General features: G+C 43.6%; 1 protein-coding gene across 1 annotated transcript; it reads right to left on the bottom strand.

Annotated features, from left to right (window-relative positions):
* Nucleotides 1-56181: 56181 nt before the first annotated feature.
* On the bottom strand, nucleotides 56182-121540 carry LOC125450462 (deleted in malignant brain tumors 1 protein-like). Its single transcript, XM_059641166.1, has 19 exons — nucleotides 121456-121540; nucleotides 120496-120750; nucleotides 119023-119079; nucleotides 117212-117526; nucleotides 114835-115149; nucleotides 114008-114322; nucleotides 110473-110784; nucleotides 109921-110249; nucleotides 72609-72912; nucleotides 70965-71219; nucleotides 69006-69062; nucleotides 67195-67509; nucleotides 64813-65127; nucleotides 63986-64300; nucleotides 60449-60772; nucleotides 59920-60225; nucleotides 59735-59776; nucleotides 59439-59555; nucleotides 56182-56411 (listed from the first exon to the last, which is right to left on the bottom strand). The coding sequence occupies exons 1-19, from the start codon at nucleotides 121538-121540 to the stop codon at nucleotides 56182-56184; spliced, it is 4563 nt and encodes a 1520-aa protein (XP_059497149.1).
* Between the last annotated feature and the right edge of the window lie 22639 nt (nucleotides 121541-144179).

Raw genomic sequence — 144179 nt, 5'->3', positions numbered from 1 at the left:
TCATGTACAATAAGCAGCTGTCCCCTTTTATTTCAGGCATTAATGGTGGACACAAACAGTTTCCTTTTTCACATTTTCCCGAGTGGGAAGGTACATCTGCACCGCAAGAGAATCCAGGATCATGGGACTCCGCGGGACTGCACGGAGGACTGTGATCCTGTCGGAACTCTCTCATTCACTTAATGCTGGTATTTTCCTGTTGTGCCCTTTGTACATTGTGTGGTTTCCCGCATTTTACTGGGGTAGCGTCCTAAGGGTCAGTATCTGTCAGTAACAGTGCTGTCTGAAAGCTTATTTCAGTTCGCCTTCTGTTGCGACTTTCGGGACCACTCTGAGTCTGTAGACGCACATGTGTTACCTAGTGCTCTTTTAAAGTTGACAAACTGCGAGAGCATAGTGTTACTTTTCTCGAAGCTGCAGCAAGTATCATACTGGCGGTCTACTCTTGGTGGCTGTTGGTCCTTCAGAGGAGATAATATGCTGCGATAATCGGAAAGATGACAACATGCTTGTGACTTCATGCTTCTGTCCGATAACGTTTATGTTTCAGTGGCTGACAAAGATTCTGTGATTGGAAAATAATTGCTAAATGTTTACTGTGTGCTGATAATTATGCTCAGAACCAATTTAGGATTGTTGCTGGCGACAGCAGGAGAGTGTACTTGTGCGTCATGGAAGCTCCATGTATGAATGCACAGGATGTTTTTGTTTTACACTCAGGACGAACATGTACACACGCTGCACGTGGTTCGCCTGAGCAAAACAGCAGTCAGAATTTGCTGGATCACATCTCAAAGCAAACCTTTAAGCAACCTTTCCTTTCGAAGGAAGGTTCACCCGACCCGAAACGTTAATTCTGATGTTTCCTTCACAGTTGCTGGCAGACCTGCTGGGCATTTTCTGCAACTTTGTTTTAGGTTCTGATTTACAGCATCCGCAGATCTTTCGGGTTTTAAACAAGACTGCTTGCTTAAATTTGTTTTAAAAATCATACAGTTATTTGGTAGTTATCGTCACCTGGTACATTCTCCGTGACAATACCTGTTCAAATTTGAGCCCACTTGCCAAAACCCAACAATTTCTTCTGCCCAAGCTGTTTACTATTTGCATTGGCTTTTCTTGTGAATTTTCAAAGTGCATGGCCGTAAATTTTCACAAAATGCAATCTTAAAACAATTTTCAAAATAATTAGCCTTGAGAAGTCAAGCGCGAAAACGCTGAATCTGAATCAGTTTCTTTGGCCTCATGCCTTCATCCCAATCCTCAGGTGAATGCGTGGTACAGTCAACAGCCTTTGTGGTGGTTCAGAAATTCATGTTAAAAATGATGGCATTCATTTCAAAAATGACATAAATTCTGAACAAAATATTTAAATGACACATTTCCGGATCAACACCACCTTCATTGCACATCCTCATTGACACTTTCAGTCTGTAGCCATTTGACAACATGATCTGTGATTATTGTGACAGATGGAGCAGGCACAATAAATACCAATACAACAGTCTGCACACTTTGTTCGAACAGATTGTAGTCCTTCTTTAATGGGACGTGAAAAGGTGAAATGGTCACAAATGAAATTCCGACAAGTGTTTCACTGAGGGACGCAGAATCTCGATGCCTGGTCTCCAGTGAATTCATTGACGCAACTACAAGTATGAGAACATAGAACATAGAACAATACAGCGCAGAACAGGCCCTTCGGCCCTCGATGTTGCGCCGATCTGTGACCTAGTCTAAGCCCCTCCCCCTACACTGTCCCATCATTATCCATTTGCTTATCCAAGGACTGTTCAAATGCCCCTAATGTGGCTGAGTTAATTACATTGTCTCAGTTATGTAGACAGACAAATGACCTGGAATAAATTGAAACTTTAAACTGAACAGAACACGAACACCTTCAAATAAAATACAGACCAAAACCAATTCTGTTGATTTCAACAAAAAGCAATATGGCATTTTATTGTCATTTTAGGTGTTGAACAAGAAAAATGTATATAATTTGTTCAAATGATTGGGGATGTTCATGCTCTCGAATGTTCTCAGATTATTTCCAGCGAAGTTGTGCACAGCTCGGGATTAAACGCTGATATTTAACTGAAAAAAGAAGAAACTGTTGTGAGTGAGTGAAATCCCTCCATTACCTCAAAGCAGCACGCTCATCTCTCAGTCTCCAGGACCAACTCTGACTCCAGAGTTTTATTAAATACAACAAGATCTCACCCAGATCAATACAGTCCAGGATAATAAAATGTGAGGCTGGATGAACACAGCAGGTCAAGCAGCATCTCAGGAGCACAAAAGCTGACGTTTCAGGCCTAGACCCTTCATCAGAGGTCTAGGCCCGAAACGTAAGCTTTTGTGCTCCTGAGATGCTGCTTGGCCTGCTGTGTTCATCCAGCCTCACATTTTATTATCTTGGATTCTCCAGCATCAGCAGTTCCCATTATCTCTCAATACAGTCCAGCACAGGTACAGCATTGGCAAAGGTGCTATCTTTCAGATGGGATGCTGGGTTGATTTGCTACCTGCCTACTTAAGGCTGGATGTAAAAGACCCAATGGAGCCGTTTCTTTGAAGAGAATGATCAGGGAGTTGTCACTGATTTCCTCGCCAATACTATAGTGCGCAAACGACAATCTCCGAAACAGGTTTTTGGATCATACTTAGGTCGCGATTCTGGCAGTTTGGTGTGCACATATTGGCTTCCTAATGTCTTAAATGGCAACATGTTTCCTTGTGAAAACGGCAGTAAGGCATGGTCAGATGTCAAGAGGTTGATGAAACGGAATACTCTTGTCTCGAGGAGCCGTGATTTAAATCGCAAATATATAGCATTTTCCATCTGATCATTTCCCGAATTCCTAAAATTGAATGTGCTTCAAACACTGTAGAAACTGTCAAGGCAACAGATTCTACTGATCCCCCACGTCCTGGGACTTAGACTCTCACACTGCAACACAGACTGGAATTGGACACTCACACTGCGCCACAAACATTCGAACTGATAATAAAGCATAGTTCTTACGAGTTTGATATTGATGTTGTCACAAGATCACTGCCTATCAGCAGCAGTAAACTTTGCAACTGTGCCCACATCTTGCTGACCATTCCTATTGTTTGTAATCAGGGAAGGAAATAGGAAATCAGCATCAAAGCCTCTTTGAGAACGGTTTTCTGCAGGGAGAACAAGATTATGGATTAATGACTGGATAAAAGTCCTAACAATAATTTGCATTTAAAGACGCAGTTAAACGAATAAAATATTCAAGCTTCCACAGGAGCATTTGGAAATGACACCAAGCCACTTACTGTGATATCGGGGAGTGCGGCCTATACCTTCGTCAACGAGTTAAGTTTGAAACCTTGTCTAGAAAGCGGGCATTGAATAGTTTCCAGGAAGAGGAAAAAGAACGGTGTTCTGAATGAGAAGTCAAGTTGAGGAGGCAGGTACATTTAGGGCGTGGAATCAAGATTTATCTACCAGAAGTGCAATAAAATTAAAACAAGATTATTCAACGAGCCAGCATTAAAGCAGCATGATCGGGCTGGAGAAGATTGCAGAACGAGATGGCTGAACAGATGGAAGTTTTTGAAGGAACACTTGAGTGTTTCAGATCTGCCCAGTGCTTACGTAGAAACTAATGAGAGCCAGAGCACACACCAGTGTTGGGTGAATGAGACCTGGTGAATGCAAGATGATGGGATATTAAAATGACGTCAAGTGGAATGTTGTTGTCCAGCAAGGCATTCCTCAGAAGAATCAAAGGCATAGATTGGCTTTCTGATGTGGGTAGAGAGTCAAGCAATGTCGCAGGGGGACAGAAACCATAGTTTGCAACAGCATGGTATATGAGCAGATTCTCCTCAGCGATGGCATCGTGGGTGTGAAAATTCTGGGATCAGCCTTCTAATGGAAAGTGTTCGTGCCCATAGCCAGAAGAAAAGTTACCTGTTGGACTGCGGAGAAATTGTCTTCAGATTTCCTCATATTGATTTGGAGGAAATTTCTGATTAACTGATCGAGAATTTAAGAGACACAAGCTGATCAACTACTAATCGTGGAGGAGCCAACAGAGAATCTGGTGATTGGATGCTGATCGTCAGCAGATAAGACCTGCCCTGGTGTTTTAGGGTGCATATAATCAAAGAAAGAAGGTGAAACCAAGGAAGGATTCATTTCGAGGAAGCAGAGGCAAGGCTGCAGGACAAACAATTACAGGTGGAAGTCTGTTTGTGGATTAGTAACTTAAATCGACACAAATGGCCTGCTAACTCGCCAAACTGGGCAATGATTCAGATGAGTTGGAGGAGGATGTAATTAGCTCTGCTAAAGGCTGGAGATAGTTTAGGATGTATGGGGAAGAATAAGTTATTTCTGTTCCAATCACACAGTGTTTCACATGTAACTTTGATATGAGCTGTTTCGTTTCTGACACAAGTGTGGAAATGTGAGTGCTGGGATTTAAATGTGGAGTTTTATGCAGAGTTTGGCAGGCATTTGGCAGATGACAGAGCATTCCAGGTCTTTGCATTGGTATAGGAGGTCAGAGGTTGTGAAATATTTAGCATGGACAGTGAGGGGGCGGGAAGGTCTTGGAGGATAGATGTCATGATTGGGCGAACCTTCAGAAAGAGTGAAAGGGATCTTTAAAAAATCTGCTAAAATTTAGACGGGTATGTTCGGGGTGACTTGAAAGCATTTATGGTGGGGAATGTGGAATGACTGGGGAAGATTAGAGGTCAATTGTTTCATCTGAATCGGGTCCAAGAAGAAGAGGTTCTCGTTTGTCAGATGAGTTCAGAGTGAGCTTGGTGGAGATCGGAAAGAAATTTCTGAATGATACCAGTTGAGGGTTGACAGAGAGAGACGGACGAGAGCAAATGTGGCTCAATGCGCTGTGGAGATGTTGAAAAATGGCCAAGCAGCTGACCAGATGGTCCAATTATTGACAAAGGCATGCATGTGTTTGATGGAATTACAATGTATAACTCAATGAAAGTCATGCTCCGGGAAGTGGTATGAGTTCACTTATGCTGCCCGTAGGTGTTCTGCACCAATGACTACACCGCTTCAGCAAACATGACGGAGGGCTGACTCACCCTGAGCGGCGAGCTCACCGCTGCTCAACTTAAGTGTGGAAAAGTTATCGGGACCAGGATCCAGCAGCAACTCACTGTCCCGCTTGTCCACAGCTTCAGTCCCAACATCATCATAATTGCCTGCAAATGGACCTGGAAGGGAAAAAAAAGGATGTTCATTGAAAACAAACACTTAGCACCAATATATTCTATGATGGTATGTCATTCTAGCAAGAATTTGTAAGGCAGAAAAATGAATAAGATGAGAAAGCCGAGAGTGAATGAACCGTATCTTCGTTTGCAAGCCCCGCTATCTTAGCTGAAGCAATGAAGCTAATCATAGATCTAGCCGAGCAATTAACTTTTACAGTCAAATCACTCTCCAGGGCCGCTGATTCTTGGCTACACCATTCGATGGCATGTGTCGCTAGATGCCTTTTGCTTCTGGTTTTTAGTAGTAGACAATGTGAAGCATAGAGTTAAAAAAAACGTTTGCAAGCTCGAAGATGCAAACCTGGAGTACTGGAGGATTTTCCTTCAGGGTTCGCTGGTCCAGGATCTTTATCACACAAACTGAGACTGGTGTAATATTCGATGTGGTTTATTGAGTCATGGGAAGCAGAAACTGTAAACACAAAAGCGGGTTGTAATTGGGGAGATGGGAGATGAGAACCGAATCCACTTACATGATTCCTATTTGTTGCGGACTATCAAGAAGGATAGTCCAATTCATTTTGTCAGAGAAACTGTGGACAGGCAACAGCAGAACTGACACCACGTCACACAGTACAGCTTGTTGCTAAAGCGAACACGTCCTTACACAGGGCAGAGAACAATATATGAGCTATTTCGTTCATACAGTGTCAGTGAGCGCAGTCTTCTCCCGTCTTACTTAAAATGTGCCAGAGGTGAATTCGAAAAATGACTGCCCTGGGTTGTGGGATTACAACATATCGTCAAGAGGATAATTTTTCCGATTTTTTTCCTTTCAATTCAGTCATCTACCTTTTCCCCATCCAGTCGTCCCAATGTGCGAAATAATTGAAGGCCCTGCAGATTTGAGAGACGTTTGTGGCCTTATATTGTGACCCCAAACTTGCATTTGAAAACGGGATGTCAGATGACAGGTGACCATATTATTCATTCAGTGTGATGGGACTGCTGAGCAATGAGAACTTGTGAGCGAGCGATTCGAAATTCGTGCCCGAACTCTCCTGTAACCATTCAGCTCTCGAAAGGGGGAAGTGAAAGTGTCGAATTGTGTACCTGAGCCCTCTGTCTGAGCCGAATCTTTCAGCACTGCAATATTATCAATCTCTTCATAAATTCCTTGGTACAAAACGGAAGGTGAAACCCAGTCGTCGGTGAGCGCACCTGCGGAAGGATAGAGACCACAGATGAACATTTTGTCGTTTTGCTTGTAGGATTAAAATGAAAGCTGTACTCACAGGCACCTTGACATGACGGGGCGCTCTTCCTGTAAAGTAACAGACGCAGTGCCAGGATCAGCGTGCGACTCTTTAAAGGAAGAGGGGTTTTGAAGTGCACCTCTGACTTCTATCTCGAAGCTGTCAATTAGCTTGTAAATTGGGGTCTCATATCTCTTTTTAACAATTAATGTTCACTTGATTTCAGAATTTTATTGTTGTTTGAGAGTTTCATTGACAGAAAGTTTTGCAAATTGTTTTACTTGATTAAGATAATAAAATGTGAGGCTGGATGAACACAGCAGGCCAAGCAGCATCTCAGGAGCACAAAAGCTGACGTTCCGGGCCTAGACACTTCATCAGAGAGGGGGATGGGGAGAGGGAATTGGAATAAATAGGGAGAGAGGGGGAGGCGGACCGAAGATGGAGAGTAAAGAAGATAGGTGGAGAGAGTATAGGTGGGGAGGTAGGAAGGGGATAGGTCAGCCCAGGGAAGGCGGACAGGTCAAGGAGGTGGGATGAGGTTAGTAGGTAGATGGGGGTGCGGCTTGGGGTGTGAGGAAGGGATGGGTGAGAGGAAGAACCGGTTAGGGAGGCAGAGACAGGTTGGACTGGTTTTGGGATGAAGTGGGTGGGGGGGAAGAGCTGGGCTGGTTGTGTGGTGCACTGGGGGGAGAGGACGAACTGGGCTGGTTTAGGGATGCGGTGGGGGAAGGGGAGATTTTGAAACTGGTGAAGTCCACACTGATACCATTAGGCTGCAGGGCTCCCAGGCGGAATATGAGTTGCTGTTCCTGCAACCTTCGGGTGGCATCATTGTGGCAGTGCAGAAGGCCCATGATGGACATGTCATTTAAAGAATGGGAGTGGGAGTGGAAATGGTTTGCGACTGGGAGGTGCAGTTGTTTGTTGCGAACTGAGCGGACGTGATTTTGACCTCAGTACGAGAAATGTTTGCAGTTGCTCCGAGCAGCAGATTTCTGGAAGGATGCGAAGGCACTGGAGAGAGGACAGAAGAGTTTACGAGAATTTTTCAACGAGTGGAAACTCCCGTTCTGAGAATATATTGGAGAAGTATGGACGATTACCAAGGAGATGCGAAAGCTGGGAGTAAATTTGACAGAGGTTGACAAAATGATGAGGGGCTGGAGAGAGCAGATGGGAGAAAATCTATTCATCGCATGAGAATAATGTTTTCGAGAACAAAAGGGAATAGTTTCAAACGGTTTTGCAATGTGAGAAGAATCGTTTGTCACACCAAGAGCTCATGATTGGGATTCGCTGCGTGAATTCTGCGAGGAAGCCAAATCAACTGAGACATTCAAAATGCAATGATTATTCACGAAAGAGAAGTATTTCGCAGCGTTCTGGGGAAAACGCAAGGGAATGACACAAAGTTATGATGCTGCTTCAGAGAAGAGGATATGCAAGATGTGCCCCATGGTGCCCCTTTGCACAGTAATCATCTGCGAATTTCTGATATTACGGAAAATAACTATTTTTTGAAAAGTCAAGACAACTTATGTTGAAGTGATAGAAGGACATGTTAGAAACTTGTTAAAATTTAAGAGGAACACATTTGTATACTTGTTGTGAACATTTACTGCTTGGGTCTTGGACAGTCCTTTTATCAGACAAGTAAGCTCACTTCCCCGTGCGGGAATTCGTCCCACTGAATCTTCCCAAGGCTAAATTCACTGCCAAGTCTTCGATTAACATTGTCCATTCAACTGTCTGTCATACATTTACACTCACTGGCTTTACTCAGAGAGTGGGAAGGGCGTGGAATGCGCTGCCTGCCAATGTAGTTAACTCAGCCACATTCCGGGCATTTAAACAGTCCTTGGATAAGCATATCGGCGATGATGGGATCGTGTAAGGGGATGGGCTTAGATTAGTTCACAGGTCGGCTGCAACGTCGAGGGCCGAAGGGCCTGTTCTGCGCTGTATTGTTCTGTGTTCTCTGTTCTATGTCATGACCCACAAAGGCACACACTCACCGACAAACACAAATGCACACATTCCTTGACACTCAAACAGACATTCTGATTGTCTCTCACGCCCAGACATTGACGAACACAAACGCACAGTCGCACCAGCACTCTCAACACGTTGACACAAACGCAAACATACAGACACAGATTCACTCATAAGCACTCAGACGCAAATACACTAACACACAAGTACACTCTCTCTGACAAACTCACTGACACAAACATTAACATTCATACATTTACTGACACACAAGCTCACACGCACACTCACCTACAAACATTCATATGCTTTCACACACTCTCTGACGCATCGACATTCAATGGTACACTGATGTCCACTGACAATAACACATGTAAACTCACATACATATTCCGATCCCGGACTGAAAGAAATGACACAAATTATCTCACACAGATTTCATTTGGAAATGATTTGAAATGAGATTTTGCGCTAAGATGACTGAAACCAGAGGATAACATCCGTTTTTTACGGCCTTGTTTTTACTGTATCTTGTCACTGTATAAAATGCCATATTTTGCACACTCACGGTGATACGTCCGTGGTGACATGTCAATGGAATGGCTGCGATCGAAAGTGTAATGAACTGAAGAATTCGAACCGACACCAATAGATGAATGAAGAGTAACTGAGAAATAAATAACTGAAGGCAGAGGTCAAACAGCTCAACGAATACTTCCGACCCATTGTCCCAGGTAACTTCTTCCGGTATCCCAAATGCTGGAGAAACGGGAGAAGTGAGTGAGGATACTCTAAATCACTTCCCAGTTCCAGTGTTGCCGTTCGTTCACTCCAGAAGTGTCTTGAATAAACGACATGACCAGAAATGGATTCACCTTGATTCCAAATAAGTTCAAATGATCTCCCTACGCCCGCAATATGTCCACCTGTCCACTGCATCATCAACACATGAGTAGAATAGTTGCATCTGACAGCTGTTGCCAGTTCAGAGAAAAGCTTTGAACCTTACCTTTTCTGGTAAATTTTCTCCGTCTTACAGCCAGTAGCATGATCAATTCGCACAGTAACAGTGCTGCTAGGGCGATGCAAACAGCAGCAAGAATGGCACTGATTTTATCTCCTTGTTCTAAATGGCAGAGTTACAGAAAGATTTAGCAGAGACATAGCCCACCTTGAACTTTTCAAATATTTCAATCAATTTGAAACTAATATAACCGTCAAAAATTAACAAAAGCACACGAGTGTGTCAATAAAAGTACTTTCCCAAATCCAAACTCTAACATGAACAGTCGTAGAAATAAATACCTGCGGGTGTGGACGGTGAAGGAGTCGGTGAAAAATCAGGCTCTGTGAAATGTATTGTAAAAATATTCATGAATTTCAAAGACTGAGATTTCACTTCAGAAAGACAACAACTCATCGCAATCTATGAAAACAATTCGTCATGTTCACCGATGAAGATTCAAACGGTCAGTCAGCAAGCTCCTTACCAGAACAGATCACACTGGCATCTTCCTTATGTTCACAGTCAGGATGAGCTGAGCGTGAGGAAGAACAGTCAGACAGAAAAGATTCTCTTCCCTTGCACTTCACTTCGTCCAGCAAGATTTCCCGGTCAATCTGGGCAAAAGTGATTCCTCCTGAGGCCGACACGGCGGGGCCACATGCCATCTGTCGGCAGACAACATTGGCATCGGCCATATCCCAGGAGTCATCACACACTGTGCCCCAGGTCTTGCCGTTGAAGATCTCCACAATACCGGAACAGTTGCTGTTGCCCCCAGCCAGGCGCAAAGGTAGTCCCGATTCTGTCAAAATATAATCAATTTTGTGTGACAGTAGAAGCTGAGTGTTAAAGTTAGATCGTCAATCTGTCAGAGAGCTATAAGTACCTGGTCTTTGATTGCAATCCTTTGATCTGTGGGGCTGCTTATTCACTTTGTTGCCTTCTGTGAAGAAGTGAATGTCAGATTGTATCAGAGGTCAAGCTTTAAAATGACATCCCTATAGTTAAGAGATTCGTTGTATTACCTGAACAAGTCACACCGGTATCTTCAAAGTGATTACAGTCGTGCTTTCCCCACGGCGCTGACTGGCACTGCCAAAGTGTCGTCTCTTGTAAATTGCACTCAATCTCATCCAACCAGATCTTTCCAGATCCCCGTCCGAAAGACTCGATGCCTTGGGAAACGAAGTCACCGCACTGCAAATGTTTACAGATCACTTGGGCATCATGGTCTTCCAGACTATCAGAGCACACTGTTCCCCACGTCCCATTGTAGAACACTTCCACTCTCCCTTCGCAGCGATGCTTCCCATTCACCAGCCTCAGCTCTTTATGCTCTATCAATGAAATCAGAAATATGCGTTATTTTATTAGAATATCTCGTTGTGTACCCCAACACAGCTGGGAGATAAACACATCTTGCACCACTTTTATTCATTGATCACCATTCGGTGTTTAGAAAGCTAACAGGAAAACAGCAACAACCCTCGTCACCGAATTACAGATACTTTCGGCTCAGAAACAGACTATTCGATCCATCCTGCACCGGCTCTTCAGTAGAGCGTCACGACCAAGTGACAATCTCCTGCTTTCCCCCAATTCTTGTAGATTTTCTATGTCCAGAAAACCACTGAATGCCTTCTTTCAATGTCTCAATTCAATTTTAGCCATCCTACGTTCAGGTAATGCCTGCTACACCGTAACTGCTAATTGTGTGAAAACATTTTTCCTTGCATAGCATTTTCTCCTTTTGCAAATCGTTTGAAGTCTATGTCCTCTTCTTGTTCTTCATCTGAACAAGGACAGTTTCTTTATACCTACTCTATCCAGCACGCTCATAATTTTTAAAAAGTAAATCAAATATCCCCTCAGCCTTCTCCTCCTCCCAAGCTATCATCAAAACTGAACCAACTGATCCCTGGAACATTCTTCCAAAACGCTTCTGCACTGTGTCTCATGTCTGCACGATGTGCATCGCGTGGCGTGTACAAGTGTGCATAATACTCCAGCTGAGGCCTAACAAAGAATCTTGTACAAGTTCAACATCAACATCTTACTCTTGTACTCGAGGCCCCTATCAATAAAGCTGAAGGCGCTGTAAGTTTCATTAACTCCTACCTGCACTTGTCCTCCTTCCTTCAATGATCTCTGGACATATGCACACAGGCCTATCTGCTCCTGAACTCCCGACAACTTGTCCTTCCTTTTCAAACTTTATTTCAAAGTTATTCCAAATAAAATGCATCACGTCACACATCCCTGCGCTGATTCACGTCTGCCTCCTATTGGCCCACACTACCAATTTATCTGTACCTATTTGGAGTTCTACATTTGCTCCCACAGTTTATATATCTTCGAAGATTTGTGACACCTACAAGAAACTATTCAGTGCGCATCAAAATGCTGATATATGCTCAGAAAAGTATATGTTTGCCAATACCGCGCTGGGATTGTTTCATAACAACTTCCATCTGTTCCAAAAATAATCCGTTTCCCATTTCTCTATGCTTCCTAAGAGCCTGTCAATTTTGTTGCTCTGGTCACTTTTATGACACGGTCTACTTTTCTCACGCGTCTAAACGTCTTCCGAAGACAATAGTGAAACTTCAGCATCATCACGAATTTCTGGTACTTCTTCAAAAACAACTTCAGCAAGTCAGCCACACACGAGGGTCTCGGGAGAACTGTTCTGCAAAGTATTTCTGCAGGCAGAGTCGGCGTAAACGCTATCTGCAGAAAAGTTGAGAATTTGTGTTCCAAGGGGATTGCAATCTGACTGCTGAACGTGGAGACTATCTATTGCGCTTTGCATTCCAAAGGGCAATTTTCAAATTGACTAGCGATGGCAGGCTTATTGATAAACGAGAAGTGGAAGTGGTCGTAATAGTGGTGATGGTGCTTGGTGAAGGGCTGTGTATAGCTTTTGGCGGTTTGAGTGAAGTTAATAAAGGAATATAAACTTTTACAAGTGCAACCAAGCTCAGAATCGGCAAAATTCCTTTGCAATTAAAGTTACATGGGATCCACGATGACTTGGAATTCACATCGGATTCATGTATTTGTCGGGGGGTGCTTTCCGGATGGAGATCTGTGACCAGCGGTGTTCCACAAGGATGAGTGTTGGGACCTCTTGTTGTCTTGTGAAATGTAGGCAAATAAGTTGGATGAAAATCCAGGTGGTCTGAGTCATTGCAGATGACCTGAAAATTTGCGGAATAAGAGATAGTGAAGACGGTTCTCAATGTATAATGTAGAACAGCTGGAAGATTGGACTGCAATACAGCAGATGCAGTTTTGCCTGGACAAGCGTGAAGTGGTACATTTTCAGAGGTCAAATGCAAACCGAAATATACAATAAATGGCAACGTCTTAAGGAGTACTGATATATATATGGTCTACCTGAGTGCAAGTCCAGAGCTACCAGCAAGTGATACGGCAAATGGATAAAGTGAGAAAGAAGGAATACAGTATGATTACCTGCAACTGACTAATAAAATTTTGCAAGTCATATTGCGGCTGTGTACGATTTTGATTCGACTACATTTGGAACATTGTGTGTCATGTTAGTCGTCACACTATACGGAGGATGTCGAGACATTGGAAAGGGTGGAAAAGAGGTTGCCTGGTTCGTTATCAATTCGGTCGAGGGAAAATTTGCTTGGATTGTTTTCGCTATAGCGTCGGATGCTGAGGGGCGGTCTCACAGCAGTATATAAAATTATGAAAGCATAGACAGGGTGGAGTTATTTCCCCAGGATTGAAACATCAAATATCATTTGGCACATGTATCAGGTGAGATGGAAAAAAGTTTAAAAGAGATGTGCAAGGCAAGCTTGCTGAGTGTTAGGTGCTCAGAATGCGCTGCCACGGCAAGTGGAAGGAGCAGATGCGATAGCACTGTTTAAGAAAGGTTTCGACAAAACTCAAGAAAATGCACGGAATAGAGAGCTACAGCCCATGTGCAGAAAAGAATTTAAAACACCAACATGGTCCGCACAGAAAAGGAAATGAGGGGTGTTTCGGCGAAGGCCATGTTGCTGAGGTGTTCTGTTCTCTGACTGATCGGAAAAGTACTTTGGACCGAAGTGGTGAGGTTTGCCAGAAGTATAAAGAGGCCGAACAATTCTAGGCAAAATCTGAATACTGTAAAGGAGCAAAGAGATCCAGAGGGAAAGAAGCACTGAGCGACACATGGCTAAATCATCAGGAACAGTCAGACCACGAGGAAGGAAGTATTTGTTGCTGTTCTCTGCTGTCCTGTTGGAATTACACAGTAAAGCGTGCTCCGTGTGAAGCCTTGGCTTTTCGTGTGAGGAAAACGAGCAATACCTGAACACACAATCCTCACATCTTCTTCATGATTACAGTCGTGGTTATTCCACGACGCAGAGGGACATTGCCAGAGGAATTCTTCTCTCCCGGAACATTTCACCTCGTCCTACCAAATGGGGCCTGAGTTGCGTTCACAAGAAGCCGGAAGTGTCGTGTTCAAGGCCCTTCCACAACCCAGCTGTTTGCAAACCACATCAGCGTCTCTCATATCCCAGGCGTCGTCACAAACCGAACCCCAGGTACCGTTGTAATAAATTTCCAGTCGGCCAGCACATCTGGTCACGGCGCCAGACAGTCTTATTTGCATGTGATCTGTTGGGAATCAATTCAGGAGAATTGCATGTTTATACACGTATTAACAATGCATCAACACGAGCAAAATAAAAACTTACAACGCAGCTGCAAACAATCACTGAATTAAACAGATAGAACCGGTCCCTTCAACTGTTCGATGGAATGTACAACAGAGCACTATTTCAGATGTTTGTCAGCCAAAATGGCCTCGTAAAACCAGAATAAACTCGCAGCTCGAACAAGTCCTCTTCACGTCAGTCTCTCTGACCAAGATTGTTGTAAGAATTCTTTGGTTTACCTTCCGTTCATTCCTGTTATATTTCTGTGAAAGTCCCTGCGTCACAATTTTACACATTACAGACAAAATCAGTCATGTTCACTTCTTCCAGTGTCCTTCATGTCTACACATATCTCTGATTTCAAAATCTGGTCTGTGTGACGCCGTGGAACAAGTGAACAATTTTCCCAGTTTGCTGAGATCATGATACATTTCGCCATTCGGCTCGTGTATACGTAAATTATTTAATCACCTGAACACAGGACTCCTACGCCAATGCTGTCGGGGACAGGAGAATCTAATGGGGCTGTGCTGCAGTGCCGCAGATGTGATTCGTTTCCTTTACATTGCACGTTAGTGGACCAGACTGTCGTTCCACCCTCGCCGTATTTTGAAGAGTTTTCAGCAGCTATGGCGACGCCGCAGCCTAACTGCCTGCACACCACGCTAGCGTCATTCAGGTCCCACATCTTGTCCTGTAATTGACCCCAGCTGCCATCCTGGTAAATCTCCACTTTTCCATCACATCGACTTCCGCCATTTGTCAACCTGAGCGGCCAACGTTCACCTGCAGCAAGAAAGGCATCAAGAGGAACAGTTCATGTGCAGCCAGTAAAACATCATTGACCAGCTTTCATGGGGACGGATATTCTTAACTTTGATGATGGAAGCTGAACTGATAGTTGTGCACAACACTCGGAAGTGATTCTCTCCACCATTCTAGTTTCCGCAGTGGCTACATTTTTAGAGAGTTAACGTGTTTACGTGTTCGCAAGACAGAATCAAGTCGAACGAATTTGTGGGCATCTGATCTGCACCTTCAGCCATTGGCTTTATGTACATGTTTAAAGGTGAATGTCTGGCCGAGAATGATGTGCAGATGCTGATGGAGCCTGAACTACGGTAAAAACAATTTACTGCCAAGGGAGGGCGCTCAGATTATCTCATGTTCGAAATGACTGTCTCATATTCATCCGCAGTAAATGTTACCTCCAGGTGTGAGCCTGGATCATGTTCAGATGTTGTTGCATGTTAACGCTTTGCTCTCTGAGGAATTGTGAATGGAGTTGAGGCTTAATGAGTCCACTGCAAATAACATCACTTCTGACATTGTGTTGGAGGTAAGGCGAATTCGGAAGCATTTGGCGTCGGTTTGGTTTCGGACTCAACTTCGAAAGCAAGGGAATCGGACTTCTGGAATATCGCTCACTGCTCCCCCAGCGCAAGTGTGTTGAATACTTTTGGTCAAATGAAAATAGTCAGAACATATTCATTAGATTATTTTTTTCAAAAAAACACTTCCTGCCCCGAGACACAGATGGTTGAAAGGCTTTGTCACTGTCGGTGTGGTCACTAACACAATCTCCCTACAATCACAAGATTGGAAATGCAACCCAGAATTTAAGCAAAGAAGTCAACTGATTATGGTACTGTCAGTAATGTCTGAAAGACCAGAAGTTACCCCGAGCTCCATCAGCCCGTTCAGGTTGAGGCTATAAATAACCTTGTTTCACATTTTCAGAGAAGAGAAGTGGAGTTATTCCCGGTGTGCCGGATAATATTTATTTCTCACATAAATCCCAAACCGATTCTGGGATCATTCACTGATGGGTTTTGTGGGTATTTGGTGACGTCCAATATGACTGAAGACGAGCAGTTGTCACCAAGATAGTGCTTTCAAAATGTGGAGTCGCAGGCAGGCAGGACAACGCTTGCTTTTTTTGGTCAAAACATTCAATGTAGGAGTTAGGAGTCATGCTGCAGCTGTACAGGACATTGGCTAGGCTGCTTTTGGATTACGTGAGCAATTCTGGTCTCCTTGGTACAGGAAATATGTCGTGAAACTTGAAAGCATTCCGAAAATTTTTACAAGGATGTTGCTAGGGATGAAGGGTTCGAGAGAGAGGAGAGACTGAATAAGCAAGGCTATTTTCCCTGGAGCATCACAGGCAGAGTAGTATGCTAGCAAACGGGACTGGATTGAGTTCGGATATCTGGTCGGCGCAGACAAGTTGCACAGACGAGGTTGTTTGCATGCTGTGGAGCTCTATGAGTTTATGACTCAATGACAGCAATGTCATTCCCTCTTCAGTTTCTACAAAAAACTGCGATTCCCTTTTGAAAACACTGTCTTGGTGAGAACTGCTCAACTTCAGTCATATTGGAATTCACCATATCCCAACAAAACCAACCGTCCCCTCCCCCCACTGCATCCCAAAACCAGTCCAGCTTGTCCCCGCCTCCCTAACCTGTTCTTCCTCTCACCCATCCCTTCATCCCACCTCAAGCCCCACCTCCATTTCCTACCTACTAACCTCATCCCGCCTCCTTGGCCTGTCCTTCATCCCTGGACTGATCTATCCCCTCCCTACCTCCCCATCTATACTCTCCTCTCCACCTATCTTCTTTTCTCTCCATCTTCAGTCCACCTCCCCCTCTCTCCCTATTCATTTCAGAACCTTCTCCCCATCCCCCTCTCTGATGAAGGGTCTAGGCCCGAAAAGTCAGCTTCTGTGCTCCTGAGATGCTGCTTGGCCTGCTGTGTTCATCCAGCTCCACACTTTGTTATCTTGGATTCTCCTGCATCTGCAGTCCCCATTATCTCTGATGTCTCATTCTGTCAGGTCGTACTTACTGGAACAGATCACACTGACATCGTCACTGTGGCTGCATTCATGCTGAGTTACGGGAGAAAGAGCACAATCCAATAGACTTGTCTCACTGCCTTTACATTCCAAGCGATTTCTCCGTATTAGCCCAGTGCCACTTCCGAAACGAATTCCTCTTGGCACGGACAGGGCAACTCCACAGTTCAGCTGAGCACAGACCACATTGGCAATGTCCAAATCCCAGTGAAGGTCACAAACTGTTTCCCAGTTTCCAGCGTACAGGATCTCCAGTCTGCCGGAACACTGGGACTCTCCATCTACAAGCCGTGGAATTCTGCGACCTGGATAATAATTAATCATAAACATACCAATGATTCATGAAGGAATACGTGTCTGATTCAACGACATTTGAATGACGAATTCTGAGTGTGATTCGCTTCTAGTTCAATATTCATAATGTTCCCCCAAGCACCAACCCACCCCGAAATCCATGGGCATTATTGATTACACGCCTCTTGATAATACTACTGTACTTCTTAGACTGTCACGGAGTGACTGCAAGGCTCTTCTTATCAGCGCAACACTGTTTTGTAAATTTAATAAATATCTGTTGAGCAGAATGTTAGGTCACCAAAATTATTTTATGGATTCTTCCTCCCGGTTATTTTGCATCTTATGATGCATCGAGAGAAGGTTTATCAAGTGGTTTCAGGGCAAAATAACTCCAAGGAATCAGTGCCATTCCACTGAATATAACATTCAGTCTGAGAGTGAGAAATTTGCGCCAGAAACAATTGCCCGAAACATTGATACGGCTAAACACGGCAGGGTTATCTGCAGGAAACTAAGAATGGAGTATAACAGAAAAAGTATTTGAGGAAAATTGTCAGACGCTTCTCGGCATAGGTCCATCTAAATAAGGCGCAAGGATTTTGGGAAATAAAAATAAATCAAACATGATTAACCACGGGAATTAAGGAAAGCCTCAACAAAAAAAAGCAATTTGCCAAAGATGACTGAAAGCTGGACAGTTCGTTGTGGTTTCAAAACGAACAAAAATAACTGGAAAACATACCGGGAGGAAATTAAATTCGAGGTGAAAATAAGAACTAATATCCAGGGGGAATACAACAATTTGTCTGAAATATGTTTTAAATAAACAATTGAGATTTCAAAGTGAAATTATTCCAACCAGAAATTGAAGCTTGGCAGAAAACGGTGAACCATGGAATGGCAGAGAGATTGAGTGCATAGTTTACATCAGTCTTCATGGTGGAAAACACTATTAGAATATTAAATATACGAAATAATCAAGAGAGCATATGGGACGAAGAAGAAATAAGCACGATCGGCATGTCTCTGTGAAGGCATTAGGGAAACTGATGGGTTACAGACCGCTAAGTCTCCTGGACCTGATGGGATATTAGAGGAATTAGAGAGGGGGATCATGTATGCCCTGGTGCTAATATTCCAATAATATACTAACATTCCAAGAATCCTTAGATTCTGGATAAGTCCCATATTGGAATACGGCCAACATAACACCTTTGTTCGAAAAAGAAACGGCGACATAAAACATGTGATACAGATAGTAGGAACTGCCGATACTGGAGAATCTGAGATGACACCGTGTGAAGTTGGATGAACAAAGCAGGCCAAGCAGCATCAGAGGACCCGGAAAGTTGACGTTTCGAGTCGTGTTTCTGAAGAAGGGCCTCGACCCGAAACGTAAACTTCACTGCTCCTCTACAGCTGCTTGGCCTGCTGTTTTCGTCCAGCTTCACACTGTCTTATCATAAAATATGTGATTGTAGGTCTGCGGCTTGACATCTGTTACCGGGAAAATCTGAGAACATCTTGGAAAGGATGTAACAGAAGGCAAACGAAACGTAATCTAACACAAACCACATGGCTTCATGAATAGAAAATCAGCCTGAGAAAGTTATTACAACTCTTTTCGGTGGAAAATAGCAGAATTGATGCAAGTGAATGTTTCGTATGAAATATATTATAATTTTCAAAAGGTGTTTAACACGATACTACACATCAGGTGACTTCATGAGGGAAGAGCTCATTTTGTTTGCGGAGTTTTTACCAAGCGGGCCATTCAGACCATTCGGAATTTACAACATTCAAAAAGAGCATGACTGATCAAATAACCTCAACTCCAAGTTGTCTCCCGTATTTCCCGCAACACATCCCTCACACCCCGCCCCTGCCACAACCGCCCAAAGAGGATCCCCCTCGTTCTCACACACCACCCCACCAAACTCCGGATACAACGCATCATTCTCCGACACTTCCGCCATCTACAATCCGACCCCACCACCCAAGACATTTTTCCATCCCCGCCCCTGTCTGCTTTCCGGAGAGACCAGTCTCTCCGTGACTCCCTTGTTCGCTCCACACTGCCCTCCAACCCCACCACACCCGGCACCTTCCCCTGCAACCGCAGGAAATGCCACACTTGCCCCCACACCTCTTCCCTCACCCTTATTCCAGGCCCCAAGATGACATTCCACATGAAGCAGAGTTTCACCTGCACATCTGCCAATGTGGTATACTGCATCCCCTGTACACGGTGTGGCTTCCTCTACATTGGGGAAATCAAGCGGAGGCTTGGGGACATCTTTGCAGAACACGTCCGCTCAGTTCGCAATAAACAACTGCACCTCCCAGTCGCAAACCATTTCCACTCCCCCTCCCATTCTTTAGATGACATGTCCATCATGGGCCTCCTGCAGTGCCACAATGATGCCACCCGAAGGTTGCAGGAACAGCAACTCATATTCCGCCTGGGAACCCTGCAGCCTAATGGTATCAATGTGGACTTCACCAGTTTCAAAATCTCCCCTTCCCGCACCGCATCCCTAAACCAGCCCAGTTCGTCCCCTCCCCCCACTGCACCACACAACCAGCCCAGCTCTTCCCCTCCACCCACTGCATCCCAAAACCAGTCCAACCTGTCTCTGCCTCCCTAACCTGTTCTTCCTCTCACCCATCCCTTCCTCCCACCCCAAGCCGCACCCCCATCTACCTACTAACCTCATCCCACCTCCTTGACCTGTCCGTCTTCCCTGGACTGACCTATCCCCTCCCTACCTCCCCACCGATACTCTCTCCACCTATCTTCTTTTCTCTCCATCTTCGGTCCGCCTCCCCCTCTCTCCCTATTTATTCCACAACCCTCACCCCATCCCCCTCTCTGATGAAGGGTCTAGGCCCGAAACGTCAGCTTTTGTGCTCCTGAGATGCTGCTTGGCCTGCTGTGTTCATCCAGCCTCACATTTTATTATCCTCAACTCCAAGTTTCCGTCTTTTCTCCATAAGCCTTGATTCCCCAACTGAGTACAAAATCTGCCTATCACAGTCTTGAGTTCACTTAAAGGCCCGATCTCAACAGTGCTTTGCGGGAAAGAATTCTACTGATTTAAAACATTTGAGAGAAAAAAAAATCTCCTTTTCTCTGTCTGAACATTGTAACTCTTTATTCTAAATTTGACAAACCAGCCCGTCGCCTCCCGTCAACTCAATAGCGCTGAAAAGCAGCGATTAACTTCTAAGTTAACAAGTCAGTCAAATATCTGCTAAGTGCCCTCGATCACACACGGAACAGTCTATTCCTACGCCCCGAAGATAATGGTAGGTAATACGAAGTGCAGTCTAAATGCAAACCCTTATTACTTCATTAAGTAGAACATGTTACCAACCGAAGGAAGGACGTAAAACATGGGCAAGAAACCTGTCGGCTTCCACACTAATCGGAGCTTGTACCTGAACAGATTACTTCAACATCCTGCTTATGTCCACAGTCTGGTGGGCCAATGAAAGGACCCGAGCCTGGTCCAAACTGCGGAGTGAGCGGCCTTTCAGCTGCAGAGCCACAGTCCAGTAGCTTGCAAACAGTTTCTGCATTCTCGAATGACCAGGACACGTCCTTGCAAACTGTGGCCCATTTTCCATTCGAGTGAATCTCCAGCCTTCCGGCACATGGTTTGCTTTCGGGAATCAGTCTGGGCCTGACATTTCCTGGGAAAGCCAGTGAAACAAATTATGATTGTTGAAGGTCTTTACATTTGTAAGTGGTGACAATCACATCAGTAATCTGATTTCTCGATTTATTTATACTCGGGTGACACACGTGAACCATCATGGAACACTGTCTATATCAATTTTCTATTTTATCATCACGCAGTCTGAACGGTTCTAGATAAAACGGACCTTTATGTGAAAAATTATACTCCTTTTGGTTGTTTCTCATCTCAATTGAACTCCTGGTTTTACTTTGTAACCTATGGTATCATAGGCCTGCCTCCATGAGAAAGAGGGCAGACGGTTGCCAGTTTCACTGAGGGAAATCATGTCTCGAAGTGGGGAGTAGGTTGAGATGGAAAATTTTTCATGGTAACCTCAACTGGTGTGGGAATTGAGCCAATGTTGTCGGCGTTGTTTGCTATGACAGGCTATGCGTTCAACCAACTCATTGACCGGCTTCTTTCATTCTCCAGCTCTGCCCTGATTTGTTTTAATATAGTGTCAGTAGGAACTGCAGATGCTGGAAAATCTGAAACAGCAGGGTGTCGAGCTGGATGAACACATCAAGCCGAGCAGGAAGGCTGACGTTTCGGGCCTGGAACCTTCTTGTTATCATTTCTGAAGAAGAGTCTAGGACCGAAAACTCAGCCTTCCTGATCTTCTGATGTTGCTTGGCATGCTGTGTTCATGCAGCTCTACGCCTGGCTATCTCTTGTTTGAGTAAAGGTTTGATGTTCTCCCTGTCTGAGATTTGTCCTTCTTTTAATCTGCTCTGTATCAACATATCACAGAGAAGTGACGGGATATTCCGCCTGAGGTTGGATGTCACTCTGCCGCTGGCTCACTTGCTGCCTGTCCTGCTGCTGCGAACCCCGCTGGTCCTCCTGAGCTCCTCAATCTCTGTCCAAGAATGATCTTACCGCGAGCCATGAGCTCAGACGCTAATCAGAATGGGATTTTGGCGCCTCTACATTTATTTACTGTGCACAAGCGAACCATTTTACTGTCGCAGGCCCCCGGCTGCGCCCGAACCCGCCCCCATGGTGATTTACGCCCGATTGCGGTGTCAGGTGTGTCGGATTACCAGCTGTTCGGCTCATTCCTTGTATTTTTCAAGGCAAGTAACAATAAAAGCTTGTCCTACCCGCATTATAGCTTGAACTGTATCGACTCTTGCCGGCTACTAGCACCGAGCGTTTATTCAAATTAACAGCTCTGGTATCAACGAACACAAACCGCCATCTTCACGCCACAACAATGATTGGTGAGTGCTGGCATTATTATGATCACACAACACCGTTTTCAGGGGCAATTGACTTGGTTTTGCGATTTCCGAAGATCGCAAATGCAGCTGTAGAAGACAGGAAGCAGGAAGATTTTTACCTGAGCAGATGACTCCGGCATCATTCGAGTGCGACAACCCGAATGCGCTGTACCCTGAAGATTGACTGCACTCCTGCAGAGCAGACTCGGTCCCCGCGCATTGAACATTAGTGAAGGCAATGGAACCCGAGCCTTCTCCAAAGTGAGCTCAGCGCGGTGCGGAGAGCGCCGTCCCGCAGCCCAACTCCCGGCACACGACAGCGGCGTCCTTCAGGTCCCAGTTATAATCATGCACAGTCCCCCATCCTTGCCATTCGCGAGCTTCCAATCTCCCTGCACATCGACTGCCTCCGTTCACGAGCCTCACGTTCTCTGTAAAACATGAACAACAGAAGAGGAGCAGGAGATGAATCCTGCAGTCTCCCAGTTTGCTTCCTCCGTTCTTACGGAGGCGAGAAATAATTAGGAACATTGATCTTTTCTTTAATCTCCAATAAATCTCGGAATAACTACCAAACATAGCAACAGGTAGAGGTAAGTATTTGTAAACTGTGCCATGAGCAGGGCCCGAGAATCAGAGGAATGTTTGCACGAACACTATTGCTCCGAACTGCTGAAATACTGAGGAGATCCCTCAGATCCCAGGAGTCTGGACGGTGACATGCCGTGCCCAGGGCTGATTGACCCAGGCTGCGCTAGAAACCGCCCACATCTATCGCAGCCAATAAAATTGAAGGTTTGGTGTTTCTGTGATGAGGAAGTCGGGGAGGACAGGTGAGGTGGAAAATGGGAGGCGGTCGCTTGAATGGAGTTGATCCCTCACGATGTTCTGCTGAACATCCCTCATCCATTCTCAGTCTGTCTGAAAGCAGCAGCAGTCTCTCCCCTAGCAAAGAAACAGCAGTTTTGAAAAACAGTCCCTTTTCAGACTGGAAACCTATCAGCGGGTTATTCTGTGATCAAAACGTCACCGACATTGAAACCAGAATGCTCAAAGGGATGGAATGGAGCAGAAACTGAAATAACTGAAAATAAAGGAAGATTACCTGATCGGTGAGACCAACTGTTCCCGGGTCTGCCTGGAATAAGAGGAGGAGAATTACCTTTCGCCGTGCTCAAAGAATACATGAAACTCTCTCATAGATTAAGCGACAAATACAACAATCTATGAGAGAAAGATTTTTGTCACTCTACAGAAGAAATTATGCCGAGATCCATGACTGCATCGCTTCTATAATACAGACGAAAAACGTACATCCGTGTTTGCTGTGTAACAATTCGTGTAACTTGCAAAAATGTCAACTGCTTGTTTTCACACATCCACACACACGAGTCTACACATTGTTCTGTACACATTTCACAGCGACAAATGACTTACCTGCAGTAGAACACAAACTAAAATCAACATCGACTAATATTCAAAAGCAGACAACAAATGCATTCGACTACAGGGATGGTATTTCTTATTAACTCTTCTGCGATCTCACACAAAAAGCTTCTGGCCTGGGGTACTCTATCCATTCGGCCAGATCACATGAGCGCACTTTTGTACGATCCCACGCCATTCTCATCCCTGAGCGTTTTGTTTTATTGTCGATCCAAAGAGACAGAGCAGGAGGTGTCATTCAGACCCATGTGCACCTGTTAGCTCTTTGAATACGTTGTGTAAAACAACGCCTTTGAAGATAACTTTGAGATCTGTGATATGGTGCTCTGAGCAGTTACTATACGAGCAGCCGTAGTCGAAGAAAATCACGATGAACCAGATTTTAAGCGCACTCCTGAGCTTACTGTTTATGGTGATGTTCTCACTAACATGCCTCTTCGGGAATTCTTGCATTCTATTCGAATGTCATGTGGGAACTGAAACGTGCATTTCATGAAAGATTAGCCGATTGTGTGATAAATGTCGACGCTTTCTATGTCGCTGCATGCTCCCATGGGCAACCGTCAATGTTTCTGTAACGGTGTAACTGAACCTTTTTATTTCTAAATTCGGCGAATAAAACAAGGCAAACCACGTCGTGAATGGTTTCACGGCCACTAGCTCATGATGTCCCCGCTGTCGATTCTTATGTCACCTGTCATCACCGTTCTGACCCAACCATTTACCCTGTTTTAGAGGTTTTCCTTCAACGCTGCTACCATGTCATCGCTCATTTTAACAGCTTTCGCCTCAAAAATCAATAAAAGTAGGCAACAATTGTGTACAGCTGAGATTCGCAAGTTCGTCTGTTCCCCTGGGTCTTTTCTCTATTACTTCAGGGGAGCCGAATATTCCGTCGTTTTGCTATCCCGCATTTACTGTGCCCCCGTTCATCTACAACCCTTGCCAGGTTTCCATTTGCTCCCAAGTATCCTGAATGTACTTTCACGCGACTTGGATCGCACTTTTTCTTCTTTTCTCAAGTGCCCAGATATTGAATATTGCATCAATCGCACATGTTTTCTGTAAATAGGTTCCCAAACACATCTAAGAATAATGATCTCAAAATTTCATGCAGGTAGATCCATGAAATAAAACATAGAGTTCAGTACAAAAAGGCAGAATTTTGAAGATTGACATGAGCTAAGCAAAGCTGCTCATGCAAAAAAACCCACGTGAGATCAGTGGCAGGATTTTGGAGAAAGCCGACGCAAAGCACTGCTGATGCTGGTAAGCTGAAAGAAACACACAGGCTATTCGAGAAACTCAGAAACGCTGGCAGAATCTGTACCGAGAGAAACGGAGTTCACGATTTGTGTTCAGCATAACTCTTCTACGGGTGTTTATGGGGGATTTTAGAGGGCACAATTGATAAGAACTCCGAATGATTATAATAATGTAGGCAAGGTTCCTCCTTCTCAAATGAATATATTTTTCCAAAATATTCGTCGCTAATTTCAAACATGCTATCGATATTAATTACATTGGTCATTTTGTATAACACTGCACTTCCGTAGAGACATTGCAGGGACTGAATTCTCAATGTGGAATGACTCTATAGCCGATGCAGCCATTTCATTTTACAGACCATGTGCTCGCATTAGTCATTCGCGACTTTCACTGGCCTGAGGTCAATTGCAAAATAAAAAGTTAGTCTCCCGCCTGCTCCGTCTTTCGGATGGACTTAAGAAACAAGTACAACAAAACGCTCTGCATATTATGTCGATTTTAATAATTTAAATTGACAGCAATGTATGAAATTTCTGTCAGTGACAATGAAATGCCGATCAGATGTAAAATACAATTAATACCATTTCACTGACAGTGGCAAAATGGAGCGTTATGAATTTTGCCTTTTTTTAAAAAAAATAAGCATTTCAAAGGGATTAACTCGAATTTATAGTGCATTATTGATTGAAAAATTCAAATGATTGCTTCAAATTTCAGTTAATGAGAACGGACAAATGCATTAAGTACGGATTTTCCTGTAAAGGGATTTTGGGCACCACACGATTCATTGAAAACAAGTTCCTGAGTGAGGTGACTGGGATAATGAAAGCCCCGAGCTCCATTTCATTCCCTGAATCCCATCGCTTAACTCACTCCCTGATCAAAAGCGAGGATATGCAGCAAGCGGTGATGACTGTAATTGCTTCTGCAATTTGGAAAGTTCATATTCAAAGTATTTTTTCAGTTGACTTTTGTTACATTGCAGCGACATTAATCAGATAATCGCGGTCAATAACTGCTGCTGTCACCAAATATTTAGATACAATAACTCATCCGCAATATTCAGTTTCTCAGGAAAAGAACTGAGATGCCACACAAACCCGAACAGAAATGCCGAACCGTTCACTTTGTTCACTGCGCCTCTCGTACGGACAAAAAAAAGACAGCACAACTCTGGGGAGATGACACAAAGCCAGGCTGCTGTGAGTCGAGTGCAGTAAGTGCAGGAATCAACGGAACTGAAGCGGGAGTGAACATTAACTGCGAGATCCGAGTCAAGGCAGGACACAATGCCGCCTGAACACACCCGGGTGTTTCTGCGCGAAAAACGCTGAGTTTTTCACTTGTCAACTGCACAGAATGGCAGTAAACCAGATGAATCGGATTCGGATGTTCAATTCGGTCGTATTCCGGAGATATAACTCGGTAAGCACATGCAGACTGAGACGAAAGCTTCCCTCGTCCGCAAATCTGTCTGTTGCACACTACAAGAATTAAAGTGTCAAAAACACTTCGGGGATAATTTGTCCCTGAATGGAGGCATTGATCGATAGTTTAACTAAGATATATCCAGCGGGCAGAATGATAATCAGGAACAAGGCTCCATACTCATTGAACATCACGTCATTGTGTAAACATGTACAAATTCTCAAAGGAGGATGAGAACATCTAACAAGAAGCACGGTGCTGAATAAAGGCATGAAACGTACTAACACCTCGCGAGTTACCAAAGACCAGAAAGTGAACTGGACGAACCAGATCAATATTGTGGCAATAGCAGCAAGTCAAACGTTAGTATTTATGCGACAAATACATCACCTACTGATTCCCGAAGTCTTTTCTAACATTAATATGGCGCAAGTTAAAAGAGTGGTGGAATCCTCCCAAATTGCCTGAGTGAGCGTCAGGCATCAACACTCAACAAGCTCAACACCATTTGTGCCATGGATGATAATGAAAGCATTCAGAAATTCAAAAAATAAACACGGACTGGTGGAGAAGCGGGTCTCCCAACCCGTGTGGAGAAAGAAAGAGATTTAACACTTCAAGCTGAATCTGCTCTGCGCTCACAAGAATGGTGTCCCATAGAAGACGCGAAAAGTAATTAACTGCTTTCACTGTCTCGAAATACTGCCCGAAATGCTGAGTTTCTGCAGCACTCTTTTTTTTAATTTTCGGATCTCCCGCACCCACAAAACTTCATTTTTTTGTTTAAGGGACAACATTCTGTAGATGGTGGTGCAGTTTTTAATGCTTTCTGTCAAATTTATTTGGACTTCCCTGTTCAGGGCTCCTCAAACATACATTGATTACCGAATTGAATGCACAGCAAGACAGTTCATTTGACGTTGTCTTCAGCTGTACTTTCAGAACAAAAGACTGCACTTCAGATTCTATTCCTTTCAATGAAGTCGAACCGACTAGAAATGAAAGCCGGTCATTTTGTCGATGGAAGTTGGTCAGAAATATGCGTGTTTACAAATTTGACATTTCCACATTATGGCACTGTCAGAATTAAAGTCAAATCTCAATTGGCAGACGGCGAGGAGGTCGAGCTAAGCATCGTGTCCATGCATTAGATTCTACAATTGTAAAATCTTCCCAGTTTACAATTGATTGAATGTAAACTTGGGACAACATCGAATGAAACAAAGAACCACCGATTTTGGAGATGTGAAACCAAAAAAAAACTGGAAACCGCCTCTGAGCTCAGAAGATCTGAGAGCATCTGTAGGGAGACAACAGAATGAATGCTTCGAGTCAGTTACTCTTCATCAGAACTGAAAAAGTGTCGCTGAACTCGAACTGCTACCTCTGTTTTCTGCCCACAGATACTGCGTTCACTAGCAATTTCTGCCCCGAATCGATCGATCAATATCTACAAACCAAACTGGACAAATTATTTCAACTGCTTCAGTGACCACGTCATTAAACAACCATTCAAGCCTGTACATCTTGTGCACTCAGCGTCTAAAAGCATTTTAACAGATTCGATATCAACAGTTCGAGACTTCAGTCTGCATACTTCACAAATCCATAGAGCCGTTGCAGACAACAAACATCCACTATCTCATTAAAATCGGAATAACAGAATTCAAATGAATGGAAGTGTCATTTATTTTGCACGTCAGCTCAATATGTTCTCTGGGAAAGATTATTAATTATATCAGTGGTGCACGTTGTTCAACAATGATGGAGCAGGTAGCAGAATGTAGCAAGCAATATAAAACTTACAGTTTAAAAGCTGCAGCAGAATCAGGGCCAGAAAATCTGGCAACATCTTTTGGGCGGTGGCTCTCACAGATTAAAATTTAACAGTAACCGAATGCAGACACTGAGCAGGTCGTTCACCGCCTCCTGACACTCTAACTGTTGTGAAACTTAATTCTTTGAGAAGTTTTCACAGAAACCACTGCTCATTTCCAAATAACCAGTAGATTTTGACGTGCAAGCATCATGAGTTGCTTGTGATGAATCACACCAATGAGATGTAACGTCGGTATGATTCGCTGCAATGAAGCGCTGTTCTAAACACCAATGAGCGACCAGGGAGGTGAACAATCTGGGTGGAAATCAGACACCACGCCGGAATCCAGACCCTAACATACACGGACGGAAGCAAGTGTTCGGCTTGGTCCCGTGCATGTTATTCTCATGTACTCAGCTTTACCCCGCCACTCTGTAATTGCTTTACAAGAATGCCTCAAGATTTTGATTCCATTGTTCTTCTCCAAACGAACAAAGGCAGCGTCTTCCATATCTCGAAACATTGAAATTTCTCAACGGGTAACCCTTCCTGTGAAATTCTCTTTGTGGCCTCTCCAGAGGTTTGACACCATCTGAGAACACAGTTCCGAAGATCCTCTCCACCTATCTTCTTTTCTCTCCATCTTCGGTCCGCTTCCCCCTCTCTCCCTATTTATTCCAGAACCCTCTCCCCATCCCCCTCTCTGATGAAGGGTCTAGGCCTGAAACGTCAGCTTTTGTGCTCCTGAGACGCTGCTTGGCCTGTTGTGTTCATCCAGCTCCACACTTTATTCTCCCAAGATTAGAAGCAAAGTTCCAGCTGAGCCAAAACCTTCATTTGAAACTTTCAATACATTTTACATAGATTTGTGCCAAATACTTGGATTTACCTCACAAGGAACTCACACCCATTTTCGATTGGTCCCTCAACCTGTTCGCCTGTGAGTCATCAAGCCTTGTTGCCTGTTTTCTTTTTGGCAGTTATTCTTTAAACAGATCCTCGCTTTTTTTGTTGTTGACTGAATGTTTGCAAGGCCTTGTTTTTTGTGATGCTTTTTCTTCTCGTCCCGGACTTTAATCTGAGCAGAGTTTCTTCGTTTTACCAATTTAAATAGCGTACCTGAGTGTTGTTAACTCAAACCTTAGAAAATCGTAGAAGTGAGCCAGAGGCAATGGCGCTTCATTCCGTAGTTCAGAGTGACACGTGATACCTTTAGCCTGCCATTAAACAATCAACAACAGGATAATGAGGTGTTCAGCAAAAGTATGAATGTAAGTTATTTTTATGGAAAATCTGTGTCTCTGCTGTCTAGATATTGGAATTCGATACTTCAAATCCATTTATCTTTTAAAATCAGGAAAGGGGAAGGGAAATCAATCACGAATTTGAGTTTCTCAAATATTTCTGATGACTGTGAAAGTTGTGGAAGTACGTGGATAAGACAGACTTTGCAACCTCCGAGGATCAATACTTCAAAAATAGTCTATAATGAAGCGGCCTAGGTAGGTCTGGATTGATAATCATAAGAATTTTTGCTAAAAGAAACTATTCTATGGGAAACTAGTGAGACTGATAATCCTTTGGACCCGATGGATTGCATCCTAGGATTTTATAAGAAATTGATGTAGGTGATGTACTAAGAATAATCTCCAAAGAGTCCTTAGATTCACGGAAGGCCTACAATGATTGGAATACTTCAAATGTAACAAGTGTTCTGAACCTCTCCCCATCCGCCTTTTCTGATGAAGGGTCTCGGCCCAAAACGTCAGCTTTTGTGCTCCTAAGATGCTGCTTGGCCTGCTGTGTTCATCCAGCTCCACACTTTGTTATCTCAGATTCTCCAGCATCTGCAGTTCTCATTAACTCTTTCAAGCAGAGTCGGTATGGCTTCATGAAATCACATCTAAGAAATATTTTTTGTACTTTGAGGAGTCACAAAGCAATGAATGTACAATATTAAGATTTCAAAAATGCCTTCCATAGGATAGTGCACGTCAGCTGACACAATGTACATTCATTTTTACCACGCCATGAACGCACACCATTTTCTGGTTGCTCCTCCAAACTGCCCTGGGCCCTTTCTGGGCTTGTGGCCAAGTACCACAGTATCAGTTGGACGCCTCAATGAATGAGCATGCCAATAGGATTGAATAGAAGTCTGAGAATTTCAGAATGGCAACAGTTCAGTTCCACCCTGTTGAGCGCAGGGGCCACAAATAACGACAATGTTCGTTGATGGTTCAGATCATTTGAACGTTTACGCCATTTTGATGGTTTTGACATCTGGATGTAAATTGTCCTGTTGGGTACACCCAGCATGGGTTCGTGAAGGGCCGGTCATGTTTCCCTAATTTGGTGGAATTCTTTGGGGACATTACTTGCATGGTGGACAATGGGGAATCTGTGGATGTGGTGTATCTGGATTTCCAGAAGGCATTTGACGAGGTGGCAAATCAAAGGCTGCTACATAAGATAAAGTTGCACAGTATTACAGGTAATGTATTGGCATGGATAGAGGATTGACTGACCAGTGGAAAGCAACGAGTAGGGGTAAATGGGTGTTTTTCTGGTTGGCTGTCAGTGGCTAGGGATGTGCCTCAAGGATCAGTGCTGGGTCTGCAATTGTTTACAATTCACAGACATGATTAGGAAATGGGTACTAAGTGTGGTGTGTCAAAATTTGCAGATGACAATAAGGTGTGTGGTAGAGCAAAGAGTGCAGAAGGCACTGAAAGTCGACAGAGGGATATAGATAATCTAAGTGAGAGTGCAAAGGTCTGGCAGATGGAGTACAATGTTGATAAGTGTGAGGCCATCCATTTTGGTAGGACGAACAGCAAAATGGACAATGTTTGAAATGGTATAAAAAATTGCAGCACCCTGCTGACCAGAGAGGCTTAGGTGTCCTTGTGCATAAATCGCTAAAAGTCGGATTACAGGTGCAGTAAGTAATTAAAAAGGCAAACGGAATTTTGTCTGCCATTGCTAGAGGGATGGAGTTTAAAAACAGCAAGGCTATGCACAGGGTCGTGGTGAAGCTACACCTGGAGTACAGTGTGCAGTTTTGGTCTCCTTGCTTGGCAAGCGACGGAAAAGCGTTGGGGTGGGGGGGGGGGGTGGGGGGGGTGCAGAGGAGATTCACTCGTCTGATTCCAGAGTTGAGAGGGTTGGATTATGAGGGGAGACTGAGTAGTCTGGGATTATATTCTTTGGAATTCAGAAGAATGAGGGGAGATCTGATAGAAACGTATAAGATTATGAAGGGAATAGATAAGTTGGAGGCGGGGAGGTTGTTTCCATTAGCAAGTTAATTTAGACTAGAGGGCATTTTGCTCAAAATAAAGGGAAGCTGATGTTGTACTGAGGTCAGGAGGAACTTCTTCACCCAAAGGGTTGTGAATCAGTGGAATTCCATGCCCAGTGAAGAGGTTGAAGCGACCTCTCTGAATGTTTTCAAGGCGAGGCTAGATACATTTTTGAACAGTAAAGGCATTAAGGGTTATGGTGAGTGGGCGGGTAAGTGGAGCTGAGTGAAAAGGATCAGCCATGATCTTATTAAATGGCGGGGCAGACTCGAGGGGCCAGATGGCCTTTTCCTGCTCCTAGTTCTTATGTTCTAGATGACGAAAGTGAATGTCCTCTCTCAAAGTTCGCAGATTACGCAAAATGCTTGGCGTCTCATGTAGGCCAGAGCAGTTGACGATGGCAGTTTACTTTTGCTGAAGGATATTCGCGAAACAGATGGTTCTTTTTCCCTAATGGCAATAAATAAACTCTTTATTCCATATTTTGCAAAAATTTGAGTTCAAAATCCACCATCTGCGCGGAGGAATTCGAAACAAGAGCCTCGCACAGTAATTCAGGTGTGGACTGTGTGGAGTAACAGTCTGCGATGTCATCACCTCCCCTAACCAGGGAGGGATGCAACACGGAGTTTATCTATCCTCCCGATGCATCTCATGATCATATCGAGTCTCTCCCGGAATGAAGACTATTTATCCCAGGTAACGGCTTCGCTCTTCTCCTTTGCATGCTGAAGAATGCATTCATGCCGTTCCAATAGTGTGTCGACCACAATGTACGCAGCATTCCATCTATGGCCTAACCAATGTTTTGCAATGTTGTGATGAGTTCTTTTGCTCCCATGCAGTTTGCCTGGATAATTAAATCAAGCATCCCGTAAGCCTTCTTCGTCACCCTATCTGCCTGTGCTGATACTTTCAGGGCTCTGTAAATTTCTACATTTAGATCCGTATTTCCCTCGGTAATCCAGACAGATCTACCATTCTTTGTCGAAATCCTTCTCTAATTAGAACTTCCAAAATGTATCACCTCACACTTTATCAGAATTATATTTCATCTGTCATTGCGCTTTTCCCGGCTTTTCTATCGCAGACTATTTCCGGATAACATCCTTGTCATTAGCAAAAACACAATTTTTTTTGAGTTCCCTGCAAACAGACCTGCAACATTCACGTCCAAGTCGTTACGATACATGACGAACAGCGAGGCCCAGCACTGACTCCTGTGGCACACCATTGGTCGCAGTTCCATCGTTGCCTTTTGTGGCCGTCTATTTGCAAACCAATTTTGCATCAAGTTCCTCATCCTGCCTCACGTCCCTTGGGTACTTAGCTGTTCAATTTGCCTTTCCTGCAGGATCTTGTCAAAGGCGAATGCCGGAGATATGACAATGAAGTTTTTCAGTTGTTTCATCATCTCTGACTTCACAGAATGGTGCTATTTCAACGCCTCTGGAGGGAGATTTGTGGCGATGAATGATTGGACATAGTGAACAGGAGGGATGTATCTTTTCGAAATGATGGAATGGAATCAGAGTGGAAGATGAATTGGATCATAGTTATCACAAGAGAAGCTTCAATTGTCCGAGGTCGAAAGTAAAATACTTTTCACCCGTTTGTTGGATTACTGCCTCTCTCAACAGCATGTTGCGGTCTGGAAAATGGTTTCCCTGGTGGCATATTTGGTGAAGCACCATTCAGCTCGACTGCCAACATTACGTTATCAGTGTCATGGGACTGACTATTTAATGGGTTGGTTTTGCTTTATTGTCCGTTTGAAAGCAGGAGAGTCTCTGAATGCAATCTCTCAGAAACGCTGCAGAACTACACAGTACACCTCGCAGCTTTAATGGCAACTTGCCAAATACTTGAGGAAATAAGAACATTCAGTGAGACTCCGAGAGGGACAGAAACAGAGTGAATCTGAATTTTCGCTCGTACTGAACTGTACCCTGAGACAAGTGATGCATTCCTTCTAAACGTGCAGGAGCACTTTTTTTTGTTTGGTAAGGATTGATTAATTGGAAAGAGCAGATTTGTATTGCATGAAAAGCAACCCGCGGAGTTTCGAAACATTCGTTCGGTTGTATTTTTCTGTTCAACGAACAGGAAGCACCTGCCCTTGTGGGGATCTTTTCGTATTTTATCAATCTGTTCGGGAGCGCGGTAACACATGCTTGAGGGCAAGATGGATAAAAACCCAATGTGCTGGCCAGCGAGGGACACGCCCAATGCGCCGCAACACCAGCTTGTGTGGGGGGACGTGATGACGTCAGTATTATTTCCTTATTACTCCCAGACAATGTCTGCCAATGTTTATCAGTTACTGCGAGCAATGAATCGAAGATCAACATCGCTAAGTTGGCCACAAAAACAGCAGCAGGTCCGAAGAATGTCAATCATTCAGTTAAGTCGGGTGCACCAGGAATAATCATTCTCACTGTTTGCACAACGGAACAGTGCAATTGGTGCGACGCTGTTTTCTATATCTGTGTTCTGTAGGCTACCGTCGTGGGTAAATAAAAGCCAAACTGAGAGCGAGTGCGATCTACCTGATCTCACCTACGCGAACTCAACCTGATTCGTTCACGAATAAGTGCATCCTGAATTAATATCAATACTTTACTCTCCATAATTCATTTTAAAGGGGGATTTAAGTTCATCAATAGCTTCTGTTAAGTCTGTTTGCTTGCTTTGAATGGTTTATGCAGTTGTATCCAGAATTATTCCAATCTGATCAGTTCATACCATTTTGCAGCTATCCAACAACGTCTCAGTTCAATGAGGAGAAGACACGCGTGTTGAAAAGTGTCTTTGCAGCAATTAAACATTCGCTCAGAAGGTGGAGCTTTAAAATGTTTGCGGTCTCTGCCTTGCAACTGCCAGGAACCAGTCAATTTAGGACAAACCGAAACTTCCACATGAATATCCTGAGAACGTTTCACTAACCGCAGAACGTTCATTCAACTCTGAGGTTCATGAAGGAGCCATTCTCAATTCTGTGATATACATGTAACATCTCCCTTGATATTAAATCTATTTCAAGAGGTTGTCTATCAAAGAGGAGCCCGAGGATATCCCTGTCAGCACCGACATTTCCTGGGATTGAGTCCTGTCACATGCAGCCGATTCTGTACAGGAGGTATATAAGTCAGGAACTACCTACATTAAAGAGAACAAAGAAGTGCACATGGCAAAATGATGCTGGAATTAATAACTGTAACAGAGTCTCAATTCCACTCACCTCCTGTCAATGGCAGTTCTCAGCATGACCACTGGATATAATCATTACATCTATTCTCAATGAACAGAGCCCACATTTTTTTCCGCTGCCCTTTCGTTTTGCTTTTCTTTTGCTGGCTGAAGATGTCACTGTCAAGACTATTACTTGTTCTCCATGTCTCAGTGTTTTGAGAAAGTACCATCGAGCCTTAGCTTTAAACTGCTGAAGTTATCTGCAAAAAAAGACATTTTCCTACTGCTGCCAGGTAGGGATGTCGTATAATTTGACACTGCGACGATAAAGAAACAGCAATACAATTCCAGCTTCTATTTCCAGGGTAACAAGTGCATGTGATTGGGGTAAAATCATCGAGGCCATGGCTTTCTGGTGCGTCTGCTGTCTTTGATCAGCCAAGTGAAACAGATCTTCTGTTTGCAAGATTCTGTTTCGCAGAATCGTGGTTGAGTTGGTGCATTACACACTGATGGCAGTGCACACTGCAGCCAACGTCTGGAGGAATAGCACATTTGAGATTGTAGATGAGGTCCAAATCAAAGGGCTGACTTCATATTGGATGGTATTCAGCGCATTCAATCTTGTCAGAGTTTCGTGTATACGAATTTATAATTGTGACTCCACATCATCAAAATATTTCTTCTTGATAAGTAGAGGATTTGAATAGAAAGATGGTGTATTAGTAAGCACAAACTAAACAAATCGTTTCAATACAGACACACAAGCGAAGGTGATGCACTAGAGATAATTTCACTACACTGACAGTTCAGGAAGGCAAACAAAAGTTCTGGTCATTTGGGTTTGAATCAAATTTCAGCAAATGGTGAATTCCAATAAAAAAAGGTACGGAACTTGAGGTGAAAAAGCGTGTCTAATGTGACGACTGCCAATTGCTGCAAAAGTCCATTTGTTCCACTCATGTGTTTTAGGCAAAAAAATCTGCCACACGTTGCTGCTGTGATCTACATGTGACTCCACGCTCAGAGCAATATTGTTGACTCTGAAATTCCGTTTGGCAATTAAGACGGACAATAAAAGCTGACCTAGCCAGTCATTCCTAAGTATCTAAGGGAATTTTTAAAATGTGGCTTGTTTTGTTAGTTTCCTCGTCAGTTTAGTGAGTGTGGGAGTCAGTAAGGATGTAATTGAATGTTAAAAGCTGATGGTTGAATTTTCTTCTAAATGGTTATGATGTGGAACTTCTGCGCTGTACATCTTTCAGCTCTCGCTGCCTTGACTCATTATCTCGGCAGATTTCAAATGTAACCAATCACGGTGTCAGCAGCAGGTAGGATCTGAACGGAGGGAATTCGGGTCCATACAGACCATTTTAGTCAAACAAGACCATCGGTATTTCATAACAGGTGATGGATGAGAATTGAAGATGACTTTGAGTCATACGAACGTATTAAATGTCACTTTTGGTCCCTGCTCAGCCTGACAGCGCGACTTGTGTGTGTTTTGCAGTTCTGGGAAACAGGCAGGAAGCATCTGGTGGCTGTGCTGATTTCTGCGTTCTCGTGTTCTTCAAGGTTCCGTTGCAATATTCGTCAGCTCCGATAGCTTTGGACATTAGGACGTGCAGCTAAAAGTTGTGGTGAAGTCCACCTGGGCAAGACTGCGGATTTGATCAAAACACACGACAGCGTGCCGTCTGCAATATGCAAAGAATCAGTCCAGGAACAATGTGTTGGAGGGCTGTTCAAACTTTCCTAAGTGCGCAACACAAACAAAACACAGCAACAGGGTGAAGCAGCTGCCCTCATTTTGCAACCAGCTCAGAAACTTTTGCTCACTAATCTATGAGGAATCTCTTATCTGACACAGAAACAATCTGTCTTAAAAACGCACGACTCCCCGTGGAGACTGAGAAAACGGTGAAAAATGCACGCCTTGGGGATGCAGAAACATGACTTCTCGTTCTCGGGCAAATTTCGGAAAATAAGAGTAAGTGTACTACGATTAATCTTGAAAAGATTCAATGCCATTACCAGACTGATGAATGCTGATCTTGCCTCATGTGTGCCTCCCCTTTCCCCTCCTTTCCCCTCTGAAAATATTTTCCTCCACCATTCCTGTTTTGCAGAGAAAATGTCCCAGAGATTATGTGTCTGCTATTACTGAAGGAAGGAATGAAGTTTGGATGCACTGTCGGATGGGACTGTATTGCATAGTCTAAAGGCTGCTCTGTATCCCTGGTTTAAAGGGAGTGAAAATGATGATCACAGTGGTGACCACATTCGCTGTGTGCTGGCTTCCCTGTCACATCTACTTCCTGCTCTACTTCTTCCATCCGAACATTTACCAGAAGAGGTAGATCCAGCAAGAGTACCAGGCCATCATCTGGATTGCGATGAGCTGTAGAATTAGAATCCGATCATCTACTGGGAGCAATTGTTCCATGGTAAGGGCACTATAGACATGTGGAGACTGTTTAAGGAACAGTTGTTGCGAGTGATGAGTAAATTTGTCCCTCTGAGACAGGCAAGAAGGGGTAAGATAAAGGAACCTTGGATGCCGAGAGCGTTGGAGCTTCTTGTGAAAAGGAAGAAGGTAGCTTACATAAGGTGGAGGAAGCTAGGGTCAAGTTCAGCTAGAGAGGATTACACGCAGGCAAGGAAGGAGCTCAAAAATGGTCTGAGGAGAGCCAGGAGGGGGCACAAGAAAGTCTTGGCAGAACGAATTAGGGAAAACACAAAGGCATTTTACACTTACGTGAGGAATAAGAGAATTGTCAAAGAAAGAGTAGGGCCGATCAGGAATAGCATAGGGAACCTGTGTGCGGAGTCTAAGGAGGTAGGGGAGGCAATAAATGAGTTTGTTGCTTCTGTCTTTACGAAAGAAAAGAACTTTGTAGTGAATGAAACCTTGAAGAGCAGGTGTGCATGCTGGAATGGAGAGAGATAGAGGAAGCTGATGTGCTGAAAATTTTGTCAAACATTAAGATTGACAAGTCGCCAGGCCCGGACCAGATTTGTCCTCGGCTGCTTTGGGAAGCGAGAAATGCAATTGCTTCGCCACTTGCGAGGATCTTTGCATCCTCGCTGTCCACTGGAGTCGTACCTGAGGACTGGAGAGAGGCAAATGTAATTCCTCTCTTCTAGAAAGGAAATAGCAAAATCCCCGGCAATTACAGACCAGTAAGTCTCATGGCTGTCGTCTGCAAGATGTTAGAAAGGATTCTGAGGGATAGGATTTATGACCATCTGGAAGAGCATGGCTTGATCAAATGCAGTCAACACGGCTTTGTGAGGGGCAGGTCATGCCTCACAAACCTTATCGAGTTCTTTGAGGATGTGACTAGAAAAGTTGATGAGGGTCGAGCTGTGGATGTGGTGTATATGGACTTCAGTAAGGCATTTGATATGGCCATTTCGGTAAGGTCATTTCAGAGATGCTGGACATGCAAATGGTCACAGAAATTTGAGGGTGCATACATGTGGATCAATGGTCGCCACAACATTGTGGGCTGAAGGGCCTGTTCTGTGCTGTACTGTTCTATGTTCTACTGTTGCTTCAATGAGCGGTAAGTGTTAACAGGAGATAGGAATTTCTTACCAATGTCCATCAACACAACGTTATGACCAGCACATTTAAATATCATCATGGTCTGTGACAGGAAAATTTACTGATCAGCAGAACCAGATTCTTTGTAACCTCAACCATGAAATGGGCTTTAAACCATTCATTAGGTGAACTCGAGTAATGTCTATTTTCACCACCTAACTCCAACTCTGCCTTTGCTCACTTGCTGTTCTAAGTATGTCTTGTGCCTTTAATAGCCTTCTTTGATTACTTGTGTGCACCCCTCACCAACATGCCCTCGATAAACTAGATGCCGCAGAAATCAGGTCTGCCTATCTTCTAATTGCTCCAGATCCTGCTCAGTCCTCTCTTGCCAGCCCTACATTGCTTCCTAGTAAATCACGAAGTTGATTTTAAAATTCTCATTCTTGTTTTGAAATCATTCCATAACCTTAGCTAATCTTTCCTTTGAAAAATCTTACAGCCTTGCAATGCTTGCAGATATCTGTGCTTCTTAGATTTGGGCCTCAAGCTCCAAATCTTAATGATTGCTCCCATGGAAGGTGTAGCTGCAACTGGCATACGCGAACCTCTGATATTCTCTTTTGAAATTTCTCCATTTCTCCTTCCTTCTTTGAGGTTCTATTTTAAAATCTCCTTGCTAAAAATGGTTTTGTCCATCTTTCATACCGCCTGATACGACATGATGAAAATCTAATTTGGTCGTATTTCGTGCCCTGGGGCATTTTTGCTATTCGAAAGCAGTCAGATACATGCAAAACTTTGATTCTGTACCACAACGTCTTACAACTTAACTTCAATTGATTTGCACTCAATTCCAATTTGATGGGCGTGCTAAGCTTCCCAGGAAAATAACAAATTTGCAGTGGAATGCATGATCACTCCCATTCTGCTTCTGAATTTCACAAGTGCTGACTGGGCTTTCTTCAGGTGTCTACTGCAGGGTATGTCTATCTCGGGGCAAAGATGCATTCTTTGGATAACTGGAAATTTTCAGCGCGGGACCATTTCAATTACCTCAAGTGACAACATTACAGGCCCAACCCCACTACGTGAAAGTCTAACTTGCTTTAGAACACTGCTTGTGACCGTGAGGATGTGGGAAAAAGTCAAATAGAACGGATTTTGTTTTTAAATGTCATCATGCTGCTTGCAGTTGCATTTGCCAGGAGCTTGCCACCTTCTCTCTCATTTGAATGACTTACATTCGTAACCTGATACACTTAAATGCGGGGGAGCAAAGTATGGAGTCCATCCTGGCTCTCGTCATCCTATTTGCCTTATGATGAAGTTGACAGAGATTCCTACGCTGGACTTTCCTTGAGGAAGTGTTGCTGGAACCTCTGGTGTGACCCCTCAGATGTGAGAGAATCCCTAGCCACTAGTAGCTACTAATGAGATTATGTTGCTGTTTTCCATTCCAGGTTCCGAACTCGATCCTGCCATGTTTACTGCTGGTGCCTGTCTGCAAAAAGCAACGATTATGAGGGGCTCGAGATGAAATCAACCAAGTATTTCCAAACCCAGGGCGACATGTACAAGGTCAGCTGGATGGAGACCATCGTATCCACAGTCATCGAACAGAACGACGATGATGTCAATGATACTGTCAAGGCAACACGTTTGTCACTGGATTTGAATTCCAACGGCTCTTCACGTAGCATCTCAAAGGCTGGCTCTGAGTCCTCCACTCTCACCTGCCGTCTTGATCCCTACAAAGTGGTAAGTTACATTAGTGCAAACCCATAGTCTGAACTGAGCATGTTGAAACAGATGACAGTCAAAGTTCAGACACTCGGGACTGACAATCAGATGAATGCATGACAAGACGTCTCCGCCTATGAGTTAGTACCAAAGTTAATAACAGGGGACCCACATTAAACTGTGAGCAGTAAATTGGGCTCCAGAGATTCGTTCGGCTGAATGGTATACTTCTGTTCCTACCTCTTATGGGCATATCACTTCAATCCTATACCTCACGTACTCTCCCCTCAACAAATCCGTGGTAAACAAAAATCACCCAATGCTGTTTAGAAGCTTGTTTACAAAGTGATGGCTGTCCAGTTCATAGCATTGCACCACTCATTCCAAAAGTGGTAAAATTACCAATTGCCCATTACCGTCCTCAAGCAATAGGCATGTGCTACTTCTCCCCTGACCACCAAACTACAATATACCTCCTCTTTCAGCACCCAATACACAGCACAACATAAATCTGAGATCTCCTCTTTCCAAACTGTTCCTTGACATTACATTGCATTGAGAGTCACTTTCAGAAAACGCCAAGAGCTTCCTCCACCTGCTGCTTGAGTTAACTGCTGTAGGTAAACGGGACAACAAGATCAGTGAACACCAGAAGATGAAATTCTGGTGCAACAATCTGGCACAAAACATCCATAAAGTTTTGAAATTCTGAAGCAGCTTCATCAGATAAATGCCCCACCAAGTTCAAAGATCACATGGTATGTGGTTGAGGGGACATTAGAGGAGGCACAGAGGTCGGGAGATACGAGGAATGTGAGCCTCAGGGAAATTGAGACTCATGCATTGTGTAACATGGGATAATGTGGAGACCAGGGGAATATGAGACCCCAGGAAAATAGAATTAATTGAAATCGGAGATAAGGAGAATGTGAGATAAGTGGGATGTATATTAAGAGGGATGTGAGAAATGGGGAAATTGGAGGTCGGCAGAATGTCAAACATTTGAAACTATGTTGAATGTGACACGAGAAAACTGTGAAATAAGGAGGATGAACACTTGATAAGTGAGATGTTGGACAAAGGGAAAGTTTGGCAACAGGGTTTGGAGGTAAGAAACGTGTGTAACATGCTGAAATTCTTCCTGACCTTCCTGTTTGTTCTGAAGTGTCCAGTTAATGGACCACAAGCCATTCAGTCACTGTGGCACTTTACAAGTACTTGAGTGAGAAGACCAACATTTTTTTCTCAATTTTTCACATTATGCCAGAATGGGTTAATTCTGAATCGATCGGATTCTGATTGATCTATAGAGGAACAGGAGCTCTGAAAGGAAACTTCGGCCCATCGTGGAATGGTGCAGGAAACTGTCGTAATGCCACATTAATGCTCCTAAATAAAGTCACGTGTGTGAGTGCAGATCAGAATTCCACCACAACGTACCAAGATTGATCCTGCACATCCTTCACTGTGGATCTTGCAGATGTCCAAAACAATGTCCTGTACAGTCACAACATGACCTCCAAACTCCTCCACTCAATGTACTGTCCAGAAAAGGCAATCATGACAAACACCTACTTCACAATGCAATCTACTGGCGACTCAACTTTCAAGGAACGATGAACCTGCACTCCAGGGTTTCTTTGTTCTGCAACACTTCCCAGGGCCTTACCATTAAGTATTATAAGCGGGATGATGTGAAACGTGAAAGGGTTCCAAAAAGATTTACAAGGATGTTGCCAGGCTTGTGGGGTTCAAGCTATAGTGAGTGACTGAATAGACTGGGGCTATTTTTCATACAGTTTCGGAGGCTGTTGACTGATCTTGTAGAGATTTATAAATCATGAGCTGCATGGGTTGGGTAAATAGTGAAAATCTTATCCACAGGGTTGGGGAGTCAAAAACTGCAGGACATTTGTTGAAAGTGAGAATGGAAAAAGTTAAAAGCGATGTAAGCAGCAATATTTTCACACAGAGTGGTGAATGTATGGAATGAGCTGCCAGGGGAGGTGGGTGAGGCTCATAGAAGTATGAGAGCCAAATGCTGGCAAATCAGACAGGAGTCATTAAGGTATCTAGTTGGCATGATTAATTTGAAATACAGGATCTGTTTCCGTGCTGAAAAACTCTACGACTCGCTGTCTCCTCGGTTTCCTTTTGCTGTACCAATTGGCAGTCTCTGCAGTGATACAGCTGACATCATAAATCCTACTGTTCTGTCGTCGTGACACCAATGCTGAACAGACAAATGGACACCTACATGCAATTACTGTCACTCCTGAGACTAATGCTACTATTTCTAATCATTACAGAAGGGTATTGCTTGAGAAGCTGGTGATGAGTCTTTTATTTGAAGCAAATGTAGAAGGGCTTCCATGGTTTTGTTGGGCATGGGCATCCGTGGCTTTCACCCAAGGACAATGTGGGAAGTGATTCTCCCATGTTCAGTCGGTTTATAGGGGTCAATCGTTCGTTCGTGACAGCAAAGTTGGTTTATTTATAACTGTGTACGATGGTGAGGTCATGAAATTTTGGAACTTGCACATCAAAGAAAATATTTGGAAATCTCTTGTGTCGTGGCAATTGAAGTTGCGGAAAGATTGTTGAAGATGATGCTCTTCTGCATCCTCCTGACGGGATATGTTTGTTTTCCTGCCTCAAAAGAGCTTCCAACAAGATATTTTCTGGGAAGCGTTTTCAATAAAGACCTTACATTGCTCGCCTGCTCTTTAGGTTTTGCAACTGGATGTCTTTCGATGTTTAATTTTACAATGTTCTGGGGACAGGGGGCACGAAAGTCAGACTTTGCAATTCGAAGGCCAGTTCACACAGTTCACAAATGAGCTGAAAGATCTTATTTCATTATCCTGAATTTCGGAAGATTTTTGGTTTAGCTCTCCTACGTTTGGCATCGCAAATCTCAAAGTGAAACTGGTATGAAAACTAACTATGCAAATTGGCTTCATTCAGACAATTGCAGAATTTATTGACTGTTTTGTTCCCATCACAGCTTTATGGGAGAGAAAATGACCATCTGAGATGAAAGTTCGGCAGGCACGCGAATGGCACGAAAGTGTTGCTGTATTGCCCTCTTGTGGTGAAAGCAAAGCTGACCCTGTTCTTGGACTTTTACACGTTTCATGCAGATGACAATGTTCTCAAAACAGTGCACGCGATTGCTCCCCTGTGAATAGTTTATATCAGAAATGAAGATCCATTGCCAGTCTCAATGGGCAGTAAATACTGGCCTAGCCAGTGATGCCTACATGCCACGAATACTTTTCTTGAACAGAGGGATCGACACAAAGCGCTGTTGTGGCATACTTCACACATTTGTTAAACTGGCGCAGCAAATTGAAGTGATTGGATGAGATTCAAACAACATCCCTTTGTTTCAATCTAGTTTTGAGTCGGAGGGTCTGAATGTGATATCGAAGCCAAATCCTTCTTTTTGATCCATTTGTGCTGTGAATGTTCTGTCAGTTCTGAGGTGGACCAAAATCACATTCCATAATCAACAAAGACAGCAGCTGTTATATTTCCATACAAATCGAAGATAACCTCAACAAAATAAGTTGAAAAACTCCTCAGGCGTCAGTCAATGTTTAACTGTGAGTTGAGGGAACTCGCTATCTTTCCAAATTCAGGTCCTTGCTGAATGTACAAGCCTGTCCTGCAAAAATGGCTCTGGAGTTCACTTTAACCATGAATTGCAAATTTCTATTGCTGTCTGTTTTACTACCAAGCCACACCGACCAGGAAGTGAATTTATTACAGGGAGTCTCAATACATCAACATAATTGAATATTAAATGTCTTGCTTCATGAGGAGACAATAACAAGAAATAACATTACACGGGGGGACTGACTATTTTAATGAATGTGAGATAGGGTTGAGTTACTCGATATTGCAAGTATGAATCGAGCACACTTCCTTTATCGATAAGTATATGTGTCTCCTTTCATAAATGTCGGTGTGAGGTTAACTTGAAGTTAGTTCTGATGAATGATTCATTGCTCTCCATGAAGGCAATAAAGCAACTGGCTGACCTTTGAAAGTGATAGAAACACTTGCACTTAGTTGACTAGAAATTATGGTTGGGAATGAGGGTTAATGACACAGCAGGGGAAAAAAAAAATCAAGAAAAAAGATTTGCTGAAAACAATTGTGTATTTAACAGGCCTCATTCACTCTGATGTGATTGGTTCAGAACGGAAAGGTCAAAGAACTTTCTTTACATCTGTAGGCTTGCAGTGATTTTCTGAGATGACTGCCTCCAAATGCTGGGCTCCCAGGATGGCTGTGGATATGAAATTCCAATCTACGTCACAGGTCATCAATCCGAAAAAGAGCTCTTCATCCCCACCAATATACTACCTTTATCCCCACTCACTGTTTTTTTGTTTATGAGCTAGTTTTTTGCCCCAAACTATATACTATCACCAACACCATGATTTTTTGTCTTAGTTGAGGGACACTGTCAAATATTTTCTGGAAGTCCAAATACAACAGATATACTGATTCCCATCTATTCACTCAGGTTGAGACTGCCTCAAACACCTGCAATGAATGGGACAGACGTGATTTTTCATTCATGAAGTCATGGTCAAAAACCTATCGGTCTACTTGCCTCTGTCCATTTTTGAATAGGAGTCCCACATTGGCAATTTTCCAATCTTCTGGTACTTCTCCAGAATCATTCAATTTCTTAGCATGGAAGCAGGCTATTCAGCTCATCAACTCCACACCGACCAACAATGAGCATCCCACCCAGACGCAGGATATCATTGTAACCCTGCATTTCCCATGGCTAGCCCACCTAGCCTGCACATGCCTGGGCGATTTGGGCAATTTAGCATTGCCGGTCCACCTAACTTGCACATCTTTAGAATGTGGGAGGCAACCTCAGCCCCCAGAGGAACCCCACACAGACTTGCAAACAATGTACAAACACCACACAAATACTTGAGTTTGGAATCAAAGCCGAATGCCTGGTGCAGTGAGTTAGCTGTGCTAACCACCGAGCCACAGTGCTGCCCTAAAGTATTCCTGGATTTTTTGGAAAATTCCGACTAATGTATCCACTGTTTCTGCCGCTACCTTCTTTAGTATTCCATTTGTTTTTACAATATTACTTCCTAAGTAATGGGGATGGTACTTCATTCCCAACCTCTACACTTCAATATTAACAAGGTGTTCAATGTACCTTCCATTGTTAAGTCGATGTAAAGTATTTGTTTAACTGGTCTGCCATTTCGTTGCTCCCAATAATCGTCTCCCCAGATTCATTATCTCAGGGACCTATGTTCCAGAGAATCCCCACAGTATGGAAACAGGCCATTTGTCCCAACAAGGCCACTGACCCTCTGAAGATCATCCCACCCTGACTCATTTCCCTCATCTCTCACCGTAACTTTGCAATTCCCGTGGCTAATGCACAGAGCCTACATATCCCTGAGCACTATGGGTAATTTAGCAGGGCCAATCAATGTAACTGGCACATCTTTGCACCGTGTGAGGAAACCGGAGCAAACCCAAGCAGACACAGGGAAAATGTACAAACTCCACGCAGACAGTCATCCGAATTTGGAATCAAGCCCAGGCCCATAGTACTTTTAGGCAGCAGTGCTAACCACTGAGTCACTGTCCCTTTGAACATTCTTCCTTTTTACATATTTAAAGAGGATCTTAGTGCCAGTTTTTATATTCCTCACTGATTTGTGCAAATAACTTAGTTTCTTTTCCTTTACTGGATTCTTAAATGTTCCATTCTTTGGGGTTATCTCTGACTTGTGCCTCAGATATTCTTTTCTTTCAACTTATGTTGTCCTGACGTGCTCTGGTTTGCCACGTTGTTGCTCCCATGCCTTGAAATCTTTCTCCCTGACTGGGTTTTATTTTGGGCACGAGACTTCAATTACCTCCTTCAATACCTGCCACTGCTTTCTTAATGTCATTCCTGCTTACGTACCCATTCAGTGGACTTTCATTGACAAATCTCCCTTCCATTGCAATTCCCTTTATTTAAGTTAAATTCAGTTGTTTCCAACTCACGCCTCTCACTCCCAAACTGAATATTAAATTCTGTCATGATGTGATCACTATCTCCGTCCGATGTCATACTCTGAGATAATTTATTAAGCTAGCCTCATTTTTCCTTGCCAGATCCAAGACAAACTGTCCTCTGGTTGGCGTCATGACATATTACTGGAAGGAAATATCTCTTCAAAATTGTTGACGTAGCCAACTTTTCTAATTTGATTTACACAACCAACATTAACTTCATCCATAAATATTGCTCTATTTTTTTTGCGTTCTCCTACTATTTGTTGATGTCTTTGATACAGCGTGGCTTAGGATTGGGGGCTTCTGCATTATTCCTACCAAATATGTTCTTTCCCCTACTACTGTGTTTTTATCCAAATTCAAATGTACGCTTCATCATCCAAGCTCAGATTGTTTCTCACAGCTGTCCTCATTTCACTTGTTATTAACAGTGCAATGCCACGACTTTTTCCACCCCTCCTGTCTCTCAGACAGATCAATTATCCCTGAAGCTTATCTTCCCAGTTTTGACTTCTTCTAACTATATTTCTGCAATGGCATTGAGATTATATTCATTCACCTTGAACTGCACCATCATTTCATACTCGGAGTGATTTGTGCAGTCAGATACAAAGTTGCTAATTTGTTGTATGAGCAAATTTCCCACCACTTTTAAGTTTCCTTGATCCAAAAAGAAATTTGCACATTCTGTGCCAAATCTTTTGGTTTCGTTTTCCTTTCTTTTTTTGATAATCTGCCCCATCACTAACCTCCAATCCTATCTTTCCATTTAGTTTTATGATATTCCACGCTACTTGCAAAATTCCCCCAACAACCAAATTTTAGGTTAAAGACCTATGTCCTGTCTCGTCATGTCATTCGTCAATATGTTAGAGCCACAATGATTCAGGTGGAGCCTGTCCCATTGAAACAGCTCCCGCCTTTCCCAGGGCGGGCGCCAATGATCCATAAATTAAAACCCATTTCTCCCACACCAATCTTTGAACCACACCTCTGCAACATTGATCTTGATGACACTGTCTCAATGAGGTATTGCTTGGAGATTACTACCCTTCTGGTTCTGCTTTTTAATTTAGCCCTTGCTGCACGTATTCTGCAGCTGTGTGTTTTGTCACTCCCCACTAAAGATTGGTAGCTTTGAGGACCATGACTGCTGCCTATTCCCCGACAAGTTCCTCTGAGTCCAGAATGAGATATCTTGAACCAATGCACCATGCTGGTAACACAGCTCCAGTACTCTTGATTCTGGCCGGAAGGAGCAGAGTGTATTCACCGATTCTACGATTGCTAATGTGATATACATTTCTCGTATCTCCCACTTCGTGAATGGCTCCATACACCAGGGCAGATTGTCTATCATCCGTGAAGCCCCCGCTTTTGCAAGAGGAGAACAACAATCTCAAACCTGTGAAACAAGATCAATGGCTGAGGCTCATCAGTAATACCTCCTGAATTCCTCGACCTGCCTAGCTCATAGTCAAACTCTCCACTCCCTATCCACTACACAGATATCGGGCAGTTAATCGCAAGGGCATGATGGCCTCTTTGAAATATAGCATATAGTTAACTTTTCCCTTCCCTGATGTGTTGCGGTATTTGGAACTCAGACTCCAGCTCAACAACTCTGAGGCTGAGTTCCTCAAGTGACAACACTTGATACAGATGTGGCCACTGTGATGTCAATGGGGTCTACCAGCTCTGCAGCATAGGCTTCTTCTGGAGTACTGTGTCCACTTCTGGTTGGTCTGTTATCAGTAGGAAAACATTAAGCTGGAGAGGGTTCAAAGAAGATTTCCCAAGATGTTGCCAGGAACAGAGGGTTTGAGTTATAAGGGGAGGCAGGACAAGCTGGGACTTTTTCACTGGAGCATGGGAGGTTGAAGGATGACCATGCAGACGTTTATAAAATCGTAGGGGAGGGTACAGATAAAGTGAATGGTAGGTGTCTATTACCTAGGGTGGGGATTTAAAGATCAGGGGACATATTTTGAAGGTGAGAGGTTAAATATTTAAAAGAGACGTGAGAATGTTTTTTTTTGCACACAGAGATTGTTTCGTGTGTAGAGTGAACTTCCAGTAGAAATGCAGGCTCGCTTTAAAATTTATAATGGACAACTAAATGAATGAGAAATGTTCAGGGGCACCTGGACTCAATGCCGGCAGGTGGGATTAGTTTACTTTGGGTTAATGGTCGGCGTGCATGGTTTAATGCAGGGTCTGTTTCTGCGCTGTCAGTCTCTATGACTCGATGGCTCGATCATGCAGAAACAATGTATGCCTGGACATGCTTAACTGTTATATTTTCTTAGTTCTTAATTTGTTTTTTTTTCTGCTATTCTACACTCTTATAAATTGTTAATCTGGAGCAGATTTCGCCGATTTGCCTTTCATCTAACAGTAATAGTCATCGCCAATTTAGCAGCAAATACCAAACAAGGAACTTTAAGCTTTTCTGTGATGTCAATCTTTGTTTTGTTCTGTGCCCCAAACTTTTGTGCATCAAGTGATTCTGTCAATGAGGCTTCCACCCGATGAATCTAAAAAAGCAAAAGTTCCTTTTCACATTCTGCTCCAACATGCACAACATAAACACACGCTGAGAGCGCGCCTCACTTTTGATTTCATCCAATCTTCCCGATCGTGCAAAGCTTCGTGATTGTGTTCTTCTCTCTGAAATAAAATTGAAATCAAGTGAGATGACTCACACTCGTTAAGCTTCAATGGACTGTCTTGAAATGAATAGGACTCTGTTATTCTGAGGTTGAATGCCAGTAAAGCTGCAAACTTGTGTGAGATACACCTGTGTAATCTTGTGAGTTACCTGCAGAATTATGTAGGAAATGTCTTCCTTAGCGTGCTGAGAGCTTTCTGTGATGGGAGCTTCGTGATCAGTTCCCATCACATTTCTGTCCTCTGTGAAGCTGCATTGCATGGTGGAATGGATGAACTGTCTTAAAAGAAACGTTTGGTCAGTCTAAACTTGTATCTGCTGGAGTTTAAAAGAGATCGAAGTAATATTTCCCACACTTCAGAGCCCGCAGCAGACCGCATATTTTTATTCTAGAACTTATTTCATGCACTAGCTCCAGCAAAGCATAACCTCACTGCCTATTTGTTGTGAAATTTTTTTGCTGTGCTGTCCGAAACGTTTTCAAACTGGCTTCACTGTGGTTCTTTGCAGCTCGGTTGCACGATGCTGTCCAGGAATGTTTTGAACGGCTTGAAACATCTGTTGGTACTTCAGTATTCCGCCACAAGAGGGGGCCGAGTGACCGTCAAAATCAGGGAGAGTTTCGTGTGAAACTGCTGGACGAAGTCTGAAAAAACAACGGGAACAGAAACCATCCAATCAGCACATTAAGTTCCTCCAAAATCCAGTCTCTCCATGTCCAGCCGCCTCTCATTTGATAACAACTGCATTCGTTGAATGAGCAGCACGAGACGTTCTGTGTGAATGGTTAAGTGTATGAGGCTGAATGAGTACGAGGCATTATCCCGTTGAGAAAGTTGTTAACTGCGGAGTACCTGGTATCTCTGGGCCCCGTCATTTCGTATCTGAGAGAGTCCACACAAATGTGCAAGGCAGAGGAGATTTAGGGGCTCTTATGGGATTTTCTTAAAACCGAGAGGGTGGTGGGAATCTGAAACTCGGTGCCTGAAAGGATGATAGAGGTAGGAACAGTCACATCATCTAAGAAGTATTCAGCTCATTGCCTGAAAATCCATAGTGTACAAAGCAACGGGCCAAGTGCGAGCAAAAGGGATTGATGTTTGATGGTCCGTGCGAAAACTGTAGGCCGAACGGCCTCCTTCTACACTGTCAAACTCTATTTCAATTGTGGTCATGTACAATAAGCAGCTGTCCCCTTTTATTTCAGGCATTAATGGTGGACACAAACAGTTTCCTTTTTCACATTTTCCCGAGTGGGAAGGTGCATCCGCACCGCAAGAGAATCCAGGATCATGGGACTCCGCGGCACTGCACGGAGGACTGTCATCCTGTCGGGACTCTCTCATTCACTTAATGTTGGTGTTTTCCTGTTGTGCCCTTTGTACATTGTGTGGTTTCCTGCATTTTACTGGGGTAGCGTCCTAAGGGTCAGTACCTGTCTGTAACAGTGCTGTCTGAAAGCTTATTTCAGTTCGCCTTCTGTTGCGACTTTCGGGACCACTGTGAGTCTGTAGACGCACATGTGTTACCTAGTGCTCTTTTAAAGTTGACAAACTGCGAGAGCATAGTGTTACTTTTCTCGAAGCTGCAGCAAGTATCATACTGGCGGTCTACTCTTGGTGGCTGTTGGTCCTTCAGAGGAGATAATATGCTGCGATAATCGGAAAGATGACAACATGCTTGTGACTTCATGCTTCTGTTCGATAACGTTTATGTTTCAGTGGCTGACAAAGATTCTGTGATTGGAAAATAATTGCTAAATGTTTACTGTGTGCTGATAATTATGCTCAGAACCAATTTAGGATTGTTGCTGGCGACAGCAGGAGAGTGTACTTGTGCGTCATGGAAGCTCCATGTATGAATGCACAGGATGTTTTTGTTTTACACTCAGGACGAACATGTACACACGCTGCACGTGGTTCGCCTGAGCAAAACAGCAGTCAGAATTTGCTGGATCACATCTCAAAGCAAACCTTTAAGCAACCTTTCCTTTCGAAGGAAGGTTCACCCGACCCGAAACGTTAATTCTGATGTTTCCTTCACAGTTGCTGGCAGACCTGCTGGGCATTTTCTGCAACTTTGTTTTAGGTTCTGATTTACAGCATCCGCAGATCTGTCGGGTTTTAAACAAGACTGCTTGCTTAAATTTGTTTTAAAAATCATACAGTTATTTGGTAGTTATCGTCACCTGGTACATTCTCCGTGACAATACCTGTTCAAATTTGAGCCCACTTGCCAAAACCCAACAATTTCTTCTGCCCAAGCTGTTTACTATTTGCATTGGCTTTTCTTGTGAATTTTCAAAGTGCATGGCCGTAAATTTTCACAAAATGCAATCTTAAAACAATTTTCAAAATAATTAGCCTTGAGAAGTCAAGCGCGAAAACGCTGAATCTGAATCAGTTTCTTTGGCCTCATGCCTTCATCCCAATCCTCAGGTGAATGCGTGGTACAGTCAACAGCCTTTGTGGTGGTTCAGAAATTCATGTTAAAAATGATGGCATTCATTTCAAAAATGACATAAATTCTGAACAAAATATTTAAATGACACATTTCCGGATCAACACCACCTTCATTGCACATCCTCATTGACACTTTCAGTCTGCAGCCATTTGACAACATGATCTGTGATTATTGTGACAGATGGAGCAGGCACAATAAATACCAATACAACAGTCTGCACACTTTGTTCGAACAGATTGTAGTCCTTCTTTAATGGGACGTGAAAAGGTGAAATGGTCACAAATGAAATTCCGACAAGTGTTTCACTGAGGGACGCAGAATCTCGATGCCTGGTCTCCAGTGAATTCATTGACGCAACTACAAGTATGAGAACATAGAACATAGAACAATACAGCGCAGAACAGGCCCTTCGGCCCTCGATGTTGCGCCGATCTGTGACCTAGTCTAAGCCCCTCCCCCTACACTGTCCCATCATTATCCATTTGCTTATCCAAGGACTGTTCAAATGCCCCTAATGTGGCTGAGTTAATTACATTGTCTCAGTTATGTAGACAGACAAATGACCTGGAATAAATTGAAACTTTAAACTGAACAGAACACGAACACCTTCAAATAAAATACAGACCAAAACCAATTCTGTTGATTTCAACAAAAAGCAATATGGCATTTTATTGTCATTTTAGGTGTTGAACAAGAAAAATATATATAATTTGTTCAACTGATTGGGGATGTTCATGCTCTCGAATGTTCTCAGATTATTTCCAGCGAAGTTGTGCACAGCTCGGGATTAAACGCTGATATTTAACTGAAAAAAGAAGAAACTGTTGTGAGTGAGTGAAATCCCTCCATTACCTCAAAGCAGCACGCTCATCTCTCAGTCTCCAGGACCAACTCTGACTCCAGAGTTTTATTAAATACAACAAGATCTCACCCAGATCAATACAGTCCAGGATAATAAAATGTGAGGCTGGATGAACACAGCAGGTCAAGCAGCATCTCAGGAGCACAAAAGCTGACGTTTCAGGCCTAGACCCTTCATCAGAGGTCTAGGCCCGAAACGTAAGCTTTTGTGCTCCTGAGATGCTGCTTGGCCTGCTGTGTTCATCCAGCCTCACATTTTATTATCTTGGATTCTCCAGCATCAGCAGTTCCCATTATCTCTCAATACAGTCCAGCACAGGTACAGCATTGGCAAAGGTGCTATCTTTCAGATGGGATGCTGGGTTGATTTGCTACCTGCCTACTTAAGGCTGGATGTAAAAGACCCAATGGAACCGTTTCTTTGAAGAGAATGATCAGGGAGTTGTCACTGATTTCCTCGCCAATACTATAGTGCGCAAACGACAATCTCCGAAACAGGTTTTTGGATCATACTTAGGTCGCGATTCTGGCAGTTTGGTGTGCACATATTGGCTTCCTAATGTCTTAAATGGCAACATGTTTCCTTGTGAAAATAGCAGTAAGGCATGGTCAGATGTCAAGAGGTTGATGAAACGGAATACTCTTGTCTCGAGGAGCCGTGATTTAAATCGCAAATATATAGCATTTTCCATCTGATCATTTCCCGAATTCCTAAAATTGAATGTGCTTCAAACACTGTAGAAACTGTCAAGGCAACAGATTCTACTGATCCCCCACGTCCTGGGACTTAGACTCTCACACTGCAACACAGACTAGGATTGGACACTCACTGCGCCACAAACATTCGAACTGATAATAAAGCATAGTTCTTACGAGTTTGATATTGGTGTTGTCACAGGATCACTGCCTATCAGCAGCAGTAAACTTTGCAACTGTGCCCACATCTTGCTGACCATTCCTATTGTTTGTAATCAGGGAAGGAAATAGGAAATCAGCATCAAAGCCTCTTTGAGAACGGTTTTCTGCAGGGAGAACAAGATTATGGATTAATGACTGGATAAAAGTCCTAACAATAATTTGCATTTAAAGACGCAGTTAAACGAATAAAATATTCAAGCTTCCACAGGAGCATTTGGAAATGACACCAAGCCACTTACTGTGATATCGGGGAGTGAGGCCTATACCTTCGTCAACGAGTTAAGTTTGAAACCTTGTCTAGAAAGCGGGCATTGTATAGTTTCCAGGAAGAGGAAAAAGAACGGTGTTCTGAATGAGAAGTCAAGTTGAGGAGGCAGGTACATTTAGGGCGTGGAATCAAGATTTATCTACCAGCAGTGCAATAAAATTAAAACAAGATTATTCAACGAGCCAGCATTAAAGCAGCATGATCGGGCTGGAGAAGATTGCAGAACGAGATGGCTGAACAGATGGAAGTTTTTGAAGGAACACTTGAGTGTTTCAGATCTGCCCAGTGCTTACGTAGAAACTAATGAGAGCCAGAGCACACACCAGTGTTGGGTGAATGAGACCTGGTGAATGCAAGATGATGGGATATTAAAATGACGTCAAGTGGAATGTTGTTGTCCAGCAAGGCATTCCTCAGAAGAATCAAAGGCATAGATTGGCTTTCTGATGTGGGTAGAGAGTCAAGCAATGTCGCAGGGGGACAGAAACCATAGTTTGCAACAGCATGGTATATGAGCAGATTCTCCTCAGCGATGGCATCGTGGGTGTGAAAATTCTGGGATCAGCCTTCTAATGGAAAGTGTTCGTGCCCATAGCCAGAAGAAAAGTTACCTGTTGGACTGCGGAGAAATTGTCTTCAGATTTCCTCATATTGATTTGGAGGAAATTTCTGATTAACTGATCGAGAATTTAAGAGACACAAGCTGATCAACTACGAATCGTGTTGGAGCCAACAGAGAATCTGGTGATTGGATGCTGATCGTCAGCAGATAAGACCTGCCCTGGTGTTTTAGGGTGCATATAATCAAAGAAAGAAGGTGAAACCAAGGAAGGATTCATTTCGAGGAAGCAGAGGCAAGGCTGCAGGACAAACAATTACAGGTGGAAGTCTGTTTGTGGATTAGTAACTTAAATCGACACAAATGGCCTGCTAACTCGCCAAACTGGGCAATGATTCAGATGAGTTGGAGGAGGATGTACTTAGCTCTGCTAAAGGCTGGAGATAGTTTAGGATGTATGGGGAAGAATAAGTTATTTCTGTTCCAATCACACAGTGTTTCACATGTAACTTTGATATGAGCTGTTTCGTTTCTGACACAAGTGTGGAAATGTGAGTGCTGGGATTTAAATGTGGAGTTTTATGCAGAGTTTGGCAGGCATTTGGCAGATGACAGAGCATTCCAGGTCTTTGCATTGGTGTAGGAGGTCAGAGGTTGTGAAATATTTAGCATGGACAGTGAGGGGGCGGGAAGGTCTTGGAGGATAGATGTCATGATTGGGCGAACCTTCAGAAAGAGTGAAAGGGATCTTTAAAAAATCTGCTAAAATTTAGACGGGTATGTTCGGTGTGACTTGAAAGCATTTATGGTGGGGAATGTGGAATGACTGGGGAAGATTAGAGGTCAATTGTTTCATCTGAATCGGGTCCAAGAAGAAGAGGTTCTCGTTTGTCAGATGAGTTCAGAGTGAGCTTGGTGGAGATCGGAAAGAAATTTCTGAATGATACCAGTTGAGGGTTGACAGAGAGAGACGGACGAGAGCAAATGTGGCTCAATGCGCTGTGGAGATGTTGAAAAATGGCCAAGCAGCTGACCAGATGGTCCAATTATTGACAAAGGCATGCATGTGTTTGATGGAATTACAATGTATAACTCAATGAAAGTCATGCTCCGGGAAGTGGTATGAGTTCACTTATGCTGCCCGTAGGTGTTCTGCACCAATGACTACACCGCTTCAGCAAACATGACGGAGGGCTGACTCACCCTGAGCGGCGAGCTCACCGCTGCTCAACTTAAGTGTGGAAAAGTTATCGGGACCAGGATCCAGCAGCAACTCACTGTCCCGCTTGTCCACAGCTTCAGTCCCAACATCATCATAATTGCCTGCAAATGGACCTGGAAGGGAAAAAAAAGGATGTTCATTGAAAACAAACACTTAGCACCAATATATTCTATGATGGTATGTCATTCTAGCAAGAATTTGTAAGGCAGAAAAATGAATAAGATGAGAAAGCCGAGAGTGAATGAACCGTATCTTCGTTTGCAAGCCCCGCTATCTTAGCTGAAGCAATGAAGCTAATCATAGATCTAGCCGAGCAATTAACTTTTACAGTCAAATCACTCTCCAGGGCCGCTGATTCTTGGCTACACCATTCGATGGCATGTGTCGCTAGATGCCTTTTGCTTCTGGTTTTTAGTAGTAGACAATGTGAAGCATAGAGTTAAAAAAAACGTTTGCAAGCTCGAAGATGCAAACCTGGAGTACTGGAGGATTTTCCTTCAGGGTTCGCTGGTCCAGGATCTTTATCACACAAACTGAGACTGGTGTAATATTCGATGTGGTTTATTGAGTCATGGGAAGCAGAAACTGTAAACACAAAAGCGGGTTGTAATTGGGGAGATGGGAGATGAGAACCGAATCCACTTACATGATTCCTATTTGTTGCGGACTATCAAGAAGGATAGTCCAATTCATTTTGTCAGAGAAACTGTGGACAGGCAACAGCAGAACTGACACCACGTCACACAGTACAGCTTGTTGCTAAAGCGAACACGTCCTTTCACAGGGCAGAGAACAATATATGAGCTATTTCGTTCATACAGTGTCAGTGAGCGCAGTCTTCTCCCGTCTTACTTAAAATGTGCCAGAGGTGAATTCGAAAAATGACTGCCCTGGGTTGTGGGATTACAACATATCGTCAAGAGGATAATTTTTCCGATTTTTTTCCTTTCAATTCAGTCATCGACCTTTTCCGCATCCAGTCGTCCCAATGTGCGAAATAATTGAAGGCTCTGCAGATTTGAGAGACGTTTGTGGCCTTATATTGTGACCCCAAACTTGCATTTGAAAACGGGATGTCAGATGACAGGTGACCATATTATTCATTCAGTGTGATGGGACTGCTAAACAATGAGAACTTGTGAGCGAGCGATTCGAAATTCGTGCCCGAACTCTCCTGTAACCATTCAGCTCTCGAAAGGGGGAAGTGAAAGTGTCGAATTGTGTACCTGAGCCCTCTGTCTGAGCCGAATCTTTCAGCACTGCAATATTATCAATCTCTTCATAAATTCCTTGGTACAAAACGGAAGGTGAAACCCAGTCGTCGGTGAGCGCACCTGCGGAAGGATAGAGACCAACAGATGAACATTTTGTCGTTTTGCTTGCAGGATTAAAATGAAAGCTGTACTCACAGGCACCGTGACATGACGGGGCGCTCTTCCTGTAAAGTAACAGACGCAGTGCCAGGATCAGCGTGCGTCTCTTTAAAGGAAGAGGGGTTTTGAAGTGCACCTCTGACTTCTATCTCGAAGCTGTCAATTAGCTTGTAAATTGGGGTCTCATATCTCTTTTTAACAATTAATGTTCACTTGATTTCAGAATTTTATTGTTGTTTGAGAGTTTCATTGACAGAAAGTTTTGTAAATTGTTTTACTTGATTAAGATAATAAAATGTGAGGCTGGATGAACACAGCAGGCCAAGCAGCATCTCAGGAGCACAAAAGCTGACGTTCCGGGCCTAGACCCTTCATCAGAGAGGGGGATGGGGTGAGGGAATTGGAATAAATAGGGAGAGAGGGGGAGGCGGACCGAAGATGGAGAGTAAAGAAGATAGGTGGAGAGAGTATAGGTGGGGAGGTAGGAAGGGGATAAGTCAGTCCAGGGAAGACGGACAGATCAAGGAGGTGGGATGAGGTTAGTAAGTAGATGGGGGTGCGGCTTGGGATGGGAGGAAGGGATGGGTGAGAGGAAGAACCGGTTAGGGAGGCAGAGACAGGTTGGACTGGTTTTGGGATGCAGTGGGTGGGGGGGAAGAGCTGGGCTGGTTGTGTGGTGCAGTGGGGGGACAGGAAGAACTGGGCTGGTTTAGGGATGCAGTGGAGGAAGGGGAGATTTTGAAACTGGTGAAGTCCACATTGATACCATTAGGCTGCAGGGTTCCCAGGCGGAATATGAGTTGCTGTTCCTGCAACATTCGGGTGGCATCATTGTGGCAGTGCAGAAGGCCCATGATGGACATGTCATCTAAAGAATGGGAGTGGGAGTGGAAATAGTTTGCGACTGGGAGGTGCAGTTGTTTGTTGCGAACTGAGCGGACGTGATTTTGACCTCAGTACGAGAAATGTTTGCAGTTGCTCTGAGCAGCAGATTTCCGGAAGGATGCGAAGGCACTGGAGAGAGGACAGAAGAGTTTACGAGAATTTTTCAACGAGTGGAAACTCCCGTTCTGAGAATAAATTGGAGAAGTATGGACGATTACCAAGGAGATGCGAAAGCTGGGAGGAAATTTGACAGAGGTTGACAAAATGATGAGGGGCTGGAGAGAGCAGATGGGAGAAAATCTATTCATCGCATGAGAATAATGTTTTCGAGAACAAAAGGGAATAGTTTCAAACGGTTTTGCAATGTGAGAAGAATCGTTTGTCACACCAAGAGCTCATGATTGGGATTCGCTGCGTGAATTCTGCGAGGAAGCCAAATCAACTGAGACATTCAAAATGCAATGATTATTCACGAAAGAGAAGTATTTCGCAGCGTTCTGGGGAAAACGCAAGGGAATGACACAAAGTTATGATGCTGCTTCAGAGAAGAGGATATGCAAGATGTGCCCCATGGTGTCCCTTTGCACAGTAATCATCTGCGAATCTCTGATATTCCGGAAAATAACAATATTTTTTGAAAAGTCAAAACAACTTATGTTGAAGTGATGTAAGGACATGTTAGAAACTTGTTAAAATTTAAGAGGAACACATTTGTATACTTGTTGTGAACATTTACTGCTTGGGTCTTGGACTGTCCTTTTATCAGACAAGTAAACTCACTTCCCCGTGCGGGAATTCGTCCCACTGAATCTTCCCAAGGCTAAATTCACTGCCAAGTCTTCGATTAACATTGTCCATTCAACTGTCTGCCATACATTTACACTCACAGGCTTAACTCAGAGAGTGGGAAGGACGTGGAATGCGCTGCCTGCCAATGTAGTTAACTAAGCCACATTCAGGGCATTTAAACAGTCCTTGGACATATCGGCGATGATGGGATCGTGTAAGGGGATGGCCTTAGATTAGTGCACAGGTCGGCTGCAACGTCGAGGGCCGAAGGGCCTGTTCTGCGCTGTATTGTTCTATGTTCTCTGTTCTATGTCATGACCCACAAAGGCACGCACTCACCGACAAACACGAATGCACACATTCCTTGACACACAAACAGACATTCTGGTAGTCTCTCACGCCCACACATTGACGAACACAAACGCACAGCCGCACCAGCACTCTCAACACGTTGACACAAACGCAAACATACAGACACAGATTCACTCATAAGCACTCAGACGCAAATACACTCACACACAAGTACACTCTGACAAACTCACTGACATAAACATTAACATTCATACATTCACTGACACACAAGCTCACACGCACACTCACCTACAAACATTCATATGCTTTCACACACTCTCTGACACATCGACATTCAATGCTATACTGATGTCCACTGACAATGACACATGCAAACTCACATTTACCGATCACGCACTGAAAGAAATGACGCAAATTCTCTCACACAGATTTCATTTGGAAATGATTTGAAATAAGGTTTTGCGCTAAGATGACTGAAACCAGAGGATAACATCCGTTTGTTACGGCCTGGTTTTAACTGTATCTTGTCACTGTATAAAATGCCATATTTTGCACACTCACGGTGATACGTCCGTGGTGACATGTCAATGGAATGGCTGCGATCGAAAGTGTAGTGAACTGAAGAATTCGAACCGATACCAACAGATGAGTGAAGAGGAACTGAGAAATAAATAACTGAAGGCAGAGGTCAAACAGCTCAACGAATACTTCCGACCCATTGTCCCAGGTAACTTCTTCCGGTATCCCAAATGCTGGAGAAACGGGAGAAGTGAGTGAGGATACTCTAAATCACTTCCCAGTTCCAGTGTTGCCGTTCGTTCACTCCAGAAGTGTCTTGAATAAACGACATGACCAGAAATGGATTCACCTTGATTCCTAATAACTTCAAATGATCTCCCTACGCCCGCAATATGTCCACCTGTCCACAGCATCATCAACACATCAGTAGAATAGTGGCATCTGACAGCTGTTGCCAGTTCAGAGAAAAGCTTCGAGCCTTACCTTTTCTGGTAAATATTCTCCGTCTTACAGCCAGGAGCATGATCAGTTCGCACAGTAACAGTGCTGCTAGGGCGATGCAAACAGCAGCAAGGATGGGACTGATTTTATCTCCTTGTTCTAAATGGCAGAGTTACAGAAAGATTTAGCAGAGACATAGCCCACCTTGAACTTTTCAAATATTTCAATCAATTTGAAACTAATATAACCGTCAAAAATTAATAAAAGCACACGAGTGTGTCAATAAAACTACTTTCCCAAATCCAAACTCTAACATGAACAGTCGTAGAAATAAATACCTGCAGGTGTGGACGGTGAAGGAGTCGGTGAAAAATCAGGCTCTGTGAAATGTATTGTAAAAATATTCATGAGTTTCAAAGACTGAGATTTCACTTCAGAAAGACAACAGCTCATCCGAAACTCTGAAAACAATTCGTCATGTTCACCGATGAAGATTCAAACGGTCAGTCAGCAAGCTCCTTACCAGAACAGATCACACTGGCATCTTCCTTATGTTCACAGTCAGGATGAGCTGAGCGGGAGGAAGGACAGTCAGACAGAAAAGATTCTCTTCCCTTGCACTTCACTTCGCCCAGCAAGATTTCCCGGTCAATCTGGGCAAAAGTGATTCCTCCTGAGGCCGACACGGCGGGGCCACATGCCATCTGTCGGCAGACAACACTGGCATCGGCCATATCCCAGGAGTCATCACACACTGTGCCCCAGGTCTTGCCGTTAAAGATCTCCACAATACCGGAACAGTTGCTGTTGCCCCCAGCCAGGCGCAAAGGTAGTCCCGATTCTGTCAAAATATAATCAATTTTGTGTGACAGCAGAAGCTAAGTGTTAAAGTTAGATCGTCAATCTGACAGAGAGCTATAAGTACCTGGTCTTTGATTGCAATCCTTTGATCTGTGGGGCTGCTTATTCACTTTGTTGGCTTCTGTGAAGAAGTGAATGTCAGATTGTATCAGAGGTCAAGCTTTAAAATGACATCCCCATAGTTAAGAGATTCATTGTATTACCTGAACAAGTCACACCGGTATCTTCAAAGTGATTACAGTCGTGCTTTCCCCACGGCGCTGACTGGCACTGCCAAAGTGTCGTCTCTTGTAAATTGCACTCAATCTCATCCAACCAGATCTTTCCAGATCCCCGTCCGAAAGACTCGATGCCTTGGGAAATGAAGTCACCGCACTGCAAATGTTTACAGATCACTTGGGCGTCATGGTCTTCCAGATTCTCAGAGCACACTGTTCCCCACGTCCCATTGTAGAACACTTCCACTCTCCCTTCGCAGCGATGCTTCCCATTCACCAGCCTCAGCTCTTTATGCTCTATCAATGAAATCAGAAATATGCGTTATTTTATTAGAATATCTCGTTGTGTACCCCAACACAGCTGGGAGATAAACACATGTTGCACCACTTTTATTCATTGATCACCATTCGGTGTTTAGAAAGCTAACAGGAAAACAGCAACAACCCTCGTCACCGAATTACAGATACTTTCGGCTCAGAAACAGACTATTCGATCCATCCTGCACTGGCTCTTCAGTAGAGCGTCACGACCAAGTGACAATCTCCTGCTTTCCCCCAATTCTTGTAGATTTTCAATGTCCAGAAAACCACTGAATGCCTTCTTTCAATGTCTCAATTCAATTTTAGCCATCCTACGTTCAGGCAATGCATGCTACACCGTAACTGCTAATTGTGTGAAAACATTTTTCTTTGCATCGCATTTGCTCCTTTAGCAAATCGCTGGAAGTCTATGCCCTATCCTTCTTGTTCTTCTTCTGAACAAGGACAGTTTCTTCATACTTACTCTATCCAGCACGCTCATAATTTTTAAAAAGTCAATCAAATATCCCCTCAGCCTTCTCCTCATCCCAAGCTATCATCAAAACTGAACCAACTGATCCCTGGAACATTCTTCCAAAACGCTTCTGCACTGTGTCTCATGTCTGCACGATGTGCATCGCGTGGCGTGTACAAGTGTGCATAATACTCCAGCTGAGGCCTAACAAAGAATCTTGTACAAGTTCAACATCACATCTTGCTCTTGTACTCGAGGCCCCTACCAATAAAGCTGAGGGCGCTGTATGTTTTATTAACTCCTACCTGCACTTGTCCTCCTTCCGTCAATGATCTCTGGACAAATGCACACAGGCCTGTCTGCTCCTGAACTCCCGACAACTTGTACTTCCTTTTCAAACTTTATTTCAATGTTCTTCCAAATAAAATGCATCACGTCACACATCCCTGCGCTGATTCACGTCTGCCACCTATTGGCCCACACTACCAATTTATCTGTATCTTTCTGGAGTTCTACATTTGCTGCCACAGTTTATAAATCTTCGAAGATTTGTGGCACCTACAAGAACCCATTCCCTGCGCATCAAAATGCTGATATATACTCAGAAAAGTATATGTTTGCCAATACCGCGCTGGGATTGTTTCATAACAACTTCCATCTGTTCCAAAAATAATCCGTTTCCCATTTCTCTCTGCTTCCTAAGAGTCTGTCAATTTTGTTGCTCTGGTCACTTTTATGACACGGTCTACTTTTCTGACGCGTCTAAACGTCTTCTGAAGACAACAGTGAAACGTCAGCATCATCACGAATTTCTGGTACTTCTTCAAAAACAACTTCAGCAAGTCAGCCACACACGAGGGTCTCGGTAGAACTGTTCTGCAAAGTATTTCTGCAGGCAGAGTCGGCGTAAACGGTATCTGCAGAAAAGTTGAGAATTTGTGTTCCAAGGGGATTGCTGTCTGACTGATGAACGTGGAGACTGTCTATTGCGCTTTGGATTCCAAAGGGCAATTTTCAAATTGACTAGCGATGGCAGGCTAATTGATAAACGAGAAGTGGAAGTGGTCGTAATAGTGGTGATGGTGCTTGGTGAAGGGCTGTGTATGGCTTTTGGCGGTTTGAGTGAAGTTAATAAAGGAATATAATTTTTTACAAGTGCAACCAAGCTCAGAATCGGCAAAATTCCTTTGCAATTAAAGTTACATGGGATCCACGATGACTTGGAATTCACATCGGATTCATGTATTTGTCGGGGGGTGCTTTCCGGATGGAGATCTGTGACCAGCGGTGTTCCACAAGGATGAGTGTTGGGACCTCTTGTTGTCTTGTGAAATGTAGGCAAATAAGTTGGATGAAAATCCAGGTGGTCTGAGTAATTGCAGATGACCAGAAAATTGGCCGATTCAAAGATAGTGAAGACGGTTCTCAATGTATAATGTAGAACAGCTGGAAGGTTTGACTGCAATACAGCAGATGCAGTTTTGCCTGGACAAGTGTGAAGTGGTACATTTTCAGAGGTCAAATGCAAACCGAAATATACAGTAAATGGCAGTGCCTTAAGGAGTACTAATATATATATGGTCTACCTGAGTGCAAGTCCAGAGCTACCAGCAAGTGATACGGCAAATGGATAAAGTGAGAAAGAAGGAATACAGTATGATTACCTGCAACTGACTAATAAAATTTTGCGGCTGTGTACGATTTTGATTCGACTACATTTGGAACATTGTGTGTCATGTTTTCGTCACACTATACGGAGGATGTCGCGACATTGGAAAGGGTGCAAAAGAGGTTGCCCGGTTTGTTATGAATTCGGTCGAGGGAAAGTTTGCTTGGATTGTTTTCGCTATAGCGTCGGATGCTGAGGGGCGGTCTCACAGCAGTATATAAAATTATGAAAGCACAGACAGGGTGGTGTTATTTCCCCAGGAATGAAACATCAAATATCATTTGGCACATGTATCAGGTGAGATGGAAAAAAGTTTAAAAGAGATGTGCAAGGCAAGCTCGCTGAGTGTTAGGTGCTCAGAATGCGCTGCCACGGCAAGTGGTAGGAGCAGATACGATAGCACTGTTTAAGAAAGGTTTCGACAAAACTCAAGAAAATGCACGGAATAGAGAGCTACGGCCCATGTGCAGAAAAGAATTTAAAACACCAACATGGTCCGCAATGAAAAGGGAATGAGGGGTGTTTGGGCGAAGGCCGTGTTGCTGAGGTGTTCTGTTCTATGATTGTTCAGAAAAGTACTTTGGACCGAAGTGGTGAGGTTTGCCAGAAGTATAAAGAGGCCGAACAATTCTAGGCAAAATCTGAATACTGCAAAGGAGCAAAGAGATCCAGTCGGAAAGAAGCACGGATTATGTCAACCGTTGACGGCTCCAAATTTCATTTTCGTAGACAGAAAAGTTTTGAATACTCCAACGGGAAATCTCGGGGAATTGATTTTTGGCTCGAGGATGGCGGAGAACTTGAAATTTGTAAACTGCCCTGAGCGGTTAGTGTCGATGTATTTAAGGTGAATCGGGGTAGGTGTATGATTGAGATGGAAAGATCAGAACACACAGATTGTGTTCGCCGAAGTAATGCAGAGCGACACATGGCTAAATCATCAGGAACAGTCAGACCACGAGACAGGAAGTATTTGTTGCTGTTCTCTGCTGTCCTGTTGGAATTACACAGTAAAGAGTGCTCCGTGTGAAGCCTTGGCTTTTAGTGTGAAGAAAACGGGCAATACCTGAACACACAATCCTCACATCTTCTTTATGATTACAGTCGTGCTTATTCCACGACGCAGAGGGACATTGCCAGAGGAATTCTTCTCTCCCGGAACATTTCACCTCGTCCAACCAAATGGGGCCTGAGTTGCGTTCACAAGAAGCAGGAAGTGTCGTGTTCAAGGCCCTTCCACAACCCAGCTGTTTGCAAACCACATCAGCGTCTCTCATATCCCAGGCGTCGTCACAAACCGAACCCCAGGTACCGTTGTAATAAATTTCCAGTCGGCCAGCACATCTGGTCACGGAGCCCGACAGTCTTATTTGCATGTGATCTGTTGGGAATCAATTCAGGAGAATTGCATGTTTATACACGTATTAACATTGCATCAACACGAGCAAAATAAAAACTTCAAATGCAGCTGCAAACAATCACTGAATTAAACAGATAGAACCGGTCCCTTCAACTGTTCGATGGAATGTACAACAGAGCACTATTTCAGATGTTTGTCAGCCAAAATGGCCTCGTAAAACCAGAATAAACTCCCAGCTCGAACAAGTCCTCTTCACGTCAGTCTCTCTGACCAAGATTGTTGTAAGAATTCTTTGGTTTACCTTCCGTTCATTGCTGTTATGTTTCTGTGAAATTCCCTGCGTCACAATTTTACACATTACAGACAAAATCAGCCATGTTCACTTCTTCCAGTGTCCTTCATGTCTACACATATCTCTGATTTCAAAATCTGGTCTGTGTGACGCCGTGGAATAAGTGAACAATTTTCCCAGTTTGCTGAGATCATGATACATTTCGCCATTCGGCTCGTGTATACGTAAAGTATTTAATCACCTGAACACAGGACTCCTACGCCAATGCTGTCGGGGACAGGAGAATCGAATGGGGCTGTGCTGCAGTGCCGCAGATGTGATTCGTTTCCTTTACATTGCACGTTAGTGGACCAGACTGTCGTTCCACCCTCGCCGTATTTTGAAGAGTTATAAGCAGCTATGGCGACGCCGCAGCCTAACTGCCTGCACACCACGCTAGCGTCATTCAGGTCCCACATCTTGTCCTGCAATTGACCCCAGCTGCCATCCTGGTAAATCTCCACTTTTCCATCACATCGACTTCCGCCATTTGTCAACCTGAGCGGCCAACGTTCACCTGCAGCAAGAAAGGCATCAAGAGAAACAGTTCATGTGCAGCCAGTAAAACATCATTGACCAGCTTTCATAGGGACGGATATTTTTAACTTTGATGATGGAAACTGAACTGATAGTTGTGCACAACACTCGGAAGTGAGTCTCGCCACCATTCTAGTTACCGCAGTTGCTACATTTTTAGAGAGTTAACGTGTTTACATGTTCGCAAGACAGAATCAAGTCGAACGAATTTGTGGGCATCTGATCTGCACCTTCAGCCATTGGCTTTATGTACATGTTTAAAGGTGAATGTCTGGCCGAGAATGATGTGCAGATGCTGATGGAGCCTGAACTATGGTAAAAACAATTTACTGCCAAGGGAGGGCGCTCAGATTATCTCATGTTCGAAATGACTGTCTCATATTCATCCGCAGTAAATGTTACCTCCAGGTGTCAGCCTGGATCATGTTCAGATGTTGTTGCATGTTAACGCTTTGCTCTCTGAGGAATTGTGAATGGAGTTGAGGCTTAATGAGTCCACTGCAAGTAACATCACTTCTGACATTGTGTTGGAGGTAAGGCGAATTCGGAAGCATTTGGCGTCGGTTTGGTTTCGGACTCAACTTCGAAAGCAAGGGAATCGGACTTCTGGAATATCGCTCACTGCTCCCCCAGCGCAAGTGTGTTGAATACTTTTGGTCAATTGAAAATAGTCAGAACATATTCAATAGATTATTTTTTTCAAAAAAACACTTCCTGCCCCGAGACACAGATGGTTGAAAGGCTTTGTCACTGTCGGTGTGGTCACTAACACAATCTCCCTACAATCACAAGATTGGAAATGCAACCCAGAATTTAAGCAAAGAAGTCAACTGATTATGGTACTGTCAGTAATGTCTGAAAGACCAGAAATTACCCCGAGCTCAATCAGCCCGTTCAGGTTGAGGCTATAAATAACCTTGTTTCACATTTTCAGAGAAGAGAAGTGGAGTTATTCCCGGTGTGCCGGATAATATTTATTTCTCACATAAATCCCAAACCGATTCTGGGATCATTCACTGATGGGTTTTGTGGGTATTTGGTGACGTCCAATATGACTGAAGACGAGCAGTTGTCACCAAGATAGTGCTTTCAAAATGTGGAGTCGCAGGCAGGCAGGACAACGCTTGCCTTTTTTGGTCAAAACATTCAATGTAGGAGTTAGGAGTCATGCTGCAGCTGTACAGGACATTGGCTAGGCTGCTTTTGGATTACGTGAGCAATTCTGGTCTCCTTGGTACAGGAAATATGTCGTGAAACTTGAAAGCATTCCGAAAATTTTTACAAGGATGTTGCTAGGGATGGAGGGTTCGAGCGAGAGGAGAGACTGAATAAGCAAGGCTATTTTCCCTGGAGCATCACAGGCAGAGTAGTACGCTAGCAAATGGGACTGGATTGAGTTCGGATATCTGGTCGGCGCAGACAAGTTGCACAGACGAGGTTGTTTGCATGCTGTGGAGCTCTATGAGTTTATGACTCAATGACAGCAATGTCATTCCCTCTTCAGTTTCTACAAAAAACTGCGATTCCCTTTTGAAAACACTGTCTTGGTGAGAACTGCTCAACTTCAGTCATATTGGAATTCACCAAATCCCAACAAAACCAACCGTCCCCTCCCCCCACTGCATCCCAAAACCAGTCCAGCTTGTCCCCGCCTCCCTAACCTGTTCTTCCTCTCACCCATCCCTTCCTCCCAGCTCAAGCCCCACCTCCATTTCCTACCTACTAACCTCATCCCGCCTCCTTGGCCTGTCCTTCATCCCTGGACTGATCTATCCCCTCCCTACCTCCCCATCTATACTCTCCTCTCCACCTATCTTCTTTTCTCTCCATCTTCAGTCCACCTCCCCCTCTCTCCCTATTCATTTCAGAACCTTCTCCCCATCCCCCTCTCTGATGAAGGGTCTAGGCCCGAAAAGTCAGCTTCTGTGCTCCTGAGATGCTGCTTGGCCTGCTGTGTTCATCCAGCCCCACACTTTGTTATCTTGGATTCTCCTGCATCTGCAGTCCCCATTATCTCTGATGTCTCATTCTGTCAGGTCGGACTTACTGGAACAGATCACACTGACATCGTCACTGTGGCTGCATTCATGCTGAGTTACGGGAGAAAGAGCACAATCCAATAGACTTGTCTCACTGCCTTTACATTCCAAGCGATTTCTCCGTATTAGCCCAGTGCCCCTTCCGAAACGAATTCCTCTTGGCACGGACAGGGCAACTCCACAGTTCAGCTGAGCACAGACCACATTGGCAATGTCCAAATCCCAGTGAAGGACACACACTGTTTCCCAGTTTCCAGCGTACAGGATCTCCAGTCTGCCGGAACACTGGGACTCTCCATCTACAAGCCGTGGAATTCTGCGACCTGGATAATAATTAATCATAAACATACCAATGATTCATGAAGGAATACGTGTCTGATTCAACGACATTTGAATGACGAATTCTGAGTGTGATTCGCTTCTAGTTCAATATTCATAATGTTCCCCCAAGCACCAACCCACCCCGAAATCCATGGGCATTATTGATTACACGCCTCTTGATAATACTACTGTACTTCTTAGACTGTCACGGAGTGACTGCAAGGCTCTTCTTATCAGCGCAACACCGTTTTGTAAATTTAATAAATATCTGTTGAGCAGAATGTTAGGTCACCAAAATTATTTTATGGATTCTTCCTCCCGGTTATTTTGCATCTTATGATGCATCGAGAGCAGGTTTATCAAGTGGTTTCAGGGCAAAATAACTCCAAGGAATCAGTACCATTCCACTGAATATAACATTCAGTCTGAGAGTGAGAAATTTGCGCCAGAAACAATTGCCCGAAACATTGATACGGCTAAATACGGCAGGGTTATCTGCAGGAAACTAAGAATGGAGTATAACAGAAAAAGTATTTGAGGAAAATTGTCAGATGCTTCACGGCATAGGTCCATCTAAATAAGGCGCAAGGATTTTGGGAAATAAAAATAAATCAAACATGATTAACCACGGGAATTAAGGAAAGCATCAACAAAAAAAAGCAATTTGCCAAAGATGACAGAAAGCTGGACAGTTCGTTGTGGTTTCAAAACGAACAAAAATAACTGGAAAATATACCGGGAGGAAATTAAATTCGAGGTGAAAATAAGAACTAATATCCAGGGGGAATACAACAATTTGTCTGAAATATGTTTTAAATAAACAATTGAGATTTCAAAGTGAACTTATTCCAACCAGAAATTGAAGCTTGGCAGAAAACGGTGAACCATGGAATGGCAGAGAGATTGAGTGCATAGTTTACATCAGTCTTCATGGTGGAAAACACTATTAGAATCTTAAATATACGAAATAATCAAGAGAGCATATGGGACGAAGAAGAAATAAGCACGATCGGCATGTGTCTGTGAAGGCATTAGGGAAACTGATGGGTTATAGACCGCTAAGTCTCCTGGACCTGATGGGATATTAGAGGAATTAGAGAGGGGGATCATGTATGCCCTGGTGCTAATATTCCAATAATATACTAACATTCCAAGAATCCTTAGATTCTGGATAAGTCCCATATTGGAATACGGCCAACATAACACCTTTGTTCGAAAAAGAAACGGCGACATAAAACATGTGATACAGATAGTAGGAACTGCCGATACTGGAGAATCTGAGATAACACCGTGTGAAGTTGGATGAACACAGCAGGCCAAGCAGCATCAGAGGACCCGGAAAGTTGACGTTTCGAGTCGTGTTTCTGAAGAAGGGCCTCGACCCGAAACGTAAACTTCACTGCTCCTCTCCAGCTGCTTGGCCTGCTGTTTTCGTCCAGCTTCACACTGTCTTATCATAAAATATGTGATTGTAGGTCTGCGGCTTGACATCTGTTACCGGGAAAATCTGAGAACATCTTGGAAAGGATGTAACAGAAGGCACACGAAACGTAATCTAACACAAACCACATGGCTTCATGAATAGAAAATCAGCCTGAGAAAGTTATTACAACTCTTTTCGGTGGAAAATAGCAGAATTGATGCAAGTGAATGTTTCGTATGAAATATAGTTTAATTTTCAAAAGGCGTTTAACACGATACTACACATCAGGTGACTTCATGAGGGAAGAGCTCATTTTGTTTGCGGAGTTTTTACCAAGCGGGCCATTCAGACCATTCGGAATTTCCAACATTCAAAAAGAGCATGACTGATCAAATAACCTCAACTCCAAGTTGTCTCCCGTATTTCCCGCAACACATCCCTCACACCCCGCCCCCGCCACAACCGCCCAAAGAGGATCCCCCTCGTTCTCACACACCACCCCACCAAACTCCGGATACAACGCATCATTCTCCGACACTTCCGCCATCTACAATCCGACCCCACCACCCAAGACATTTTTCCATCCCCGCCCCTGTCTGCTTTCCGGAGAGACCAGTCTCTCCGTGACTCCCTTGTTCGCTCCACACTGCCCTCCAACCTCACCATACCCGGCAACTTCCCCTGCAACCGCAGGAAATGCCACACTTGCCCCCACACCTCTTCCCTCACCCTTATTCCAGGCCCCAAGATGACATTCCACATGAAGCAGAGTTTCACCTGCACATCTGCCAATGTGGTATACTGCATCCCCTGTACACGGTGTGGCTTCCTCTACATTGGGGAAACCAAGCGGAGGCTTGGTGACCGCTTTGCAGAACACCTCCGCTCAGTTCGCAACAAACAACTGCACCTCCCAGTCGCAAACCATTTCCACTCCCCCTCCCATTCTTTAGATGACATGCCCATCATGGGCCTCCTGCAGTGCCACAATGATGCCACCCGAAGGTTGCAGGAACAGCAACTCATATTCCGCCTGGGAACCCTGCAGCCTAATGGTATCAATGTGGACTTCACCAGTTTCAAAATCTCCCCTTCCCGCACCGCATCCCTAAACCAGCTCAGTTCGTCCCCTCCCCCCACTGCACCACACAACCAGCCCAGCTCTTCCCCTCCCTCCACTGCACCACACAACCAGCCCAGCTCTTCCCCTCCACCCACTGCATCCCAAAACCAGTCCAGCCTGTCTCTGCCTCCCTAACCTGTTCTTCCTCTCACCCCAAGCCGCACCCCCATCTACCTACTAACATCATCCCACCTCCTTGACCTGTCCGTCTTCCCTGGACTGACCTATCCCCTCCCTACCTCCCCACCGATACTCTCTCCACCTATCTTCTTTTCTCTCCATCTTCGGTCCGCCTCCCCCTCTCTCCCTATTTATTCCAGAACCCTCACCCCATCCCCCTCTCTGATGAAGGGTCTAGGCCCGAAACGTCAGCTTTTGTGCTCCTGAGATGCTGCTTGGCCTGCTGTGTTCATCCAGCCTCACATTTTATTATCCTCAACTCCAAGTTTCCGTCTTTTCTCCATAAGCCTTGATTCCCCAACTGAGTACAAAATCTGCCAATCACAGTCTTGAGTTCACTTAAAGGCCCGATCTCAACAGTGCTTTGCGGGAAAGAATTCTACTGATTTAAAACATTTGAGAGAAAAAAAAATCTCCTTTTCTCTGTCTGAACATTGTAACTCTTTATTCTAAATTTGACAAACCAGTCCGTCGCCTCCCGTCAACTCAATAGCGCTGAAAAGCAGCGATTAACTTCTAAGTTAACAAGTCAGTCAAACATCTGCTAAGTGCCCTCGATCACACATGGAACAGTCTATTCCTACGCCCCGAAGATAATGGTATGTAATACTAAGTGCAGTCTAAATGCAAACCCTTATTACTTCATTGAGTAGAACATGTTACCAACCGAAGGAAGGACGTAAAACATGGGCAAGAAACCTGTCGGCTCCCACACTAATCGGAGCTTGTACCTGAACAGATTACTTCAACATCCTGCTTATGTCCACAGTCTGGTGGGCCAATGAAAGGACCAGAGCCTGGTCCAAACTGCGGAGTGAGCGGCCTTTCAGCTGCAGAGCCACAGTCCAGTAGCTTGCAAACAGTTTCTGCATTCTCGAATGACCAGGACACGTCCTTGCAAACTGTGGCCCATTTTCCATTCGAGTGAATCTCCAGCCTTCCGGCACATGGTTTGCTTTCGGGAATCAGTCTGGGCCTGACATTTCCTGGAAAAGCCAGTGAAACAAATTATGATTGTTGAAGGTCTTTACATTTGTAAGTGGTGACAATCACATCAGTAATCTGATTTCTCGATTTATTTATACTCGAGTGACACACGTGAACCATCATGGAACACTGTCTATATCAATTTTCTATTTTATCATCACGCAGTCTGAACGGTTCTAGATAAAACGGACCTTTATGTGAAAAATTATACTCCTTTTGGTTGTTTCTCATCTCAATTGAACTCCTGGTTTTACTTTGTAACCTATGGTATCATAGGCCTGCCTCCATGAGAAAGAGGGCAGACGGTTGCCAGTTTCACTGAGGGAAATCATGTCTCGAAGTGGGGAGTAGGTTGAGATGGAAAATTTTTCATGGTAACCTCAGCTGGTGTGGGAATTGAGCCAATGTTGTCGGCGTTGTTTGCTATGACAGGCTATGCGTTCAACCAACTCATTGACCGGCTTCTTTCATTCTCCAGCTCTGCCCTGATTTGTTTTAATATAGTGTCAGTAGGAACTGCAGATGCTGGAGAATCTGAAACAGCAGGGTGTCGAGCTGGATGAACACACCAAGCCGAGCAGGAAGGCTGACGTTTCGGGCCTGGAACCTTCTTGTTATCATTTCTGAAGAAGAGTCTAGGACCGAAAACTCAGCCTTCCTGATCTTCTGATGTTGCTTGGCATGCTGTGTTCATGCAGCTCTACGCCTGGCTATCTCTTGTTTGAGTAAAGGTTTGATGTTCTCCCTGTCTGAGATTTGTCCTTCTTTTAATCTGCTCTGTATCAACATATCACAGAGAACTGACGGGATATTCCACCTGAGGTTGGATGTCACTCTGCCGCTGGCTCACTTGCTGCCTGTCCTGCTGCTGCGAACCCCGCTGGTCCTCCTGAGCTCCTCAATCTCTGTCCAAGAATGATCTTACCGCGAGCCATGAGCTCAGACGCTATTCAGAATGGGGTTTTGGCGCCTCTACATTTATTTACTGTGCACAAGCGAACCATTTTACAGTCGCAGGCCCCCGGCTGCGCCCGAACCCGCCCCCATGGTGACTTACGCCCGATTGCGGTGTCAGATGTGTCGGATTACCAGCTGTTCGGCTCATTCCTTGTATTTTTCAAGGCAAGTAACAATAAAAGCTTGTCCTACCCGCATTATAGCTTGAACTGTATCGACTCTTGCCGGCTACTAGCACCGAGCGTTTATTCAAATTAACAGCTCTGGTATCAACGAACACAAACCGCCATCTTCACGCCACAACAATGATTGGTGAGTGCTGGCATTATTATTATCACACGACACCGTTTTCAGGGGCTATTGACTTGGTTTTGCGATTTCCGAAGATCGCAAACGCAGCTGTAGAAGACAGGAAGCAGGAAGATTTTTACCTGAGCAGATGACTCCGGCATCATTCGAGTGCGACAACCCGAATGTGCTTGAAGATTGACTGCACTCCTGCAGAGCAGACTCGGTCCCCGCGCATTGAACATCAGTGAAGGCAATGGAACCCGAGCCTTCTCCAAAGTGAGCCCAGCGCGGTGCGGAGAGCGCCGTCCCGCAGCCCAACTCCCGGCACACGACAGCGGCGTCCTTCAGGTCCCAGTTATAATCATGCACAGTCCCCCATCCTTGCCTGTAGCGAGCTTCCAATCTCCCTGCACATCGACTGCCTCCGTTCACAAGCCTCACGTTCTCTGTAAAACATGAACAACAGAAGAGGAGCAGGAGATGAATCCTGCAGTCTCCCAGTTTGCTTCCTCCGTTCTTACGGAGGCGAGAAATAATTAGGAACATTGGTCTTTTCTTAAATCTCTAATAAATCTCGGAATAACTACCAAACATAGCAACAGGTAGAGGTAAGTATTTGTAAACTGTGCCATGAGCAGGGCCCGAGAATCAGAGGAATGTTTGCACGAACACTATTGCTCCGAACTGCTGAAATACTGAGGAGATCCCTCAGATCCCAGGAGTCTGGACGGTGACATGCCGTGCCCAGAGCTGATTGGCCCAGGCTGCGCTAGAAACCGCCCACATCTATCGCAGCCAATAAAATTGAATGTTTGGTGTTTCTGTGATGAGGAAGTCGGGGAGGACAGGTGAGGTGGAAAATGGGAGGCGGTCGCTTGAATGGAGTTGATCCCTCACGATGTTCTGCTGAACATCCCTCATCCATTCTCAGTCTGTCTGAAAGCAGCAGCAGTCTCTCCCCTGGCAAAGAAACAGCAGTTTTGAAAAACAGTCCCTTTTCAGACTGGAAACCTATCAGCGGGTTATTCTGTGATCAAAACGTCACCGACATTGAAACCAGAATGCTCAAAGGGATGGAATGGAGCAGAAACTGAAATAACTGAAAATAAAGGAAGATTACCTGATCGGTGAGACCAACTGTTCCCGGGTCTGCCTGGAATAAGAGGAGGAGAATTAGCTTTCGCCGTGCTCAAAGAATACATGAAATTCTCTCATAGATTAAGCGACAAATACAACAAACTATGAGAGAAAGATTTTTGTCACTCTACAGAAGAAATTATGCCGAGATCCATGACTGCATCGCTTCTATAATACAGACGAAAAACGTACATCCGTGTTTGCTGTGTAACAATTCGTGTAACTTGCAAAAATGTCAACTGCTTGTTTTCACACATCCGCACACACGAGTCTACACATTGTTCTGTACACATTTCACAGCGACAAATGACTTACCTGCAGTAGAACACAAACTAAAATCAACATCGACTAATATTCAAAAGCAGACAACAAATGCATTCGACTACAGGGATGGCATTTCTTATTAACTCTTCTGCGATCTCACACAAAAAGCTTCTGGCCTGGGGTACTCTGTCCATTCGGCAAGATCACATGAGCGCACTTTTGTACGATCCCACGCCATTCTCATCCCTGAGCTTTTTGTTTTATTTTCGATCCAGAGAGACAGAGCAGGAGGTGTCATTCAGACCCATGTGCACCTGTTAGCTCTTTGAATACGTTGTGTAAAACAACGCCTTTGAAGATAACTTTGAGATCTGTGATATGGTGCTCTGAGCAGTTACTACACGAGCAGCTGTAGTCGAAGAAAATCACGATGAACCAGATTTTAAGCGCACTCCTGAGCTTCCTGTTTATGGTGATGTTCTCACTAACATGCCTCTTCGGGAATTCTTGCATTCTATTCGAATGTCATGTGGGAACTGAAACGTGCATTTCATGAAAGATTAGCCGATTGTGTGATAAATGTCGACGCTTTCTATGTCGCTGCATGCTCCCATGGGCAACCGTCAATGTTTCTGCAACGGTGTAACTGAACCTTTTTATTTCTAAATTCGGCAAATAAAACAAGGCAAACCACGTCGTGAATGGTTTCACGGCCACTAGCTCATGATGTCCCCGCTGTCGATTCTTATGTCACCTGTCATCACCGTTCTGACCCAACCATTTACCCTGTTTTAGAGGTTTTCCTTCAACGCTGCTACCATGTCATCGCTCATTTTAACAGCTTTCGCCTCAAAAATCAATAAAAATAGGCAACAATTGTGTACAGCTGAGATTCGCAAGTTCGTCTGTTCCCCTGGGTCTTTTCTCTATTACTTCAGGGGAGCCGAATATTCCGTCGTTTTGCTATCCCGCATTTACTGTGCCCCCGTTCATCTACAACCCTTGCCAGGTTTCCATTTGTTCCCAAGTATCCTGAATGTACTTTCACGCGACTTGGATCGCACTTTTTCTTCTTTTCTCAAGTGCCCAGATATTGAATATTGCATCAATCGCACATGTTTTCTGTAAATAGGTTCCCAAACACATCTAAGAATAATCATCTCAAAATTTCATGCGGGTAGATCCATGAAATAAAACATAGAGTTCAGTACAAAAAGGCAGAATTTTGAAGATTGACATGAGCTAAGCAAAGCTGCTCATGCAAAAAAACCCACGTGAGATCAGTGGCAGGATTTTGGAGAAAGCCGACGCAAAGCACTGCTGATGCTGGTAAGCTGAAAGAAACACACAGGCTATTCGAGAAACTCAGAAACGCTGGCAGAATCTGTACCGAGAGAAACGGAGTTAACGATTTGTGTTCAGCATAACTCTTCTACGGGTGTTTATGGGGGATTTTAGAGGGCACAATTGATAAGAACTCCGAATGATTATAATAATGTAGGCAAGGTTCCTCCTTCTCAAATGAATATATTTTTCCAAAATATTCGTCGCTAATTTCAAACATGCTATTGATATTAATTACATTGGTCATTTTGTATCACACTGCACTTCCGTAGAGACATTGCAGGGACTGAATTCTCAATGTGGAATGACTCTATAGCCGATGCAGCCATTTCATTTTACAGACCATGTGCTCGCATTAGTCATTCGCGACTTTCACTGGCCTGAGGTAAATTGCAAAATAAAAAGTTAGTCTCCCGCCTGCTCGGTCTCTCGGAGGGACTTAAGAAACATGTACAACAAAACGCTATGCATATTATGTCGATTTTAATAATTTAAATTGACAGCAATGTATGAAATTTCTGTCAGTGTCAATGAAATGCCGATCAGATGTAAAATACAATTAATACCATTTTACTGACAGTGGCAAAATGGAGCGTTATGAATTTTGCTTTTTTTTTAAAAAAAATAAGCATTTCAAAGGGATTAACTCGAATTTATAGTGCATTATTGATTGAAAAATTCAAATGATTGCTTCAAATTTCAGTTTATGAGAACGGACAAATGCATTAAGTACGGATTTTCCTGTAAAGGGATTTTGGGCACCACACGATTCATTGAAAACAAGTTCCTGAGTGAGGTGACTGGGATAATGAAAGCCCCGAGCTCCATTTCATTCCCTGAATCCCATCGCTTAACTCACTCCCTGATCAAAAGCGAGGATATGCAGCAAGCCGTGATGACTGTAATTGCTTCTGCAATTTGGAAAGTTCATATTCAAAGTATTTTTTCAGTTGACTTTTGTTACATTGCAGCGACATTAATCAGATAATCGCGGTCAATAACTGCTGCTGTCACCAAATATTTAGATACAATAACTCATCCGCAATATTCAGTTTCTCAGGAAAAGAACTGAGATGCCACACAAACCCGAACAGAAATGCCGAACCGTTCACTTTGTTCACTGCGCCTCTCGTACGGACAAAAAAAAGACAGCACAACTCTGGGGAGATGACACAAAGCCAGGCTGCTGTGAGTCGAGTGCAGTAAGTGCAGGAATCCACGGAACTGAAGCGGGAGTGAACATTAACTGCGAGATCCGAGTCAAGGCAGGACACAATGCCGCCTGAACACACCCGGGTGTTTCTGCGCGAAAAACGCTGAGTTTTTCACTTGTCAACTGCACAGAATGGCAGTAAACCAGATGAATCGGATTCGGATGTTCAATTCGGTCGTATTCCGGAGATATAACTCGGTAAGCACATGCAGACTGAGACGAAAGCTTCCCTCGTCCGCAAATCTGTCTGTTGCACACTACAAGAATTAAAGTGTCAAAAACACTTCGGGGATAATTTGTCCCTGAATGGAGGCATTGATCGATAGTTTAACTAAGATATATCCAGCGGGCAGAATGATAATCAGGAACAAGGCTCCATACTCATTGAACATCACGTCATTGTGTAAACATGTACAAATTCTCAAAGGAGGATGAGAACATCGAACAAGAAGCACGGTGCTGAATAAAGGCATGAAACGTACTAACACCTCGCGAGTTACCAAAGACCAGAAAGTGAACTGGACGAACCAGATCAATATTGTGGCAATAGCAGCAAGTCAAACGTTAGTATTTATGCGACAAATACATCACCTACTGATTCCCGAAGTCTTTTCTAACATTAATATGGCGCAAGTTAAAAGAGTGGTGGAATCCTCCCAAATTGCCTGAGTGAGCGTCAGGCATCAACACTCAACAAGCTCAACACCATTTGTGCCATGGATGATAATGAAAGCATTCAGAAATTCAAAAAATAAACACGGACTGGTGGAGAAGCGGGTCTCCCAACCCGTGTGGAGAAAGAAAGAGATTTAACACTTCAAGCTGAATCTGCTCTGCGCTCACAAGAATGGTGTCCCATAGAAGACGCGAAAATAATTAACTGCTTTCACTGTCTCGAAATACTGCCCGAAATGCTGAGTTTCTGCAGCACTCTTTTTTTTAATTTTCGGATCTCCCGCACCCACAAAACTTCATTTTTTGTTTAAGGGACAACATTCTGAAGATGGTGGTGCAGTTTTTAATGCTTTCTGTCATATTTATTTTGGCTTCCCTGTTCAGGGCTCCTCAAACATACATTGATTACCGAATTGAATGCAGAGCAAGACAGTTCATGTGACGTTGTCTTCAGCTGTACTTTCAGAACAAAAGACTGCACTTCAGATTCTATTCCTGTCAATGAAATCGAATCGACTAGAAATGAAAGCCGGTCATTTTGTCGATGGAAGTTGGTCAGAAATATGCGTGTTTACAAATTTGACATTTCCACATTATGACACTGTCAGAATTAAAGTCAAATCTCAATTGGCAGACGGCGAGGAGGTCGAGCTAAGCATCGTGTCCATGCATTAGATTCTACAATTGTAAAATCTTCCCAGTTTACAATTGATTGAATGTAAACTTGGGACAACATCGAATGAAACAAAGAACCACCGATTTTGGAGCTGTGAAACCAAAAAAACTGGAAACCGCCTCTGAGCTCAGAAGATATGAGAGCATCTGTAGGGAGACAACAGAATGAATGCTTCGAGTCAGTTACTCTTCATCAGAACTGAAAAAGTGTCGCTGAACTCGAACTGCTACCTCTGTTTTCTGCCCACAGATACTGCGTTCACTAGCAATTTCTGCCCCGAATCGATCGATCAATATCTACAAACCAAACTGGACAAATTATTTCAACTGCTTCAGTGACCACGTCATTAAACAACCATTCAAGCCTGTACATCTTGTGCACTCAGCGTCTAAAAGTATTTTAAAAGATTCGATATCAACAGTTCGAGACTTCAGTCTGCATACTTCACAAATCCATAGAGCCGCTGCAGACAACAAACATCCACTATCTCATTAAAATCGGAATAACAGAATTCAAATGAATGGAAGTGTCATTTATTTTGCACGTCAGCTCAATATGTTCTCTGGGAAAGATTATTAATTATATCAGTGGTGCACGTTGTTCAGCAATGATGGAGCAGGTAGCAGAATGTAGCAAGCAATACAAAACTTACAGTTTAAAAGCTGCAGCAGAATCAGGGCCAGAAAATCTGGCAACATCTTTTGGGCGGTGGCTCTCACAGATTAAAATTTAACAGTAACCGAATGCAGACACTGAGCAGGTCGTTCACCGCCTCCTGACACTCTAACTGTTGTGAAACTTAATTCTTTGAGAAGTTTTCACAGAAACCACTGCTCACTTCCAAATAACCAGTAGATTTTGACGTGCAAGCATCATGAGTTGCTTGTGATGAATCACACCAATGAGATGTAACGTCGGTATGATTCGCTGCAATGAAGCGCTGTTCTAAACACCAATGAGCGGCCAGGGACGTGAACAATCTGGGTGGAAATCAGACACCACGCCGGAATCCAGACCCTAACATACACGGACGGAAGCAAGTTGTTCGGCTTGGTCCCGTGCATGTTATTCTCCTGTACTCAGCTTTACCCCGCCACTCTGCAATTGCTTTACAAGAATGCCTCAAGATTTTGATTCCATTGTTCTTCTCCAAACGAACAAAGGCAGCGTCTTCCACATCTCGAAACATTGAAATTTCTCAACGGGTAACCCTTCCTGTGAAATTCTCTTTGTGGCCTCTCCAGAGGTTTGACACCATCTGAGAACACAGTTCCGAAGATCCTCTCCACCTATCTTCTTTTCTCTCCATCTTCGGTCCGCTTCCCCCTCTCTCCCTATTTATTCCAGAACCCTCTCCCCATCCCCCTCTCTGATGAAGGGTCTAGGCCCGAAACGTCAGCTTTTGTGATCCTGAGACGCTGCTTGGCCTGTTGTGTTCATCCAGCTCCACACTTTATTCTCCCAAGATTAGAAGCAAAGTTCCAGCTGAGCCAAAACCTTCATTTGAAACTTTCAATACATTTTACATAGATTTGTGCCAAATACTTGGATTTACCTCACAAGGAACTCACACCCATTTTCGATTGGTCCCTCAACCTGTTCGCCTGTGAGTCATCAAGCCTTGTTGCCTGTTTTCTTTTTGGCAGTTATTCTTTAAACAGATCCTCGCTTTTTTTGTTGTTGACTGAATGTTTGCAAGGCCTTGTTTTTTGTGATGTTTTTTTTCTCGTCCCGGACTTTAATCTGAGCAGAGTTTCTTCGTTTTACCAATTTAAATAGCGTACCTGAGTGTTGTTAACTCAAACCTTAGAGAATCGTAGAAGTGAGCCAGAGGCAATGGCGCTTCATTCCGCAGTTCAGAGTGACACGTGATACCTTTCGCCTGCCATTAAACAATCAACAACAGGATAATGAGGTGTTCAGCAAAAGTATGAATGTAAGTTATTTTTATGGAAAATCAGTGTCTCTGCTGTCTAGATATTGGAATTCGATACTTCAAATCCATTTATCTTTTAAAATCAGGAAAGGGGAAGGGAAATCAATCACGAATTTGAGTTTCTCAAATATTTCTGATGACTGTGAAAGTTGTGGAAGTACGTGGATAAGACAGACTTTGCAACCTCCGAGGATCAATACTTCAAAAATAGTCTATAATGAAGCGGCCTAGGTAGGTCTGGATTGATAATCATAAGAATTTTTGCTGAAAAACTATTCTATGGGAAACTAGTGAGACTGATAATCCTTTGGACCCGATGGATTGCATCCTAGGATTTTATAAGAAATTGATGTAGGTGATGTACTAAGAATAATCTCCAAAGAGTCCTTAGATTCACGGAAGGCCTACAATGATTGGAATACTTCAAATGTAACAAGTGTTCTGAACCTCTCCCCATCCGCCTTTTCTGATGAAGGGTCTCGGCCCAAAACGTCAGCTTTTGTGCTCCTAAGATGCTGCTTGGCCTGCTGTGTTCATCCAGCTCCACACTTTGTTATCTCAGATTCTCCAGCATCTGCAGTTCTCATTAACTCTTTCAAGCAGAGTCGGTATGGCTTCATGAAATCACATCTAAGAAATATTTTTTGTACTTTGAGGAGTCACAAAGCAACGAATGTACAATATTAAGATTTCAAAAATGCCTTCCATAGGATAGTGCACGTCAGCTGACACAATGTACATTCATTTTTACCACGCCATGAACGCACACCATTTTCTGGTTGCTCCTTCAAACTGCCCTGGGCCCTTTCTGGTCTTGTGGCCAAGTACCACAGTATCAGTTGGACGCCTCAATGAATGAGCATGCCAATAGGATTGAATAGAAGTCTGAGAATTTCAGAATGGCAACAGTTCAGTTCCACCCTGTTGAGCGCAGGGGCCACAAATAACGACAATGTTCGTTGATGGTTCAGATCATTTGAACGTTTACGCCATTTTGATGGTTTTGACATCTGGATGTAAATTGTCCCGTTGGGAACACCCAGCATGGGTTCGTGAAGGGCCGGTCATGTTTCCCTAATTTGGTGGAATTCTTTGAGGACATTACTTGCATGGTAGACAATGGGGAATCTGTGGATGTGGTGTATCTGGATTTCCAGAAGGCATTTGACGAGCTGGCAAATCAAAGGCTGCTACATAAGATAAAGTTGCACAGTATTACAGGTAATGTATTGGCATGGATAGAGGATTGACTGACCAGTGGAAAGCAACGAGTAGGGGTAAATGGGTGTTTTTCTGGTTGGCTGTCAGTGGCTAGGGATGTGCCTCAACGATCAGTGCTGGGTCTGCAATTGTTTACAATTCACAGACATGATTAGGAAATGGGGACTAAGTGTGGTGTGTCAAAATTTGCAGATGACAATAAGGTGTGTGGTAGAGCAAAGAGTGCAGAAGGCACTGAAAGTCGACAGAGGGATATAGATAATCTAAGTGAGAGTGCAAACGTCTGGCAGATGGAGTACAATGTTGATAAGTGTGAGGCCATCCAATTTGGTAGGACGAACAGCAAAATGGGCGATGTTTGAAATGGTATTAAAAAATTGCAGCACTCTGCTGTGCAGAGAGGCTTAGGTGTCCTTGTGCATAAATCGCTAAAAGTCGGATTACAGGTGCAGTCAGTAATTAAAAAGGCAAACGGAATTTTGTCTGCCATTGCTAGAGGGATGGAGTTTAAAAACAGCAAGGCTATGCACAGGGTCGTGGTGAAGCTACACCTGGAGTACAGTGTGCAGTTCTGGTCTCCTTGCTTGGCAAGCGACGGACAAGCGTTGGGGGGTGGCGGGGGTGCAGAGGAGATTCACTCGTCTGATTCCAGAGTTGAGAGGGTTGGATTATGAGGGGAGACTGAGTAGTCTGGGATTATATTCTTTGGAATTCAGAAGAATGAGGGGAGATCTGATAGAAACGTATAAGATTATGAAGGAAATAGATAAGTTGGAGGCGGGGAGGTTGTTTCCATTAGCAAGTTAATTTAGACTAGAGGGCATTTTGCTCAAAATAAAGGGAAGCTGATGTTGTACTGAGGTCAGGAGGAACTTCTTCACCCAAAGGGTTGTGAATCAGTGGAATTCCATGCCCAGTGAAGCGGTTGAAGCGACCTCTCTGAATGTTTTCAAGGCGAGGCTAGATACATTTTTGAACAGTAAAGGCATTAAGGGTTATGGTGAGTGGGCGGGTAAGTGGAGCTGAGTGAAAAGGATCAGCCATGATCTTATTAAATGGCGGGGCAGACTCGAGGGGCCAGATTGCCTTTTCCTGCTCCTAGTTCTTATGTTCTAGATGACGAAAGTGAATGTCCTCTCTCAAAGTTCGCAGATTACGCAAAATGCTTGGCGTCTCATGTAGGCCAGAGCAGTTGACGATGGCAGTTTACTTTTGCTGAAGGATATTCGCGAAACAGATGGTTCTTTTTCCCTAAAATCGACGGATTCGTGGCAATAAATAAACTCTTAATTCCATATTTTGCAAACATTTGAGTTCAAAATCCACCATCTGCGCGGAGGAATTCGAAACAAGAGCCTCGCACAGTAATTCAGGTGTGGACTGTGTGGAGTAACAGTCTGCGATGTCATCACCTCCCCTAACCAGGGAGGGATGCAACACGGAGTTTATCTATCCTCCCGATGCATCTCATGATCATATCGAGTCTCTCCCGGAATGAAGGCTCTTTATCCCAGGTAACAGCTTCGCTCTTCTCCTTTGCATGCTGAAGAATGCATTCATGCCGTTCCAATAGTGTGTCGACCACAATGTACGCAGCATTCCATCTATGGCCTAACCAATGTTTTGCAATGTTGTGATGAGTTCTTTTGCTCCCATGCAGTTTGCCTGGATAATTAAATCAAGCATCCCGTAAGCCTTCTTCGTCACCCTATCTGCCTGTGCTGATACTTTCAGGGCTCTGTAAATTTCTACATTTAGATCCGTATTTCCCTCGGTAATCCAGACAGATCTACCATTCTTTGTCGAAATCCTTCTCTAATTAGAACTTCCAAAATGTATCACCTCACACTTTATCAGAATTATATTTCATCTGTCATTGCGCTTTTCCCGGCTTTTCTATCGCAGACTATTTCCGGATAACATCCTTGTCATTAGCAAAAACACAATTTTTTTTGAGTTCCCTGCAAACATACCTGCAACATTCACGTCCAAGTCGTTACGGTACATGACGAACAGCGAGGCCCAGCACTGACCCCTGTGGCACACCATTGGTCGCAGTTCCATCATTGCCTTTTGTGGCCGTCTATTTGCAAACCAATTTTGCATCAAGTTCCTCAACTTGCCTCACGTCCCTTGGGTACTTAGCTGTTCAATTTGCCTTTCCTGCAGGATCTTGTCAAAGGCCAATGTCGGAGATATGACAATGAAGTTTTTCAGTTGTTGCATCATCTCTGACTTCACAGAATGTTGCTATTTCAACGCCTCTGGAGGGAGATTTGTGGCGATGAATGATTGGACATAGTGAACAGGAGGGATGTATCTTTTCGAAATGATGGAATGGAATCAGAGTGGAAGATCAATTGGACCATAGTTATCACAAGAGAAGCTTCAATTGTCCGAGGTCGAAAGTAAAATCCTTTCCACCCGTTTGTTGGATTACTGCCTCTCTCAACAGCATGTTGCGGTCTGGAAAATGGTTTCCCTGGTGGCATATTTGGTGAAGCACCATTCAGCTCGACTGCCAACATTACGTTACCAGTGTCATGGGACTGACTATTTAATGGGTTGGTTTTGCTTTATTGTCCGTTTGAAAGCAGGAGAGTCTCTGAATGCAATCTCTCAGAAACGCTGCAGAACTACACAGTACACCTCGCAGCTTTAATGGCAACTTGCCAAATACTTGAGGAAATAAGAACATTCAGTGAGACTCCGAGAGGGACAGAAACAGAGTGAATCTGAATTTTCGCTCGTACTGAACTGTACCCTGAGACAAGTGATGTATTCCTTCTAAACGCGCAGGAGCACTTTATTTGTTTGGTAAGGATTGATTAATTGGAAAGAGCAGATTTGTCTTGCATGAAAAGCAACCCGCGGAGTTTCGAAACATTCGTTCGGTTGTATTTTTCTGTTCAACGAACAGGAAGCACCTGCCCTTGTGGGGATCTTTACATATTTTATCAATCTGTTCGGGAGCGCGGTAACACATGCTTGAGGGCAAGATGGATAAAAACCCAATGTGCTGGCCAGCGAGGGACACGCCCACTGCGCCGCAACACCAGCTTGTGTGGGGGGACGTGATGACGTCAGTATTATTTCCTTCTTACTCCCAGACAATGTCTGCCAATGTTTATCAGTTACTGCGAGCAATGAATCGAAGATCAACATCGCTAAGTTGGCCACAAAAACAGCAGCAGGTCCGAAGAATGTCAATCATTCAGTTAAGTCGGGTGCACCAGGAATAATCATTCTCACTGTTTGCACAACGGAACAGTGCAATTGGTGCGACGCTGTTTTCTATATCTGTGTTCTGTAGGCTACCGTCGTGGGTAAATAAAAGCCAAACTGAGAGCGAGTGCGATCTACCTGATCTCACCTACGCGAACTCAACCTGATTCGTTCACGAATAAGTGCATCCTGAATTAATATCAATACTTTACTCTCCATAATTCATTTTAAAGGGGGATTTAAGTTCATCAATAGCTTCTGTTAAGTCTGTTTGCTTGCTTTGAATGGTTTATGCAGTTGTATCCAGAATTATTCCAATCTGATCAGTTCATACCATTTTGCAGCTATCCAACAACGTCTCAGTTCAATGAGGAGAAGACATGCGTGTTGAAAAGTGTCTTTGCAGCAATTAAACATTCGCTCAGAAGGTGGAGCTTTAAAATGTTTGCGGTCTCTGCCTTGCAACTGCCAGGAACCAGTCAATTTTGGACAAACCGAAACTTCCACATGAATATCCTGAGAACGTTTCACTAACCGCAGAACGTTCATTCAACTCTGAGGTTCATGAAGGAGCCATTCTCAATTCTGTGATATACATGTAACATCTCCCTTGATATTAAATCTATTTCAAGAGGTTGTCTATCAAAGAGGAGCCCGAGGATATCCCTGTCAGCACCGACATTTCCTGGGATTGAGTCCTGTCACATGCAGCCGATTCTGTACAGGAGGTATATAAATCAGGAACTACCTACAGTAAAGAGAACAAAGAAGTGCACATGGCAAAATGATGCTGGAATTAATAACTGGAACAGAGTCTCAATTCGACTCACCTCCTGTCAATGGAAGCTCTCAGCATGACCACTGGATATAATCATTGCATCTATTCTCAATGAACAGAGCCCACATTTTTGTCCGCTGCCCTTTCGTTTTGCTTTTCTTTTGCTGGCTGAAGATGTCACTGTCAAGACTATTACTTGTTCTCCATGTCTCAGTGTTTTGAGAAAGTACCATCGAGCCTTAGCTTTAAACTGCTGAAGTTATCTGCAAAAACAGACATTTTCCTACTGCTGCCAGGTAGGGATGTCGTATAATTTGCCACTGCGACGATAAAGAAACAGCAATACAATTCCAGCTTCTATTTCCAGGGTAACAAGTGCATGTGATTGGAGTAAAATCATCGAGGCCATGGCTTTCTGGTGTGTCTGCTGTCTTTGATCAGCCAAGTGAAACAGCTCTTCTGTTTGCAAGATTCTGTTTCACAGAGTCGTGGTTGAGTTGGTGCATTACATACTGATGACAGTACACACTGCAGCCAACGTCTGGAGGAATAGCACATTTGAGATTGTAGATGAGGTCCAAGTCAAAGGGCTGACTTCATATTGGATGGTATTCAGCGCATTCAATCTTGTCAGAGTTTCGTGTATACGAATTTATAATTGTGACTCCAAATCATCAAAATATTTCTTCTCGATAGGTAGAGGATTTGAATAGAAAGATGGTGTATTAGTAAGCACAAACTAAACAAATCGTTTCAATACAGACACACAAGCGAAGGTGATGCACTAGAGATAATTTCACTACACTGATAGTTCAGGAAGGCATAACAAAAGTTCTGGTCATTTGGGTTTGAATCAAATTTCAGCAAATGGTGAATTCCAATAAACAAAGGTACGGAACTTGAGGTGAAAAAGCGTGTCTAATGTCACGACTGCCAATTGCTGCAAAAGTCCATTTGTTCCACTCATGTGTTTCAGGCAAAAAAATCTGCCACACGTTGCTGCTGTGATCTACATGTGACTCCACGCTCAGAGCAATATTGTTGACTCTGAAATTCCGTTTGGCAATTAAGACGGACAATAAAAGCTGACCTAGCCAGTCATTCCTAAGTATCTAAGGGAATTTTTAAAATGTGGCTTGTTTTGTTAGTTTCCTCGTCAGTTAAGTGAGTGTGGGAGTCAGTAAGGATGTAATTGAATGTTAAAGGCTGATGGTTGAATTTTCTTCTAAATGGTTATGATGTGGAACTTCTGCGCTGTACATCTTTCAGCTCTCGCTGCCTTGACTCATTATCTCGGCAGATTTCAAATGTAACCAATCACGGTGTCAGCAGCAGGTAGGATCTGAACGGAGGGAATTCGGGTCCATACAGACCATTTTAGTCAAACAAGACCAGCGGTATTTCATAACAGGTGATGGATGAGAATTGAAGATGACTTTGAGTCATACGAACGTATTAAATGTCACTTTTGGTCCCTGCTCAGCCTGACAGCGCGACTTGTGTGTGTTTTGCAGTTCTGGGAAACAGGCAGGAAGCATCTGGTGGCTGTGCTGATTTCTGCGTTCTCGTGTTCTTCAAGGTTCCGTTGCAATATTCGTCAGCTCCGATAGCTTTGGACATTAGGACGTGCAGCTAAAAGTTGTGGTGAAGTCCACCTGGGCAAGACTGCGGATTTGATCAAAACACACGACAGCGTGCCGTCTGCAATATGCAAAGAATCAGTCTGGAACGACGTGTTGGAGGGCTGTTCAAACTTTCCTAAGTGCACAACACAAACAAAACACAGCAACAGGGTGAAGCAGCTGCCCTCATTTTGCAACCAGCTCAGAAACTTTTGCTCACTAATCTATGAGGAATCTCTTATCTGACACAAAAACAATCTGTCTTAAAAACGCACGACTCCCCGTGGAGACTGAGAAAACGGTGAAAAATGCACGCCTTGGGGATTGCGAAACATGACTTCTCGTTCTTGGGCAAATTTCGGAAAATAAGAGTAAGTGTACTACGATTAATCTTGGAAAGATTCAATGCCATTACCAGACTGATGAATGCTGACCTTGCCTCACGTGTGCCTCCCCTTTCCCCTCCTTTCCCCTCTGAAAATATTTTCCTCCACCATTCCTGTTTTGCAGAGAAAATGTCCCAGAGACTATGTGTCTGCTATTGCTGAAGGAAGGAATGAAGTTTGGATGCACTGTCGGATGGGACTGTATTGCATAGTCTAAAGGCTGCTCTGTATCCCTGGTTTAAAGGGAGTGAAAATGATGATCACAGTGGTGACCACATTCGCTGTGTGCTGGCTTCCCTATCACATCTACTTCCTGCTCTATTTCTTCCATCCGAACATTTACCAGAAGAGGTAGATCCAGCAAGAGTACCAGGTCATCATCTGGATTGCGATGAGCTGTAGAATTAGAATCCGATCATCTACTGGGAGCAATTGTTCCATGGTAAGGGCACTATAGACATGTGGAGACTGTTTAAGGAACAGTTGTTGCGAGTGATGAGTAAATATGTCCCTCTGAGACAGGCAAGAAGGGGTAAGATAAAGGAACCTTGGATGCCGAGAGCGTTGGAGCTTCTTGTGAAAAGGAAGAAGGTAGCTTACATAAGGTGGAGGAAGCTAGGGTCAAGTTCAGCTAGAGAGGATTACACGCAGGCAAGGAAGGAGCTCAAAAATGGTCTGAGGAGAGCCAGGAGGGGGCACAAGAAAGGCTTGGCAGAACGAATTAGGGAAAACACAAAGGCATTTTACACTTACGTGAGGAATAAGAGAATTGTCAAAGAAAGAGTAGGGCCGATCAGGGATAGCATAGGGAACCTGTGTGCGGAGTCTAAGGAGGTAGGGGAAGCCCTAAATGAGTTTGCTGCTTCTGTCTTTACGAAAGAAAAGAACTTTGTAGTGAATGAAACCTTTGAAGAGCAGGTGTGCATGCTGGAATGGAGAGAGATAGAGGAAGCTGATGTGCTGAAAATTTTGTCAAACATTAAGATTGACAAGTCGCCAGGCCCGGATCAGATTTGTCCTCGGCTGCTTTGGGAAGCGAGAAATGCAATTGCTTCGCCACTTGCGAGGATCTTTGCATCCTCGCTGTCCACTGGAGTCGTACCTGAGGACTGGAGAGAGGCAAATGTAATTCCTCTCTTCTAGAAAGGAAATAGGGAAATCCCCGGCAATTACAGACCAGTAAGTCTCATGGCAGTCGTCTGCAAGGTGTTAGAAAGGATTCTGAGGGATAGGATTTATTACCATGTGGAACAGCATGGCTTGATCAAATGCAGTCAACACGGCTTTGTGAGGGGCAGGTCATGCCTCACAAACCTTATCGAGTTCTTTGAGGATGTGACTAGAAAAGTTGATGAGGGTCGAGCTGTGGATGTGGTGTATATGGACTTCAGTAAGGCATTTGATATGGTCATTTCGGTAAGGTCATTTCAGAGATGCTGGACATGCAAATGGTCACAGAAATTTGAGGGTGCATACATGTGGATCAATGGTCGCCACAACATTGTGGGCTGAAGGGCCTGTTCTGTGCTGTACTGTTCTATGTTCTATGTTCTACTGTTGCTTCAATGAGCGGTAAGTGTTAACAGGAGATAGGAATTTCTTACCAATGTCCATCAAAACAACGTTATGACCAGCACATTTAAATATCATCATGGTCTGTGACAGGAAAATTTACTGATCAGCAGAACCAGATTCTTTGTAACCTCAACCATGAAATGGGCTTTAAACCATTCATTAGGTGAACTCGAGTAATGTCTATTTTCACCACCTAACTCCAACTCTGCCTTTGCTCACTTGCTGTTCTAAGTAGGACTTGTGCCTTTAATAACCTTCTTTGATTACTTGTGTGCACCCCTCACCAACATGCCCTCGATAAACTAGATGCCGCAGAAATCAGGTCTGCCTATCTTCTAATTGCTCCAGATCCTGCTCAGTCCTCTCTTGCCAGCCCTACATTGCTTCCTAGTAAATCACGAAGTTGATTTTAAAATTCTCATTCTTGTTTTGAAATCATTCCATAACCTTAGCTAATCTTTCCTTTGAAAAATCTTACAGCCTTGCAATGCTTGCAGATATCTGTGCTTCTTAGATTTGGGCCTCAAGCTCCTAATCTTAATGATTGCTCCCATGGAAGGTGCAGCTGCAACTGACATACGCGAACCTGTGATATTCCCTATTGAAATTTCTCCATTTCTCCTTCCTACTTTGAGGTGCCATTTTAAAATCTCCTTGCTAAAAATGGTTTTGTCCATCTTTCATACCGCCTGATACGACTTGATGAAAATCTAATTTGGTCGTATTTCGTGCCCTGGGGCATTTTTGCTATTCTAAAGCAGTCAGATACATGCAAAACTTTGATTCTGTACCACAACGTCTTACAACTTAACTTCAATTGATGTGCACTCAATTCCAATTTGATGGACGTGCTAAGCTTCCCAGGAAAATAACAAATTCGCAGTGGAATGCGTGATCACTCCCATTCTGCTTCTGAATTTCACAAGTGCTGACTGGGCTTTCTTGAGGTGTCTACTGCAGGGTATGTCTATCTCGGGGCAAAGATGCATTCTTTGGATAACTGGAAATTTTCAGCGCGGGACCATTTCAATTACCTCAAGTGGCAACAACATTTCAGGCCCAACTCCACTACGTGAAAGTCTAACTTGCTTTAGAACACTGCTTGTGACCGTGAGGATGTGGGAAAAAGTCAAATAGAATGGATTTTGTTTTTAAATGTCATCATGCTGCTTGCAGTTGCATTTGCCAGGAGCTTGCCACCTTCTCTCTCATTTGAATGACTTACATTCGTAACCTGATACACTTAAACGCAGGGGAGCAAAGTATGGAGTCCATCCTGGCTCTCGTCATCCTATTTGCCTTAAGATGAAGTTGACGGAGATTTCTACGCTGGACTTTCCTTCAGGAAGGGTTGCTGGAACCTCTGGTGTGACCCCTCAGATGTAAGAGAACCCCGAGCCACTAGTAGCTACTAATGAGATTATGTTGCTGTTTTCCATTCCAGGTTCCGAACTCGATCCTGCCATGTTTACTGCTGGTGCCTGTCTGCAAAAAGCAACGATTATGAGGGGCTGGAGATGAAATCAACCAAGTATTTCCAAACCCAGGGCGACATGTACAAGGTCAGCTGGATGGAGACCATCGTATCCACAGTCATCGAACAGAACGAGGATGATGTCAATGATAATGTCAAGGCAACACATTTGTAATTGGATTTGAATTCCAACGGCCCTTCACGTAGCATCTCAAAGGCTGACTCTGAGTCCTCCACTCTCACCTGCCGTCTTGATCCCTACAAAGTGGTAAGTTAGATTAGTGCAAACCCATAGTCTGAACTGAGCATGTTGAAACAGATGACATTCAAAGTTCAGACACTCGGGGCTGACAATCAGATGAATGCATGACAAGACGTCTCCGCCTATGAGTTAGTACCAAAGTTAATAACAGGGGACCCACATTAAACTTTAAGCAGTAAATTGGGCTCCAGAGATTCGTTCGGCTGAATGGTATACTTCTGTTCCTACCTCTTATGGTCATATCACTTCAATCCCATACCTCACGTACTCTCCCCTCAACAAATCCGTTGTAAACAAAAATCACCCAATGCTGTTAAGAAGCTTGTTTACAAAGTGATGGCTGTCCAGTTCATAACATTGCACCACTCATTCCAAAAGTGGTAAAATTACCAATTGCCCATTACCGTCCTCAAGCAATAGGCATGTGCCACTTCTCCCCTGACCACCAAACTACAATATACCTCCTCTTTCAGCACCCAATACACAGCACAACATAAATCTGAGATCTCCTCTTTCCAAACTGTTCCTCGACAGTACATTGCATTGAGAGTCACTTTCAGAACACGCCAAGAGCTTCCTCCACCTGCTGCTTGAGTTAACTGCTGTAAGTAAACGGGACAACAAGATCAGTGAACACCAGAAGATGAAATTCTGGTGCAACAAACTGGCACAAAACATCCATCAAGCTTTGAAATTCTGAAGCAGCTTCATCAGATAAATGCCCCACCAAGTTCAAAGATCACATGGTATGTGGTTGAGGGGACATTAGAGGAGGTACAGAGGTCGGGAGATACGAGGAATGTGAGCCTCAGGGAAATTGAGACTCATGCATTGTGTAACATGGGGTAGTGTGGAGACCAGGGGAATGTGAGACCCCAGGAAAATAGAATTAATTGAAATCGGAGATAAGGAGAATGTGAGATAAGTGGGATATATATTAAGAACGATGTGAGAAATGGGGAAATTGGAGGTCGGCAGGATGGCAAACATTTGAAACTCTGTTGAATGTGATACGAGAAAACTGTGAAATAAGGAGGATGAACACTTGATAAGTGAGATGTTGGACAAAGGGAAAGTTTGATAACAGGGTTTGGAGGTAAGAAACGTGTGTAGCATGGTGAAATTCTTCCTGATCTTCCTGTTTGTTCTGAAGTGTCCAGATAATGGACCACAAGCCGTTTAGTCACTGTGGCACTTTACAAGTACTTGAGAGAGAAGATTCACATTTTTTCTCAGTTTTCCACATTATGCCAGAATGGGTTAATTCTGAATCGATCGGATTCTGATTGATCTATAGAGGAACAGGAACTCTGAAAGCAAACTTCGGCCCATCGTGGAATGGTGCAGGAAACTGTCGTAATGCCACATTAATGCTCCTAAATAAAGTCACGTGTGTGAGTGCAGATCAGAATTCCACCACAACGTACCAAGATTGATCCTGCACATCCTTCACTGTGGATCTTGCAGATGTCCAAAACAATGTCCTGTACAGTCACAACATGACCTCCAAACTCCTCCACTCAATGTACTGTCCAGAAAAGGCAATCATGACAAACACCTTCTTCACAATCCAATCTACTGGCGACTCAACTTTCAAGGAACGATGAACCTGCACTCCAAGGTTTCTTTGTTCAGCAACACTTCCCAGGGCCTTACCATTAAGTATTATAAGAGGGATGATGTGAAACGTGAAAGGGTTCCAAAAAGATTTACAAGGATGTTGCCAGGCTTGTGGGGTTCAAGCTATAGTGAGTGACTGAATAGACTGGGGCTATTTTTCATACAGTTTCGGAGGCTGTTGACTGATCTTGTAGAGATTTATAAATCATGAGCTGCATGGGTTGGGTAAATAGTGAAAATCTTATCCAGAGGGTTGGGGAGTCAAAAACTGCAGGACATTTGTTGAAAGTGAGAGTGGAAAAAGTTAAAAGCGATGTAAGCAGCAATATTTTCACACAGAGCGGTGAATGGATGGAATGAGCTGCCAGGGGAGGTGGGTGAGGCTCATAGAATTATGAGAGCCAAATGCTGGCAAATCAGACAGGAGTCATTAAGGTATCTAGTTGGCATGATTAATTTGAAATACAGGATCTGTTTCTGTGCTGAAAAACTCTACGACTCGCTGTCTTCCTCGGTTTCCTTTTGCTGTACCAATTGGCAGTCTCTGCCGTGATACAGCTGACATCATAAATCCTACTGTTCTGTCGTCGTGACAACAACAAGCTTCCAACAAGATATTTTCTGGGAAGCATTTTCAATAAACACCTTACATTGCTCACCTGCTCTTTGGGTTTTGCAACTGGATGTCTTTCATGTTTGATTTTACAATGTTCTGGGGACAGGGGACACGAAAGTCAGACTTTGCAATTCAAACGCCAGTTCACAGTTCACAAATGAGCTGAAAGGCCTTATTTCATTATCCTGAATTTCGGAAGATTTTTGGTTTCGATCTTCTACGTTTGGCAACGCAAATCTCAAAGTGAAACTGGTATGAAAACTAACTATGCAAATTGGCTTCATTCAGACAATTGCAGAATTTATTGACTGTTTTGTTCCCATCACAGCTTTATGGGAGAGAAAATGACCACCTGAGATGAAAGTTCGGCAGGCACGCAAATGGCACGAAAGTGTTGCTGTATTGCCCTCTTGTGGTGAAAGCAAAGCTGAACCTGTTCTTGGACTTTTACAAGTTTCATGCAGATGACAATGTTCTCAAAACAGTGCACGCGGTTGCTCCCCTGTGAATAGTTTACCCAAATTAATCAATGAGGAACCTGTGTTATCGGCTGACGGAAGAGCATCTAACTGGTTCCAAAGGCTTATTGAAATATTGACATTTTCAAACCATGTGGTGGGAAGAACTTGACAGATGAATAAAATTTGGAAAAATGTTTGAAGTTTCTAATTGAGAGGAAAATAAAAGAAACTAAAATGTAATCAATAAATAGTGACAGCTTAGTGTTGAAGTGACCTGAGTCTCCGTTTCTTCTACTCATGTGATCTTTGTGCTGTGATTGTAGTCTGCTCTGCATGTTCAGTAGGGTCGGAGTCATGTTTCTGGCTTATGCTTTCGTTTCTTTTCATTGGCGGAATTATTTACTTGAATGAGAACTGAAATTTGATCAATTCCAACATGATTTTCAACAATTCCACTTCTTGGCCAGTACTTAATTTCCCCTTGAAATACTGCGTCACTGTGCACTCAATATCAGAAATGAAGATCCGTTGCCAGTCTCGATGGGCAGTAAATACTGGCCTTGCCAGTGATGCCTACATGCCACGAATACTTTTCTTGAACAGAGGAATCGACACAAAGCGCTGTTGTGGCATACTTCATACATTTGTTAAATTGGTGCAGCAAATTGAAGTGATTGGATGAGATTCAAACAACATCCCTTTGTTTCAATCTAGGTTTGAGTCGGAGGGTCTGAATGTGGTATTGAAACTAAATCCTTCTTTTTGAACCATTTGTGCTGTGAATGTTCTGTCAGTTCTGAGGTGGACCAAAATCACATTCCATAATCAACAAAGACAGCAGATGTTATATTTCCATACAAATCGAAGATAACTTCAACAAAGTAATTTGAAAATCTCTTCAGGCGTCAGTAAATGTTTAACTGTGAGTTGAGGGAACTCGCTATCTTTCCAAATCCAGGTCCTTGCAGAATGTACAAGCCTGTCCTGCAAAAATGGCTCTGGAGTTCACTTTAACCATGAATTGGAAATTTCTATTGCTGTCTGTTTTACTACCAAGCCATGCCGACCAGGAAGTGAATTTATTACAGGGAGTCTCAATGCTTCAATATAATTGAAGATTAAATGTCTTGCTTCATGAGGAGACAATAACAAGAAATACAAATACACGGGGGGTCTGACTATTTTAATGAATGTGAGATAGGGTTGAGTTACTCGATATTGCAAGTATGAATTGAGCACACTTCCTTTATCGATAAGAATATATGTCTCCTTTCATAAATGTCGGTGTGAGGTTAACTTGAAGTTAGTTCTGATGAATGATTCATTGCTCTCCATGAAGGCAATAAGGCAACTGGCTGACCTTTGAAAGTGGTAGAAACACTTGCACTTAATTGACTAGAAATTATGGTTGGGAATTAGTGTTAATGACACAGAAGGGGTTAAAAAAACAAGAAAAAAGATTTGCTGAAAACAGTTGTGTATTTAACAGGCCTCATTCACTCTGATATGATTGGTTCAGAACGGAAAGGTCAAAGAACTTTCTTTACATCTGTAGGCTTGCAGTGATTTTCTGAGATGACTGCCTCCAAATGCTGGGCTCCCAGGATGGCTGTGGATATGAAATTCCAATCTACGTCACAAGTCATCAATCCGAAAAAGAACACTTCATCCCCACCAATATACTACCTTTATCCCCATTCACTGTTTTTTTGTTTATTAGCTAGTTTTTGCCCCAAACTATATACTACCACCAACACTACGATTTTTGTCTTAGTTGAGGGACACTGTCAAATATTTTCTGTAAGTCCAAATACAACAGATATGCTGGTTCCCATCTATTCCCTCAGGTTGAGGCTGCCTCAAACACCTACAATGAATGGGACAGACATGATTTTCCTTTCATGAAGCCATGGCCAAAAAACTATCGGGCTACTTGCCTCTGTCCATTTTTGAATACGAGTCCCACATTGGCAATTTTCCAATCTTCTGGTACTTCTCCAGAATCATTCAATTTCTTAGCATGGAAGCAGGCTATTCAGCCCATCAACTCCACACCGACCAAAAATGAGCATCCCACCCAGACGCAGGATATCATTGTAACTCGGCATTTCCCATGGCTACCCCACCTAGCCTGGGCAATTTGGGCAACTTAGCATGGCCGGTCCACCTAACTTGCATATCTTTAGAATGTGGGAGGAAACCTCAGCACCCAGAGGAACCCCACACAGACATGCAAACAATGTACAAACACCACACAAATACTTGAGTTTGGAATCAAAGCTGAATGCCTGGTGCAGTGAGTTAGCTGTGCTAACCACTGAGCCACAGTGCCGCCCTAAAGTAATCCTGGATTTTTTGGAAAATTACAACTAATGTATCCACTGTTTCTGCAGCTAACTTCTTTAGTATTCCATTTGTTTTCACAGGATTACTTCCTAAGTAATGGGGATGGCACTTCATTCCCAACCTCTACATTTCAATATTAACAAGGTGTTCAATGTACCTTCCATTGTTAAGTCGATGTAAAGTATTTGTTTAACTGGTCTGCCGTTTCCTTGCTCCCAATAATCATCTCCCCAGATTCATTATCTCAGGGACCTATGTTCCAGAGAATCCCCACAGTATGGAAACAGGCCATTTGTCCCAACAAGGCCACTGACCCTCTGAAGATCATCCCACCCTGACTCATTTCCCTCATCTCCCACCGTAACTTTGCAATTCCCGTTGCTAATGCACAGAGCCTACATATCCCTGAACACTATGGGTAATTTAGCAGGGCCAATCAATGTAACTTGCACATCTTTGCACTGTGGGAGGAAACCGGAGCAAACCCAAGCAGACACAGGGAAAATGTACAAATTCCACGCAGACAGTCATCTGCATTTGGAATCAAGCCCAGGCCCATAGTACTTTTCGGCAGCAGTGCTAACCACTGAATCACTGTCCCTTTGAACATTCTTCCTTTTTACATATTTAAAGAGGATCCTAGTGCCAGTTTTTATATTCCTCACTCATTTGTGCTAATAACTTAATTTCTTTTTCTTTTTCGCACTCCTTTACTGGATTCTTCAATGTTCCATTCTTTGGGGTTATCTCTGACTTATGCCTCAGATATTCTTTTCTTTCAACTTATGTTGTCCTGACCTGCTCTGGTTTGCCATGTTGTTGGTCGCATGTCTTGAAATCTTTCTCCCTGACTGGGTTTTATTTTGGGCACGAGACTTCAATTACCTCCTTCAATACCTGCCACTGCTTTCTTCATGTCATTCCTGCTTACGTACCCATCCAGTGGACTTTCATTGACAAATCTCCCTTCCATTGCAATTCCCTTTATTTAAGTTAAATTCAGTTGTTTCCAACTCACGCTTCTCACTCCCAAACTGAATATTAAATTCTATCATGATGTGATCACTATTTCCGTCCGATGTCATACTCTGAGATAATTTATTAAACTTGCCTCATTTTTCCTTGCCAGATCCAAGACAAACTGTCCTCTGTTTGGCGTCATGACATATTACTCGAAGGAAATATCTCTTCAAATTTGTTGACGTAGCCAACTTCTCTAATTTGATTTACACAACCAACATTATCTTCATCCATAAATATTGCTCTATTCTTTTTGCGTTCTCCTACTATTTGTTGATGTCTTTGATACAGCGTGGCTTCGGATTGGGGGGCTGCTGCATTATTCCTACCAAATATGTTCTTTCCCCTACTACTGTGTTTTTATCCAAATTCAAATGTACGCTTCATCATCCAAGCTCAGATTGTTTCTCACAGCTGTCCTCATTTCACTTGTTATTAACAGTGCAATGCCACGACTTTTTCCACCCCTCCTGTCTCTCAGACAGATCAATTATCCCTGAAGCTTATCTTTGCAGTTTTGACTTCTTATAAGTATATTTCTGCAATGGCATTGAGATTATATTCATTCACCTTGATTTACACCATCATTTCATACTCGGAGTGATTTGTGCATTCAGATACAAAGTTGCTAATTTGTTGTATGAGCAAATTTCCCACCACTTTTATGTTTCCTTGATCCAAAAAGAAATTTGCACAATCTGTGCAAAATCTTTTGGTTTCGTTTTCCTTTTTTTTTGATAATCTGCCCCATGACTAACCTCCAATCCTATCTTTCCTTTTAGTTTTAAAATATTCCACGCTACTGGCATACCTCCCCCAACAATCAAATTTTAGGTGAAAGACCTATGTACTGTCTCGTCATGCCATTCGTCAATATGTTGGAGCCACAATATTTCAGGTGGAGCCTCTCCCATTGAAACAGCTCCCTCCTTTCCCAGGGCTGGCGCCAATGATCAATAAATTAAAACCCATTTCTCCCACACCAATCTTTGAACCACCCCTCTACAACATTGATCTTGATGACATTGTCTCTATGAGGTCTTGCTTGGAGATTACTACCCTTCTGGTTCTGCTTTTTAATTTAGCCCTTGCTGCACGTATTCTGCAGCTGTGTGTTTTGTCACTCCCCATTAATGATTGGTAGCTTTGAGGACCATGGCAGCTGCCTATTCCCCGACACGTTCCTCTGAATCCAGATGAGATATCTTGAACCAGTGCACCAGGCTGGTAACACAGCTCCAGGACTCTTGATTCTGGCCACAGAGAACAGAGTGTATTCACCGATTCTACGATTGCTGATGTCAAATACATTTCTCGTATCTCCCTCCTCATGAATGGCTCCCTACATCAGGGCAGATTGTCTATCATACGTGAAGCCCCCGCTTTTGCACAAGGAGAACAACAATCTCAAACCTGTGAAACAAGATCAATGGCTGAGGCTCATCAGTAGTACCTCCTGAATTCCTCGACCTGCCTAGTTCATAGTCAAACTCTCCACTCCCTAGCCACTACACAGATATCAGGCAGTTAATCGCAAGGGCATGATGGCCTCTTTGAAATATAGCATCTGGTTAACTTTTCCCTTCCCTGATGTGTTGCGGTATTTGGAACTCAGACTCCAGCTCAACAACTCTGAGGCTGAGTTCCTCAAGTGACAACACTTGATACAGATGTGGCCACTGTGATGTCAATGGGGTCTACAGCTCTGCAGCATAGGCTTCTTCTGGAGTACTGTGTCCACTTCTGGTTGGTCTGTTATCGGAAGGATAGCATTAAGCTGGAGAGGGTTCAAAGAAGATTTCCCAAGATGTTGCCGGGAAAAGAGGGTTTAAGTTATAAGGGGAGGCAGGACAAGCTGGGACTTTTTCACTGGAGCATGGGAGGTTGAAGGATGACCATGCAGACGTTTATATAATCGTAGGGGAGGGTACAGATAAAGTGAATGGTAGGTGTCTATTACCTAGGGTGGGGATTTAAAGATCAGGGGACATATTTTGAAGGTGAGAGGTTAAATATTTAAAAGAGACGTGAGAATGTTTTTTTTTTGCACACAGAGATTGTTTCGTGTGTAGAGTGAACTTCCAGTAGAAATGCAGGCTCGCTTTAAAATTTATAATGGACAAGTAAATGAATGAGAAATGTTCAGAGGCACCTGGACTCAATGCCGGCAGGTGGAATTAGTTTCCTTTGGGCTAATGGTCGGCGTGCATGGTTTAATGCAGGGTCTGTTTCTGCGCTGTCAGTCTCTATGACTCGATGGCTCGATCATGCAGAAACAATGTATGCCTGGACATGCTTAACTGTTATATTTTCTTAGTTCTTAATTTGTTTTTTTTCTGCTATCCTACACTCTTATAAGTTATTAATCTGGAGCAGATTTCCCCGATTTGCCTTTCATCTAACAGTAATAGTCATCGCCAATTTAGCAGCAAATACCAAACAAGGAACTTTAAGCTTTTCTGTGATGTCAATCTTTGTTTTGTTCTGTGCCCCAAACTTTTGTGCATCAAGTGATTCTGTCAATGAGGCTTCCACCCGATGAATCTAAAAAAGCAAAAGTTCCTTTTCCCATTCTGCTCCAACATGCACAACATAAACACACGCTGAGAGCGCGCCTCACTTTTGATTTCATCCAATTTTCCCGATCGTGCAAAGCTTCGTGATCGTGTTCTTCTCTCTGAAATAAAATTGAAATCAAGTGAGATGACGCACACTCGTTAAGCTTCAATGGACTGTCTTGAAATGAATAGGACTCTGTTATTCTGAGGTTGAATGCCAGTAAAGCTGCAAAATTGTGTGAGATACACCTGTGTAATCTTGTGAGTTACCTGCAAAATTATGTAGGAAATGTCTTCCTTAGCGTGCTGAGAGCTTTCTGTGATGGGAGCTTCGTGATCAGTTCAGATCACATTTCTGTCCTCTGTGAAGCTGCATTGCATGGTGGAATGGGTGAACTGTCTTAAAAGAAACGTTTGGTCAGTCTAAACTTGTATCTGCTGGAGTTTAAAAGAGATCGAAGTAATATTTCCCACACTTCAGAGCCCGCAGCAGGCTGCATTTTTTTATTCTAGAACTTATTTCATGCACTAGCTCCAGCAAAGCATGACCCCACTGCCTATTTGTTGTGAAATTTTTTTGCTGTGCTCTCCGAAACGTTTTCAAACTGGCTTCACCGTGGTTCTTTGCTGCTCGGTTGCACGATGCTGTCCAGGAATGTTTTGAACGGCTCGAAACCTCTGTTGGTACTTCAGTATTCCGCCACAAGAGGGGGCCCATTGACCGTCAAAATCAGGGAGAGTTTCGTGTGAAACTGCTGGACGAAGTCTGAAAAAGCAACGGGAACAGAAACCATCCAATCAGCACATTAAGTTCCTCCAAAATCCAGTCTCTCCATGTCCAGCCGCCTCTCATTTGATAACAACTGCATTCGTTGAATAAGCAGCACGAGACGTTCTGTGTGAATGGTTGAGTGTATGAGGCTGAATGAGTACGAGGCATTATCCCGTTGAGAAAGTTGTTAACTGCGGAGTACCTGGTATCTCTGAGCCCCGTCATTTCGGATCTGAGAGAGTCCACACAAATGTGCAAGGCAGAGGAGCTTTAGGGGCTCTTATGAGATTTTCCTTCAACCGAGAGGGTGGTGGGAATCTGAAACTCAGTGCCTGAAAGGATGATAGAGGTAGGAACAGTCACATCATCTAAGAAATATTCAGCTCATTGCCTGAAAATCCATAGTGTACAAAGCAACGGGCCAAGTGCGAGCAAAAGGGATTGATGTTTGACGGCCCGTGCGAAAACTGTAGGCCGAACGGCCTCTTTATACACTGTCAACCTCTATTTCTATTTTGGTCATGCACAATAAGCAGCTGTCCCCTTTTATTTCAAGCATTAATGGTGGACACAAAGAGTTTCCTTTTTCACATTTTCCCGAGTGGGAAGGTACATCTGCACCGCAAGAGAATCCAGGATCATGGGACTCCGCGGCACTGTACCGAGGACTGTCATCCTGTCGGAACTCTCTCATTCACTTAATGTTGGTATCTTCCTGTTGTGCCCTTTGTACATTGTGTGGTTTCCCGCATTTTACTGGGGTAGCGTCCTAAGGGTCAGTACCTGTCAGTAACATTGCTGTCTGAAAGCTTATTTCAGTTCGCCTTCTGTTGCGACTTTCGGGACCACTCTGAGTCTGTAGACGCACATGTGTTACCTAGTGCTCTTTTAAAGTTGACAAACTGCGAGAGCGTAGTGTTACTTTTCTCGAAGTTGTAGCAAGTATCATACTGGCGGTCTACTCTTGGTGGTTGTTGGTCCTTCAGAGGAGATAATATGCTGCGATAATCGGAAAGATGACAACATGCTTGTGACTTCATGCTTCTTTTCGATAACGTTTATTTTTCAGTGGCTGAAAAAGATTCTGTGATTGGAAAATAATTGCTAAATGTTTACTGTGTGCTGATAATTATGCTCAGAGCCAATTTAGGATTGTTGCTGGCGACAGCAGGAGAGTGTACTTGTGCGTCATGGAAGCTTCATGTATGAATGCACAGGATGTTTTTGTTTTACGCTCAGGAAGAACATGTACACACGCTGCACGTGGTTCGCCTGAGCAAAACAGCAGTCAGAATTTGCTGGATCACATCTCAAAGCAAAGCTTTACGCGACCATTCCTTTCGAAGGAAGGGTCACCCGACCCGAAACGTTAATTCTGATGTTTCCTTCACAGTTGCTGGCAGACCTGCTGGGCATTTTCTGCAACTTTGTTTTAGGTTCTGATTTACAGCATCCGCAGATCTTTCGGGTTTTAAACAAGACTGCTTGCTTAAATTTGGTTTAAAAATCTTACAGTTCTTTGGTAGTTATCGTCACATGGTACATTCTTCGTGACAATACCTGTTCAAATTTGAGCCCTCTTGCCAAAACCCAACAATTTCTTCTGCCCAAGCTGTTTACTATTTGCATTGGCTTTTCTTGTGAATTTTCAAAGTGCTTGGCCGTAAATTTTCACAAAATGCAATCTTAAAACAATTTTCCAAATAATTAGCCTTTAGAAGTCCAGCGCGAAAACGCTAAATCTGAATCAGTTTCTTTGGCTTCATGCCTTCATTCCAATCCTCAGGTGAATGCGTGGTACAGTCAACAGCCTTTGTGGTGGTTCAGAAATTAATGTTAAAAATGATGGCATTCATTTCAAAAATGACATAAATTCTGAACAAAATATTTAAATGACACATTTCCGGATCAACACCACCTTCATTGCACATCCTCATTGACACTTTCAGTCTGCAGCCATTTGACAACATGATCTGTGATTATTGTGACAGAGGGAGCAGGCACAATAAATACCAATACAACAGTCTGCACACTTTGTTCGAACAGATTGTAGTCCTTCTTTAATGGGACGTGAAAAGGTGAAATGGTCACAAATGAAATTCCGACAAGTGTTTCACTGAGGGACGCAGAATCTCGATGCCTGGTCTCCAGTGAATTCATTGACGCAACTACAAGTATGAGAACATAGAACATAGAACAATACAGCGCAGAACAGGCCCTTCGGCCCTCGATGTTGCGCCGATCTGTGACCTAGTCTAAGCCTCTCCCCCTACACTGTCCCATCATTATCCATTTGCTTATCCAAGGACTGTTGAAATGCCCCTAATGTGGCTGAGTTAATTACATTGTCTCAGTTATGAAGGCAGACAAATGACCTGGAATAAATTGAAACTTTAAACTGAACAGAACACGAACACCTTCAAATAAAATACAGACCAAAACCAATTCTGTTGATTTCAACAAAAAGCAATATGGCATTTTATTGTCATTTTAGGTGTTGAACAAGAAAAATATATATAATTTGTTCAAATGATTGGGGATGTTCATGCTCTCGAATGTTCTCAGATTATTTCCAGCGAAGTTGTGCACAGCTCCGGATTGAACGCTGATGTTTCACCTAAAAAAGAAGAAACTGTTGTGAGTGAGTGAAATCGCTCCAGTACCTCAATAGCAGCACGCTCATCTCTCAGTCTCCAGGACCAACTCTGACTTCAGAGTTTTATTAAATACAACAAGATCTCACCCAGATCAACACAGTCCAGCACAGGTACTGCATTGGCAAAGGTGCTATCTTTCAGATGGGATGCTGGGTTGATTTGCTACCTGCCTACTTAAGGCCTGATGTAAAAGATCCAATGGGACCGTTTCTTTGAAGAGAATGATCAGGGAGTTGTCACTGATGTCCTCGCCAATACTATAGTGCGCAAACTACAATCTCCGAAACAGGTTTTTGGATCAGACTTAGGTCGCGATTCTGGCAGTTTGGTGTGCACACATTGGCTTCCTCTTGTCTTAAATGGCAACATGTTTCCTTGCGAAAAACGGCAGCAAGGCATGGTCAGATGTCAAGAGGTTGATGAAACGGAATACTCTTGTCTCGAGGAGCCGTGATTTAAATCGCAAATATATAGCATTTTCCATCTGATCATTTCCCGAATTCCTAAAATTGAATGTGCTTCAAACACTGCAGAAACTGTCAAGGCAACAGATTCTACTGATCCCCCACGTACTGGGACTTAGACTCTCACACTGCAACACAGACTGGGATTGGACACTCACACTGCGCCACAAACATTGGAACTGATAATAAAGCATAGTTCTTACGAGTTTGATGTTGGTGTTGTCACAGGATCACTGCCTATCAGCAGCAGTAAACTTTGCAACTGTGCCCACATCTTGCTGACCATTCCTATTGTTTATAAGCAGGGAAGAAAATAGGGAATCAGCATCAAAGCCTCTTGGAGAACGGTTTTCTGCAGGGAGAACAAGGTTCCGGATTAATGACTGGATAAAAGTCCGAACAATAATTTGCATTTGAAGACGCAGTTAAACGAATAAAATATTCAAGCTTCCACAGCAGCATTTGGAAATGACACCGAGCCTCTTACTGTGATATCGGGGAGTGCGGCCTTTACCTTGGTCAACGAGTTAAGTTTGAAACCTTGTCAAGAAAGCGGGCATTGAATAGTTTCCAGGAAGAGGAAAAAGAACGGTGTTCTGAATGAGAAGTCAAGTTGAGGAGGCAGGTACATTTAGGGCGTGGAATCAAGATTTATCTACCAGAAGTGCAATAAAATTAAAACAAGATTATTCAACGAGCCAGCATTAAAGCAGCATGATCGGGCTGGAGAAGATTGCAGAGCGAGATGGCTGAGCAGATGGAAGTTTTTGAAGGAACACTTGAGTGTTTCAGATCTGCCCAGTGCTTACTTAGAAACTAATGAGAGCCAGAGCACACAACAGTGTTGGGTGAATGAATCCTGGTGAATGCAAGATGATGGGATATTAAAATGACGTCAAGTGGAATGTTGTTGTCCGGCAAGGTATTCCTTAGAAGAATCAAAGGCATAGATTGGCTTTGTGATGTGGGTAGAGAGTCAAGCAATGTCGCAGAGGAACAGAAACCATAGTTCGCAACAGTATGGTTTATGAGCAGATTCTCCTCAACGATGGCATCGTGGGTGTGAAAATTCTGGGATCAGCCTTCTAATGGAAAGTGTTCGTGCCCATAGCCAGAAGAAAAGTTACCTGTTGGACTGCGGAGAAATTGTCTTCAGATTTCCTCATATTGATTTGGAGGAAATTTCTGATTAACTGATCGAGAATTTAAGAGACACAAGCTGATCAACTACTAATCGTAGAGGAGCCAACAGAGAATCTGGGGATTGCATGCTGCTCGTCAGCAGATAAGACCTGCCCTGGTGTTTTAGGGTGCAGATAATCAAAGAAAGAAGGTGAAACCAAGGATAGATTCATTTCGAGGAAGCAGAGGCAAGGCTGCAGGACAAACAATTACAGGTGGAAGTCTGTTTGTGGATTAGTAACTTAAATCGACACAAATGGCCTGCTAACTCGCTAAGCTGGGCAATGATTTAGATGAGTTGGAGGAGGATGTACTTAGCTCTGCTAAAGGCTGGAGATAGTTTAGGACGTATGGGGAAGAATACGTTTTTTCTGTTCCAATCACACAGTGTTTCACATGTAACTTTGATCTGAGCTGTTTCGTTTCTGTGGCAAGTGTGGAAATGTGAGTGCTGGGATTTAAATGTGGAGTTTTATGCAGAGTTTGGCAGGCATTTGGCAGATGACAGAGCATTCCAGGTCTTTGCATTGGTATAGGAGGTCAGTGGTTGTGAAATATCTAGCATGGACAGTGAGGGGACGGGAAGGTCTTGGAGGATAGATGTCATGATTGGGCGAAACTTCAGAAAAAGTGAAAGGGATCTTTAAAAAGATCTGCTAAAATTTAGACGGGTATGTTCGGTGTGACTTGAAAGTATTTATGGTGGGGAATGGGGAATGACTGGGGAAGATTAGAGGTCACTTGTTTCATCTGAATCAGGTCCAAGGAGAAGAGGTTGTCGTTTGTCAGATGAGTTCAGAATGAGCTTGGTGGAGATCGGAAAGAAATTTCTGAATGATACCAGTTGAGGGTTGACGGAGAGAGACGGACGAGAGCAAATGTGGGTCAATGGGCTGTGGAGATGATGAAAAATGGCCAAGCAGCTGACCAGATGGTCCAATTATTGACAAAGGCATGCATGTGTTTCATGGAATTACAATGTACAAGTCAATGAAAGTCATGCTCCGGGAATTGGTATGAGTTCACTTATGCTGCCCGTAGATGTTCTGCACCAATGACTACACCGCTCCAGCAAACATTGCGGAGGGTTGACTCACCCCGAGCGGTGAGCTCACCGCTGCTCAACTTAAGTGTGGAAAATTTATCGGGACCAGGATCCAGCAGCAACTCACTGTCCCGCTTGTCCACAGCTTCAGTCTCAACATCATCACAATTGCCTGCAAATGGACCTGGAAGGGAGAAAAAAGATGTTCATTGAAAACAAACACTTAGCACCAAAACATTGCATGATGGCATGTCATTCTAGCAAGAATTTGTATGGCAGAAAAATGAATAAGATGAGAAAGCCGAGAGTGATTGAACCGTATCTTCGTTTGTAAGCTCCGCTATCTTAACTGAAGCAATGAATCTATACATAGATCTAGCCGAGCAATTAACTTTGACAGTCAAATCACTCTCTAGGGCCGCTGATTCTTGGCTGCACCATTCGATGGCATGTTTCGCTAGATGCCTTTTGCTTCTGGTTTTTAGTAGTAGACAATGTGAAGGATAGAGTTAAATAAAATCATGTTTGCAAGCTCAAAGATGCAAACCTGGAGTACTGGAGGATTTTCCTTCAAGATTCGCTGGTCCAGGATCTTTATCACACAAACTGAGACTGGTGTAATATTCGATGTGGTTTATTGAGTCATGGGGAGCGGAAACTGTAAACACAAAAGAGGGTTGTAATTGGGGAGATGGGAGATGAGAACCGAATCCACTTACATGATTCCTATTTGTTGCGGACTATCAAGAAGGATAGCCCAATTCATTTTGTCGAGAAACTGTGGACAGGCAACAGCTGAATTGACACCACGTCACACAGTACAGCTTGTTGCTAAAGCGAACACGTCCTTTCACAGGGCAGAGAACAATATATGAGCTATTTCGTTCATACAGTGTCAGTGAGCGCAGTCTTCTCCCGTCTTATTTAAAATGTGCCAGAGGTGAATGCGAAAAATGACTGCCCTGGGTTGTCGGATTACAAAATATCGTCAAGAGTATAATTTTTCCGATTGTTTTTCTTTCAATTCAGTCATCTACCTTTTCCGCATCCAGTCGTCCAAAGGTGCGAAATAATTGATGGCCCTGCGGATTTGGGAGACGTTTGTAGCCTTATATTGTTACCCCAAACTTATATTTAAAAACGGGATGTCACATGACAGGTGACCATATTATTCATTCAGTGTGATGGGACTGCTGAGCAATGAGAACTGTGAGCGAGCGAATCGAAATTCGTGCCCGAACTCTCCTGTAACCATTCAGCTCTCGAAAGGGGGAAGTGAAAGTGTCGAATTGTGCACCTGAGCCCTCTGTCTGAGCCGAATCTTTCAGCACTGCAATATTATCAATCTCTTCATAAATTCCTTGGTACAAAACGGAAGGTGAAACCCAGTCGTCGGTGAGCGCACCTGCGGAAGGATAGAGACCACAGATGAACATTTTGTCGTTTTGCTTGCAGGATTAAAATGAAAGCTGTACTCGCAGGCACCGTGACATGACGGGGCGCTCTTCCTCTAAAGTAACAGATGCAGTGCCAGGATCAGCGGGCGACTCTTTAAAGGAAGACGGGTTTTGAAGTGCACCTCTGACTTCTATCTCGAAGCTGTCAATTAGCTTGTAAATTGGGGTCTCATATCTCTTTTTAACAATTAATGTTCACTTGATTTCAGAATTTTATTGATGTTTGAGAGTTTCATTGACAGAAAGTTTTGCAACTTGTTTTACTTGATTAAGATAATAAAATGTGAGGCTGGATGAACACAGCAGGCCAAGCAGCATCTCAGGAGCACAAAAGCTGACGTTTCGGGCCTAGACCCTTCAACAGAGAGGGGGATGGGGAGAGGGAATTGGAATAAATAGGGAGAGACGGGGAGGCGGACCGAAGATGGAGAGTAAAGAAGATAGGTGGAGAGAGGATAGGTGGGGAGGTAGGAAGGGGATAGGTCAGCCCAGGGAAGACGGACAGGTCAAGGAGGTGGGGTGAGGTTAGTAGGTAGATGGGGGTGCAGCTTGGGGTGGGAGGAAGGGATGGGTGAGAGGAAGAACCGGTTAGGGAGGCAGAGACAGGTTGGACTGGTTTTGGGATGCAGTGGGTGGGGTGGGGGGGGGGTGGGAAAGAGCTGGGCTGGTTGTGTGGTGCATTGGGGGAGGGGACGAACTGGGCTGGTTTCGGGATGCAGTGGGGGAAGGGGAGATTTTGGAACTGGTGAAGTCCACATTGATACCATTAGGCTGCAGGGTTCCCAGGCGGAATATGAGTTGCTGTTCCTGCAACATTCGGGTGGCATCATTGTGGCAGTGCAGGAGGCCCATGATGGCCATGTCATCTAGAGAATGGGAGGGGGAGTGGAAATGGTTTGCGACTGGGAGGTGCAGTTGTTTGTTGCGAACTGAGCGGACGTGATTTTGACCTCAGTCCGAGAAATGTTTGCAGTTGCACTGAGCAGCAGATTTCTGGAAGGATGCGAAGGCACTGGAGAGAGGACAGAAGAGTTTACGAGAATTTTTCAACGAGTGGAAACTCCCGTTCTGAGAATATATTGGAGAAGTACGGACGATTACCAAGGAGATGCGAAAGCTGGGAGGAAATTTGACAGAGGTTGACAAAATGATGAGGGGCTGGAGAGAGCAGATGGGAGAAAATCTATTCATCGCATGAGAATAATGTTTTCGAGAACAAAAGGGAATAGTTTCAAACGGTTTTGCAATGTGAGAAGAATCTTTTGTCACACCAAGAGCTCATGATTGGGATTCGCTGCGTGAATTCTGCGAGGAAGCCAAATCAACTGAGACATTCAAAATGCAATGATTATTCACGAAAGAGAAGTATTTCGCAGCGTTCTGGGGAAAACGCAAGGGAATGACACAAAGTTATGATGCTGTTTCAGAGAAGAGGATATGCAAGATGTGCCCCATGGTGCCCCTTTGCACAGTAATCATCTGCGAATTTCTGATATTACGGAAAATAACTATTTTTTGAAAAGTCGAAACAACTTATGTTGAAGTGATAGTAGGACATGTTAGAAACTTGTTAACATTGAAGAGGAACACATTTGTATACTTGTTGTGAACATTTTCTGCTTGGGTCTTGGACAGTCCTTTTATCAGACAAGTAAGCTCACTTCCCCGTGCGGGAATTCGACCCACTGAATCTTCCCAAGGCTAACTTCACTGCCAAGTCTTCGATTAACATTGTCCATTCAACTGTCTGTCATACATTTACACTCACTGGCTTTACTCAGAGAGTGGGAAGGGCGTGGAATGCGCTGCCTGCCAATGTAGTTAACTCAGCCACATTCAGGGCATTTAAACAGTCCTTGGATAAGCATATCGACGATGATGGGATCGTGTAAGGGGATGGGCTTAGATTAGTTCACAGGTCGGCTGCAACGTCGAGGGCCGAAGGGCCTGTTCTGCGCTGTATTGTTCTGTGTTCTCTGTTCTAAGTCATGACACTCAAAGGCACACACTCACCGGCAAACACGAATGCACACATTCCTTGACACTCAAACAGACATTCTGATTGTCTCTCACGCCCAGACATTGACGAACACAAACGCACAGTCGCACCAGCACTCTCAACACGTTGACACAAACACAAACATACAGACACAGATTCACTCATAAGCACTCAGACGCCAATACACTAACACACAAGTACACTCTCTCTGACAAACTCACTGACACAAACATTAACATTCATACATTTACTGACACACAAGCTCACACGCACACTCACCTACAAACATTCATATGCTTTCACACACTCTCTGACGCATCGACATTCAATGGTACACTGATGTCCACTGACAATAACACATGTAAACTCACATACATATTCCGATCCCGCACTGAAAGAAATGACACAAATTATCTCACACAGATTTCATTTGGAAATGATTTGAAATGAGATTTTGCGCTAAGATGACTGAAACCAGAGGATAACATCCGTTTGTTACGGCCTTGTTTTTACTGTATCTTGTCACTGTATAAAATGCCATATTTTGCACACTCACGGTGATACGTCGGTGGTGACATGTCAATGGAATGGCTGCGATCGAAAGTGTAATGAACTGAAGAATTCGAACCGATACCAATAGATGAATGAAGAGTAACTGAGAAATAAATAACTGAAGGCAGAGGTCAAACAGCTCAACGAATACTTCCGACCCATTGTCCCAGGTAACTTCTTCCGGTATCCCAAATGCTGGAGAAACGGGAGAAGTGAGTGAGGATATTCTAAATCACTTCCCAGTTCCAGTGTTGCCGTTCGTTCACTCCAGAAGTGTCTTGAACAAACGACATGACCAGAAATGGATTCACCTTGATTCCGAATAAGTTCAAATGATCTCCCTACGCCCGCAATATGTCCACCTGTCCACTGCATCATCAACACATGAGTAGAATAGTTGCATCTGACAGCTGTTGCCAGTTCAGAGAAAAGCTTTGAACCTTACCTTTTCTGGTAAATTTTCTCCGTCTTACAGCCAGTAGCATGATCAATTCGCACAGTAACAGTGCTGCTAGGGCGATGCAAACAGCAGCAAGAATGGGACTGATTTTATCTCCTTGTTCTAAATGGCAGGGTTACAGAAAGATTTAGCAGAGACATAGCCCACCTTGAACATTTCAAATATTTCAATCAATTTGAAACTAATATAACCGTCAAAAATTAACAAAAGCACACGAGTGTGTCAATAAAACTACTTTCCCAAATCCAAACTCTAACATGAACAGTCGTAGAAATAAATACCTGCAGGTGTGGACGGTGAAGGAGTCGGTGAAAAATCAGGCTCTGTGAAATGTATTGTAAAAATATTCATGAATTTCAAAGACTGAGATTTCACTTCAGAAAGACAACAACTCATCGCAATCTATGAAAACAATTCGTCATGTTCACCGATGAAGATTCAAACGGTCAGTCAGCAAGCTCCTTACCAGAACAGATCACACTGGCATCTTCCTTATGTTCACAGTCAGGATGAGCTGAGCGGGAGGAAGAACAGTCAGACAGAAAAGATTCTCTTCCCTTGCACTTCACTTCGTCCAGCAAGATTTCCCGGTCAATCTGGGCAAAAGTGATTCCTCCTGAGGCCGACACGGCGGGGCCACATGCCATCTGTCGGCAGACAACATTGGCATCGGCCATATCCCAGGAGTCATCACACACTGTGCCCCAGGTCTTGCCGTTGAAGATCTCCACAATACCGGAACAGTTGCTGTTGCCCCCAGCCAGGCGCAAAGGTAGTCCCGATTCTGTCAAAATATAATCAATTTTGTGTGACAGTAGAAGCTAAGTGTTAAAGTTAGATCGTCAATCTGTCAGAGAGCTATACGTGCCTGGTCTTTGATTGCAATCCTTTGATCTGTGGGGCTGCTTATTCACTTTGTTGGCTTCTGTGAAGAAGTGAATGTCAGATTGTATCAGAGGTCAAGCTTTAAAATGACATCCCTATAGTTAAGAGATTCGTTGTATTACCTGAACAAGTCACACCGGTATCTTCAAAGTGATTACAGTCGTGCTTTCCCCACGGCGCTGACTGGCACTGCCAAAGTGTCGTCTCTTGTAAATTGCACTCAATCTCATCCAACCAGATCTTTCCAGATCCCCGTCCGAAAGACTCGATGCCTTGGGAAACGAAGTCACCGCACTGCAAATGTTTACAGATCACTTGGGCGTCATGGTCTTCCAGACTATCAGAGCACACTGTTCCCCACGTCCCATTGTAGAACACTTCCACTCTCCCTTCGCAGCGATGCTTCCCATTCACCAGCCTCAGCTCTTTATGCTCTATCAATGAAATCAGAAATATGCGTTATTTTATTAGAATATCTCGTTGTGTACCCCAACACAGCTGGGAGATAAACACATCTTGCACCACTTTTATTCATTGATCACCATTCGGTGTTTAGAAAGCTAACAGGAAAACAGCAACAACCCTCGTCACCGAATTACAGATACTTTCGGCTCAGAAACAGACTATTCGATCCATCCTGCACTGGCTCTCCAGCAGAGCGTCACGACCAAGTGGCAATCTCCTGCTTTCCCCCAATTCTTGTAGATTTTCTATGTCCAGAAAACCACTGAATGCCTTCTTTCAATGTCTCAATTCAATTTTAGCCATCCTCCGTTCAGGTAATGAATGCTACACCGTAACTGCTAATTGTGTGAAAACATTTTTCCTTGCATGGCATTTTCTCCTTTTGCAAATCGTTTGAAGTCTATGTCCTCTTCTTGTTCTTCATCTTAACAAGGACAGTTTCTTTATACCTACTCTATCCAGCACGCTCATAATTTTTAAAAAGTAAATCAAATATCCCCTCAGCCTTCTCCTCCTCCCAAGCTATCATCAAAACTGAACCAACTGATCCCTGGAACATTCTTCCAAAACGCTTCTGCACTGTGTCTCATGTCTGCACGATGTGCATCGCGTGGCGTGTACAAATGTGCATAATACTCCAGCTGAGGCCTAACAAAGAATCTTGTACAAGTTCAACATCACATCTTGCTCTTGTACTCGAGGCCCCTATCAACAAAGCTGAAGGCGCTGTAAGTTTCATTAACTCCTACCTGCACTTGTCCTCCTTCCTTCAATGATCTCTGGACATATGCACACAGGCCTATCTGCTCCTGAACTCCCGACAACTTGTCCTTCCTTTTCAAACTTTATTTCAATGTTATTCCAAATAAAATGCATCACGTCACACATCCCTGCGCTGATTCACGTCTGCCTCCTATTGGCCCACACTACCAATTTATCTGTACCTATTTGGAGTTCTACATTTGCTCCCACAGTTTAGAAATCTTCGAAGATTTGTGACACCTACAAGAAACTATTCCCTGCGCATCAAAATGCTGATATATGCTCAGAAAAGTATATGTTTGCCAATACCGCGCTGGGATTGTTTCATAACAACTTCCATCTGTTCCAAAAATAATCCGTTTCCCATTTCTCTATGCTTCCTAAGAGCCTGTCAATTTTGTTGCTCTGGTCACTTTTATGACACGGTCTACTTTTCTCACGCGTCTAAACGTCTTCCGAAGACAATAGTGAAACTTCAGCATCATCACGAATTTCTGGTACTTCTTCAAAAACAACTTCAGCAAGTCAGCCACACACGAGGGTCTCGGTAGAACTGTTCTGCAAAGTATTTCTGCAGGCAGAGTCGGCGTAAACGCTATCTGCAGAAAAGTTGAGAATTTGTGTTCCAAGGGGATTGCAATCTGACTGCTGAACGTGGAGACTATCTATTGCGCTTTGGATTCCAAAGGGCAATATTCAAATTGACTAGCGATGGCAGGCTTATTGATAAACGAGAAGTGGAAGTGGTCGTAATAGTGGTGATGGTGCTTGGTGAAGGGCTGTGTATAGCTTTTGGCGGTTTGAGTGAAGTTAATAAAGGAATATAAATTTTTACAAGTGCAACCAAGCTCAGAATCGGCAAAATTCCTTTGCAATTAAAGTTACATGGGATCCACGATGACTTGGAATTCACATCGGATTCATGTATTTGTAGAGGGGTGCTTTCCGGATGGAGATCTGTGACCAGCGGTGTTCCACAAGGATGAGTGTTGGGACCACTTGTTGTCTTGTGAAATGTAGGCAAATAAGTTGGATGAAAATCCAGGTGGTCTGAGTCATTGCTGATGACCAGAAAATTTGCGGAATCAGAGATAGTGAAGACGGTTCTCAATGTATAATGTAGAACAGCTGGAAGGTTGGACTGCAATACAGCAGATGCAGTTTTGCCTGGACAAGTGTGAAGTGGTACATTTTCAGAGGTCAAATGCAAACCGAAATATACAGTAAATGGCAACGTCTTAAGGAGTACTCATATATATATGGTCTTCCTGAGTGCAAGTCCAGAGCTACCAGCAAGTGATACGGCAAATGGATAAAGTGAGAAAGAAGGAATACAGTATGATGACCTGCAACTGACTAATAAAATTTTGCAAGTCATATTGCGGCTGTGTACGATTTTGATTCGACTGCATTTGGAACATTGTGTGTCATGTTAGTCGTCACACTATACGGAGGATGTCGAGACATTGGAAAGGGTGCAAAAGAGGTTGCCTGGTTCGTTATCAATTCGGTCGAGGGAAAATTTGCTTGGATTGTTTTCGCTATAGCGTCGGATGCTGAGGGGCGGTCTCACAGCAGTATATAAAATTATGAAAGCATAGACAGGGTGGAGTTATTTCCCCAGGATTGAAACATCAAATATCATTTGGCACATGTATCAGGTGAGATGCAATAAAGTTTAAAAGAGATGTGCAAGGCAAGCTTGCTGAGTGTTAGGTGCTCAGAATGCGCTGCCACGGCAAGTGGAAGGAGCAGATACGATAGCACTGTTTCAGAAAGGTTTCGACAAAACTCAAGAAAATGCACGGAACAGAGAGCTACGGCCCATGTGCAGAAAAGAATTTAAAACACCAACATGGTCCGCAATGAAAAGGAAATGAGGGGTGTTTCGGCGAAGGCCATGTTGCTGAGGCGTTCTGTTCTCTGACTGATCGGAAAAGTACTTTGGACCGAAGTGGTGAGGTTTGCCAGAAGTTTCAAGAGGCCGAACAATTCTAGGCAAAATCTGAATGCTGTAAAGGAGCAAAGAGATCCAGAGGGAAAGAAGCACTGATTACTTCAACCGTTGACAGCTCCAAATTTCATTTTCGTAGACAGGAAAGTTTTGAACAATCCAACGGGAAATCTCGGAGAATTGATTTTTGGCTCGAGGATTGCGGAGAACTTGAAATTTGTAAACTGCCCTGAGAGGTTAGTGTCGATGTATTTAAGGTGAATCGGGGTAGGTGTATGATTGAGATGGAAAGATCAGAACACACAGATTGTGTTCGCCGAAGTAATGCAGAGCGACACATGGCTAAATCAGCAGGAACAGTCGGACCACGAGGAAGGAAGTATTTGTTGCTGTTCTCTGCTGCCCTGTTGGAGTTACACAGTAAAGCGTGCTCCGTGTGAAGCCTTGGCTTTTAGTGTGAGGAAAACGAGCAATACCTGAACACACAATCCTCACATCTTCTTCATGATTACAGTCGTGGTTATTCCACGACGCAGAGGGACATTGCCAAAGGAATTCTTCTCTCCCGGAACATTTCACCTCGTCCAACCAAATGGGGCCTGAGTTGCGTTCACAAGAAGCCGGAAGTGTCGTGTTCAAGGCCCTTCCACAACCCAGCTGTTTGCAAACCACATCAGCGTCTCTCATATCCCAGGCGTCGTCACAAACCGAACCCCAGGTACCGTTGTAATAAATTTCCAGTCGGCCAGCACATCTGGTCACGGCGCCAGACAGTCTTATTTGCATGTGATCTGTTGGGAATCAATTCAGGAGAATTGCATGTTTATACTCGTATTATCAATGCATCAACACGAGCAAAATAAAAACTTACAATGCAGCTGCAAACAATCACTGAATTAAACAGATAGAACCGGTCCCTTCAACTGTTCGATGGAATGTACAACAGAGCACTATTTCAGATGTTTGTCAGCCAAAATGGCCTCGTTAAACCAGAATAAACTCGCAGCTCGAACAAGTCATCTTCACGTCAGTCTCTCTGACCAAGATTGTTGTAAGAATTCTTTGGTTTACCTTCCGTTCAGTCCTGTTATATTTCTGTGAAAGTGCCTGCGTCACAATTTTACACATTACAGACAAAATCAGTCATGTTCACTTCTTCCAGTGTCCTTCATGTCTCCACATATCTCTGATTTCAAAATCTGGTCTGTGTGACGCCGTGGAACAAGTGAACAATTTACCCAGTTTGCTGAGATCATGATACATTTCGCCATTCGTCTCGTGTATACGTAAATTATTTAATCACCTGAACACAGGACTCCTACGCCAATGCTGTCGGGGACAGGAGAATCTAATGGGGCTGTGCTGCAGTGCCGCAGATGTGATTCGTTTCCTTTACATTGCACGTTAGTGGACCAGACTGTCGTTCCACCCTCGCCGTATTTTGAAGAGTTATAAGCAGCTATGGCGACGCCGCAGCCTAACTGCCTGCACACCACGCTAGCGTCATTCAGGTCCCACATCTTGTCCTGTAATTGACCCCAGCTGCCATCCTGGTAAATCTCCACTTTTCCATCACATCGACTTCCGCCATTTGTCAACCTGAGCGGCCAACGTTCACCTGCAGCAAGAAAGGCATCAAGAGAAACAGTTCATGTGCAGCCAGTAAAGCATCATTGACCAGCTTTCATAGGGACGGATATTCTTAACTTTGATGATGGAAACTGAACTGATAGTTGTGCACAACACTCGGAAGTGATTCTCTCCACCATTCTAGTTTCCGCAGTGGCTACATTTTTAGAGAGTTAACGTGTTTACGTGTTCGCAAGACAGAATCAAGTCAAAAGAATTTGTGGGCATCTGATCTGCACCTTCAGCCATTGGCTTTATGTACATGTTTAAAGGTGAATGTCTGGCCGAGAATGATGTGCAGATGCTGATGGAGCCTGAACTATGGTAAAAACAATTTACTGCCAAGGGAGGGCGCTCAGATTATCTCATGTTCGAAATGACTGTCTCATATTCATCCGCAGTAAATGTTACCTCCAGGTGTGAGCCTGGATCATGTTCAGATGTTGTTGCATGTTAACGCTTTGCTCTCTGAGGAATGGTGAATGGAGTTGAGGCTTAATGAGTCCACTGCAAGTAACATCACTTCTGACATTGTGTTGGAGGTAAGGCGAATTCGGAAGCATTTGGCGTCGGTTTGGTTTCGGACTCAACTTCGAAAGCAAGGGAATCGGACTTCTGGAATATCGCTCACTGCTCCCCCAGCGCAAGTGTGTTGAATACTTTTGGTCAAATGGAAATAGTCAGAACATATTCAATAGATTATTTTTTTCAAAAAAACACTTCCTGCCCCGAGACACAGATGGTTGAAAGGCTTTGTCACTGTCGGTGTGGTCACTAACACAATCTCCCTACAATCACAAGATTGGAAATGCAACCCAGAATTTAAGCAAAGAAGTCAACTGATTATGGTACTGTCAGTAATGTCTGAAAGACCAGAAGTTACCCCGAGCTCCATCAGCCCGTTCAGGTTGAGGCTATAAATAACCTTGTTTCACATTTTCAGAGAAGTGGAGTTATTCCCGGTGTGCCGGATAATATTTATTTCTCACATAAATCCCAAACCGATTCTGGGATCATTCACTGATGGGTTTTGTGGGTATTTGGTGACGTCCAATATGACTGAAGACGAGCAGTTGTCACCAAGATAGTGCTTTCAAAATGTGGAGTCGCAGGCAGGCAGGACAACGCTTGCTTTTTTTGGTCAAAACATTCAATGTAGGAGTTAGGAGTCATGCTGCAGCTGTACAGGACATTGGCTAGGCTGCTTTTGGATTACGTGAGCAATTCTGGTCTCCTTGGTACAGGAAATATGTCGTGAAACTTGAAAGCATTCCGAAAATTTTTACAAGGATGTTGCTAGGGATGAAGGGTTCGAGAGAGAGGAGAGACTGAATAAGCAAGGCTATTTTCCCTGGAGCATCACAGGCAGAGTAGTATGCTAGCAAACGGGACTGGATTGAGTTCGGATATCTGGTCGGCGCAGACAAGTTGCACAGACGAGGTTGTTTGCATGCTGTGGAGCTCTATGAGTTTATGACTCAATGACAGCAATGTCATTCCCTCTTCAGTTTCTACAAAAAACTGCGATTCCCTTTTGAAAACACTGTCTTGGTGAGAACTGCTCAACTTCAGTCATATTGGAATTCACCATATCCCAACAAAACCAACCGTCCCCTCCCCCCACTGCATCCCAAAACCAGTCCAGCTTGTCCCCGCCTCCCTAACCTGTTCTTCCTCTCACCCATCCCTTCATCCCACCTCAAGCCCCACCTCCATTTCCTACCTACTAACCTCATCCCGCCTCCTTGGCCTGTCCTTCATCCCTGGACTGATCTATCCCCTCCCTACCTCCCCATCTATACTCTCCTCTCCACCTATCTTCTTTTCTCTCCATCTTCAGTCCACCTCCCCCTCTCTCCCTATTCATTTCAGAACCTTCTCCCCATCCCCCTCTCTGATGAAGGGTCTAGGCCCGAAAAGTCAGCTTCTGTGCTCCTGAGATGCTGCTTGGCCTGCTGTGTTCATCCAGCTCCACACTTTGTTATCTTGGATTCTCCTGCATCTGCAGTCCCCATTATCTCTGATGTCTCATTCTGTCAGGTCGTACTTACTGGAACAGATCACACTGACATCGTCACTGTGGCTGCATTCATGCTGAGTTACGGGAGAAAGAGCACAATCCAATAGACTTGTCTCACTGCCTTTACATTCCAAGCGATTTCTCCGTATTAGCCCAGTGCCACTTCCGAAACGAATTCCTCTTGGCACGGACAGGGCAACTCCACAGTTCAGCTGAGCACAGACCACATTGGCAATGTCCAAATCCCAGTGAAGGTCACAAACTGTTTCCCAGTTTCCAGCGTACAGGATCTCCAGTCTGCCGGAACACTGGGACTCTCCATCTACAAGCCGTGGAATTCTGCGACCTGGATAATAATTAATCATAAACATACCAATGATTCATGAAGGAATACGTGTCTGATTCAACGACATTTGAATGACGAATTCTGAGTGTGATTCGCTTCTAGTTCAATATTCATAATGTTCCCCCAAGCACCAACCCACCCCGAAATCCATGGGCATTATTGATTACACGCCTCTTGATAATACTACTGTACTTCTTAGACTGTCACGGAGTGACTGCAAGGCTCTTCTTATCAGCGCAACACTGTTTTGTAAATTTAATAAATATCTGTTGAGCAGAATGTTAGGTCACCAAAATTATTTTATGGATTCTTCCTCCCGGTTATTTTGCATCTTATGATGCATCGAGAGAAGGTTTATCAAGTGGTTTCAGGGCAAAATAACTCCAAGGAATCAGTGCCATTCCACTGAATATAACATTCAGTCTGAGAGTGAGAAATTTGCGCCAGAAACAATTGCCCGAAACATTGATACGGCTAAACACGGCAGGGTTATCTGCAGGAAACTAAGAATGGAGTATAACAGAAAAAGTATTTGAGGAAAATTGTCAGACGCTTCTCGGCATAGGTCCATCTAAATAAGGCGCAAGGATTTTGGGAAATAAAAATAAATCAAACATGATTAACCACGGGAATTAAGCAAAGCCTCAACAAAAAAAAGCAATTTGCCAAAGATGACTGAAAGCTGGACAGTTCGTTGTGGTTTCAAAACGAACAAAAATAACTGGAAAACATACCGGGAGGAAATTAAATTCGAGGTGAAAATAAGAACTAATATCCAGGGGGAATACAACAATTTGCCTGAAATATGTTTTAAATAAACAATTGAGATTTCAAAGTGAACTTATTCCAACCAGAAATTGAAGCTTGGCAGAAAACGGTGAACCATGGAATGGCAGAGAGATTGAGCGTATAGTTTACATCAGTCTTCATGGTGGAAAACACTATTAGAATCTTTAATATACGAAATAATCAAGAGAGCATATGGGACGAAGAAGAAATAAGCACGATCGGCATGTCTCTGTGAAGGCATTAGGGAAACTGATGGGTTATAGACCGCTAAGTCTCCTGGACCTGATGGGATATTAGAGGAATTAGAGAGGGGGATCATGTATGCCCTGGTGCTAATATTCCAATAATATACTAACATTCCAAGAATCCTTAGATTCTGGATAAGTCCCATATTGGAATACGGCCAACATAACACCTTTGTTCGAAAAAGAAACGGCGACATAAAACGTGTGATACAGATAGTAGGAACTGCCGATACTGGAGAATATGAGATTACACCGTGTGAAGTTGGATGAACACAGCAGGCCAAGCAGCATCAGAGGACCCGGAAAGTTGACGTTTCGAGTCGTGTTTCTGAAGAAGGGCCTCGACCCGAAACGTAAACTTCACTGCTCCTCTACAGCTGCTTGGCCTGCTGTTTTCGTCCAGCTTCACACTGACTTATCATAAAATATGTGATTGTAGGTCTGCGGCTTGACATCTGTTACCGGGAAAATCTGAGAACATCTTGGAAAGGATGTTACAGAAGGCAAACGAAACGTAATCTAACACAAACCACATGGCTTCATGAATAGAAAATCAGCCTGAGAAAGTTATTACAACTCTTTTCGGTGGAAAATAGCAGAATTGATGCCAGTGAATGTTCCGTATGAAATATATTTTAATTTTCAAAAGGTGTTTAACACGATACTACACATCAGGTGACTTCATGAGGGAAGAGCTCATTTTGTTTGCGGAGTTTTTACCAAGCAGGCCATTCAGACCATTCGGAATTTCCAACATTCAAAAAGAGCATGACTGATCAAATAACCTCAACTCCAAGTTGTCTCCCGTATTTCCCGCAACACATCACTCACACCCCGCCCCTGTCACAACCGCCCAAAGAGGATCCCCCTCGTTCTCACACACCACACCACCAAACTCCGGATACAACGCATCATTCTCCGACACTTCCGCCATCTACAATCCGACCCCACCACCCAAGACATTTTTCCATCCCCGCCCCTGTCTGCTTTCCGGAGAGACCAGTCTCTCCGTGACTCCCTTGTTCGCTCCACACTGCCCTCCAACCCCACCACACCCGGCACCTTCCCCTGCAACCGCAGGAAATGCCACACATGCCCCCAAACCTCTTCCCTCACCCTTATTCCAGGCCCCAAGATGACATTCCACATGAAGCAGAGTTTCAACTGCACATCTGCCAATGTGGGAAACTGCATCCCCTGTACACGGTGTGGCTTCCTCGACATTTGGGAAACCAAGCGGAGGCTTGGGGGCCGCTTTGCAGAACACGTCCGCTCAGTTCACAACAAACAACTGCACCTCCCAGTCGCAAACCATTTCCACTCCCCCTCCCATTCTTTAGATGACATGTCCATCATGGGCCTCCTGCACTGCCACAATGATGCCACCCGAAGGTTGCAGGAACAGCAACTCATATTCCGCCTGAGAACCCTGCAGCCTAATGGTATCAATGTGGACTTCACCAGTTTCAAAATCTCCCCTTCCCGCACCGCATCCCTAAACCAGCCCAGTTCGTCCCCTCCCCCCACTGCACCACACAACCAGCCCAGCTCTTCCCCTCCACCCACTGCGTCCCACAACCAGTCCAACCTGTCTCTGCCTCCCTAACCTGTTCTTCCTCTCACCCCAAGCCGCAAACCCATCTACCTACTAACCTCATCCCACCTCCTTGACCTGTCCGTCTTCCCTGGAATTCCCTGGCTGAAAAGCAGCGATTAACTTCTAAGTTAACAAGTCAGTCAAACATCTGCTAAGTGCCCTCGATCACACACGGAACAGTCTATTCCTACGCCCCGAAGATAATGGTATGTAATACTAAGTGCAGTCTAAATGCAAACCCTTCTTACTTCATTAAGTAGAACATGTTACCAACCGAAGGAAGGACGTAAAACATGGGCAAGAAACCTGTCGGCTTCCACACTAATCGGAGCTTGTACCTGAACAGATTACTTCAACATCCTGCTTATGTCCACAGTCTGGTGGGCCAATGAAAGGACCCGAGCCTGGTCCAAACTGCGGAGTGAGCGGCCTTTCAGCTGCAGAGCCACAGTCCAGTAGCTTGCAAACAGTTTCTGCATTCTCGAATGACCAGGACACGTCCTTGCAAACTGTGGCCCATTTTCCATTCGAGTGAATCTCCAGCCTTCCGGCACATGGTTTGCTTTCGGGAATCAGTCTGGGCCTGACATTTCCTGGGAAAGCCAGTGAAACAAATTATGGTTGTTGAAGGTCTTTACATTTGTAAGTGGTGACAATCACATCAGTAATCTGATTTCTCGATTTATTTATACTCGGGTGAAACACGTGAGCCATCATGGAACACTGTCTATATCAATTTTCTATTTTATCATCACCCAGTCTGAACGGTTCTAGATAAAACGGACCTTTATGTGAAAAATTATACTCCTTTTGGTTATTTCTCATCTCAATTGAACTCCTGGTTTTACTTTGGAACCTATGGTATCATAGGCCTGCCTCCATGAGAAAGAGGGCAGACGGTTGCCAGTTTCACTGAGGGAAATCATGTCTCGAAGTGGGGAGTAGGTTGAGATGGAAAATTTTTCATGGTAACCTCAGCTGGCGTGGGAATTGAGCCAATGTTGTCGGCGTTGTTTGTTATGACAGGCTATGCGTTCAACCAACTCATCGACCGGCTTCTTTCATTCTCCAGCTCTGCCCTGATTTGTTTTAATATAGTGTCAGTAGGAACTGCAGATGCTGGAGAATCTGAAACAGCAGGGTGTCGAGCTGGATGAACACACCAAGCCGAGCAGGAAGGCTGACGTTTCGGGCCTGGAACCTTCTTGTTATCATTTCTGAAGAAGAGTCTAGGACCGAAAACTCAGCCTTCGTGATCTTCTGATGTTGCTTGGCATGCTGTGTTCATGCAGCTCTACGCCTGGCTATCTCTTGTTTGGGTAAAGGTTTGATGTTCTCCCTGTCTGAGATTTGTCCTTCTTTTGATCTGCTCTGTATCAACATATCACAGAGAACTGACGGGATATTCCGCCTGAGGTTGGATGTTCCTCTGCCGCTTGCTCACTTGCTGCCTGTCCTGCTGCTGCGAACCCCGCTGGTCCTCCTGAGCTCCTCAATCTCTGTCCAAGAATGATCTTACCGCGAGCCATGAGCTCAGACGCTAATCAGAATGGGATTTTGGCGCCTCGACATTTATTTACTGTGCACAAGCGAACCATTTTACTGTCGCAGGCCCCCGGCTGCGCCCGAACCCGCCCCCATGGTGACTTACGGCCGATTGCGGTGCCAGATGTGTCGGATTACCAGCTGTTCGACTCATTCCTTGCATTTTTCAAGGCAAGTAACAATAAAAGCTTGTCCTACCCGCATTATAGCTTGAACTGTATCGACTGTTGCCGGCGACTAGCACCGAGCGTTTATTCAAATTAACAGTTCTGGTATCAACTAACACAAACCGCCAGCTTCACGCCACAAAAATGATTGGTGAGTGCTGGCATTATTATGATCACACAACACCGTTTTCAGGGGCAATTGACTTGGTTTTGCGATTTCCGAAGATCGCAAATGCAGCTGTAGAAGACAGGAAGCAGGAAGATTTTTACCTGAGCAGATGACTCCGGCATCATTCGAGTGCGACAACCCGAATGCGCTGTACCCTGAAGATTGACTGCACTCCTGCAGAGCAGACTCGGTCCCCGCGCATTGAACATTAGTGAAGGCAATGGAACCCGAGCCTTCTCCAAAGTGAGCCCAGCGCGGTGCGGAGAGCGCCGTCCCGCAGCCCAACACCCGGCACACGACAGCGGCGTCCTTCAGGTCCCAGTTATAATCATGCACAGTCCCCCATCCTTGCCTGTAGCGAGCTTCCAATCTCCCTGCACATCGACTGCCTCCGTTCACAAGCCTCACGTTCTCTGTAAAACATGAACAACAGAAGAGGAGCAGGAGATGAATCCTGCAGTCTCCCAGTTTGCTTCCTCCGTTCTTACGGAGGCGAGAAATAATTAGGAACATTGATCTTTTCTTAAATCTCTAATAAATCTCGGAATAACTACCAAACATAGCAACAGGTAGAGGTAAGTATTTGTAAACTGTGCCATGAGCAGGGCCCGAGAATCAGAGGAATGTTTGCACGAACACTATTGCTCCGAACTGCTGAAATACTGAGGAGATCCCTCAGATCCCAGGAGTCTGGACGGTGACATGCCGTGCCCAGGGCTGATTGACCCAGGCTGCGCTAGAAACCGCCCACATCTATCGCAGCCAATAAAATTGAAGGTTTGGTGTTTCTGTGATGAGGAAGTCGGGGAGGACAGGTGAGGTGGAAAATGGGAGGCGGTCGCTTGAATGGAGTTGATCCCTCACGATGTTCTGCTGAACATCCCTCATCCATTCTCAGTCTGTCTGAAAGCAGCAGCAGTCTCTCCCCTGGCAAAGAAACAGCAGTTTTGAAAAACAGTCCCTTTTCAGACTGGAAACCTATCAGCGGGTTATTCTGTGATCAAAACGTCACCGACATTGAAACCAGAATGCTCAAAGGGATGGAATGGAGCAGAAACTGAAATAACTGAAAATAAAGGAAGATTACCTGATCGGTGAGACCAACTGTTCCCGGGTCTGCCTGGAATAAGAGGAGGAGAATTAGCTTTCGCCGTGCTCAAAGAATACATGAAACTCTCTCATAGATTAAGCGACAAATACAACAAACTATGAGAGAAAGATTTTTGTCACTCTACAGAAGAAATTATGCCGAGATCCATGACTGCATCGCTTCTATAATACAGACGAAAAACGTACATCCGTGTTTGCTGTGTAACAATTCGTGTAACTTGCAAAAATGTCAACTGCTTGTTTTCACACATCCACACACACGAGTCTACACATTGTTCTGTACACATTTCACAGCGACAAATGACTTACCTGCAGTAGAACACAAACTAAAATCAACATCGACTAATATTCAAAAGCAGACAACAAATGCATTCGACTACAGGGATGGCATTTCTTATTAACTCTTCTGCGATCTCACACAAAAAGCTTCTGGCCTGGGGTACTCTATCCATTCGGCCAGATCACATGAGCGCACTTTTGTACGATCCCACGCCATTCTCATCCCTGAGCGTTTTGTTTTATTTTCGATCCAAAGAGACAGAGCAGGAGGTGTCATTCAGACCCATGTGCATCTGTTAGCTCTTTGAATACGTTGTGTAAAACAACGCCTTTGAAGATAACTGTGAGATCTGTGATATGGTGCTCTGAGCAGTTACTATACGAGCAGCTGTAGTCGAAGAAAATCACGATGAACCAGATTTTAAGCGCACTCCTGAGCTTACTGTTTGTGGTGATGTTCTCACTAACATGCCTCTTCGGGATTTCTTGCATTCTATTCGAATGTCATGTGGGAACTGAAACGTGCATTTCATGAAAGATTAGCCGATTGTGTGATAAATGTCGACGCTTTTTATGTCGCTGCATGCTCCCATGGGCAACCGTCAATGTTTCTGCAACGGTGTAACTGAACCTTTTTATTTCTAAATTCGGCAAATAAAACAAGGCAAACCACGTCGTGAATGGTTTCACGGCCACTAGCTCAAGATGTCCCCGCTGTCGATTCTTAGGTCACCTGTCATCACCGTTCTGACCCAACCATTTACCCTGTTTTAGAGGTTTTCCTTCAACGCTGCTACCATGTCATCGCTCATTTTAACAGCTTTCGCCTCAAAAATCAATAAAAGTAGGCAACAATTGTGTACAGCTGAGATTCGCAAGTTCGTCTGTTCCCCTGGGTCTTTTCTCTGTTACTTCAGGGGAGCCGAATATTCCGTCGTTTTGCTATCCCGCATTTACTGTGCCCCCGTTCATCGACAACCCTTGCCAGGTTTCCATTTGTTCCCAAGTATCCTGAATGTACTTTCACGCGACTTGGATCGCACTTTTTCTTCTTTTCTCAAGTGCCCAGATATTGAATATTGCATCAATCGCACATGTTTTCTGCAAATAGGTTCCCAAACACATCTAAGAATAATGATCTCAAAATTTCATGCAGGTAGATCCATGAAATAAAACATAGAGTTCAGTACAAAAAGGCAGAATTTTGAAGATTGACATGAGCTAAGCAAAGCTGCTCATGCAAAAAAACCCACGTGAGATCAGTGGCAGGATTTTGGAGAAACCCGACGCAAAGCACTGCTGATGCTGGTAAGCTGAAAGAAACACACAGGCTATTCGAGAAACTCAGAAACGCTGGCAGAATCTGTACCGAGAGAAACGGAGTTAACGATTTGTGTTCAGCATAACTCTTCTACGTGTGTTTATGGGGGATTTTAGAGGGCACAATTGATAAGAACTCCGAATGATTATAATAATGTTGGCAAGGTTCCTCCTTCTCAAATGAATATATTTTTCCAAAATATTCGTCGCTAATTTCAAACATGCTATTGATATTAATTACATTGGTCATTTTGTATCACACTGCACTTCCGTAGAGACATTGCAGGGACTGAATTCTCAATGTGGAATGACTCTATAGCCGATGCAGCCATTTCATTTTACAGACCATGTGCTCGCATTAGTCATTCGCGACTTTCACTGGCCTGAGGTCAATTGCAAAATAAAAAGTTAGTCTCCCGCCTGCTCGGTCTCTCGGAGGGACTTAAGAAACAAGTACAACAAAACGCTATGCATATTATGTCGATTTTAATAATTTAAATTGACAGCAATGTATGAAATTTCTGTCAGTGTCAATGAAATGCCGATCAGATGTAAAATACAATTAATACCATTTTACTGACAGTGGCAAAATGGAGCGTTATGAATTTTGCTTTTTTTTTAAAAAAATAAGCATTTCAAAGGGATTAACTCGAATTTATAGTGCATTATTGATTGAAAAATTCAAATGATTGCTTCAAATTTCAGTTTATGAGAACGGACAAATGCATTAAGTACGGATTTTCCTGTAAAGGGATTTTGGGCACCACACGATTCATTGAAAACAAGTTCCTGAGTGAGGTGACTGGGATAATGAAAGCCCCGAGCTCCATTTCATTCCCTGAATCCCATCGCTTAACTCACTCCCTGATCAAAAGCGAGGATATGCAGCAAGCGGTGATGACTGTAATTGCTTCTGCAATTTGGAAAGTTCATATTCAAAGTATTTTTTCAGTTGACTTTTGTTACATTGCAGCGACATTAATCAGATAATCGCGGTCAATAACTGCTGCTGTCACCAAATATTTAGATACAATAACTCATCCGCAATATTCAGTTTCTCAGGAAAAGAACTGAGATGCCACACAAACCCGAACAGAAATGCCGAACCGTTCACTTTGTTCACTGCGCCTCTCGTACGGACAAAAAAAAGACAGACACAACAACTCTGGGGAGATGATACAAAGCCAGGCTGCTGTGAGTCGAGTGCAGTAAGTGCAGGAATCAACGGAACTGAAGCGGGAGTGAACATTAACTGCGAGATCCGAGTCAAGGCAGGACACAATGCCGCCTGAACACACCCGGGTGTTTCTGCGCGAAAAACGCTGAGTTTTAAACTTGTCAACTGCACAGAATGGCAGTAAACCAGATGAATCGGATTCGGATGTTCAATTCGGTCGTATTCCGGAGATATAACTCGGTAAGCACATGCAGACTGAGACGAAAGCTTCCCTCGTCCGCAAATCTGTCTGTTGCACACTACAAGAATTAATGTGTCAAAAACACTTTGGGGATAATTTGTCCCTGATTGGAGGCATTGATCGATAGTTTAACTAAGATATATCCAGCGGGCAGAATGATAATCAGGAACAAGGCTCCATACTCATTGAACATCACGTCATTGTGTAAACATGCACAAATTCTCAAAGGAGGATGAGAACATCTAACAAGAAGCACGGTGCTGAATAAAGGCATGAAACGTACTAACACCTCGCGAGTTACCAAAGACCAGAAAGTGAACTGGACGAACCAGATCAATATTGTGGCAATAGCAGCAAGTCAAACGTTAGTATTTATGCGACAAATACATCACCTACTGATTCCCGAAGTCTTTTCTAACATTAATATGGCGCAAGTTAAAAGAGTGGTGGAATCCTCCCAAATTGCCTGAGTGAGCGTCAGGCATCAACACTCAACAAGCTCAACACCATTTGTGCCATGGATGATAATGAAAGCATTCAGAAATTCAAAAAATAAACACGGACTGGTGGAGAAGCGGGTCTCCCAACCCGTGTGGAGAAAGAAAGAGATTTAACACTTCAAGCTGAATCTGCTCTGCGCTCACAAGAATGGTGTCCCATAGAAGACGCGAAAATAATTAACTGCTTTCACTGTCTCGAAATACTGCCCGAAATGCTGAGTTTCTGCAGCACTCTTTTTTTTAATTTTCGGATCTCCCGCACCCACAAAACTTCATTTTTTGTTTAAGGGACAACATTCTGTAGATGGTGGTGCAGTTTTTAATGCTTTCTGTCAAATTTATTTAGACTTCCCTGTTCAGGGCTCCTCAAACATACATTGATTACCGAATTGAATGCACAGCAAGACAGTTCATTTGACGTTGCCTTCAGCTGTACTTTCAGAACAAAAGACTGCACTTCAGATTCTATTCCTTTCAATAAAATCGAACCGACTAGAAATGAAAGCCGGTCATTTTGTCGATGGTAGTTGGTCAGAAATATGCGTGTTTACAAATTTGACATTTCCACATTATGGCACTGTCAGAATTAAAGTCAAATCTCAATTGGCAGACGGCGAGGAGGTCGAGCTAAGCATCGTGTCCATGCATTAGATTCTACAATTGTAAAATCTTCCCAGTTTACAATTGATTGAATGTAAACTTGGGACAACATCGAATGAAACAAAGAACCACCGATTTTGGAGCTGTGAAACCAAAAAAAAACTGGAAACCGCCTCTGAGCTCAGAAGATCTGAGAGCATCTGTAGGGAGACAACAGAATGAATGCTTCGAGTCAGTTACTCTTCATCAGAACTGAAAAAGTGTCGCTGAACTCGAACTGCTACCTCTGTTTTCTGCCCACAGATACCGCGTTCACTAGCAATTTCTGCCCCGAATCGATCGATTAATATCTACAAACCAAACTGGGCAAATTATTTCAACTGCTTCAGTGACCACACATCTTGTGCACTCAGCGTCTAAAAGTATGTTAACAGATTCGATATCAACAGTTCGAGACTTCAGTCTGCATACTTCACAAATCCATCGAGCCGCTGCAGACAACAAACATCCACTATCTCATTAAAATCGGAATAACAGAATTCAAATGAATGGAAGTGTTATTTATTTTGCACGTCAGCTCAATATGTTCTCTGGGAAAGATTACTAATTATATCAGTGGTGCACGTTGTTCAACAATGATGGAGCAGGTAGCAGAATGTAGCAAGCAATACAAAACTTACAGTTTAAAAGCTGCAGCAGAATCAGGGCCAGAAAATCTGGCAACATCTTTTGGGCGGTGGCTCTCACAGATTAAAATTTAACAGTAACCGAATGCAGACACTGAGCAGGTCGTTCACCGCCTCCTGACACTCTAACTGTTGTGAAACTTAATTCTTTGAGAAGTTTTCACAGAAACCACTGCTCATTTCCAAATAACCAGTAGATTTTGACGTGCAAGCATCATGAGTTGCTTGTGATGAATCACACCAATGAGATGTAACGTCGGTATGATTCGCTGCAATGAAGCGCTGTTCTAAACACCAATGAGCGGCCAGGGACGTGAACAATCTGGGTGGAAATCAGACACCACGCCGGAATCCAGACCCTAACATACACGGACGGAAGCAAGTTGTTCGGCTTGGTCCCGTGCATGTTATTCCCATGTACTCAGCTTTACCCCGCCACTCTGCAATTGCTTTACAAGAATGCCTCAAGATTTTGATTCCATTGTTCTTCTCCAAACGAACAAAGGCAGCGTCTTCCATATCTCGAAACATTGAAATTTCTCAACGGGTAACCCTTCCTGTGAAATTCTCTTTGTGGCCTCTCCAGAGGTTTGACACCATCTGAGAACACAGTTCCGAAGATCCTCTCCACCTATCTTCTTTTCTCTCCATCTTCGGTCCGCTTCCCCCTCTCTCCCTTTTTATTCCAGAACCCTCTCCCCATCCCCCTCTCTGATGAAGGGTCTAGGCCCGAAACGTCAGCTTTTGTGCTCCTGAGACGCTGCTTGGCCTGTTGTGTTCATCCAGCTCCACATTTTATTATCCCAAGATTAGACGCAAAGTTCCAGCTGAGCCAAAACCTTCATTTGAAACTTTCAATACATTTTACATAGATTTGTGCCAAATACTTGGATTTACCTCACAAGGAACTCACACCCATTTTCAATTGGTCCCTCAACCTGTTCGCCTGTGAGTCATCAAGCCTTGTTGCCTGTTTTCTTTTTGGCAGTTATTCTTTAAACAGACCCTCGCTTTTTTTGTTGTTGACTGAATGTTTGCAAGGCCTTGTTTTTTGTGATGTTTTTTTTCTCGTCCCGGACTTTAATCTGAGCAGAGTTTCTTCGTTTTACCAATTTAAATAGCGTACCTGAGTGTTGTTAACTCAAACCTTAGAGAATCGTAGAAGTGAGCCAGAGGCAATGGTGCTTCATTCCGTAGTTCAGAGTGACACGTGATACCTTTAGCCTGCCATTAAACAATCATCAACAGGATAATGAGGTGTTCAGCAAAAGTATGAATGTAAGTTATTTTTATGGAAAATCTGTGTCTCTGCTGTCTAGATATTGGAATTCGATACTTCAAATCCATTTATCTTTTAAAATCAGGAAAGGGGAAGGGAAATCAATCACGAATTTGAGTTTCTCAAATATTTCTGATGACTGTGAAAGTTGTGGAAGTACGTGGATAAGACAGACTTTGCAACCTCCGAGGATCAATACTTCAAAAATAGTCTATAATGAAGCGGCCTAGGTAGGTCTGGATTGATAATCATAAGAATTTTTGCTGAAAAACTATTCTATGGGAAACTAGTGAGACTGATAATCCTTTGGACCCGATGGATTGCATCCTAGGATTTTATAAGAAATTGATGTAGGTGATGTACTAAGAATAATCTCCAAAGAGTCCTTAGATTCACGGAAGGCCTACAATGATTGGAATACTTCAAATGTAACAAGTGTTCTGAACCTCTCCCCATCCGCCTTTTCTGATGAAGGGTCTCGGCCCAAAACGTCAGCTTTTGTGCTCCTAAGATGCTGCTTGGCCTGCTGTGTTCATCCAGCTCCACACTTTGTTATCTCAGATTCTCCAGCATCTGCAGTTCTCATTAACTCTTTCAAGCAGAGTCGGTATGGCTTCATGAAATCACATCTAAGAAATATTTTTTGTACTTTGAGGAGTCACAAAGCAATGAATGTACAATATTAAGATTTCAAAAATGCCTTCCATAGGATAGTGCACGTCGGCTGACACAATGTACATTCATTTTTACCACGCCATGAACGCACACCATTTTCTGGTTGCTCCTCCAAACTGCCCTGGGCCCTTTCTGGGCTTGTGGCCATGTACCACAGTATCAGTTGGACGCCTCAATGAATGAGCATGCCAATAGGATTGAATAGAAGTCTGAGAATTTCAGAATGGCAACAGTTCAGTTCCACCCTCTTGAGCGTAGGGGCCACAAATAACGACAATGTTCGTTGATGGTTCAGATCATTTGAACGTTTACGCCATTTTGATGGTTTTGACATCTGGATGTAAATTGTCCCGTTGGGAACACCCAGCATGGGTTCGTGAAGGGCCGGTCATGTTTCCCTAATTTGGTGGAATTCTTTGCGGACATTACTTGCATGGTGGACAATGGGGAATCTGTGGATGTGGTGTATCTGGATTTCCAGAAGGCATTTGACGAGCTGGCAAATCAAAGGCTGCTACATAAGATAAAGTTGCACAGTATTACAGGTAATGTATTGGCATGGATAGAGGATTGACTGACCAGTAGAAAGCAACGAGTAGGGGTAAATGGGTGTTTTTCTGGTTGGCTGTCAGTGGCTAGGGTTGTGCTTCAAGGATCAGTGTTGGGGCTGCAATTGTTTACAATTCACAGACATGATTTGGAATTGGCGACTAAGTGTGGTGTGTCAAAATTTGCAGATGACAATAAGGTGTGTGGTAGAGCAAAGAGTGCACAAGACACTGAAAGTCTACAGAGGGATATAGATAATCTAAGTGAGAGGGCAAAGGTCTGGCAGATGGAGTACAATGTTGATAAGTGTGAGGCCATCCATTTTGGTAGGAACAACAGCAAAATGGACGTTGTTTGAAATGGTATAAAAAAATTGCAGCACCCTGCTGTGCAGAGAGGCTCAGGTGTCCTTGTGCATAAGTCGCGAAAAGTCGGATTACAGGTGCAGTCAGTAATTAAAAAGGCAAACGGAATTTTGTCTGCCATTGCTAGAGGGATGGAGTTTAAAAACAGCGAGGCTATGCACAGGGTCGTGGTGAAGCTACACCGGAGTACAGTGTGCAGTTTTGGTCTCCTTGCTTGGCAAGCGACGGACAAGCGTTGGAGGGGGTGCAGAGGAGATTCACTCGTCTGATTCCAGAGTTGAGAGGGTTGGATTATGAGGGGAGACTGAGTAGTCTGGGATTATATTTTTTGGAATTCAGAAGAATGAGGGGAGATCTGATAGAAACGTATAAGATTATGAAGGGAATAGATAAGTCGGAGGCAGGGAGGTTGTTTCCATTAGCAAGTTAATTTAGACTAGAGGGCATTTTGCTCAAAATAAAGGGAAGCTGATGTTGTACTGAGGTCAGGAGGAACTTCTTCACCCAAAGGGTTGTGAATCAGTGGAATTCCATGCCCAGTGAAGCGGTTGAAGCGACCTCTCTGAATGTTTTCAAGGCGAGGCTACATAAATTTTTGAACAGTAAAGGAATTAAGGGTTCTGGTGAATGGGCGTGTAAGTGGAGCTGAGTGAAAAGGATCAGCCATGATCTTATTAAACGGCGGGGCAGACTCGAGGGGCCAGATTGCCTTTTCCTGCTCCTAGTTCTTATGTTCTAGATGACGAAAGTGAATGTCCTCTCTCAAAGTTCGCAGATTACGCAAAAATGCTTGGCGTCTCATGTAGGCCAGAGCAATTGACGATGGCAGTTTACTTTTGCTGAAGGATATTCGCGAAACAGATGGTTCTTTTTCCCTAAAATCGACGGATTCGTGGCAATAATTAAACTCTTAATTCCATATTTTACAAAAATTTGAGTTCAAAATCCGCCATCTGCGCGGAGGAATTCGAAACGAGAGCCTCGCACAGTAATTCAGGTGTGGACTGTGTGGAGTAACAGTTTACGATGTCATCACCTCCCCTATCCAGGGAGGAATGCAACACGGAGTTTATCTATCCTCCCGATGCATCTCATGATCATATCGAGTCTCTCCCGGAATGAAGACTATTTATCCCAGATAACAGCTTCGCTCTTCTCCTTTGCATGCTGAAGAATGCATTCATGCCGTTCCAATAGTGTGTCGACCAAAATGTACGCAGCATTCCATCTATGGCCTAACCAATGTTCTGCAATGTTGTGATGAGTTTGTATGCTCCCATGCAGTTTGCCGGGATAATTAAATCAAGCATCCCGTAAGCCTTCTTCGTCACCCTATCTGCCTGTGCTGACACTTTCAGGGCTCTGTAAATTTCTACGTTTAGATCCGTATTTCCCTCGGTAATCCAGACAGATCTACTATTCTTTGTCGAAATCCTTCTCTTATTAGGACTTCCAAAATGTATCACCTCACACTTTATCAGAATTATATTTCATCTGTCATTGCGCTTTTCCCGGCTTTTCTATCGCAGACTATTTCCGGATAACATCCTTGTCATTAGCAAAAACACAATTTTTTTTGAGTTCCCTGCAAACATACCTGCAACATTCACGTCCAAGTCGTTACGGTACATGACGAACAGCGAGGCCCAGCACTGACCCCTGTGGCACACCATTGGTCGCAGTTCCATCATTGCCTTTTGTGGCCGTCTATTTGCAAACCAATTTTGCATCAAGTTCCTCAACTTGCCTCACGTCCCTTGGGTACTTAGCTGTTCAATTTGCCTTTCCTGCAGGATCTTGTCAAAGGCCAATGTCGGAGATATGACAATGAAGTTTTTCAGTTGTTGCATCATCTCTGACTTCACAAAATGGTGCTATTTCAACGCCTCTGGAGGGAGATTTGTGGCGATGAATGATTGGACATAGTGAACAGGAGGGATGTATCTTTTCGAAATGATGGAATGGAATCAGAGTGGAAGATCAATTGGATCATAGTTATCACAAGAGAAGCTTCAATTGGCCGAGGTCGAAAGTAAAATACTTTCCACCCGTTTGTTGGATTACTGCCTCTCTCAACAGCATGTTGCGGTCTGGAAAATGGTTTCCCTGGTGGCATATTTGGTGAAGCACCATTCAGCTCGACTGCCAACATTACGTTATCAGTGTCATGGGACTGACTATTTAATGGGTTGGTTTTGCTTTATTGTCCGTTTGAAAGCAGGAGAGTCTCTGAATGCAATCTCTCAGAAACGCTGCAGAACTACACAGTACACCTCGCAGCTTTAATGGCAACTTGCCAAATACTTGAGGAAATAAGAACATTCAGTGAGACTCCGAGAGGGACAGAAACAGAGTGAATCTGAATTTTCGCTCGTACTGAACTGTACCCTGAGACAAGTGATGTATTCCTTCTAAACGCGCAGGAGCACTTTTTTTGTTTGGTAAGGATTGATTAATTGGAAAGAGCAGATTTGTATTGCATGAAAAGCAACCCGCGGAGTTTCGAAACATTCGTTCGGTTGTATTTTTCTGCTCAACGAACAGGAAGCACCTGCCCTTGTGGGGATCTTTACATATTTTATCAATCTGTTCGGGAGCGCGGTAACACATGCTTGAGGGCAAGATGGATAAAAATCCAATGTGCTGGCCAGCGAGGGACACGCCCACTGCGCCGCAACACCAGCTTGTGTGGGGGGACGTGATGACGTCAGTATTATTTCCTTCTTACTCCCAGACAATGTCTGCCAATGTTTATCAGTTACTGCGAGCAATGAATCGAAGATCAACATCGCTAAGTTGGCCACAAAAACAGCAGCAGGTCCGAAGAATGTCAGTTAATCATTCAGTTAAGTCGGGTGCACCAGGAATAATCATTCTCACTGTTTGCACAACGGAACAGTGCAATTGGTGCGACGCTGTTTTCTATATCTGTGTTCTGTAGGCTACCGTCGTGGGTAAATAAAAGCCAAACTGAGAGCGAGTGCGATCCACCTGATCTCACCTACGCGAACTCAACCTGATTCGTTCACGAATAAGTGCATCCTGAATTAATATCAATACTTTACTCTCCATAATTCATTTTACAGGGGGATTTAAGTTCATCAATAGCTTCTGTTAAGTCTGTTTGCTTGCTTTGAATGGTTTATGCAGTTGTATCCAGAATTATTCCAATCTGATCAGTTCATACCATTTTGCAGCTATCCAACAACGTCTCAGTTCAATGAGGAGAAGACATGCGTGTTGAAAAGTGTCTTTGCAGCAATTAAACATTCGCTCAGAAGGTGGAGCTTTAAAATGTTTGCGGTCTCTGCCTTGCAACTGCCAGGAACCAGTCAATCTTGGACAAACCGAAACTTCCACATGAATATCCTGAGAACGTTTCACTAACCGCAGAACGTTCATTCAACTCTGAGGTTCATGAAGGAGCCATTCTCAATTCTGTGATATACATGTAACATCTCCCTTGATATTAAATCTATTTCAAGAGGTTGTCTATCAAAGAGGAGCCCGAGGATATCCCTGTCAGCACCGACATTTCCTGGGATTGAGTCCTGTCACATGCAGCCGATTCTGTACAGGAGGTATATAAGTCAGGAACTACCTACAGTAAAGAGAACAAAGAAGTGCACATGGCAAAATGATGCTGGAATTAATAACTGGAACAGAGTCTCAATTCCACTCACCTCCTGTCAATGGAAGCTCTCAGCATGACCACTGGATATAATCATTACATCTTTTCTCAATGAACAGAGCCCACATTTTTGTCCGCTGCCCTTTCGTTTTGCTTTTCTTTTGCTGGCTGAAGATGTCACTGTCAAGACTATTACTTGTTCTCCATGTCTCAGTGTTTTGAGAAAGTACCATCGAGCCTTAGCTTTAAACTGCTGAAGTTATCTGCAAAAAAAGAAATTTTCCTACTGCTGCCAGGTAGGGATGTCGTATAATTTGACACTGCGACGATAAAGAAACAGCAATACAATTCCAGCTTCTATTTCCAGGGTAACAAGTGCATGTGATTGGAGTAAAATCATCGAGGCCATGGCTTTCTGGTGTGTCTGCTGTCTTTGATCAGCCAAGTGAAACAGCTCTTCTGTTTGCAAGATTCTGTTTCACAGAATCGTGGTTGAGTTGGTGCATTACACACTGATGACAGTGCACACTGCAGCCAACGTCTGGAGGAATAGCACATTTGAGATTGTAGATGAGGTCCAAGTCAAAGGGCTGACTTCATATTGGATGGTATTCAGCGCATTCAATCTTGTCAGAGTTTCGTGTATACGAATTTATAATTGTGACTCCACATCATCAAAATATTTCTTCTTGATAAGTAGAGGATTTGAATAGAAAGATGGTGTATTAGTAAGCACAAACTAAACAAATCGTTTCAATACAGACACACAAGCGAAGGTGATGCACTAGAGATAATTTCACTACACTGATAGTTCAGGAAGGCAAACAAAAGTTCTGGTCATTTGGGTTTGAATCAAATTTCAGCAAATGGTGAATTCCAATAAAAAAGGCACGGAACTTGAGGTGAAAAAGCGTGTCTAATGTGACGACTGCCAATTGCTGCAAAAGTCCATTTGTTCCACTCATGTGTTTTAGGCAAAAAAATCTGCCACACGTTGCTGCTGTGATCTACATGTGACTCCACGCTCAGAGCAATATTGTTGACTCTGAAATTCCGTTTGGCAATTAAGACGGACAATAAAAGCTGACCTAGCCAGTCATTCCTAAGTATCTAAGGGAATTTTTAAAATGTGGCTTGTTTTGTTAGTTTCCTCGTCAGTTTAGTGAGTGTGGGAGTCAGTAAGGATGTAATTGAATGTTAAAGGCTGATGGTTGAATTTTCTTCTAAATGGTTATGATGTGGAACTTCTGCGCTGTACATCTTTCAGCTCTCGCTGCCTTGACTCATTATCTCGGCAGATTTCAAATGTAACCAATCACGGTGTCAGCAGCAGGTAGGATCTGAACGGAGGGAATTCGGGTCCATACAGACCATTTTAGTCAAACAAGACCATCGGTATTTCATAACAGGTGATGGATGAGAATTGAAGATGACTTTGAGTCATACGAACGTATTAAATGTCACTTTTGGTCCCTGCTCAGCCTGACAGCGCGACTTGTGTGTGTTTTGCAGTTCTGGGAAACAGGCAGGAAGCATCTGGTGGCTGTGCTGATTTCTGCGTTCTCGTGTTCTTCAAGGTTCCGTTGCAATATTCGTCAGCTCCGATAGCTTTGGACATTAGGACGTGCAGCTAAAAGTTGTGGTGAAGTCCACCTGGGCAAGACTGCGGATTTGATCAAAACACACGACAGCGTGCCGTCTGCAATATGCAAAGAATCAGTCCAGGAACAATGTGTTGGAGGGCTGTTCAAACTTTCCTAAGTGCGCAACACAAACAAAACACAGCAACAGGGTGAAGCAGCTGCCCTCATTTTGCAACCAGCTCAGAAACCTTTGCTCACTAATCTATGAGGAATCTCTTATCTGACACAAAAACAATCTGTCTTAAAAACGCACGACTCCCCGTGGAGACTGAGAAAACGGTGAAAAATGCACGCCTTGGGGATGCAGAAACATGACTTCTCGTTCTCGGGCAAATTTCGGAAAATAAGAGTAAGTGTACTACGATTAATCTTGAAAAGATTCAATGCCATTACCAGACTGATGAATGCTGATCTTGCCTCATGTGTGCCTCCCCTTTCCCCTCCTTTCCCCTCTGAAAATATTTTCCTCCACCATTCCTGTTTTGCAGAGAAAATGTCCCAGAGACTATGTGTCTGCTATTGCTGAAGGAAGGAATGAAGTTTGGATGCACTGTCGGATGGGACTGTATTGCATAGTCTAAAGGCTGCTCTGTATCCCTGGTTTAAAGGGAGTGAAAATGATGATCACAGTGGTGACCACATTCGCTGTGTGCTGGCTTCCCTGTCACATCTACTTCCTGCTCTACTTCTTCCATCCGAACATTTACCAGAAGAGGTAGATCCAGCAAGAGTACCAGGCCATCATCTGGATTGCGATGAGCTGTACAATTAGAATCCGATCATCTACTGGGAGCAATTGTTCCATGGTAAGGGCACTATAGACATGTGGAGACTGTTTAAGGAACAGTTGTTGCGAGTGATGAGTAAATATGTCCCTCTGAGACAGGCAAGAAGGGGTAAGATAAAGGAACCTTGGATGCCGAGAGCGTTGGAGCTTCTTGTGAAAAGGAAGAAGGTAGCTTACATAAGGTGGAGGAAGCTAGGGTCAAGTTCAGCTAGAGAGGATTACACGCAGGCAAGGAAGGAGCTCAAAAATGGTCTGAGGAGAGCCAGGAGGGGGCACAAGAAAGGCTTGGCAGAACGAATTAGGGAAAACACAAAGGCATTTTACACTTACGTGAGGAATAAGAGAATTGTCAAAGAAAGAGTAGGGCCGATCAGGGATAGCATAGGGAACCTGTGTGCGGAGTCTAAGGAGGTAGGGGAGGCCCTAAATGAGTTTGTTGCTTCTGTCTTTACGAAAGAAAAGAACTTTGTAGTGAATGAAACCTTGAAGAGCAGGTCTGCATGCTGGAATGGAGAGAGATAGAGGAAGCTGATGTGCTGAAAATTTTGTCAAACATTAAGATTGACAAGTCGCCAGGCCCGGACCAGATTTGTCCTCGGCTGCTTTGGGAAGCGAGAAATGCAATTGCTTCGCCACTTGCGAGGATCTTTGCATCCTCGCTGCCCACTGGAGTCGTACCTGAGGACTGGAGAGAGGCAAATGTAATTCCTCTCTTCTAGAAAGGAAATAGTGAAATCCCCGGCAATTACAGACCAGTAAGTCTCATGGCTGTCGTCTGCAAGGTGTTAGAAAGGATTCTGAGGGATAGGATTTATGACCATCTGGAAGAGCATGGCTTGATCAAATGCAGTCAACACGGCTTTGTGAGGGGCAGGTCATGCCTCACAAACCTTATCGAGTTCTTTGAGGATGTGACTAGAAAAGTTGATGAGGGTCGAGCTGTGGATGTGGTGTATATGGACTTCAGTAAGGCATTTGATATGGCCATTTCGGTAAGGTCATTTCAGAAATGCTGGACATGCAAATGGTCACAGAAATTTGAGGGTGCATACATGTGGATCAATGGTCGCCACAACATTGTGGGCTGAAGGGCCTGTTCTGTGCTGTACTGTTCTATGTTCTATGTTCTACTGTTGCTTCAATGAGCGGTAAGTGTTAACAGGAGATAGGAATTTCTTACCAATGTCCATCAAAACAACGTTATGACCAGCACATTTAAATATCATCATGGTCTGTGACAGGAAAATTTACTGATCAGCAGAACCAGATTCTTTGTAACCTCAACCATGAAATGGGCTTTAAACCATTCATTAGGTGAACTCGAGTAATGTCTATTTTCACCACCTAACTCCAACTCTGCCTTTGCTCACTTGCTGTTCTAAGTATGACTTGTGCCTTTAATAGCCTTCTTTGATTACTTGTGTGCACCCCTCACCAACATGCCCTCGATAAACTAGATGCCGCAGAAATCAGGTCTGCCTATCTTCTAATTGCTCCAGATCCTGCTCAGTCCTCTCTTGCCAGCCCTACATTGCTTCCTAGTAAATCACGAAATTGATTTTAAAATTCTCATTCTTGTTTTGAAATCATTCCATAACCTTAGCTAATCTTTCCTTTGAAAAATCTTACAGCCTTGCAATGCTTGCAGATATCTGTGCTTCTTAGATTTGGGCCTCAAGCTCCTAATCTTAATGATTGCTCCCATGGAAGGTGTAGCTGCAACTGGCATACGCGAACCTGTGATATTCCCTATTGAAATTTCTCCATTTCTCCTTCCTTCTTTGAGGTGCCATTTTAAAATCTCCTTGCTAAAAATGGTTTTGTCCATCTTTCATACCGCCTGATACGACATGATGAAAATCTAATTTGGTCGTATTTCGTGCCCTGGGGCATTTTTGCTATTCTAAAGCAGTCAGATACATGCAAAACTTTGATTCTGTACCACAACGTCTTACAACTTAACTTCAATTGATGTGCACTCAATTCCAATTTGATGGGCGTGCTAAGCTTCCCAGGAAAATAACAAATTCGCAGTGGAATGCATGATCACTCCCATTCTGCTTCTGAATTTCACAAGTGCTGACTGGGCTTTCTTCAGGTGTCTACTGCAGGGTATGTCTATCTCGGGGCAAAGATGCATTCTTTGGATAACTGGAAATTTTCAGCGCGGGACCATTTCAATTACCTCAAGTGGCAACAACATTACAGGCCCAACTCCACTACGTGAAAGTCTAACTTGCTTTAGAACACTGCTTGTGACCGTGAGGATGTGGGAAAAAGTCAAATAGAATGGATTTTGTTTTTAAATGTCATCATGCTGCTTGCAGTTGCATTTGCCAGGAGCTTGCCACCTTCTCTCTCATTTGAATGACTTACATTCGTAACCTGATACACTTAAATGCAGGGGAGCAAAGTATGGAGTCCATCCTGGCTCTCGTCATCCTATTTGCCTTAAGATGAAGTTGACAGAGATTTCTACGCTGGACTTTCCTTGAGGAAGGGTTGCTGGAACCTCTGGTGTGACCCCTCAGATGTAAGAGAACCCCTAGCCACTAGTAGCTACTAATGAGATTATGTTGCTGTTTTCCATTCCAGGTTCCGAACTCGATCCTGCCATGTTTACTGCTGGTGCCTGTCTGCAAAAAGCAACGATTATGAGGGGCTGGAGATGAAATCAACCAAGTATTTCCAAACCCAGGGCGACATGTACAAGGTCAGCTGGATGGAGACCATCGTATCCACAGTCATCGAACAGAACGAGGATGATGTCAATGATAATGTCAAGGCAACACATTTGTAATTGGATTTGAATTCCAACGGCCCTTCACGTAGCATCTCAAAGGCTGACTCTGAGTCCTCCACTCTCACCTGCCGTCTTGATCCCTACAAAGTGGTAAGTTAGATTAGTGCAAACCCATAGTCTGAACTGAGCATGTTGAAACAGATGACATTCAAAGTTCAGACACTCGGGGCTGACAATCAGATGAATGCATGACAAGACGTCTCCGCCTATGAGTTAGTACCAAAGTTAATAACAGGGGACCCACATTAAACTGTAAGCAGTAAATTGGGCTCCAGAGATTCGTTCGGCTGAATGGTATACTTCTGTTCCTACCTCTTATGGTCATATCACTTCAATCCTATACCTCACGTACTCTCCCCTCAACAAATCCGTTGTAAACAAAAATCACCCAATGCTGTTAAGAAGCTTGTTTACAAAGTGATGGCTGTCCAGTTCATAACATTGCACCACTCATTCCAAAAGTGGTAAAGTTATCACTTGCCCATTTCCGTCCTCAAGCAATAGGCATGTGCCACTTCTCCCCTGGCCACCAAACTACAATATACCTACTCTTTCAGCACCCAATACACAGCACAACATAAATCTGAGATCTCCTCTTTCCAAACTGTTCCTCGACATTACATTGGATTGAGAGTCACTTTCAGAAAACGCCAAGAGCTTCCTCCACCTGCTGCTTGAGTTAACTGCTGTAAGTAAACGGGACAACAAGATCAGTGAACACCAGAAGATGAAATTCTGGTGCAACAAACTGGCACAAAACATCCATCAAGCTTTGAAATTCTGAAGCAGCTTCATCAGATAAATGCCCCACCAAGTTCAAAGATCACATGGTATGTGGTTGAGGGGACATTAGAGGAGGTACAGAGGTCGGAGATACGAGGAATGTGAGCCTCAGGGAAATTGAGACTCATGCATTGTGTAACATGGGGTAATGTGGAGACCAGGGGAATGTGAGACCCCAGGAAAATAGAATTAATTGAAATCGGAGATAAGGAGAATGTGAGATAAGTGGGATATATATTAAGAGGGATGTGAGAAATGGGGAAATTGGAGGTCGGCAGGATGGCAAACATTTGAAACTCTGTTGAATGTGATACGAGAAAACTGTGAAATAAGGAGGATGAACACTTGATAAGTGAGATGTTGGACAAAGGGAAAGTTTGATAACAGGGTTTGGAGGTAAGAAACGTGTGTAACATGCTGAAATTCTTCCTGAGCTTCCTGTTTGTTCTGAAGTGTCCAGATAATGGACCACAAGCCGTTTAGTCACTGTGGCACTTTACAAGTACTTGAGAGAGAAGATTCACATTTTTTCTCAGTTTTCCACATTATGCCAGAATGGGTTAATTCTGAATCGATCGGATTCTGATTGATCTATAGAGGAACAGGAACTCTGAAAGCAAACTTCGGCCCATCGTGGAATGGTGCAGGAAACTGTCGTAATGCCACATTAATGCTCCTCAATAAAGTCACGTGTGTGAGTGCAGATCAGAATTCCACCACAACGGACCAAGATTGATCCTGCACATCCTTCACTGTGGATCTTGCAGATGTCCAAAACAATGTCCTGTACAGTCACAACATGACCTCCAAACTCCTCCACTCAATGTACTGTCCAGAAAAGGCAATCATGACAAACACCTACTTCACAATGCAATCTACTGGCGACTCAACTTTCAAGGAACGATCAACCTGCACTCCAGGGTTTCTTTGTTCAGCAACACTTCCCAGGGCCTTACCATTAAGTATTATAAGAGGGATGATGTGAAACGTGAAAGGGTTCCAAAAAGATTTACAAGGATGTTGCCAGGCTTGTGGGGTTCAAGCTATAGTGAGTGACTGAATAGACTGGGGCTATTTTTCATACAGTTTCGGAGGCTGTTGACTGATCTTGTAGAGATTTATAAATCATGAGCTGCATGGATTGGGTAAATAGTGAAAATCTTATCCACAGGGTTGGGGAGTCAAAAACTGCAGGACATTTGTTGAAAGTGAGAGTGGAAAAAGTTAAAAGCGATGTAAGCAGCAATATTTTCACACAGAGTGGTGAATGTATGGAATGAGCTGCCAGGGGAGGTGGGTGAGGCTTATAGAAGTATGAGAGCCAAATGCTGGCAAATCAGACAGGAGTCATTAAGGTATCTAGTTGGCATGATTAATTTGAAATACAGGATCTGTTTCTGTGCTGAAAAACTCTACGACTCGCTGTCTTCCTCGGTTTCCTTTTGCTGTACCAATTGGCAGTCTCTGCCGTGATACAGCTGACATCATAAATCCTACTGTTCTGTCGTCGTGACAACAACAAGCTTCCAACAAGATATTTTCTGGGAAGCATTTTCAATAAACACCTTACATTGCTCACCTGCTCTTTGGGTTTTGCAACTGGATGTCTTTCATGTTTGATTTTACAATGTTCTGGGGACAGGGGACACGAAAGTCAGACTTTGCAATTCAAACGCCAGTTCACACAGTTCACAAATGAGCTGAAAGGTCTTATTTCATTATCCTGAATTTCGGAAGATTTTTGGTTTAGCTCTCCTACGTTTGGCATCGCAAATCTCAAAGTGAAACTGGTATGAAAACTAACTATGCAAATTGGCTTCATTCAGACAATTGCAGAATTTATTGACTGTTTTGTTCCCATCACAGCTTTATGGGAGAGAAAATGACCATCTGCGATGAAAGTTCGGCAGGCACGCGAATGGCACGAAAGTGTTGCTGTATTGCCCTCTTGTGGTGAAAGCAAAGCTGAACCTGTTCTTGGACTTTTACAAGTTTCATGCAGATGACAATGTTCTCAAAACAGTGCACGCGATTGCTCCCCTGTGAATAGTTTACCCAAATTAATCAATGAGGAACCTGTGTTATCGGCTGACGGAAGAGCATCTAACTGGTTCCAAAGGCTTATTGAAATATTGACATTTTCAAACCATGTGGTGGGAAGAACTTGACAGATGAATAAAATTTGGAAAAATGTTTGAAGTTTCTAATTGAGAGGAAAATAAAAGAAACTAAAATGTAATCAATAAATAGTGACAGCTTAGTGTTGAAGTGATCTGAGTCTCCGTTTCTCCTACTCATGTGATCTTTGTGCTGTGATTGTAGTCTGCTCTGCATGTTCAGTAGGGTCGGAGTCATGTTTCTGGCTTATGCTTTCGTTTCTTTTCATTGGCGGAATTATTTACTTGAATGAGAACTGAAATTTGGTCAATTCCAACATGATTTTCAACAATTCCACTCCTTGGCCAGTACTTAATTTCCCCTTGAAATACTGCGTCACTGTGCACTCAATATCAGAAATGAAGATCCATTGCCAGTCTCGATGGGCAGTAAATACTGGCCTAGCCAGTGATGCCTACATGCCACGAATACTTTTCTTGAACAGAGGAATCGACACAAAGCGCTGTTATGGCATACTTCATACATTTGTTAAATTGGCGCAGCAAATTGAAGTGATTGGATGAGATTCAAACAACATCCCTTTGTTTCAATCTAGGTTTGAGTCGGAGGGTCTGAATGTGGTATTGAAACTAAATCCTTCTTTTTGAACCATTTGTGCTGTGAATGTTCTGTCAGTTCTGAGGTGGACCAAAATCACATTCCATAATCAACAATGACAGCAGATGTTATATTTCCATACAAATCGAAGATAACTTCAACAAAGTAATTTGAAAATCTCCTCAGGCGTCAGTAAATGTTTAACTGTGAGTTGAGAGAACTCGCTATCTTTCCAAATCCAGGTCCTTGCAGAATGTACAAGCCTGTCCTGCAAAAATGGCTCTGGAGTTCACTTTAACTATGAATTGGAAATTTCTATTGCTGTCTGTTTTACTACCAAGCCATACCGACCAGGAAGTGAATTTATTACAGGGAGTCTCAATACTTCAATATAATTGAATATTAAATGTCTTGCTTCATGAGGAGACAATAACAAGAAATACAAATACACGGGGGGTCTGACTATTTTAATGAATGTGAGATAGGGTTGAGTTACTCGATATTGCAAGTATGAATTGAGCACACTTCCTTTATCGATAAGAATATATGTCTCCTTTCATAAATGTCGGTGTGAGGTTAACTTGAAGTTAGTTCTGATGAATGATTCATTGCTCTCCATGAAGGCAATAAGGCAACTGGCTGACCTTTGAAAGTGGTAGAAACACTTGCACTTAATTGACTAGAAATTATGGTTGGGAATTAGTGTTAATGACACAGAAGGGGTTAAAAAAAAAGAAAAAAGATTTGCTGAAAACAGTTGTGTATTTAACAGGCCTCATTCACTCTGATGTGATTGGTTCAGAACGGAAAGGTCAAAGAACTTTCTTTACATCTGTAGGCTTGCAGTGATTTTCTGAGATGACTGCCTCCAAATGCTGGGCTCCCAGGATGGCTGTGGATATGAAATTCCAATCTACGTCACAGGTCATCAATCCGAAAAAGAACACTTCATCCCCACCAATATACTACCTTTATCCCCATTCACTGTTTTTTTGTTT

This window comes from Stegostoma tigrinum, chromosome 40 (genome assembly GCF_030684315.1).
Source record: "Stegostoma tigrinum isolate sSteTig4 chromosome 40, sSteTig4.hap1, whole genome shotgun sequence".
Classification (NCBI taxonomy): domain Eukaryota; kingdom Metazoa; phylum Chordata; class Chondrichthyes; order Orectolobiformes; family Stegostomatidae; genus Stegostoma; species Stegostoma tigrinum.
This window is presented reverse-complemented; position numbering and strand designations above follow the sequence as displayed.

Excerpts from the sequence above, each read along its gene's own strand:
- LOC125450462 (XM_059641166.1), bottom strand. The coding sequence starts at position 121,540 with ATGTTGATACAGAGCAGATCAAAAGAAGGACAAATCTCAGACAGGGAG. Across the intron at positions 60,773-63,985 it reads TGTGAGGATTGTGTGTTCAG|AGCATAAAGAGCTGAGGCTG; the intron begins GTATTGCCCGTT and ends TTTCATTGATAG. Across the intron at positions 59,556-59,734 it reads TTCACCGTCCACACCTGCAG|AACAAGGAGATAAAATCAGT; the intron begins GTATTTATTTCT and ends TCTGCCATTTAG.